A 138661-nucleotide genomic window follows, 5' to 3' on the forward strand; every position below is an offset into this window, starting at 1 on the left:
ACCACAACTCACGGCCCCCTGCTAGCCTAGCCCAGAGCTCCCCACACACTCTGCCCTGCTAACCGCCTTCAGCCCTGACCCACGGCCTCCTTCTAGCCCAGCCCTGAGCTCCCTTCACACCCAGCTCCTCTGACATCCCTCAACCCTAGGGTGACTAGATGTCCTGATTTTATAGGGACAGTCCCAATATTTGGGGCTTTGTCTTAGATAGGCACCTATTACCCCCCACATCCTGTCCTGATTTTTCACACTTGCTATCTGGTCACCCTACTCAGCCCCAACCCATGGCCCCTGCTATCCCAGCCCTGGGGTCACCACACACTCTGCCCTGCCAACTGCCTTCATCCCTGACCTACGGCCCGTGCTAGCTCAGTCCTGAGCTCCCCACGCTCCCAGCCTGCCGACATCCCTCAACCCTGACCCACGGCCTCCTTCTAGCCCAGCTGATGTCAATGGGCCATAGCTGGTGTAAACTGGCCTAAGCTCTGCCATTTTGGTGCATACTCCAAGGACACTGTGCTGAGGAGCTGAGACTGGACATGCTTGATGAATATCACAGGCCCTGCAGCCCTGAGCCAGGGGGATGGGAACAGCTGCTAACATGCAGGGAGCAGCTCCGAGCTATTGTTTTTGGGCTGTTTTCATCTCCACGGGGCGTTCTCCTTCAGCTGTGTGGAGTGTCCCACTCTGATCCCGCAGTACTGCAGAGAGCTGCGTAGAGCCCCTTCAGAGCTCCTGCCAGCCTGGCACTAGCCAGGCTGTAGTTTGTGGCAGGATGCCTTTACCAGTTAAAGGCCGACTCTGTGAGTCTTCTCAGTACTCCAAAATCCGCCCGCGGCCATGGACTGGCTTGAAATGCGCCAGGCCTTATAGGCGCATAGGGCAGGGTGAGCAACCCAAATGTGGGGTCGTTGGCCTGAGGGGTTGCTGAGATACAGCGCCCCCAGCAAAATGCCGGCATTTCATAAAGTTCACAGGTCAGGCAACTTTGAAACCGGCCCTGGGCTGGAATCTGTCAACGAGGTAGAGCCGAGTGGGGAAAAAGCCACCTCCATGGGTGTGGGGTTTGGACTCACATGGGGATCTGAGCAGGGCAGATCAGCCAGAACGGGTGGAAACTATTTCAGAAGAGAAGATAAATGGCACATTGGAATGCTCACGGGGCGGTGGATTTGGGGTGCTAGCAGGGGCAAGAGGGTTGGGACTGTGGCGAGAGGTGGGGTATTATGGGGAGGGGTGAATGAGTGGTAGGGGAGGAAAGGGGTTCAGGTGAGGGGTTAGGATGGGAGGGGTTCTGAGAGGCTCTGTCCCTCTGCAGGTGCCTGAGCCCCTCATCCCTGCCCACCATGTGTGCTGGGATAGGGGACAGAAAGGGGGACTGAGGGGATCAGGAACATCTGAAAAGTAGGAAATGGCCCATTTGGACACACACCACCCCTGTGGGAGGTGGGAGGGGCCAGCTGGAGTGGGGGCGAGGGGCTGGGTTTGGAGGAGGGACCTGGGCTGGGGAAGCGTGGTTGCAGCAGGGGCAGGCGCCCCACCAGGGGTGGAGAGCAAAGTGGGGGGCCCCACACACGGTGAAGCTCGGGCGGCAGCGGGCGGCCCCCCCAATAAGCAGCTGCCTGTGACAGGTGCACACAACAGCCTAGGGCAGGAGACAGCCAGGGCCACCGCTTTCGTTTTCAGGGACTCTGCAGAGCTAGTGAATGGCTTCCTGGACTGGGCAGGGGAGGGGCGTGGGCAAGGTTGGGGGACTTCCTGTGGTGGGGCAGAGGGTGGAGAAGGAGAGAGATCCCCACACACACCTTTGCAGCTACAGTGACAATCGGGTCATCAAACTGCCAAGGTTCGGGACCAGAGAGTCCACGGGAGGGGGTGGGGTGTCTCACAGCGGCCCAGTTCGCAGCTACATGTTGCAAATGCTTCAATTGCACTGCACCAAACTGTACAGAAGGGGGCAGGCGGAATTGGAGAGCAACCTTGTGGTCTAGTGGAAGGACCACTGGCTTGGGAATTTTTGCTACTTATCTCGCCACAGCACGGTGTCAGTTTACCCTCACGCTGTAGCTCCTGGTTGCCAGAGATTTAAGATTGGCTGAACTCACTGTTCTGGGTGGGCCCAAGCTCCCACCAGGCAACTGGCACTCAGCACTGATTGTCAGCAAATCCCCTCAGCCTTTCAGCCTGGCTTTGTCGACCAAGATCAGGGCCCCCTTTGTGCCAGGCACCGGACAGACCCTGATTGAGATCGAGGCCACCATTGTACTAGGTGCTGCACAGACAGCCCCCTACCCAAAAGAGTTCACAGTCTGAATAGAGAAGGGTGGGGAGGGGAAATTGAGGCATGGCGCTGGGATGTGACTGGTCCAGGTCACAACACAGGTGGGTGCAAAGCCAGGCAAAGAACCCAGCTGTCCTGACTCCCACCTTCTGTCCTGCCCACTGAGCCAGCTAAGCCCGTCTTAACTTCCCCACTTAACGATTCTCCCAGGATGCACCAAGCCAAGGCCCAGCCTGACCCAGCTGCTGTCTGGGCAGGTGCCGGGAGGTGCAGGGGTAACCCCGGTGCTCACAGCCCTGGGGACAACTCGCTTGTGGAGGGTGGGGGCGGGGTGGGGGCAGATGCTCCGTCACTCGGAGTCTTTCAGTCCAGCCCTCTCCAGAGGCTCCGCTCTGGCTCCGTTGGGGTGGGAGGCAAGAGCCCCTGGGCAGGGCTAGTGCCTGGTATGATGCAGGAGCACAGACAGACGGCACAATGGGCTGCCTGCTCTTAGAGTCTATGAAACTCTGCTGGGACTAAAGGCAGCTCCATGGCAGAGCCCCCGCTGAGCCCGCACTCGGGGCCCCCAGAGCTTCCACATTCTCCAGGGGGTTGGAAGTGGGGCTCATGGGGCCTGATGAACTCTGCAAGGGGCATCAGTGCCAGCTGTGTGGGGGGGCACTATGGAAAGCTGAGGGGGGTGCATTTGTGCCCCAGGGCTCAGCACTGGCCAGTTCCCCCCAGACTTGGGGGTCCCAGTGCCCCTGCTCACCACAGTCAGGGAAGGGCCACTTGCCAGGCTCTGGGTGATCACCCCACTCCAGTCCCAGGCCCACTGGTCAGGGTCCCATGGCAGTGGAGGGGGTCCATGGCTCTGAGGGGTTCGCCCCCCAGGAAGTGCTGGTGGGGGAGGGGAGGGAACCCTAATGCTGGCACTCACAGGGTAGATGGCACCAGCCCGTTGGCTGCTGTCCCATTCCCTGTGGCCAGGCGCCCAGCACTGCAGCCAGCGGTGAAACGGCCCCGGGGTCCCAGCATGGCCGTTGCTTTGTGAAATCCTCTTGTGAAACCTGCCCAGCACTTGGGGGAGATGCTTATCTGCAGGGACGCCCTGAGCCAGCAGGGCCTGAGAGTGGGCTGGTGACGAGGGGGGGGGGGGGGAAGAGTGACAGCAGCGTTCCTCAATCCTGCCCACAGCACCTGTTTGCGTAGCCTTGGCTCTCCCCCTCCTCAGCTCTGCCAGTGCCCATCTCTCCTGACCCCCAGCCCCTGTTAGCCCAGCCTTACAGTCTGGGTCACTCTAAAGCGGGTCCTCGAGTGGCTGGGAGTCCAGCTCTCTGCTACCATCAGCAGAGGGTGACTCCAGGACCCCCTATGGTCTATGGGAGTTGGGGGCACTTTGTAGACAGCTCGTTTGTAAACTCCTCTGATGGCCCCTGGAGGGTGACATGGGGCAGCTGGTGGGTCAGAGCCAAGCCTGGGTGTGGGGGTGTCGCAAGCCGTGGGGTGAGGGGTGGGGGGAGGAGGAGCACAAGGGGCTGGGAGCTGATAGTGGCTCTTTCCACAACCCCAGCTTCCTGTTCCAGCCCAATATAAGGGACTGGGATGGCTGTAGCCATCGGAGCTTGCCGAGGACCCACAGTCATCACAGAGGTGGATGTGGGAGGGGTCTCTGGGTGACCCCAGGGGCTATGGGGGGTGATGGGGACCCGCTCCAGAGTGGGGTCACTCGGTTGGGGCCTGGCTCTTACAGCAGCCAGTGCTGGTTTCCTTGCAGAAGTGACTGCCATTATTCACCTCTCTGTGGCAGGGAGGAGCAGATCGCTGCCTGACTCCAGGGGCTGCTCAGCTCCTGCCCTGGAGACTGAGATCACAAGGCCTCACTGTTGGCCACTGAGGCTGCTCTGATGCTCAGAAAGGCCTGGCACTGCTCAGTGCTCTTGGCCCCTTATATCCTGTGGCAGGGAGTTCCACAGGCTAACAGCACATGCTGGGTTCTCTCTGCCACTTTCTGTCAATAGTCAATGGATGCCCATAGCCCATTATCCCTGTGTTACAGGGCAGGCGAGTGACAGCCCCCCTGCCTCCCCACCAGCTGAGCCAAGGCCCCAGGCTCTCTTCTTCCCCCTTGCTTGGCCCAGCCCTACCTTAGCTAGAAATGGCTGCCTTGGCTGGAGGGCGGTCATCAGCCCAGAGGAGTTTGGTGGTGTCAAGGTTCCTTCCCCACTCTGAACTCTAGGGTACAGATGTGGGGACCTGCATGAAAACCTCCTAAGCTTACTTTTACCAGCTTAGGTTAAAACTTCCCCAAGGTACAAATTCATTTTACCCTTTGCCTTTGGATTTCCACTACCACCACCAAACTTTATCTGGGTTTACTGGGAAACGTAGTTTGGACACGTCTTTCCCCCCCAAAATCCTCCCAACCCTTGCACCCCACTTCCTGAGGAAGGTTTGGTAAAAATCCTCACCAATTTGCTTAGGTGACCACAGACCCAAACCCTTGGATCTTAGAACAATGAAAAAGCATTCAGTTTCCTTACAAGAAGACTTTTAATAGAAGTAAAGGAATCACCTCTGTAAAATCAGGATGGTAGATACCTTACAGGGTAATTAGATTCAAAACATAGAGAGTCCCTCTAGGCAAAACCTTAACCTACAAAAAAGACACACAGACAGGAATAGTCATTCTATTCAGCACAGCTCTTTTCTCAGCCATTTAAAGAAATCATAATCTAACACATACTTAGCTAGATTACTTACTAAAAGTTCTAAGACTCCATTCCTGTTTTGTCCCCGGCAAAAGCAGCATACAGACAGACCCAGACCCTTTGTTTTTCTCCCTCCTCCCAGCTTTTGAAAGTATCTTGTCTCCTCATTGGTCATTTTGGTCAGGTGCCAGCAAGGTTACCTTTAGCTTCTTAACCCTTTACAGGTGAGAGGATTTTTCCTCTGGCCAGGAGGGATTTTAAAGGGGTTCACCCTTCCCTTTATATTTATGACAGGTGGTAGGTCAGGGTGCAGTGGCAGGAGGTCCCTAGGTGCGGGGGGGTGGGGGTCAATCCGAGCTAAGTGGAGGGAGGGGGATGGGCTCACTAACTGTTGGTGGGGGGGGGCTGGGTAGAAGGGGCTCAATCTGTTTCTGTCTCACAGCAGTTCGCCACCCCAGGTCTGCTCAAGATGAAGCTGTTCCTGGTCGTGGCACTCGTCCTGCTGGGGGCCATCTCTGCTCGCCAGCTCCGTAAGTCCTCGGGCCCAAGTCTCTGTGGCTACAGCCCCTCCCCAACCCTGTGGGGAGCCTGACCCACAGGCCACTGCCCCAGTGGGAACCTCCACACCCCCAGCAGACACTGTATGGGTCCCATGGGCTTGGGTCAGACCCAAGCAAGCACAGTACGGGGCTCAGTAACCCCAGATCTGTGCTCAGCAAGTCTCCAGCCCCATTCTGTTCTGGACACCTGAGCCACCTGTCCTCAATAACCTTCAGCCCCACTGCAGCCTGAAGACCAGGGTCCCCTGGCCCCTCAATAACCCTATGACCCTCTCCATCTGGAACATCAAGGTCCCCTGACCCCCAAATGACACCCTGACCCTCTCTATCCCGGACACCTGTGTCCCCGGCCACTGGATCAGCTCCATCTCCCTGCTCCATGGATTGTTTGAGATCTGGGCTGCATATTGCTGCTGGAAGGGCCAATTGGTGTCTCTCGCACCCACCCTCAGATGAGGGCTCCCTGGAGCAGGAGGTACCAGCCGAGCAAGACGAGGAGGAGCCCGGGGAGCCAGAGCCACCATGCCCCACAGAGAGCTAGAGCTTTAGGATGATAGAATCATAGAATCATAGAATATCAGGGTTGGAAGGGACCTCAAGAGGTCATCTAGTCCAACCCCCTGCTCAAAGCAGGACCAATCCCCAACTAAATCATCCTAGCCAGGGCTTTGTCAAGCCTGACCTTAAAAATATCTAAGGAAGGAGATTCCACCACCTCCCTAGGCAACGCATTCCAGTGTTTTACCACCCTCCTAGTGAAAAAGTTTTTCCTAATATCCAACCTAAACCTCCCCCACTGCAACTTGAGACCATTACTCCTTGTTCTGTCATCAGCTACCACTGAAAACAGTCTAGATCCATCCTCTTTGGAACCCCCTTTCAGGTAGTTGAAAGCAGCTATCAAATCCTCCCTCATTCTTCTCTTCCGCAGACTAAACAATCCCAGTTCCCTCAGCCTCTCCTCATAAGTCATGTGTTCCAGTCCCCTAATCATTTTTGTTGCCCTCCGCTGGTTGCTTTCCAATTTTTCCACATCCTTCTTGTAGTGCGGGGCCCAAAACTGGACGCTGTACTCCAGATGAGGCCTCACCAATGTCGAATAGAGGGGAACGATCACGTCCCTCGATCTGCTGGCAATGCCCCTACTTATACATCCCAAAATGCCATTGGCCTTCTTGGCAACAAGGGCACACTGTTGTCTCATATTCAGCTTCTCGTCCATTGTAACCCCTAGGTCCTTTTCTGCAGAACTGCTGCCGAGCTATTCGGTCCCTAGTCTGTAGCAGTGCATGGGATTCTTCCGTCCTAAGTGCAGGACTCTGCACTTGTCCTTGCTGAACCTCATCAGATTTCTTTTGGCCCAATCCTTTAATTTGTCTAGGGCCCTCTGTATCCTATCCCTACCCTCCAGCGTATCTACCTCTCCTCCCAGTTTAGTGTCATCTGCAGACTTGCTGAGGGTGCAATCCATGCCATCCTCCAGATCATTTATGAAGATATTGAACAAAACCTGCCCCAGGACCGACCCCTGGGGCACTCCACTTGATACCGGCTGCCAACTAGACATGGAGCCATTGATCACTACCCGTTGAGCCCGACAATCTAGCCAACTTTCTATCCACCTTATAGTCCATTCATCCAGCCCATACTTCTTTAACTTGCTGGCAAGAATACTGTGGGAGACTGTGTCAAAACCTTTGCTAAAGTCAAGGAGCAACACATCCACCGCTTTCCCCTCATCCACAGAGCCAGTTATCTCATCATAGAAGGCAACTAGATTAGTCAGGCATGACTTGCCCTTGGTGAATCCATGCTGACTGTTCCTTATCACTTTCCTCTCCTCTAAGTGCTTCAGAATTGATTCCTTGAGGACCTGCTCCATGATTTTTCCAGGGACTGAGGTGAGGCTGACTGGCCTGTAGTTCCCAGGATCCTCCTCCTTCCCTTTTTTTAAAGATGGGCACTACATTAGCCTTTTTCCAGTCGTCTGGGACTTCCCCCGATCGCCATGAGTTTTCAAAGATAATGGCCAATGGCTCTGCAATCACATCTGCCAACTCCTTTAGCACTCTCGGATGCAGTGTAATCTGGCCCCATGGACTTGTGCTCGTCCAGCTTTTCTAAATAGTCCCAAACCACTTCTTTCTCCACAGAGGGCAGGTCACCTCCTCCCCATGCTGTGCTGCCCAGTGCAGTAGTCTGGGAGATGACCTTGTTCGTGAAGACAGAGGCAAAAAAAGCATTGAGTACATTAGCTTTTTCCACATCCTCTCTCACTAGGTTGCCTCCCTCATTCAGTAAGGGGCCCACACTTTCCTTGACTTTCTTCTTGTTGCTAACATACCTGAAGAAACCCTTCTTGTTACTCTTAACATCTCTTGCTAGCTGCAACTCCAGGTGTGATTTGGCCTTCCTGATTTCACTCCTGCATGCACAAGCAATATTTTTATACTCTTCTCTGGTCATTTGTCCAATCTTCCACTTCTTGTAAGCTTCTTTTTTGTGTTTAAGATCAGCAAGGATTTCACTGTTAAGCCAAGCTGGTCGCCTGCCATATTTATTTTAAAAGGTATACTCACCAGAGGTCCCTTCTCCACCTAGCAGGTCCGGGAGGCAGCCTGGGTGGGTTCGGGGGGTACTGCCTCCAGGTCCAGGGTGAGAAACAGTTCTGGCTGTCGGGAAAAATGGTTTCTCCACTTGTTTGCTGTGAGCTATCTACAACCTCATCATCTTCCTCGTCCCCAAAACCTGCTTCCATGTTGCCTCCATCTCCATTGAAGGAGTCAAACAACACGGCTGGGGTAGTGGTGGCTGAACCCCCTAAAATGGCATGCAGCTCATCATAGAAGCGGCATGTTTGGGGCTCTGACCCGGAGCGGCCGTTCGCCTCTCTGGTTTTCTGGTAGGCTTGCCTCAGCTCCTTAAGTTTCACGCGGCACTGCTTCGGGTCCCTGTTATGGCCTCTGTCCTTCATGCCCTGGGAGATTTTGACAAATGTTTTGGCATTTCGAAAACTGGAACGGAATTCTGATAGCACGGATTCCTCTCCCCATACAGCGATCAGATCCCGTATCTCCCGTTCGGTCCATGCTGGAGCTCTTTTGCGATTCTGGGACTCCATCATGGTCACCTCTGCTGATGAGCTCTGCATGGTCACCTCCAGCTTGCCATGCTGGCCAAACAGGAAATTGAAATTCAAAAGTTCGTGGGCCTTTTCCTGTCTACCTGGCCGGTGCATCTGAGTTGAGAGTCCTGTCCAGAGCGGTCACAATGGAGCACTGTGGGATAGCTCCCGGAGGCCAATACCGTCTAATTGCATCCACAGTACCCCAAATTCAACACAGCAAGGCCGATTTCAGCGCTAATCCCCTTGTCGGGGGTGGAGTAAGGAAATCGATTTTAAGAGCCCTTTAAGTCGAAAAAAAGGGGCTTCATTGTGTGGACGGGTGCAGGGTTAAATCAATTTAACGCTGCTAAATTCAACCTCAACCCCTCGTGTAGACCAGGGCTAAGACAAACAAGTTTGTTTTAGTTTACAGGAGACATTCATATGAGCCTTCATGCTTCGGCCACCATTTCAGAGGACATGCTTCCATGCTGATGACACTCATTAAAAAAATAATGCGTTAATTCAATTTGTGACTGAACTCTTTGGGGGAGAATTGTATGTCCCCTGCTCTTTTTTACCCAGAGCAGGGGACATAATATATTTCATGTTATAGCAGTCTCGGATGATGACCCAGCACATGTGGTTCATTTTAAGAACACTGAGCTATAGCTCATGAAAGCTTGTGCTCAAATAAATTTGTTAGTCTCTAAGGTGCCACAAGTCCTCCTTTTCTTTTCACTGCAGATTTCACAAAACACAAAGAAGGTACCAATGTGAGATTTCTTAAGATAGCTACAGCACTTGACCCAAGGTTTAAGAATCTGAACTGCCTTCCAAAATCTGAGAGGGACAAAGTGTGGAGCATGCTTTCAGAAGTCTTAAAAGAACAACACTCCAATGCAGAAACGACAGAACCTGAACCACCTAAATAAATAAATAAATAAAAATCAACCTTCTGCTGGTGGCATATGACTCAGATAATGAAAATGAACATGTATTAGTCTGCACTGCTTTGGATTGTTATTGAGCAGAACCCATCATCACCATGTATGCATGTCCTCTGGAATGGTGGTTGAAGCATGACAGGACATATGAATCTTTAGCGCATCTGGCACATAAATATCTTGCGATGCCGGTTACAACAGTGCCATGCAAATGCCTATTCTCCCTTTCAGGTGACATTGTAAAACAAGAAGCAGGCAGCATTATCTTCTGCAAATATGAACAAACTTGTTTGTCTGAGTGATTGGCTGAACAAGAAGTAGGACTCAGTGGACTTGGAGGCTCAAATTTTAAATTGTTTTATTTTTGAATGCAGGCTTTTTTGTACATAATTCTACATTTGTAAGTTCAACTTTCATGATAAAGAGATTGCACTACAGTACTTGTATTAAGTAAACTGAAAAATACGATTGGTTTTTTTACAGTGCAAATACTTCTAATCAAAAATAAATATAAAGTGAGCACTGTGCACTTTGTATTCTGTGTTGTAATTGAAATCAATATATTTGAAAATGTAGAAAACATCCAAAAGGTATTCAAATATTGTTTAACAGTGTGATTAATTGTACGATTAATCACAATCTTTTTATCGCGCAATTAATCATGATTTTTTTTTAAATGGCTTGACAGCCCTAGTATAAACCCAAAATTGTACTGTCTTGTGCTGCACAGGGATCTGTACAATGTAAGCTCATTAATAAAGTTTGCCTTCCCCTCGATGTGGGAAAGATATGCAACAAGCCTGTGTTAACCAAGCTGAGATTTTTCCTCAGACACTTCACTCAAAGGCACACTGGTCTAGATAAAGCAAAAAGAAGTTTATTAACTACAGAAAGATAGATTTTAAGTGATTGTAAGAAATAGAAAACAGATCAAAGATAACCAAGTAAATAAACAAAAATGCAAACTAAGCATAACATACTAGAAAGATTGAATATGAATTAGCAATTTCTCACCCTGACTCATGATACAAGTAGTCCACCAGGTTTCCATACACATGCTAGAAATCCTTTTAACCTGGGACCAGCACTTCCCCCAGTTCAGTCTTTGTTCCTCTGGTGGTTTCCAGGTGTGTCCGTGTGTGGGGAGTGAGGTCACTAGATGAGGTCACACCCTGCCTTATATAGCTTTACCATACAGCGGGAACCCTTTGTTTGAAACTCAGTTCCCAGACCAGCTTGTGGAAAAATACAGGTATCAAAATGGAATTCAGTGTCCAATGGACTTGTCACATGCCCTTCCATGCCCTGCTGAGTCATAGAAGCCATTACTTACAGGCTGGCTGGAGCTTTCTCAGGAAAGCTAAGCTCTTCCATGGCCCATTGTCTTTGCTGAAGGGTCATCAGTGCTGTTTACCTTCTTCATTGCTGTACCTGAAAGGTTAGCTGTGGGTGTTTCCAGATTAAGCACATTTGAAATACAGATACTTAGTCAATATTCATAACTTCAGATACAAAAATGATACATGTATACAACTAGGATAATCATATTCAGCAAATCATAACTTTTTCAATGACACCTAACAAGAAGGTTTCAGAGTAGCAGCCGTGTTAGTCTGTATCCACAAAAAGAAAAGGAGTACTTGTGGCACCTTAGAGACGAACACATTTATTTGAGCATAAGCTTTCGTGAGCTACAGCTCACTTCATCAGATGCATGCAGTGGAAATTTGTTGGTCTCTAAGGTGCCACAAGTACTCCTTTTCTTTTCACCTAACAAGAAATATCTTGTACAAAATGCATCATAATTATGTCATAATTACATCATAATAATATAACGAGGAAGAATATGGGGTGCAGTGTCACAACTTCATTAACCCCACTGCCCACCCTCAGCTCCTACCTCACTGCTGACAATCCCCACAGCAAGAAGCCCCTGTGCTCTGCTAGTGACACGACGTACACAACTCAGCACTGAAATGAGGCGGATCAGATCTCCCCAGGTATATGTGCACCTCTCCTGTTATCAGAAACATGGGAGGGGGCTCACATACACCCCCAGAGGGGCACAGCCCCCCAGTGCACCTCATCACAGCTGTCACCATCATAGCTCTGCCAAGCAACTGCAGCCAAGCTCTCCTCCATTCAGTACAGTGACACCTAGCCCAGTGACTGCAGCCAGACTGCATGAAGAGACTTGCCAGTGACTCGAGCGATCTCTGGTGGGCAGAGTTAAGGTTACATGGGCATTTATCTTCATGCTGTAGCTCCTGATTTTCTAATATTTAAGTTTGGCTGAACTTGCCATTCTGGAGGGGCCCAAGCTCCCACCAGGCAGCTGCCACTGGGCATTGATTGTCAGCGAATTCCCTCCGCCTTCAGCCTGGCTTTCCCAGCCAACCTACGGCCCCTCAGAGGCCACGGACCAGTGGCTGCGCAATATCAGCTTGTCCTGAGTAGGCTGGCGTGCGTCACTGCAGAGCCGTCCGGCTTGCGCCGCGCCCTGAAGGGGCAGGAGGCTCTAAACAGTGGAAGCATTTTCACTCGCTGTCGAGCCACAGGGCGAATCGGGGAGGTGGGGGTGCTGCAGCCTGAAGGTGCCGTCCCAGAGTCGGAGAGCTGCAGGACTTGCCCTGGGGAAAAGCTAGGCCTGGAGCATAGCAAGGAATAGGGGCACTGCCAGAAGCCTGGACACAGGACCCCATGGGGAGCTGTAACTGCCATGTGCTGGGTACTGCCCAGACTCAGACCAAGATCAGGGCCCCATTGTGCCAGGCACTGCCCAGATACCAACCGAGATCAGGGCCCACATTGTGCTGGGTTCTACATATACAACAAGCAAAAAACAGCCGCTACCCAAAAAAGTTCAGTCTGAAAAGAGAACGGTGGGCAGGGGAAACTGAGACACAGGGCTGGGATGTGACTGACCCATGGTCACATCACAGATAGGTGCAAAGCCAGGCAAAGAACCCAGCTGTCCTGACTCCCACTTGCTGTCCTGCCCACTGAGCCAGCTAAACCCATCTTAATCTCCCCACTTAACGATTCTCCCAGGATGCCCCAGACCAAGTCCTGGCCTGACCAGGCTACTCAGTGGGTAGGTGCAGGGGTAACCCCAGTGCTCACAGCCCTGGGGACAACTCGCCTGGTGGGGGCAGATGCTCTATCATTCAGAGTCTTTCAGTCCAGACTGGGGTCTCTTTCCAGAAGCTGCGCTCTGGCTCAGTTGGGGCGAGAGGCAGGAGCCCTTGGTCAAGGCTGGGACCCATTGTGACACTAGAGCGCAGACAGACGGCACAATTTGCTGCCTGCTCTTGGAGTCTACGAAGCTCTGCTTGTGTAAGGGGACTGTTGCCCCCTTACTAACATTCAGTGGGGGCGTTTTAGGTGCTAGCTCCCAGTACTAAAAGGGGAAGGGTCTAAGGGGAAATCAGGACCCTGAGACTGATAGTCCCCACAAACAATGGGGAGAGGCCAATGCACCCTGAATGACAGGGCGGGCAGGCTAATCAGGGAGTCAGGAGGCCAGGGAGGTCCTGTCCTCCATGTGAGCTGGAATTGCCTGGGTCAGACAGAGTGGGGCCGAGCTAAGGAGACAGCAGGGGCGCAAGCTGAGCTGGGGAGCAGAGCTGTGCCAGATCCAGAGAAAGCAGACCCTGTCCTGGGAGCAGAGCTGCAGCCCCAAAGCCAGAGGCACAGCCCAGAGAGAGCAGACTTGCTCTGGGAGGAGAGCTGCAGCAACCAGAACCGGAGGGGCCAGAAATGCAGCCCACGAAGCAGGTCAGTGCTGGGAGCAGAGGCACAGAAGCAGCCTGCAGAGCAGACCTGTCCTGGGAGCAGAGCTGCAGCAACCAGAGGCAGAGGGGCCAAAGAAGCAGCCCAGGGAGCTGGAAGCAGAGCAGCAGCCGCGCTGAGACAGAGTGGTGCAGCTGGGCCTGGAGCAGTCTGGAGCTGGGTGTGGTGAGCAGCTGGGGAGACTGAGAGCGACCCTGGGCATCAGGCCCAGCACAGGGAGATGCGTCAGCCAAGAGGCTCTGCAGGCCAGGCTTGGATAACCCCGACAGGGCGGGAGCGAGACTGGGAAGAAGGGTCCTACCACTTGGAGCCCGAGAGCATGAGGCCACCACCAGAGCAAGTGTCCAACCCACAGCATCCCCGCAGCCCAGAGAAGGCCTGGGACTTACAAGGAACAGACTGAACTGCCCTGACATTCCCGAGACACTGTTTGTGATGTTCCCTGCCACAGAGCGGGTTGATGTTTCTTTTAACCTTTCCCATTTTTCCTTATTCTTTTTAAGATTAATTGTTGATTAAATAACTTGCATTTGCTTTAAATTGTGTGTAGTGGTCAGTGGGTCAAAGAAGTGCCTAGTGCAGAGAGAGTACCCCAGAGTGGGGACACCCTAGCCCCTGTCCTAGGTGACCACAGCAGGGTTGGGGGTCGAGCCCCACAGGAATCCTGGGCCCAGCCTTGTTGGGGTTACGAGGACTCTGCCAGACAGGAGAGTGGAAGGGGAGTCCTCAAGGGCAGGGAGGCCACTGGGTAAAGGAAGTGGGAGCAAGGACTCAGATCCTTTCGCTAGCCACTTCACCGGGGTGGTGCAGAAGCCAGGAAAGTTCCCCACAATAGCGGGACTATTCCCCAGCTTACACTTGGACTAACAGCAGCTCCATGGCAGAGGCCCCACTCAGCCCCTCCTCGGGGCCCCCAGGCCCACACGTTCTCCAGGGGGTTGAAAGTGGGGCTCAAAGGGCCAGATGAACTCTGCAAGGGGCATCAGTGCCAGCTGTGTGTGTGGGGGGGGTACAATGGGAAGTGAGGGGAGCCCACTGGGCATGGTCCCATGGCAGTGCAGGGGATTCCTGGCCACCCCCAAGGGAGTGCTGGCAGGGGAGGGGAGGGAACCCTTATGCTGGCACTCAGGGAGTAGATGGCACCAGCCCATTGGCTACTGCCCCGTTCCCTGTGGCCTGCGGTGAAACGGCCCTGGGGTTCTCGGGACAGCCCAGACGCAGGGTCCCAGCGTGGCTGTTACGGTGTGAAATGCCCTTGTGAAACCTGCCCAGCGTGGCAGTGAGATACTTATCTGCAGCGAGGCGCTGAGACAGTGAGGCCTGAGAGCAGGGCAGTGATGGGGGTGGGGTGGAGGCCTGGCAGCAGCGCTCCTCAATCCCGACCCACAGCCCCTGCTTGCGCAGCCCTGGCTCCCCTCCTCCTCAGCTCTGCCGGTGCCCCTCTCTCCTGACCCACAGCCCCTGCTAGCCCAGCCTTACAGTCTGGGCCTCTCTAAAGCGGGTCCCCGAGTGGCTGGGAGCCCAGTTCTCTGCTACCATCAGGAGGGGGGTGAACCCAAGACCCCCTGTGGTCTATGGGGAGTTGGGGGCAACTCATTTATAAACTCTGCCAATGACCCCTAGGTGGTGACATGGGGCAGCTTGTAGGTCAGAGCCCAGGCTGGGTGTGGGGGTGTAGCAAGCTGTGGGGTGCAGGGGAGGGAAGTAGAAGGGGCTGGGAGCTGGTGGGGGAGAGGAGGGGACCCCGACCCTGGCACTCAGGGAGTCGTTGGCACCAGCCCATTGGTGGCTGCCCCATTCCCTGTGGCCGGGCGCCCAGCGCTGTGGCCTGCAGTGAAACGTCCCCGGGATTATCAGGACGGCCCAGATGCGGGGTCCCAGCACGGCCGTTACTGTGTGAAATGCCCATATGAAACCTGTCCAGCTTGGCGGAGAGACGCTTATCTGCAGGTACACCCCGAGCCAGTGCGCGGCTGGTCCTGGGAGTAAGGGGGCGGGGGGGGGGGGAATGTGTGTGCGGAGGGGAGAGCAGGGGCATGCGACTGACATCAGCGATTCTCAGTCCTGACCCTCAGCCCCTACTAGCCCAGCCCTGACCTCCCCCACCCCCCAGCCCTGCCAACGTGCCTCTGACACGCAGCACCCTGCGGCATTGGGTGCTGAGGAACTGCCAGAAGTCAATGAGCTGGGTCCTTCCAGCCCACTGCCTGCTGTGCCATGATGCCCAGTACCAGGAAGTGTCCTGCCCCACTGACCAATGTGGCACTCTCCCTGCTGGGGGAGTTTCCCGGGGAAGGTGGGGGAGGAGGAGAGTGTTGAGGCCCCCAGCCACTGCTGCTCCCTGCCCAGAACGCTGGGGACACCAGGTCTGGAGTGAGATCCCAGGGCCAGGGTCCCACATGGCTCTCACAATGCCCCTCAATCCCTTCCCACCCCCACTGCTGTCCCAGCCCCCCAACAGCTCAGCACCATATCTCAGAGCCAGCCCATCCCATCCCTCTTGGATGCACGCTCTACCACCAGCGGTGAACTGCGGACAGCCCAGGTGATTCCCCTACAATCCCAACCTGCAGCCCCCTGCTAGCCCAGCCATGGGCTCCCCCCACCACCAACTCTGCTGGTGCCCCTGTTTCCTGACCCACAGCCCCCTGCTAGCCCAGCCGTACAGCCTAAGCCTCCCTAATTGGGTCCACGAGTGGCTGGGAGCCCAGCTCTCTGCTACCATTAGGAGGGGGGTGTAACGATGCTGTCTTTGGTGGGACACTTCCGAAAGTATCAATACAGGACAAATTGCTTTGAGCAGGGCAGTCCCAGCCAAACAGAGATGACTTTGATTTTACCCCACTGGTTAACCATAAGTCACACAAGCAATTCCCTTAGACACTCCAGTTTCCCAGTACCACAACCAGTGCCACTTGTTATGGGGACAAATTGTTATGAAAACCAATACCCCTGTAAAAGAAAAAATGTTCTCCTGATCCCAAAGGACCAAGCCCCAGACCCAGGTCAATATACAAATCAGATCTTACCCACAAATCACACTGTTGCCAATCCTTTAGAATCTAAAATCTAAAGGTTTATTCATAAAAGCAAAAAGATATAGATGAGAGCTAAAATTGGTTAAACGGAATCAATTACATACAGTAATGGCAAAGTGCTTGATTCAGACTTGTAGCAGTGATAGAATAAGATGCAGGTTCAAATCAAGTCTCTGGAGTACATCTACAGCTGGGATGGGTCACTCAGTCCTTTGTTCAGAGCTTCAGTTTGTAGCAAGGTTCCTCCAGAAGTCAGAAGCAGGATTGAAGACAAAATGGAGGGGTTTTCAGGGCCTTTTATATCCTCTGTCATGTGGAAGGACACCCCTCCATTCTTACTGTGGAATTCACAGCAGCAAGATGGAGTCTGGAGTCACATGGGCAAGTCACATGTCCATGCATGACTCAGTTCTTTACAGGCTGACCCCATTGTTTACATGTGAGTTTGAACGTTCCCAGGAAAGCTCAGATGTGGATTGGCGTCTCCCAAAGTCCATTGTCAGTTAAGTGTTCCTTGACTGGGCACTTACTGAGAACAGCCCCTTCTCAAGAAGCTGACCAAATGCTTCACTCAGGCTACTTAGAATCAAAACACATTGAGATACAAGTACATAGCCAATATTCATAACTTCAACTACAAAAATGATACACCCATACAGATAATGTAATCATAACCAGCAAATCATAACCTTTCCATAGACACCTTACACGATAACCTTTGTACAATATTCGCTGCAAATATATAACAATGGTTGCAACAATGATCTATACGGTCACAGTTTATGTCAGTAATGTCACAGGGGGTGAACCCAGGACCTCATAAGGTCTATGGGGAGTTGGGGGCACTTTATAGACAGCTCGTTTGTAGACCCACCCCCCGATGGCACCTAGGGAGAGACATGGAGCAGCTTGTGGGTCACAGCCGAGGGTGGGTGTGGAGATGTCGCAAGCCGTGGGGTACAGGTGTGGGGGAGCACAAGAGGCCCATCCCCAGCTTCGTCCTCCAGCTCAGTATAAGGGGCTTGGCTGGCTGGAGGAGGAAGTCAGAGATGAGAGGTGAGGGGGGAGCGGCTCTAAGTGCAGGGTGTCAGTCTGGGCTCGGTGAGGATGGCGGAGGGCTCCAGGCTGGGGGCAGTGTGGGCTCCATGGGGGGTGGCTCTAGGCAGTGAGGAGCTGTATGTGGGTGGGGGGAGTCAATCTATCTCTGTCTCATGGTGTCTCCCCCCAGGTCTGCATGAGATGAAGCTGTTCCTGGCGCTCGCCCTGCTGGGAGCCGTCTCTAGTCGCCGTCTCTGTAAGTCCTGGTGCCCCCTGGATGGACCCTCCTCCCTCAGCCCTGGGGGGAGCCTGACCCAAGGCCACTGCCTCCAATGGGGACCCCCTACAGAGGGCTACTGCATGGGCCCCTCGGTTTTGGGTGAGACTCCAGCACGGACAGTACAGGGCTTTGTGATCCCCAGACCTGTGCTCTCACTGACCCCAAGCCCCACTGCATTCTGGACACTGGGGTTCTCCGACCCCCACCCTTGTTCTGTCCTGGCACCTGGGTTCCCCATCCCCCACTGACCCCCAGCCATGATTTGTCTCAGACCCAGACCCCATGTATGTGCCCCCAGCCCCTGCCGTTGTACCCCCTGGTCCATGCAGCCATGCAGACCCTCTCCCCGGTAGTTTGCGGTCTGGGGTGCACAGTGGGGCTGGAAGGACCTATTGGTCTCTCTCACCCGCCAGCCGAGGGCACCCTGGGGCAGGAGGAAGTAGCCGAGCAGGGCAGGTCCGTTTTGGAGGAGGAGCTCGGGGAGCTGGAGCCACCGTGCCCGGGGGAGGGCAAGAGTTTCACGGGGAGAGGTGCAGTGGGCCAGAGGCTTCGTTACGAAGTGGTGAAACAGGACAAGACCTTTCATGGGGCCATGGTGAGTATAGGGGGAAGCGGGAAGGGAAAGGTGGTGCATGGGGGCAGCGGATGATCTATGGGGCTCTCAGATGATGCATGGCAGTGGTGGATAGGATGTGGGGCTGGTGGATGGGATGCACAGGGCAGTGAATGTGCCATGGGGTTGGCTCATAGTGCGAGGGGCTGGTTCATGGTGCGTGGGGGTGGTGAATGGTGCATGGGGCTGGAGGACGGGGTGTGGGGGGCACCAGATGATACATGGATCTGGCTTATGGTGCATGTGGACAATGGAGGGTGTGTGGCATGGCTGACGGGAGCAGTGGATGATGCACGGGAGGATGGGGTGTGTGGGGCATCGGATGATGCGTCGGGCTGAAGGACAGGGCGTGGGGGGTGCTGGATGGTGCATGGGGCTGGAGGATGGGGGGCAGTGGATGATGCATGGGGCTGGAGAACGGGGGTCACTTGATGGTGCATGTGGCAGTGGCCGTGGGCTGGAGGGTCTGGAGAACAGAGCGTGGGGGGTGCTGGATGGTGCGTGGGGCTGGCTCATGGGGTGTTGGGGTGGTGGATGGTGCGTGGGGCTGGAGGATGGTGTGCGGGGGCAGTGGATGATGCGTGGGGATGGAAGATGGTGTGTGGGGGCAGTGGATGATGCGTGGGGCTGGCTCATGGTGCGTGGGAGTAGTGGATGGTGCGTGGGGCTGGAGGATAGGGCATGGGGGGTGCTGGATGGTGCGCGGGGCTGGAGGATGGGGGGCAGTGGATAATGGGTGGGGCTGGAAGACGGGGGGCACTCGATGGAGCATGTGGCAGTGGCTGTCAGCTGGTATCTGTCTACGCCCCACCCTCTCTCTCCACACAGACCGAGTGCACACAGATGTTCCGCGGCCACCTGGCCTCCATCCACAGCAACTCGGCCAACGAGCAACTGCGCAGCGCAGCGAGCATAATCACCCGCTGGAGCCAGGTGTGGGTCGGGGGCATCACCTCCTCCTCGGTAAGGAGATCGTCTGGCCCTGCTGCTCCATCCACCCCTGCCTGGGCCCGGCCCAGGACACCCAAACTCCCTATTATTGGGGGATGACCCATCCCCCACTGCAGCTCTGTGTCTCCATCTGGGACCCCACTCTGGGCAGCCCCAGCCCAAGCCCGACCGCCCCCTGTGAGTCGGCCCTGGGGGACTCTGGCAGTTTGGGGCTTTGTCCCAGCCCCCTCCATGGCCGGGAGTCTCCTTGAGGTCCGTTGACCTTGGCTGCCCATGAGGAGCCTGGGGCCGGTGCCAGGGCACAGACTGGTGCCAGTGTGTGCTGGGTGTGTCCTGCCCCCTACCCAGTGAGCCCGCAGCCCCTGGCTATAGCCCATGGACTCTGCCGGCTCAGAGGTGGCCCCGGCCCCTTGGGGAGGTCCCTGGGGTGCCCGGCGACTGGGGCAACACTGATCCTACCCCAGCTGCTCTCCTTGCAGGGCGGAAGCACATTATCCCGCTGGATAGACTGCACCCCCTGGAACTACTCCAACTGGGCCAGCGGGAGCCCCAGCCGTTCTAGGGACACCTGTGTCGCCCTGTGCACCACAGGTCAGGGACCACTGGGGCTAGGTGGGGCTTGGGGGTTGGGGTTGCAGGGGGAGCCTGGGTTAGGTGTGGCCCTGGATGCTGGGGTGGGGGGTATGTGTGGAGCGGGGGCTAGATTGGGCCCCAGGCTGGGGGAAGCTGGGGGCTAGGCGGAGCACCGGGCCGGGGAGAGCCGGGTCTAGGTGGGGCCCTGGGGGCTGGGGCCAGGGGGAGCCGGGCCTAGGAGAGGCCCCTGGGGCTGGGGCTTTGGGGGGAGCTGGGGTTTGCTTGGTGCCAGCTGCCGGCCAGGAGGGCACTAACACCTCTCTCTCTGCCAAATGGTCGTTGGAGAAGCACCGACTGCCAGACTCTCCTGCCCTTTATCTGTGAGCACTGAGGTGGCTGCTCCCCGCACGGGGTCCCGCTGTCCTCACCGCTCTGCAGGCCTGGGACTATCCGCTCAACCCTGCTGGAGGCGCCCCTCTCCCTGGACTTGGCTCTGCTCTCAGGCTTGCCCCAGCTACCCAGGAGGGGCAGCTTCCGTCCCTGCTCTCGGTCATTTCTGTGACTCCCCGCAATAAAACAGTGCTTCACTCATCTCCCCCGGGTGCCGCTCCTTCCTGCTTTGAGACACTGAGGGCCCTGTATGCTCCATGGGGCTGAACCAGAGGGAAGGGGGGGAAGGAGGTGGCCAGGCTCGGGAGAGAGGGCTGGGTCCTGAAGGGCTGCCTGTCAGCATCTGCCCTGGCTCTAGCAGCTTCACCCCAAGGTGGGAACATCTATCTGAGAGATGAGAGCCAGGGGCAATGCAGGGGTGTGTGTGTGTGTGTTGGGTGGTTGGAGATTGGAAGCTTGAGGTCAGGGGTTCTCAAACTTCATTGCACTGCGACCCCTTTCTGACAACAAAATTACTTCATGACCCCAGGGGGGGACCGAAGCCTGAGCCTGCCTAAGCCGTGTCACCCTAGGCTGGGGGCCAAAGCCAATGCCTGAGCCCCACTGCCCCGGGCGGAAGGGCCAAAACCCAAAGGCTTCAGCCCTAGGTGCGGGGCCTGTAATCTGAACCCTGCCACCCAGGGCTGAAGCCCTCTTGCTTTGGCTTCAGCCCAGCAAATCTAACACCAGCCCTGGCGACCCCCTTAAAACGGGGTCCCGACCCACAGTTTGAGAACCTCTGCTTTAGGGAGTTCAGGGGGCTGTAGATGATGGGGGAGTACATTGGGTGTGGGGGGTGTTGGGTGTTTGGAGGTTAGAGGCTTTAGGGAATGCGGGGGGCTGTAGATGATGGGGGAGTACACTAGGTGGTGGGGTGTTGGATGTGTTGTAAGGTCTGCGGCCTTTTTCTTTAGTAAGCAGCAGCAGCCATGAGCTAAGAAGCAGAAAGTCACATCATCCCATTTCATCTAATTGTGTAATATCAGGCTGTTAAGAAGGCTCCTGTCCTAATAGCACCCACCATCACCAGCTAAAGAAAGAGACCTTCAGATCTTTAAAGAAAACTTTGTTCGACAGCATTCTGTCCAGCAAGAAATCACTTATCAGCAGTTGTGGTTGTGAGATCTATAAGTCTATTGCTTTGCCTTTGTGGTCCCCACTTCTCTCCTGTTTATCTGTAGGGTCTCTGTCTGGTTCTTTGATGGTTTCTGTCTGTTGCATAACTAACTTTGCAAGACCTATATCAACTAAGGTGGTTGGGTCTGATAGGGTAAAGAATTGTTTCGTAATGGGCTAGAATTGGTGAAAAATACCGTTTTGTAGGACTTTCATTTTAATGATTGGGTAAGGTTCAGCTAAGCAGGACTCAAGTTTCACTCACTGTATAAACTGGGGTCCAAAGGGAAGTTCTTTGAAACCTAACTCCAGGTACAACCCAGGATCAGAGCTGCCAGACCCAACACCCTGCCAATCATAATCGTGCAGGAGCTGGAGTCCCCAGACGATCTGTTCTTAACTGACCACCAATGGTGGTGGTGAGCGGTGTGGGGGGACTGTGGGGGGGTGTTTGTGATGTGTTTAGGGAGAATCTCTGGCCACCGGCCACAGGCAGTGAGGCATAGGATGGGGAGACCGAGGGGATCTTTTTCCCTGGAAGATTCCTGCTGACTTCTCACAGAGCTTGAGTGTCCCAGGGAAACAGGGAGACCCAACAGGCAGTGGGAGTGAGGCGCCAATCCACACGCACCTAGTCTCTATAGTTTGTCAGTCACTTAGCTCGGACCATAGAGACTATGTGCGTGTGTGAAGAGAGTGTATCCCCTCCCCAGGTCAGGTCGGGACTGGAGGCCTGAGAGCATAGAGATGATTGGGTGTGTTCGGGCCAGTGTGTCTCGTGGAGTGCAATGCAGCAAGGGCTGGGCTGGGGGGCTCATAAGGGAGGCTGCAGAGATGTCTGTCTCTGACCTACCCTCCCCACTGTGAAAGTAGAATGAATTATATTGAAATTATAATTCATTAAAGAAATGCTACTTGAAGGGTTTGTTGAAATATAGTTGTCAGGAAGAGAAACATTAAGGAGTGTGAGACAATGGGTCCTCAAACTAATTAACTTAGAGCTCCTACTGAGCTAGGAGATTGGTAAACGTTAGTATGCAAATAAGATATGTATGTATATTTGTCAGTTTCTGCTTCCTTTTGTCTCTTATGTTAAATTGGCTTTGGCTTAGCTGTATAAATAAGTTAGCTTGAGCCTCAGAGAGGGGCTCACATATCTGGGTGCAATGGCAAAGTGCTTTGCTAATAAACAGAGTGGTCTGACAAATTATGTGAGTCCTGAATCTGACTTTGACAATTTGGAGGTCCCACTGAGATGGCAACCGTCTTTACTGGGGCCGTGTGACTCCTGACCGTTCACACCTGGAGCTGCAGCTAGCAAGAGATGTTAAGAGTAACAAGAAGGGTTTCTTCAGGTATGTTAACAACAAGAAGAAAGTCAAGGAAAGTGTGGGCCCCTTACTGAATGAGGGAGGCAACCTCATGACAGAGGAGGTGGAAAAAGCTAATGTACTCAATGCTTTTTTTGCCTCCGTCTTTACGAACAAGGTCAGCTCCCAGACTACTGCACTGGGCAGCACAGCATGGGGAGGAGGTGACCTGCCCTCTGTGGAGAAAGAAGTGGTTTGGGACTATTTAGAAAAGCTGGACGAGCACAAGTCCATGGGGCCAGATTACACTGCATCCGAGAGTGCTAAAGGAGTTGGCAGATGTGATTGCAGAGCCATTGGCCATTATCTTTGAAAACTCATGGCGATCGGGGGAAGTCCCAGACGACTGGAAAAAGGCTAATGTAGTGCCCATCTTTAAAAAAAGGGAAGGAGGAGGATCCTGGGAACTACAGGACAGTCAGCCTCACCTCAGTCCCTGGAAAAATCATGGAGCAGGTCCTCAAGGAATCAATTCTGAAGCACTTAGAGGAGAGGAAAGTGATAAGGAACAGTCAGCATGGATTCACCAAGGGCAAGTCATGCCTGACTAATCTAATTGCCTTCTATGACAAGATAACTGGCTCTGTGGATGAAGGGAAAGCAGTGGACGTGTTATTCCTTGACTTTAGCAAAGCTTTTAACACGGTCTCCCACAGTATTCTTGCCAGCAAGTTAAAGAAGTATGGGCTGGATGAATGGACTACAAGGTGGATAGAAAGCTGGCTAGATTGTCGGGCTCAACAGGTAGTGATCAATGGCTCCATGTCTAGTTGGCAGCCGGTATCAAGTGGAGTGCCCCAGGGGTCGGTCCTGGGGCCGGTTTTGTTCAATATCTTCATAAATGGTCTGGAGGATGGTGTGGATTGCACCTTCAGCAAGTTTGCAGATGACACTAAACTGGGAGGATTGGTAGATACGCTGGAGGGTAGGGATAGGATACAGAGGGCCCTAGACAAATTGGAGGATTGGGCCAAAAGAAATCTGATGAGGTTCAACAAGGACAAGTGCAGAGTCCTGCACTTAGGACGGAAGAATCCAATGCACCGCTACAGACTAGGGACCAAATGGCTCGGCAGCAGTTCTGCAGAAAAGGACCTAGGGGTTACAGTGGATGAGAAGTTGGATATGAGTCAACAGTGTGCCCTTGTTGCCAAGAAGGCCAATGGGATTTTGGGATGTATAAGTAGGGGCATTGCCAGCAGATCGAGGGACGTGATCGTTCCCCTCTATTCGACATTGGTGAGGCCTCATCTGGAGTACTGTGTCCAGTTTTGGGCCCCACACTACAAGAAGGATGTGAAAAAATTGGAAAGAGTCCAGTGGAGGGCAACAAAAATGATTAGGGGACTGGAACACATGACTTATGAGGAGAGGCTGAGGGAACTGGGGATGTTTAGTCTTCAGAAGAGAAGAATGAGGGGGGATTTGATAGCTGCTTTCAACTACCTGAAAGGGGGTTCCAAAGAGGATGGTTCTAGACTGTTCTCAGTGGTAGCAGATGACAGAACAAGGAGTAATGGTCTCAAGTTGCAGTGGGGGAGATTTAGGTTGGATATTAGGAAAAACTTTTTCACTAGGAGGGTGGTGAAACACTGGAATGCGTTGCCTAGGGAGGTGGTGGAATCTCCTTCCCTAGAAGTTTTTAAGGTCAGGCTTGACAAAGCCCTGGCTGGGATGATTTAGTTGGGGATTGGTCCTGCTTTGAGCAGGGGGTTGGACTAGATGACCTCCTGAGGTCCTTCCAACCCTGATATTCTATGATTCTATGATTCTTAGGACAGCCGTGGCAAGCCGGCACCCGGGCATTTGGCCCGAGCGGTCCTCCACCAGAACGGAAGCGTGCATGACCACAGTGAAGTCTACGCCATCGAACCTGTTGGTTCCCACTCTGTTCTGGTAGGGATCCTTGGATCTGACATCAGGACTCTGGTCATGTAATTATTTCTGTGTTTTGTCCAGACTGAGGACTGTCTTGTCTCTGTGTCTATCCGTCCTCCTGTGGTGTGTTTGAGTATGGGTGCCGTCTCCGTCTGGGGATCAGCTGACCAAAGGGCGATTGAGGCAGTAGCCTGTGGGCTCCTTTTGTGTGTTGCACCGGGCATCACTCTGACAAACCCGACTTTCCTTCTTGTGTGATTGGTGTGTAAAGTCCTCCTGTATGGGTAACCAGACGTCTAAGTTGGGACAGTTCCCTAAAGGAACGCCTGCTCAATTTATGTATTTTAGTCAGGGTCCGGACTCCTGTAAATTTCTGGGAAAATGGTCTAGGCTAACTCAGGAGAATCCCCAAATTCAGTGGCCACTGTTAGGATCTTGGGACAAAGACCGAGTAGACGTCTTAAAAGACAAACTCGGCCAACCTAAAACTAAATTGGCAAAAGAAGAGGTTGATTGTTTCATGCAGTGGTGGGAAGAGGCAAATCATAGGTGGACAGAATCAAAACTTGCCTCTCTCAAAGATTCTGGCTTCTATCCCACCAGATGCAACTCATTTTACTGTTGTTGATTTGTGCTCTGCTTTCTTTTCTGTCCCGGTTCACCTTGACTCCCAGTTCCTGTTTGCCTTTTCTTACAAGGGGCAACAGTACACATGGACCACACTGCCCCAGGGGTATACTGAAAGCCCGTCATATTTTTCCCAAGCATTAGCCCGAGACCTTGCTGACCTTGTTTTCCCATCCAGGTCCACACTAGTCCAATATGTAGATGATCTACTCCTCTGTTCCCCTTCATTGTCTGCCTTTGAAACTGACTCTTTAGTGCTCCTTACTGCCCTAGCAAATAAGGGTCACAAAGCTTCTCGCTCTAAACTACAACTCTGTCAAGCTTCTGTCACATACCTTGGCTTTCTCCTCTCCCAGGGTTCCCGTGCACTTTCTCCCACCCGCGTCCAAGCTATCCTTAGCTTTCCCCAACCCCGCTCCCCACGCCAGGTCCAGAAGTTTTTAGGCATGGCTGGATTTTGCAGACAATGGATTCCCCAATATGCCTCCCTTGCAAAACCTCTCCAGGAACTCACTCAATTCTCTGTGCCGGACCCCATGCCGTGGCCCCCTGAGGCCAATTCTGCCTTTGTTTCCCTCGAACAGGATTTGGCTTCTGCCCCTGCCTTAGGGCTGTCTGACTATTCTAAGCCTTTTACCCTTTTCTGCCACGAACAATCTGGGTGTGCACTTGGAGTTCTCACTCAGATGCACGGAGAAAAGAACCGCCCAGTGGCTTATTTCTCTGCCACTTTAGACCCTGTTGCCCAAGGCTTACCCCCCTGCCTGCGTGCTGTGGCTGCTGCAGTGTGCCTAGTCGAAATGTCTGATTCCCTTGTTCTCTGCTCTCCTCTTACCCTCCGGGTCCCTCACTGACCTCACCCTGCTCCAAGACTCTGCCCCAGAAACCGAGAGAGAATCCTGGGTTGCCCAAGGTTGTGCTCTACATCCCAATTCTTTTTGGCGATCTCCTACTGGCGCCTTTGTAGCCCCCTTTTCACTCTACCCGTCTCTGGCCGCCCTGCTACATGGTGTTTCACATGTCGGAAAGGAGGGGATGGTCTCTGCTGTAACTAAGACAGGATGGTGGGCCCCCCATTTTAGCTCTTTTACAGCCCGCCACTGTGCAGCCTGTACCATTTGCCAAAGCCATAATATTGGTAAACCTGTAAAAGTGGCCCAGGGGTTCTGGGGTCTGCCTCAAGCACCATTCTTGCATTGGCAACTTGATTTTGTACAAATGCCTAAGTGTCAACAATATGAATTTATATTGTTATGGTATGCTTATTCTCTGGTTGGATTGAAGCCTTTCCTTGTCACAAGGCTGACTCACTGTCTGTTGCCAAATGTTTGTTAAATCATATTATGCCTGCCAAGGGAATTCCTGCTACTCTGTCCAGTGATCAGGGTACACATTTTACTGGACAACTTGTTCAACACCTGGACCGTATAATGCATATCAAACACCTGTTGCACTGTCCCTACCACCCACAGAGTGCAGGTGCAGTTGAAAGACGAAATGGTGTACTTAAGAATAAGCTTGCTAAAATTTGTGACTCTACAGGATTAAGCTGGCCAGTAGCCTTACCATTAGCCCTTATGGACATAAGATCCACTCCATCCCAAAGGCATAAATTAAGTCCCTTTGAAATTGTTATGCGTCGCCCTATGCGAGCTATGACTACCATTACTCCCATTCCAGATTTGAACTTGACTCACAGTGCGCTCCTTCAGTATTGCAAGGGACGAATGCAAGCTGTAAGTCACTTCCATTCACAGGTTTGAGCCGCCTGGCCCACGGAACCCACCTCCGACGCTTGCCACAACCTTGAGCCAGGTGATTGGGTCTACGTACAGCGCCATCATCGAAAGCACGCCTTGGAGCCCCGGTGGAAGGGTCCTCATCAGGTACTGCTTACTGCACAGACGGCTGTTAAACTATCTGGCATCGCAGCGTGGATACATGCTTCACAGTGTAAGAAGGCACCATCCCCAGAGAACCAATCATCACCTCAGGACAACGCAGAGTCAATTTTGACTCCAGAAGAAGACATAGAGGAACAGTCTGCAATACCTTACAATCTACGCTCTCGTAAGGGTTGCCAGAAGCAGACGCTGTTCCTCGGCTGTTGGTATCTTACGGTCTGGGGAGACCACGATGACAATTCTTTTATCCAGCAGCAGGTGTGGATAGCTCAGACCCTTAATATTTCTAATTGCTGGGTCTGCAGCCACATCCCAGCCCACTCTCAAACTGGTGTTCCTGTCCTGGCTATCCCACTCAAGTCCCCAGACCTCACTGGAGGGCCTCGTCCATTTAACAAAATATGGAACAGCAATGACACTTGGGAAGCGGTGGGAATAAATGCATCTAAATGGATAAGTGTGGTGGAGGGGAAAGGTCACTGGTGTTGGGTGTGTAATGGGACAGGGCTGGATCTGGGGAAAAGCCGTTGCCTTCAGCATATTGTGGCCAATGGTGTATGGAATTATGCAAACAAAACTAAAAAGTGGCGGGCCGGGTATGGAGATATGAATTTTTTCTCAACCTGGGATCAAACAGAGAAATCAATCTCATGTTCCCCCTACAGCAACCTTAGTGAAAACAATGCAATCTTTCAATGTCATGGAAATAACACCACTCATCGTAAGGAGAATTACCCTGTACCCTTTGGGGAATACTACTCCTCCTTTGCAAACACCTATATGACAAATGGGTGCAACCGACCCTTCCCTGCCTTAATAGGCCATCACTGGGTGTGTGGGACCAGAGCTTATATCGCACTACCAGCTAATTGGTCAGGAATCTGTTATCCCACCCGATTCTTGCCACAATTCCGAGTGCTAGGAACCTTCCCTCAAGAACGCCACCGCAATTTCAGGCGAAAAAGAAGGGACTTAACAGATGCCCAATGGTATGTAAATAACATAAGCCCCTTAACCTGGGAAGAGGACATTGGCGGTTCCTTAATACCATTAAGGGGAGTAATACACAATGCAAAAAGGCTCCTAAGGTTACAAGCAGTAGTTGAAATAATGGCAAATGAAACCGGAGAAAGTTTAAGAGCCCTGGCCAAAGAAACAGGGGCAATCCGACAGATGGCCCTCCAAAACCGCCAGGCATTGGACATAGTGCTGGTGGCAAAAGGAGGGACTTGTGCTCTCATTGGAAAAGACTGCTGTGTGTATATACCAGACAACACCAATGAGGTAATAGATCGTGCTAGCCACTTAGAACAAATCGCATATCTTCCCCACAAAGAGCCAAGTTCTTTATGGAAGTGGCTAAGTAACCTTTTCAATTTCTCTGGCATAGGAAACTGGTTATTTCAGGGAGCCCTAACTCTCCTGTTTTTAGTCCTAATAGTTTTTGTATGTTTTCAGTTACTTTCCTGTTGTATCCAAAATTGTGTCAGGCATGCTACACAGATAGCTGCCCCAAACCAGAGTGCTAATTTGATGATTTTAAATATCACTGATGAACAAAGAGATGAAGAACGATTGATATGTGGAACCCAGTCATTGTTGGTCATTGCGTAGCTTGACCAAAAGGAGGGATTGTGAAAGTAGAATGAATTATTATATTGAAATTATAATTCATTAAAGAAATGCTACTTGAAGAGTTTGTTGAAATATAGTTGTCAGGAAGAGAAACATTAAGGAGTGTGAGACAATGGGTCCTCAAACTAATTAACTTAGAGCTCCTACTGAGCTAGGAGACTGGTAAACGTTAGTATGCAAATAAGATATGTATGTATATTTGTCAGTTTCTGCTTCCTTTTGTCTCTTATGTTAAATTGGCTTTGGCTTAGCTGTATAAATAAGTTAGCTTGAGCCTCAGAGAGGGGCTCACAGATCTGGGTGCATTGGCAAAGCGCTTTGCTAATAAACAGAGTGGTCTGACAAATTATGTGAGTCCTGAATCTGACTTTGACACCACCCACAGGAACCAGGGCCCTCAAGGCTGCTCCTGCGTGGATGACCATAGGCTTGGTCCTGTGACACTGTTGAGGGTGTTAACATGGGTGTTTCCCCACCACACGCCCCTTCCCGAAGATCTGGGCTCCTTGCTCTTTTTCAGCAGCTGCTGGAGTGACTGATCTGAGACACATTCTTAAATCAGATGCCCTGTGCACTGCAGGGTGTTTCTGGGTCTGTTTCGCTGGGACTTAAAGACCCTTGAGGCAGACCCGGAGAGACAAAGTCAGGGCTCCAGAACATCACGACTGCTGGGGCCTCCCCTCCCATTTCACCCCAATGACAGATGTTTTGGGGTGGCTGCCTGAGCACAGGGCTCTGGTACAATTGTATCCCTTTTCCCTCCTCTTGTCAGACAGCGGGGTGGTGGTGGTGGGGGGCCCTGCCTCTCAGCACTGTTAGCTATTGGTTCAGAAAACTGCTGCTAAAGGTGACTGGGGCAGGGGTGTGGGTATGTCCCTGGGATTGTATAATGCTTCTGAGAAGGGTTTTAGTAACAGGCAATGTAGGAACAACGACCTCTGAGCTTAGCTAATCAAGCCCACGTCCTTCATTACTCCTGACCGCCTTGAACACTGTCACAGTATTGCCCCTACCCAGGTGACAGAGGAGAGTCTGATTGGGCTGGTACAGTCTGAGACTATGTTTACGCTCCAGATGCTGGTCTGCTGTAGCGTTGTAGTGTAGCCACTCGCTACAGTGGTGGAATGGTTTTTCTGTTGCTGTAGTTAATCCACCTCTCTGAGAAGTGGTAGCTAGATCGATGGAAGAATTCTTCCACCAGCCTAGCTGTAATCTACGCCGGGGGTTAGGCTGGCTTAATATGTGTCTCATGCACGTGAATTTTTCACACCTCTGAGTGATGTGATTTCAGTCAACCTAAGTTTAAGGTGTAGAACAGGCCTCATTGGCGAACAAGACAGCCTTCAAACCAAGCTGGGCATGTGGAGCAAAGAGTCCGTGGTTACTAATGGGCATAGAAGACTTTTGGCCTCTCGACTGAAGGTTCAAATCCAGCCAGGCTTGGAACTCCAAGCCCACACCATGTGATGGCTGTTGGTGGATCATGGGGGGGGGCAGAGGCATGGAACAGGGAGAGGGGCTCACATATAACCCTAGAGGGGCATCACCCCTAAGGGCACCTCATGTCACCATCACAGCTCTGCCAAGCAGTTGCAGCCAAACTCTCCTCCATTCAGTACAGTAACACCTAGCCCAGTGACTGCAGCCAGAGTGCGTGCAGAGATTTGCCAGTGACTCGAGCCAGCTCCAGGGGGCAGAGTTAAGGTTACACGGGCATTTATCTTCATGCTGTAGCTCCTGATTTTCTAATATTTAAGTTCCGGACAGGCCCAAGCTCCCACCAGGCAGCTGCCACTGGGCATTGATTGTCAGCGAATTCCCTCCGCCTTCAGCCTGGCTTTCCCAGCCAACCTACCGCCCCTCAGAGGCCACGGACCAGTGGCTGCGCAATGTCAGCTTGTCCTGAGTAGGCTGGCGTGCGTCACTGCAGAGCCGTCCGGCTTGCGCCGCGCCCTGAAGGGGCAGGAGGCTCTAAACAGTGGAAGCATTTTCACTCGCTGTCGAGCCACAGGGCGAATCGGGGAGGTGGGGGTGCTGCAGCCTGAAGGTGCCGTCCCAGAGTCGGAGAGCTGCAGAACTTGCCCTGGGGAAAAGCTAGGCCTGGAGCATGGCAAGGAATAGGGGCACTGCCAGAAGCCTGGACACAGGACCCCATGGAGAGTTGTAACTGCCATGTGCTGGGTACTGCCCAGACCCTGACCGAGATCAGGGCCCCCATTGTGCTGGGTGCTGCATATACAACAAGCAAGAAACAGCCGCTACCTGAAAGAGTTCACAGTCTGAAAGGAGAATGGTGGGCAGGAGAAACTGAGACACAGGGCTGGGATGTGACTGACCCATAGTCACATCACAGGTGGGTGCAAAGCCAGGCGAAGAACCCAGGTGTCCTGACTCCCACTTGCTGTCCTGCCCACTGAGCCAGCTAAACCCATCTTAACCTCCCGACTTGACGATTCTCCCAGGATGTACCAGGCCCAGGCCTGGCCTGACCAGGCTACTCAGTGGGCAGGTGCTGGGAGGTGCAGGGGTAAACTCAGCGCTCACAGCCCTGGGGCCAACACACCTGGGGAAGGGGGTGGGGTGAGGGCTGCAGATGCTCTGTCACTCAGAGTCTTACAGTCCAGACTGGGGTCTCTCTCCAAAGGCTGTGCTCTGGCTGCATTGAGGCGGGAGGCAGGAGCCCCTGGCGTGACGCTGGAGCGCAGACAGATGGCACAATGGGCTGCCTGCTCTTGGAGTCTAGGGCCTGGTCTACACTATGAGTTTATGTCAGATTTAGCAGCATTAAATCCGAATTAACCCTGCACCTGTCCACACAAAAAAGCCATTTTTTTGACATAAAGGGCTCTTAAAACCAATTTCTGTACTCCTTCCCAACAAGGGGATTAGAGCTGAAATCGACATCGCCATTTCGAATTAGGGTTAGTGTGGATGCAATTCGAAGGTATTGGCCTCCGGGAGCTATCCCACAGTGCACCATTGTGACCACTCTGGACAGCACTCTGAACTCGGATGCACTGGCCAGGTGTACAGGAAAAGCCCCGGGAACTTTTGAATCTCATTTCCTGTTTGGCCAGGCGAGCTCATCAGCACAGGTGACCATGCAGTCCCAGAATCGAAAAAGAGCTCCAGCATGAACCGAACGGGAGGTACTGGATCTGATCGCTGTATGGGGAGAGGAATCCGTGCTATCAGAACCACGTTCCAAAAGACGAAATGCCAAAACATTTCAAAAAATCTCAGAGGCCATGAGGGACAGAAGCTACATCAGGGACGCAACACAGTGCCACGTGAAACTTAAGGAGCTCAGACAAGCGTACCAGAAAACCAAAGAATCAAACAGACACTCCGGGACAGAGCCCCAGACATGTTGCTTCTACGCCGAGCTGCATGCTATTCTGGGGGGGGCCACCACCACTACCCCACCCCTGTCCATGGACTCTGATGATGGGGTACTCTCCGCCATGGCTGAGGATTTTGCAGATGTAGAAGATGAGGAGGAGGAGGACGAGCATGGGGAGAGCACACAGCACACCGTTCTCCCCGACAGCCAGGATCTTTTTATCACCCTGACTGAAATTGCAATGGGGGAGGTTTAGATTGGATATTAGGAAAAACTTTTTCACTAAGAGGGTGGTGAAACACTGGAATGCATTACCTAGGGAGGTGGTAGAATCTCCTTCCTTAGAGGTTTTTAAGGTCAGGCTTGACAAAGCCCTGGCTGGGATGATTTAACTGGGAATTGGTCCTGCTTTGAGCAGGGGGTTGGACTAGATGACCTTCTGGGGTCCCTTCCAAACCTGATATTCTATGATTCTATGATTCTATGAAATACCCTCCCAACCCAACCAAGCTGGAGAAGGGACCTCTGGTGAGTGTACCTTTTAAAATATAATACATGTTATAAAAGCAAGCAATTTTTAATGATTAAGTAGCCCTGAGGACTTGGGATGCATTCATGGCCGGTACTGCTACTGGAAAAGTCTATTAACATGTCTGGGGATGGAGCGGAAATCCTCCAAGGACATCTCCCTGAAGCTCTCCTGGAGGTACTCTAAAAGCCTTTGCAGAAGGTTTCTGGGGAGAGCAGCCTTATTCCGTCCTCCATGATAGGACACTTTACCACGCCATGTTAGTAGCAAGTAATCTGGTATCATTGCATGACAAAGCCTGGCAGCGTATGGTCCCGGTGTTTGCTGGCGTTCAAGCAACATCCGTTCTTTATCTCTCTGTGTTATCCTCAGGAGAGTGATATCGTTCATGGTTGAAATAGGGGAATTTCATTAAGGGGACATTCAGAGGTGCCTGTTCCTACTGGGCTGTTTGCCTGTGGCTGAAAAGAAATCCTCCCCGCAGTTAGCCACTCGGTGGGACAGGGAGGCCATTGGCGCTGAGCTGTTCGCGTTTGGCTAGCAGGGATCTTCCCTGATACCAGCCAGGCGGTGGGGGGAGGGGAAAAGCGATCATCCCAGAGAATTGGATGTGGGGAGGGGGTTAGTTTGGTTTCTGCTGCTGCACGTTAACAGGAAAACTGCAGCACTAAATGGCCAACTCAACGGGCTTTTCTTGGTATGGGAAAGGAGGGGGCTGCTGTTATGAAGGTTGCAGAAGCCAAAAGACTATGGCTTACCATGGCCGCCTGCAACCCGAATTCTGTTGCCCGGCGCTGCGTGTGTGATCTCTAACACCAAAGCTGCAGGCACTCAGTATAAGATGCAAAATGTGACCTTGTACCAAAATCACATGAGCTATGTAATGTGAATAGCGTTGTTCACCGTGAAAGAGTATAGCCATTGTTCTGTAAAATGTATCTTTTAAAATACTTCACTCCCTTTTTTTCCTCCAGCAGCTGCAAATGTTTCAAGCCTCCCTCCTCCATCCCAAAGGCTATCTCAGATAAGGTGGCAAAAAAAATGCACGCGCGATGACATGTTCTCTGAGTTCATGCAGTCGTCCTGCTCTAACAGAGCTGTGTGGAGGGACACAATAGCAGAGTACAGGAAAGCGGCCAATGAACGTGAGGAGAGGTGGTGGCAGGAAGATCAGGGGAGGCATGAGGCAATGCTGGGGCTACTGTGGGATCAAATGGACATGCTCCAGCGTCTGGTGGAGGTTCATGAACGGCAGCAGAATCACAGACTGCCGCTGCAGCCCCTGCTTAACCACCCTCCATCCTCCTCAAGTTCCATAACCTCCTCACCCAGATGCCCAAGAACGTGGGGTGGGGGAGGCTCCGGGCACCCAACCACTCCACCCCAGTGGACAGCCCAAGCAACAGAAGGCTGGCATTCAACAAGTTTTAAAGTGGCCTTTTCCTTCCCTCCTACCACACCCCACCTGGGCTACCTTGTGAGTTATCTCCCTATTTTTATAATCAATTAATAAAGAACACATGTTTTTTAAATGATAGTGACTTTATTTCCTTTGCAAGTGTAAGCAGTGTCAGGATGAGCTCCACCCTGACATCTGGTGGTGAGGTGTGGCAAGTTGTGGAAAAAAACTTCAGGGGCTGATCTCAATTTGCATAGGCACACCCACCCCGCCTAGACTGAGGCCATAGCTGCCCAAATGGTCACTTTGGCTGCTGTGGGATCCCCAGTGTCTCTGTTATTGGGGCAGGAAGAATAAATTGTTATTACCCTGATTATGGGAACTGTGCTTGGAACTGTACTTGGCCTTTTGTTATGATGGAGGGACTCACCATCAACTGAGTAGCACTCGCTAGGCAAGGGTCATGGGTTCCAAAACTCTGTGAATAGAGAGAGAGGCTGGGGACAAGTATTAATACTTGGTGGTATGGGCCCCTTGGTGAGGGCCTTACATGCTAATTGTACTTCCTCCTCTCTCCACTGTGGAATATCAGAGCTAATTTTGATTTCATTAGAAGTCTAGTTACAGGCTGCTGAGCTCACTTTGGGCTAATAGTGCACCAGCACTGAGGCTTCCCTACTACAAGCTGAATTCACAAAAGAGCCGAGCTGAAATCACTGTGCATTGTGTTAAGTAGTGGGGGAGCCTGAAGATATATTGTGGAGCAGTTTGTGGGACGGCTGGAGTGCCTTGTGGACAGGCTGGCGGAGCAGTTTGTGGGATGGTGGGAGCTGTTGGTGGGATGTGGAGCAGTTTGTGGACCGGCTGGTGGACGGCGGGAGCTGCTTGTGGGCTGCGGAGCTGAGCGAAGGAGTTCGTTGGGCGGCTGGCGGAGCAGAGCGAAGGAGCTGTGGGGGGGTCAGCTTCAGATCATGTGAGGTGCCTCTTACCCCCGTGCCATCTCCACCCAGGGTGGGAGGTAAAGCTCCGCAGATAAACTTTCGAACTTTGGGGCTGCCCTAACCAGGGACAGAGACTTTTGGGTCACTGGACTTTTGGGACTTTGGGTGATTTGGGGTTGCTGGACTCAAGAACCAAAGGGAAAGGGGCATGCCCCAATTTGCTTGGGGTGGGTTTTTTTTTTTGCTCATGGGTTGTGTTATGAATCCTGTTGGTGGTGTTTCCCCAGCATAATGCCACATTGTTTCTCTCTGTTATTAAAAGGTTTTTTGCTACACTCAGACTATGTGCTTGCGAGAGGGGAAGTATTGCCTCTTGGAGGCGCCCAGCGGGGGTGGTATATATTTGTCCCAGGTCACTGGGTGGGGGCTCGAGCCGGTTTGCATTGTGTTATTGGAATGGATCCCTTAGATATTGAACCCGGCCCTTGTTGCTGCCAACTCTGACGGGCAGAAGGGTTACACAAGCAAGCTGTGATCGAAAGGGGGAGGGCGGGTGGCTTACAGGGAATTTAGAGGCAACCAAGGGGGCGGGTTTTCATCAAGGAGAAACAAACAGAAGTGTCACGCAGTACCCTGGCCAGTCATGAAACTGGTTTTCAAAGCTTCTCTGATGCGCAGTGCTTCCTGCTGTGCTCTTCTAACCGCCCTGGTGTCTGGCTGCTCGTATTCAGCAGCCAGGCGATTTGCATCAACCTCCCACCCCACCATAAACATCCCCCTTACTCTCACAGTGATTGTGGAGCACACAGCAGCAGCAATAACAGTGGGAATATTGGTTTCGCTGAGGTCTGAGTGAGTCAGTAAACTGTGCCAACGACCCTTTAAATGTCCAAATGCACACTCTACCACCATTCTGCACTTGCTCAGCCTATAGTTGAACAGCTCCTGACTACTCTCCAGGGTGCCTGTGTACGGCTTCATGAGCCAGGGCATTAAGGGGTAGGCTGGGTCCCCAAGGATAACTATTGGCATTTCAACATCCCCAACAGTTATTTTCTGGTCTGGGAAGTAAATCCCTTCCTGCAGCCGTTTAAACAGACCAGAGTTCCTGAAGACATGAGCGTCATGAATCTTTCCCGGCCATCCCACGTTGATGCTTGTGAAACGTCCCTTGTGATCTACCAGTGCTTGCAGCACCATTGAAAAGTACCCCTTGCGGTTTATGTACTGGCTGCCCTGGTGCTCCGGTGCCAAGATAGAGATATGTGTTCCGTCTTTAGCCCCACCACAGTTAGGGAATCCCATTGCAGCAAAGCCATCCACTATGACCTGCACATTTCCCAGAGTCACTACCTTTGATAGCAGCAGCTCAATGATTGCGCAGGCTACTTGCATCACAGCAACCCCCACAGTAGATTTGCCCACTCCAAATTGATTACTGACTGACCGGTAGATGTCTGGCATTGCAAACTTCCACAGGGCTATTGCCACTCGCTTGTGAACTGTGAGGGCTGCTCTCATCTTGGTATTCTTGCGCTTCGGGGCAGGGGAAAGCAAGTCACAAAGTTCCATGAAAGTGCCCTTACGCATGCGAAAGTTTTGGAGCCACTGGGACTCATCCCAGACCTGCAACACTATGTGGTCCCACCACTCTGTGCTTGTTTCCCAGGCCCAGAATCGGCGTTCCACGGCATGAGCCTGCCCCATTAACACCATTATCTCCAAATTGGCAGGGAATGCGGTTTTAGAGAAAAGTGTGTTCATGTCCTCATCACCGCGCTGCCATCGCCTCCTCGTCTGGTTTTTCAGGTGCTGGTTCTGCATACACTGCATGATAATGCGCGAGGTGTTTACAATGGTTATAACTGCTGCGGTGAGCTGAACGGGCTCCATGCTTGCTGTGCTATGTTGTCTGCTCCTGCTTGGGCAATCCAGGGAAAAGGGTGCAAAATGATTGTTTGCTGTTGCTCTGATGGAGGGAGGGGTGACTGACAACATGGCTTACAGGGAATTAAAATCAATGAAGGGGGTGGCTTTGTGAGAAATAGAATGGCCCCCCTAAATATAGAACTCAAAACCTCAAGGATAGAACTCAAAACTGGATTTAGCAGGCTGTTGATTTCACGGAAGGAGGGAGGAAAAAATGAATACAAAACAAATCTGGTCTATTTCTTGTTTTGATCCACTTCATCTCTCTTTATACATCTTGCTGGCAGCAGACTGTGCCGTACGACTGCTAGCCATTGTCATCTCCTGGGTGCTCGGCAGAAGACGGTGCAGTATGACTGCTGGCCATCGTCTTCTGCTGGCTGCTGATTAAAAGACAGTGCACTGCCGGTAGGACTCAATCACCATGAGACAAAACTTAAAAAGGAAATGACCTGGCTGAGTCACTCCTATGTCTGTCCAGGCTGGTCGGTTAAAAGAGCACCCAGGACTATGTCGACGATGGCTACCAATCATACTGCACTGTCTGCTGCCAAAGGGCAATAAACTGCTGCTGTGTAGCAATGCAGTACCACGTCTGCCAGCACCCAGGAGACATACGGTGACAGTGAGCTGAGCGGGCTCCATGCTTGCCGTGGTATGGCGTCTGCACAGGTAACTCAAGAAAAAAGGCGTGAAATGATTGTCTGCCCTTGCTTTCACGGAGGGAGGGAGGGAAGGGGGGCCTGACGATATGCACCCAGAACCACCCCCAACAATGTTTTAGCCCCATGAGGCATTGGGATTGCTACCCAGAATTCAAATGGGCGGCGGAGACTGCGGGAACTGTGGGATAGCTACCCACAGTGCAACGCTCTGGAAGTCGACGGTTGCCTCGGTACTGTGGAAGCACTCCGCCGACTACATGCACTTAGAGCATTTGTGTGGGGACACACACAATCAACTGTATAAAAACACTTTCTACAAAACCAACTTCTATAAATTTGACCTAATTTCATAGTGTGGACAAGGCCTAGGAGGCTCTGCTTGGATTAACAGCAGCTCCACAGAAGAGGCCCCACTTAGCCCCCACTCGGGGCCCCGAGACCCCCACATTCTCCAGGGGCATCAGTGCCAACTGTGTGGGGGGGGCACTATGGGAAGTGAGGGAGCCCATTTGTGCCCCAGGGTTCAGCACTGACCAATCCCCCCCAGGCTCAGGGGTCCCCGAGCCTCTGTTCACCGCAGGCAAGGAAGGGCCATGTGCCAGGCTCTGGGTGATCACCTCACTCCAGTCCCAGCCCCAATGGGCACAGTCCCATGGCAGTGTGGGGGACCCCTAGCTCCGAGGGGCCACCCCCCAGAGAGTGCTGGTGGGGGAGAGGAGGGAACCCCTATGCTGGCACTCAGGGAGTAGATGGCACCAATCCGTTGGCTGCTGCCCTGTTCCCGGGCACCCAGCGCTGTGGCCTGCGGTGAAACGGCCCCGGGGTTATCAGGACGGCCCAGACACAGGGTCCCAGCATGGCTGTTACAGTGTGAAATGCCCTTGTGAAACCTGCCCAGCATGGCGGGGAGATGCTTATCTGCAGGGACGCCCCAAGCCAGTGAGGCCTGAGAGCAGGGCAGTGATGGGGGTGGGGTGGAGGCCTGGCAGCAGCGCTCCTCAATCCCGACCCACAGCCCCTGCTTGCGCAGCCCTGGCTCCCCTCCTCCTCAGCTCTGCCGGTGCCTCTCTCTCCTGACCCACAGCCCCTGCTAACCCAGCCTTATATCCTGGGTTTCTCTAAAGTGGGTCTCTGAGTGGCTGGGAGCCCAGTTCTCCACTACCCTCAGGAGGGGGGGTGAACCCAAGATACCCTATGCTCTATGGGGAGTTGGGGGCACTTTGTAGGCAGATCATTTATAAACTCTGCCAATGGCCCCTAGGTGGCGACATGGGGCAGCTCGTAGATCAGAGCCCAGGCTGGGTGTGGGGGTGTCGCAAGCTGTGCAGTGCTGGGGAGGAAGCACAAGGGGCTGGGAGCTGGCGGGGGAGGGGAGGGGACCCCAACCCTGGCACTCAGGGGGTCATTGGCAGCAGCCATTGGTGGCTTCCCCGTTCCCTGTCACCCAGCGCTGCGGCCTGAGGTGAAACGTCCCCGGGGTTATCAGGACGGCCCAGACACAGGGTCCCAGAGTGGCTGTTACAGTGTGAAATGCCCTTGTGAAACCTGCCCAGCATGGCGGGGAGATGCTTATCTGCAGGGACGCCCCAAGCTAGTGCACGGCTGGTCCTGGGGGCAGGGGAGAACAGGGGCATGCGATTGACAGCAGTGCTTCTCAGTCCTGACCCGCAGTCCCTACTGGCCTTCCCCACCCCCAACAGCTCTGCCGACATGCCTCTGACATGCAAGACCCTGCTGCATTGGGCTCTGAGGAACTGCCAGAAGTCAATGAGCTGGGTCCTTCCAGCCCACTGCCTGCTGTGCCATGATGCCCAGTACCAGGCAGAGTCCTGCCCCACTGACCAATATGGCACTGTCCCTGCTGGGGGAGTTTACTGGGGGTGGGGGGAGGTGGGAAAGTGTTGAAGCCCCCAGAGAAGGCAGTCCCCATCCTTCAGGCTGTGGAATTGGCCAAATCACAAACTATGGTAACATCCATTGTTTCATGTTCTCTGTGTATATAAATCTCCCCACTGTATTTTCCACTGAATGCATCCAATGAAGCGAGCTGTAGCTCATGAAAGCTTATGCTCAAATAAATTTGTTGGTCTCTAAGGTGCCACAAGTACTCCTTTTCTTTTTACACTGGCACTGTAAGGGACGTCTCAGCCCCAGAATCCCTCACCTGACAAAATGGGGCATCAGCCCAGCTAGGGTCAATGGGCGGGATTCAAGCTGGTGTCAATCAGCCATAGCTCCACTGGAGTCAATGGGCCAGATCCCAGATGGTGTAAAGCATATTTGGCTCTATTGACCCCAACCTCCCAGTGGGGGCGGGTCCCATTGAGTTGCTGTGTGTGTAACATTCCCCTCCACACCTTGGCACCCAGTGCTGGGGACACCAGGTCTGGAGTGAGATCCCAGGGCCAGGGTCCCACATGGCTCACACAATGCCCCTCAATCCCTTCCCACCCCCACTGCTGTCCCAGCCCCCCCACAGCTCAGAGACACACCTCAGAGCCAGCCTTCTTAACAGCCTGATATTACACAATTTAGATGAAAGGGGATGATGTGACTTTCTGCTTCTTAGCTCATGGCTGCTGCTGCTTACTAAAAAAAAAGGCCACAGACCTTACAACACATCCAACACTCCACCACCCAATGTACTCCCCCATCATCTACAGCCCCCCCCATACTCCCTAAAGCCTCCAAACAACCAACACCCCCCCACACACACACCCCTGCATTGCCCCAGGGTCCCATCTCTCAGACAGATGCTCCCACCTTCGGGTGAAGCTGCTAGAACCAGGGCAGATGCTGACAGGCAGCCCTTAGGGACCCAGCCCTCTCTCCCCAGCCTGGCCACCCCGGCTCCACCCCTCACTTCCCCTGGCCCAGCCCCATGGAGCTGAAGGGCAGTTGGTGTCCTGGTCCTGGGGCAGGAAGGAGCGATACCAGGGGATGATGCAATTTTTTACTGCAGGGAGTCACAGGCACTCACCAAGAGTAGGGGACAGGGGCTTCCCCACCATGTGGGGAGCTGGGGTCAGGCTGGGAGCAGAGCCAAGTCCACGGAGCAGAATGGAAGGGTTTTTTCTGTTGCTGTCAACATGACTCTCTCACTGGCCAACACGACAGTCTTCAAACCAAGCTGGGCATGCGGAGCAAAGAGTCCACGGCTACTAATGGGCATAGAAGACTTTTGGCCTCTAGATTGCTGGGTCAAATACAGCCTGGCTTTGAACTCCAAGCCCATACCATATGACAGCTGTTTGGTGGCTTATGGCATGTGTTATGAGTGTAAGCAGAGTCAGGATGAGCTCCACCTTGACATCTGGTGGTGAGGTGTGGCAAGTTGTGGAAAAGAATTTCAGGGGCTGATCTCATTTGCATAGGCACACCCACCCAGCCTAGAATGAGGCCATAGCTGCCCAAATGGTCACTTTGGCTGCTGTGGGATCCCCAGTGTCTCTGTTATTGGGGCAGGAAGAATAAGTTGTTATTACCCTGATTATGGGAATCAAGGACAGTGGAACTGTACTTGGCCTTTTGTTATGATAGAGGGACTCGCCATCAACTAAGTAGCACTCGCTAGGCAAGGGACATGGGTTCCAAAACTCTGTGAATAGAGAGGCTGGGAACAGGTATTGATACCTGGTGGCATGTGCTGCCCCCCCCCCGGTGAGGGCCTTATATGCTAATTGCACTTCCTCCTCTCTCCACTGTAGAATATCAGAGCTAATTTTGATTCCATTAGGAGTCTAGTTACAGGCTACTGAGCTGAATTCACTTTGGGCTAATGGTGTACTAGCACTAATGGCTCCCCTACTACAAGCTGAAATCACTGAGTGTTGTGTTAAGTAGTAGGGGAGCCTGAAGCTATATGGTAGAGCTGTTTGCAGCATGGTGAGCGGAGTGGCTGGTGGAGCAGTTTGCAGGACACTGAGCAGAGTGGTTGGTGGAGCAGTTCAGTTTGTGGGATGGTGAGTGGAGCAGAACCCCATGGAGAGCTGGGGCCATCAGTGTTGGACCACGTAAGGTGCCCCTTAACACCCCCCCCCCCCACTCCACCAAGGTTGGGAGGTAAAAACTCTGCAGATAAACTTTTGAACTCTGGGGCTGCCCTGACCAAGGACAGAGACTTTTGGGTCATTGGACTCAAGAACCAAAGGGAAAGGACATGCCCCAATTTGCTTGGGGTGGGATTTTTGCTCATGGGTTGTGTTATGAATCCTGTTGGTGGTGTTTCCCCAACATAATGCCACATTGTTTCTCTCTGTTATTAAAAGGCTTTTTGCTACACTCAGACTCTGTGCTTGTGAGAGGGGAAGTATTGTTTCTTGGAGGCGCCCAGCAGGGGTGGTATATATTTGTCGCACTGGATGGGGGCTCAAGCCAGTTTTGGATTGTGTTATTGGAATGGAACCCCTAGATACTGAACCCGGCCCTTGTTGCTGCCAACTCTGACAGTCAGAAGGGTTACATGAGTTTGGTGTCTTGCGTCAGGCCACAGCAGTTGAGTGTCTATAGCACAAAATAGCTCTTGGCAATTAGCGTTAATCCCCTTTCCCGCATACACACACCTTCTCCTTGCTGGTGATCTGCTCTTGCACCTTCCCTTGAAGCATCTGGCACTGGCCAGTGATGGGGTACTGAGAGATAGATCTCGGGTCTGACCCAGCTTGGCCCTAAGAGGGTTGAGCTTGGTCCCTGGGAGCTTTGTCAGTGCTGCCATCTCTCCAGACATGAGGATGCATCTTTTCATATGTGGGGTTTCTGTTACAGCCCCAGTTCCTGGAGTCAGGTGATTCTGTGGGACTCCCGGCATCCATTTAACAGGGAAGAGAAGTCTCACCCTCGTGGCTGCCCAGAAAGGCTTGCAAACGTGACTGCAAAGACTCCAAATGTAGAGGAGAACCGAGACTCCAACCTTAAAAATCTCATGATTGTTAAACCAATCTTAGGAATTTTGGGGGAGCTGAGACCATTTTTGAATGCTTGGGGGTGACACTATTGCATAGATTTGAATGCCAGAAGGGACCACTGTGATCATCTAATCCGACCTCCTTTATAACACAAGCCAGAGACCTGCCCTGAAATCATTCCCAGAGCAGAATTTTAGAAAACTAGCCCATCTTGACTGAAAAATTGCCAATGATAAAGAAGCCACCAGGACGCTCGGTCAATTGTTCCAATTGCTAACTACCCTCACTGTCAAAAATGTACACCTTATTTCCAGTCTGAATTTGTCCAGCGTCTGTTTCCAGCCTTTGAAATAAACTTGGTATTGCTCAGCCCACATATTGTTGTAGAAATACCACTGGTTGACTGACTGTGCCACCAGGAGCATATATTTTTTCCCTTGGGGTGGGTCAGGGCCAAGATATTAAACAAAGAGTGAAATAGCCTCATGGACTGAGGCCTGCTCAATGCGCAGCTTGTACTGAGGTATCTCTGGGATGAACAAGCCAAGCAGGCACCTACGATTCCCATCAACCCCCTCTCCACTGGCCAGGTAGGAGAGCGCAAAAAATCCATGAAAAGATCCTGCCGCAGGAAATGGGCATGTTCTGTTGGGAAGTTGGGTGGCCAGTTTTGGTTGGCCGTATTCCTGGAGGTTTCCTCACACGACATGATCTTTAATTAAAGATTAATCTTTAATTCCTGGAGACTCCAGGACAATCCTGCAGATCACAACCCTGTGAAGCAGTGACTGCCTGGCAGCAGGGAGCTGCAGAGAAGCTGGATGCAGAGAGGCACACCCAGGAACTGTACCCAGGGCCGCGTGTGGAACTGGCTGCGAGTGCCAGACAGCACAGCCAAGTGCAGGTCTGTGCACGGCAGCAGCAGAGGGGCCCCAGTGAGAGATGCCAACTGAGCGTGGCAGGGAAACCTGCAAGCTCGTTTGCTTGACTGGAGACTGGAGACTGGAGACTGGAGTGGTGAGGGCACTGTAGGCACCAGCCCTGTAGGCCTGTCCTGAAACAAGAACCTCTATTGCTCATTGTGGACTGTCACAGCTTATGCCTCTTGGCACCCATGGGGGGCTAGTGCCTACAAACCCTAGCTGCTGATGCATTGACAGTGCTTGCCTCTAAGTCCTGGCATGGTCAAAGCACCTCTAAGGGTTGGGGTCGCCAGTGCTGAGCAGACCCAATAATTACCATGGCTACAACTGTGGGTAATTTACTGGCACACTTATACTGGCACCACCGCTAGGGCAGAAGTTATAAAGGTACTGTGACGGGGTGGCCTGGCTATTTAAGGGCCTGACCCCTGCTATCACATGACCCCAATTAGTCCTGCTCTCATAGGCTGGGAGGCCACTGATTATGGCACAGCCTGGGCTGATTGAACTATGGCTGGCTAGACCAGGCCTCCTGGCCTTAAAGGGGCAGGCACCCTGGCACAGGTGTCTTATACCAGGGGAGCTCACTCCCCTTCCCAAACAGGGGTCACTGTCTCAGTATAAAGCACCATTACGCTGGTCTGACTTTGACAGGTACAACAAGCCTGGACAAACCTTACAGAACAAAGTTGAACCTCATTGAATTAAGTGTCAGTATTTTGGGAGGCCAGTGTATTGAAAATGCAAATGTTTCTGCCCTTATTGGGAGATGGCATAGGGGGAAGGCCACGATTAATGCAATTGTGGGAAGACATTAGGGACGTCAAAGGACTTTTGGGGGCAATACATCTGAAGTGGATTTGCTGGGAAATCCACGGAGGGGTAGAAAAATGCAAACAACCCACCTCAAACCCCTCCTTTTGCAGCAGCATGGTGAGCAGTGACCCAGTGTCTGTCTGATGGCCTGTTCAGGATCTCTTCACAGGCCCAAACGGGAGCAATGATTGAGTCAGAGTCACAGGTTGTTCTCTTTCTGAGCAAAGTATGACAAATGTGTAATGCCGGGGTGGCTCCTGCCAGCCCCATGCTGGAGGGGTTGAGCTCGGATGAGCTGAGTAGCAGGCATGTAGGTTCTTTTACGGTTTGAATGTTTTCTCTGTAGTGCCTTTACCATAAGAATAAAATGTGCTTGCTTAGAAGAGCTGAGTGGTACCTTCTAACTGTGGGCAGTTACGCTGTTGTTAGCCGATGGCGAGAAAGCAAGCAGGCCTACATAGGCAGTCTGATCCTGAAAGGATGGGCCAGGACACATGTGAAGGGGAAAGGTGGGGAAAGCGCTCCCTGCTGGGGGACGACTCCCCTCTCTGTGCACTGTGAGGGAATAACACTGTGCTGCCTGGCAAGAGAAAGACAAACATGGGTCTCTCCCTGTGAAAGGCAGTGGCCGGGGAGCTGGACAGGGTCGTCCCTAGCTATTCTGGGGCCCTATGCAGCCCCCCTGCAAGGGGGGCAGGCCTCCACAGGGTGGGCAGGGCTTGGCTTGCGGGGCAGGGGGGAACCACCCCCCAGCACTCACTGGCAGCACAGCTGGGGCCGGGTTGCTGCACTTCCCGCTGCTGGTGAGTGCAGGCCCGGCCCTGCTTCAGTCCTCAGGGGAGTGGGGGTGGGACTGGGGCAGAGTGGGGGCGGGAAGGGGCGGTGCAGGGGCTTTGGGGAAGGGGTTGAGTGGGGGCAGGGCTGGAGTGGAGCAGGGGTGGGAAGAGGCAGGGCTAGGGCAGAGCAGGGGCGGGGGCCATGGGGAAGGGGCAGGGGCCATGGGGAAGGGGCGGGGCAGGAGCTGGACAGCACACAGCTGCGCAGGGCACCAGGAAATTTGGAGCACCAAATTTCCTGGTGCCCTACGCAGCTGCATACTTTGTGTATGGGTAGGGACCGCCCTGGAGCTAGAAGCCTTCAGGTGGTGGCCTGGCTGGACTAAGGAGGGGAAATACAGGTGCAGTCGCCCCAACTAGTGACACTAACCAGGTCCACACTGGTGGGGGTCGTGCCAGGACTGGTAAAATTTCTGCTGTAGCTGAGGGCTCAGAAGCTGAGGCTATGCCCCAAGGAGAGCCCCAGCCTGAAAAAAGCTAAGATGTTTCTGGTAAGCAGCAGTACGACCGCTTCCCCAAGCAGTGGGGTCATGGTACTGAAATCTCAGCAATCTCCCTAGTTGGGCTTGAACAGACGAGCCCTGGTTCTGGCCAATCCAGCGCTGATCAGTGGTGATGGTAACACCTGCCACACAGAGCAGAAAGGTCCTGTTACATGTGCCTGCCACCTCCATGTCCCCCAGCAAGCCCTGGAGAGAGCCGCAACCTACACGCCTGCCCCAGCACAGCCCAGAGGGACACTGACAAGAAAGTGAGTTTTATTGATTAAAAAGCCCTGGCGTGGGAGAATGGAGTCAGCACTGGAGAGGGGTAATAGCATGTCCCTGGGTCCGGATGCCCTGTCCCGCCAAGGCCTGCTTCCTCCTCCTCCCCCCTCTGGAATCTGGAAATCTGCCAGGATGGAAATAGGGGCGAAGATGGGGAGAGAACCCCCCGCTGGCGAAAGGAGACCCCACACTCCCACCCTTGGGGTGCCCCTCTCAGTGCTGGAGAGAGTGCCTGAGCTGGAAGGACAGCCCCCTGCTGGGACAAGGGAACCAATCCCATCCACCCCTCCGTTGAAAGGGTGCCCTCCTGAGCTCTCAGCACCCAGCCAAACCTGGAGAGAGCGTGCCCTGCTGAGGAGCACGTGCTCCACAGGGTGAGGAGTGCTGCCCATTTCTTGTACAGTGCCAGGCATGTTGGTAACTGAGTGGTGCCAGTACCAGCAGCCACCACATTGGCCTCTGCCTGCCATGCCTGCTCCTTGGCACTGTCCAGGTTCGATGGGGAGGGAATGGTACATGCTTCCTGAGGGAGATGGCAATGCTTTCTTGAGGACATTCCGGAGGAGAGATTTCCACCCCCTTGGCGAAGGAACCTATGAGGAAGACTCTGGCCGGTGATGAGGAAGATGGAAGAAGCAGAGGATCAGAGGAGGGGAGTGTACAAAAGATGCCCTTGCCAATGAGCAGGGGCAAGGTGCCTGCGGCAACAGAGGGCGGGCAGGAAACTGTCTAGTTGCCAGGGGCAGGGGCACTAGAGGCCGATGGAGTAGGCCCCCGAGTCGGTGGATTGCTTCTCATCGTTCCGGCCTCCCAGCATCTCGCTGCTCCTGTACACGGGGCTGTGGCACAGGGTTACATCCGTCACCTGCAGGGGGCACAGAGCCGGGTCAGTGCCCACCACAAGGGCATGGAGTGACCTCCCCTTGCCCGACAGCCAGCGCTCCCAACCCCACTCCCCCCAGTGCCCCCTGCTTGGAGAGGCTAGGACTGGAGCAGCCGGAAGCTCCCCCCACAGCCAAAGCTCCCACCCTGCTCCCTGCAGCACCCCCTGCTGGGGGACACCAGGACTGGAGTAGCCAGGAGCATCCCCAAGAGCCTGCACTCCGCTCTCTGCTGGGTATGCCAGGCTCCGCCTCCCTTGGACTCACCTCTTCGAACTTCTTTGCCTTGTACTGCTCTGCGCCCTTCAGGAAGTTGAGGAGGATGATGTCGCACAGCACAGTGCCCTGCAGGGGAGGGGAGACAAGCTGAAGGGGGGCCCAGCCAGGCTCAGCAGAGGGCGTGTGTGAGTTATTGACATAATCTGGGACCATATAGATCATTGTTGCAACCAAGGTCCTGTAGTGGCACCAAATCTTGTATAAAGAGGGTCAAATGAGGTGTCTAAGACAAGGTTATGGTTTGCTGGTTAGGATTATGCTGTCTATATGTGTGTATCATTTTGTAGTTAAAGTTATGATATTGGCTCTATACTGTCTGTATTTACAAACTTGTGCTATGCTTTTGGGGAACACCCCAGACAAGTTGGTGTCAGCTCTGCCTAGCCTGCTTGATGGCCTGTTAAGGACCATCAACTATACAATTGACCCATTGAGAGAAGGCAGACACGCCTTGCGACTCAGCAAGGTATGCAGGGACCTGCCTATGGACAGAACTCTGAGGTGTTTCCAGGCCATGTGATGGACAGCTTGTCTTTGGAACAAAGAAAGAGAGACCACATGGCAAGAGACTATAGAAAGCTGCTGCAGCTCCTCCATCTGGTCTTCAATCCTGCTTCTTACCTCTGGAGGAACCTTACTATGCTGAAGCTTTGAACGAAAGACTGAATGACCCATCCCAGCTGTGGATGTGCTCCAGAGACTTGATTTGAACCTGCAGTTTATTCTATCACTGCTGCAAGCCTGAACCAAGAACTTTGCCATTACTGTATGTAATTGATTCCATTTCACCACTTCTAGCTCTCATCTATATCTTTTTCCTTTTATGAAGAAACCTTTAGATTTTAAAGGATTGGCAGCAGCGTGATTTGTGGGTAAGATCTGATTTGTATATTGACCTGGGTCTGGGCCTTGGTCCTTTGGGATCGAGAGAACCTTTTTTCTTTTACGGGGGTACTGGTTTTCATAACCATTTGTCCCCATGACGAGTGGCACTGGTGGTGATACTGGGAAAATGGAATGTCTAAGGGAATTGCTTGTGTGACTTGTGGTTAGCCAGTGGGGTAAAACCAAAGTCTTCTCTGTTTGGCTGGTTTGGTTTGCCTTGGTGTGCACAGAAACCCCAGCCTTGGGCTGTAACTGCCCTGCTTTAAGCAATTTGTCCTGAATTGGCACTCTCAGTTGGGTCCCGCCAGAACCAGCCTCGTTACAGCAGGGCCTTCCTTTCTGGGTGTGGGGCCAGGGGATGACAGGGGCCCAAGGCAGCAGGGCAGGACCCACAGGCCGGGGGGACTCTGGGAGCAGGAGGCTGGACATGGATCCTTAGCCAAGAGAGGCTGATGAGCTGGCCTAGCCCTTCCCCTTCAGAGCTGGGCTGAGCGCAGGTGCCCGGACTAGTGTGTTCAGAGCCCACACTGCTGGAGCATCAGTAACCTCTTTCTGGGGTCCGGCCACCATTAGCAGGGACAGAGCCCTACACTGCGTGGGGTGGGTGACAAACTGCTGAGTGGAGGTTAGAGCACCTCCCGTGGCATCGCCATAGTGCCATTTTGGATTCCCCTGGGCCGCCATGGTGCCATCTTCGATTCCCCCTGCACCGTTCCACAGCACTGTCTTGGATTCGTCCCACCCTGTTTCTATGGCACCATCTTGGATGCCCCCGTGCCATCACCACAGCGCCAACTTGGATTCCCCTGTGCCAACACCACAGCGCCAGAGCACCTCCCGTGGCATCACCATGGTCCCATCTTGGATTCTCTCTGTGGTTCTGCTGTCCCTGGCAAGCCTGGATTTGACCTTTGACTCAGGGCTTCACTAAGCAGCGAGGAGGCCTGCCCAGATGGGCAGCTCTTTGCTCGGCCCAGGGCCTCCCTTTTCCCTGCAGCCCGGGGCTTGCTCACCCTGGCTCCTGTGGAGCAGGCGGAGGGGAAGAAGGAGGCAGAGAGACTGTTGCACTCACCACCCCGACAGAGGTGAAGGCTGCCACGGTGTTTATCAGGGTTGGGATGATGTTGAATTTCCCAGCCTGAGAGGACAGAGAGTGGAGTTAGTGGTTAGGGGAGGGAAGGTTTGCCCCTAGGATGCCACATGAAGGGGGGGGCCCGCTCCTTCTCCTGTACAGGGTGGTGTAACCCCTCTCCACAGCCAGCCTCAGGATCTGTGGTCCCCTCCCCTCCTGCCTTGTGGCTTCTGTTGGGCACGTGAGTCTTAGGGCTCTTGTCCTCCTTCATTAAACATGGCCACCAGGTGGCACTGCATCTCCAGATGCACGACCACACCCAGCCAACTCCTCCTACACCCCATGGTGCTTCGGCAGGGGCTTGAGTCCATGCGGGGGAGTCCTCCATTCTCATTGCATGGGGAGGAGGGATAGTGAGGGGCCAAGCTGGAACCCTCCTCACCAACAGGAGGTGGGGTGGCATGGAGAGTCAGGCACATGGGGGCAGTCCCAAGCCTGGACCACATGGAGGGGAGGAGGAGCTCCAATGTTCTGATTGGCCAAGAGCTACACATGCTTACAGGGTGGTCTCTACAAGCCTTGTATAGACCCCTCAGACACATTGGTGATTCCCCATCAGCTCCCTTCCCCTGTCCTAGGGCTTCAGTGCTGGCTCCTCACAGTGACCCTGCTGGCTGCCTGGCCGTACATACGTTCCCGTAGACCAGCACATCGAAACGGATGCCGAAAGCCTTCATCAGGGTCCGGTACTCGGTGCCATTCTCTCGCCTGTAGTACTTGGCATACCTGGGGGACAGGGAGAGGGGCTGTGACTTGCCATCCCCTGGTCCCCGCTGCACCAAGGTGTGCACACCGACGGGCGGCTGTGTATGAGGGGGGTGTAACACACAGTGTGTGGAAGAAAGGGTCTGGTATGAAGGTAGTGGTTGCGTGTGTGTAGCAGGGAGGGTGTATGTAACTGGGTGAGTCACTATGTAGGTGTGGGTGTGTAACTAGGAGAGTGTGTGTAATAGTGAGTCGGGTGTATCTAGTGTGTATGTGGAGGGCAGTGTGCGTTGTGTGTGTAGTTGGGTGTATCTGGTGTGTTAGTGTGTATCTGGAAAGCGGTGTGTGTACTTGGGTGTATCTGGTGTGTCAGAGTGTATGTAGAGGGCAGTGTACATAGTCAGGGGTATATGCTGTGTCTGTGTGTAGCTGGAAGGTACAGTATGCCCGTGTGAGAAGAGGTACATGTGCCCAGAGCGTGTCCAAGCGAGTGAGTTAACCCCAGGGTCTCACACAGCTTTTTCCTTGTGTTTGCATGTGTGCATGTACACCCTCTGTGCTTGCCTGAAGTTGTAGCCGGGAGAGACGTTGTTCTTCTCGGAGACACTATCAAGGCGGGTGAAGGTGTAGCTGGGCACGCAGTGCTCCCACGAGCGATCCAGGTCACACACCCACCCGATCTTGATCCCCAGAATTCCTCCCTGTGCACAGAGAAGGGGTGTTAGGCCAAACTACCCCAGGCAGCATCATAGAGGGGCCACTACGCCGGGTCACTGGACAGACCCCTTCCCCCATGCTAAGGGACTGACCAAGGCCCCAGAGTCCCCTGCAGCTCCCCGCTTCCGCTGCATGTTGAAGGACACTCCCTGGAGATGGTCCTAGCTCACATGCGCCATCACACATGTGCTCTCTCCTGGCATGTGGCTGTCAGGCCACAGCCCATGGGGGGAGCCGCGAATCTCACCGTGGAGGCCAGCTTGGCAAAATCCTGGCCGGCAAAGCGGACGATGTCGCCCAGGCGCAGGATGGGGCAGAAGGGCTGGGTGACGGGATGGAAGCGGCACGTCCGGATGTCCTGGGCCGTGAGGTTGGGCAGCAGGTTACCCCTTGGAGGGAGGGAGACACAGAGAGGGGACTGTGAGAACAGTGTCCCATGGGGAAAGCCCATCTCTAACCCCACCCCATCCATAAACCCAAAGCCTACTCCCAATCCTAACCCCCTTCCATGGTCTCTAACCCTAACCCCAGCCATAACCCCAACCCCAACCCCCGGCTGGCTCGGCCACAGGCTCTCCTGCTGTTATTCCCAGCTGGAGGGAAATCTTGACCATCACCAGGAGGAGGGTGGCTCCAGGAGCTGGGAAGTCCTGTTTATCTGCAATGCAGCCGATCAGACACACACAGCCTGGGGGTATGGCTCTCTGTGATGCAGAAGGTCCGATCCTCAGCTTGCCAGATCCTGTGCTTGGGGCAGGCTCAGATGGGGAGGTAAAGGGGCTTCAGAACTGCTTTGCACTCGCCATACTCTGGGGGCCTGCCTGGTCCTCAGTATCAATTAGAGCAGCCTCAGGGCTGCATGGACTTAGACCTTACTTTCCATGGCCCATGGGGGGCAGATAACAGCCACAGTGCCATCACCCCCAGTCACGACCCTACTCCATCCCCTATGGACTCGGGGGAGATGGGGGGGCAGAGAATAGCCACACCGCAGAGAACCTGGCCATGCCCCCGTTCCACCCACTATGGGCCCTGGGGGGCAGAGAATAGCCACAATGCAGTTCCATCTGGCCAAGCCCCCAATCCACCCCCTATGGGCCCTGGGGAGCACAGAATAACCACAATGCAGTGCCACCTGGGCCATATTTCTGATCTAGTGTCTGGGAGCAGGGTGCATGCAGGGCCCTTGCCCCAGTCCCATGCCAGCTGGGGAGACTCCTCCACCATGGGTCCTCAGGGGTCATTTCCACCCACCTCAAGGCCCCTCTACACTGCCAATGCAGGGCAAAGCAAGTTCCATGTCCCTGAGTGTCAGGCCCTGACCCCAAGGTGAGCTGAGGCGGATGGGTCCTGTACACATCCCATGCAACCGCACCGAGTACTCACTTCTCGAAGTCAAAGAGCGGGAAGCGGATGCTGTTCTTAATGAAGAGGGTGAAATTCTCTGCCTCCAGCATGATGGGCCTGCAGGGAGAGTGCCCCGAGAAATCACCCACATGGGATATAGGCAGGGGGCTGTGGCCTGGGGCTTGCCTGGGTGGCAATGTCCCATTCCCATCTGCCACCCTGCTCCTGCTATTTACCCACCGCAGCTTAGGGCTCTTTGTGTCTGTGGAGTCTGTGCAGCTCCTTGCACAATCAGGGAAAGCTGTACATGGCCTGGGCTGAGGGGCGCTGATGTGATTGAGAATAATCCTGTCGGGCTGGATGGGCTCTGAGGCCAGATATAGTGTGGATGGCAGTAGCTTGAGCTCAAGGTGACTAAACAGTAAAGATCCCTTTGGGCCCTGTGGGGCAGAGCATAGTCACAGCACAGTGCCACCAGGCCATGGCCCCAATCCACCCTCTACGGACGCTGTGGGGCAGAGCATAGACACAGCACAGTGAAACCCGGCCATGGCCCCAATCCACCCCCTATAGGTCCTGTGAGGCAGAGAATAGCCACAGCACAGTGCCACCCGACCACGGCCCCAATCCACCCCCTATGGACCCTGTGGGGTACAGCATAGTCACAGCACAGTGCCACCAGGCCACGGCCCCTATAGGCCCTGGGGGGCAGAGCATAGACACAGCACAGTGCACCCTCGCCATGACCCCGATCTGTCCTCTCTTGGCCCTGGACAGCAGAGAATAACCACAGTGCAGTGCCACCTGATATACCACATCCCTGCTTCACCCCCTATGGGGCAGAGAATAGCCACAGCACAGCGCACAGTGGGGTCCCCCCTTCATGTCGAGAGGTGAGGATGTGGGAGGCTCTCTGCACCAGGCCATGCGGAACAGGTGACACAGCCAAGCACAACTGCCACCAGAAGGTGGCCCTGGTACGGCACCCAGACTCCTCTAGGCGCCGGTGACTTCCAGGAGGGCTCTCAGAATGGGGACCCCTATGCTGACAGAACAGGGTGCTGAAGCGGGGAAAGGGGGACTGCCCCGAAGGGCCCAGCTTACGCCTGGATGGTGTCCACCTCAGCCGGGCACCAGCCCTGGATCTCACAGGTCCACAGGCTCCTGTTGTAGTTCACACACCGGCCAGTCAGGATCCCTGTGGAACCGCCCCCTATTTATTAGCACCACAAACCCCACTCCCAGCCCCTCCACCCTGCCTCCTGTGCCCACATTGGTCCCTGCTGCCACCCCCACAGAGCCCAGATCCTGCAGAGAGGTTTGAATTGGCTACCACCTCCCAGCTGGCCAGCCTGGCCTTTCGATCACGCCATAGCAACTCCTGATTTTACATCCAGATGCAGCAGGTTCAGACACTGTCACACATCAATCCATCCATCCACCCCTTCTTCTTCCACTCATCTATTCTTCACTCTCTCCTCCCTCACCGATCCCTCTCCCTCACCCCACAGGCTGATGCTGCTCCCTCCTGGCCATCGCCCCATACTAGGGCATCCGCCCACCATTCCCACATGCTAGGCCCCAGCCTCCTGTTGGAGCTGCTGTGTGGTTCTGGGTTCTTACCGCCTCCCGTGGTAGGGACAGGCCTCTGGCAGTCGCTGTCAGACACACAGCTGTACTTCACTTCACTCTGGAAAAGGAGAGCAAGCGGGAGGCAGGCAGAGGGAATGAGCACCAGGGACAGACAGGCAGGCATATAGATTGCCCCCCCCTTCCTGCCACTGCTCTGATGGTGGTGGGGACCCTAAATGCCCCAACAGCGGGTACCTCAAGGCAACCTCTCCAGAGAATAGCTTCACTTTCAGCTGGGGAAGATCAACCCTCCTTCCCCTTCCCAAGCCCTCCCACCATTCTCCCTCACTCCTCACCTGCTTACCTCAGGGCAGAAGCCTTGCACCTGGTTCTCCGTGACAATCTGCTTAGTGATGATCACGAAGACGGACGTCCCCTGCAGAGATGGGATGGGGTCAGAGAGACAGGATAGGGAAGGGCGCAGAGAAGAAACAGAGCAAGTGAAACAGCCAGGAGTTAGGGCGTGTTGAAAACTGTGTTAAAATCGTGAGTGATCACTTTAAATTCTCTGGGATTTTTCCAGGCCTGCATGCAATCAGCATCAATCTGCAGAGAGCCAGCCTAGAGTAAGGTGGGGGGGTGAGTTGTGCTAGAGAGCAGCCTGCTTTGTTTCGCTCTGCTTTTGGTTTTAGTATGTTAAGGTTCTGAGTTCTAAGAAATAAAACCCTGTTATGTGGCAGCCTTCCAGCAAGAGCATTTGATAATTTTATTAGGGCTGTCAAGCGATTAAAAAAATTAATCATGATTAATCATACTGTTAAACAATAATAGACTACCATTTAAGTATTTTTGGATGTTTTCTACATTTTCAAATACCTTAATTTCAATTACAACATAGAATACAAAGTGTACAGTGCTCACATTATATTTATTTTTGATTACAAGTATTTACACTGTAAAAAAACAAAAGAAATAGTATTTTTCAATTCACTTAATACAAATACTGTAGTGCAATCTCTTTATCATGAAAGTTGAATTTACAAATGTAGAATTATGTACAAAAAACCGGCATTTAAAAATAAAACAATGTAAAATTTTAGAGCCTGCAAGTCCACTCAGTCCTACTTCTTGTTCTGCCAATCACTCAGCCCCGGTCTATACTATGAGTTTATGTCGAATTTAGCAGCATTAGATCGATTTAACCCTGCACCCGTCCACATGACAAAGCCATTTTTGTCGACTTAAAGGGCTCTTAAAATCAATTTCTGTACTCCTCCCTGACGAGGGCATTAGCGCTGAACTCAACATCGCCGGGTCGAATTTGGGGTAGTGTGGACGCAATTCGATGGTATTGGCCTCCAGGAGCTCCTTTGTGACCACTCTCGACTGCACTTTCAACTCAGATGCACTAGCCAGGTACACAGGAAAAGCCCTGGGAACTTTCGAATTTCATTTCCTGTTTGGCCAGCATGGCAAGCTCATCAGCAGAGGTAACCATGCAGTCCCAAAATTGCAAAAGAGCTCCAGCATGGACCGAATGGGAGGTACTGGATCTGATCGCTGTATGGGGAGACAAATCCATGCTATCAGAACTCTGCTCCAAAAGACGAAATGCCAATATATTTGAAAAAATCTCCAAGGGCATGATGGACAGATGCTATAACTGGGACCTGCAGCAGTGCCGCGTGAAAATTAAGGCGCTCAGGCAAGCCTACCAAAAAACCAAAGAGGCAAACAGCCACTAAGGGTCAGAGCCCCAGACATGCCGCTTCTATGATGAGCTGCATGCAATTTTAAGGGGTGCCCCTACCACTACCCCACCCCTGTCCGTGGACACCTGCAAGGGGGGAGTCTCAAGCAACAGGGATGAGGATTTTGGGGACGAGGAAAATGATGAGGAGGAGGAGGATAGCACCCAACAGGCAAGTGGAGAAACTGTTCTCCCCAACAGCTAGGAACTGTTTATCACCCTGGAGCCAATACCCTCCCAAGGTGGGCTCCCGGACCATGAAGCCGGAGAAGGCACCTCTGGTGAGTGTACCTTTGTAAATATAATACATGGTTTAAAAGCAAGCGTGTTTAATGATTAATTTGCCCTGAAGACTTGGGATGCATTCGCAGCCAGTACAACTACTGCAAAAGTCTGTTAACGTGTCTGGGGATGGAGCGGAAATCCTCCAGGGACATTATTAAGGGGACATTCAGAGGTGGCCATTCCTGCTGGGCTGTTTGCCTGTGCCGAAAAGAAATCATCCCTGCTTTTAGCCATACGGTGGTGGGGGTAGCGGGTGTTAATGCTGAGCTGTCTGTGTTTGGCTGGGAGCGATCTTCCCTGATACTAGTCACTAGTCACAAAGTTCCATGAAAGTGCCCTTACGGACGCAAAAGTTTCGCAGCCACTGGGAATCATCCCAGACCTGCAACGCTATGCAGTCCCACCCAGTCTGTGCTTGTTTCCTGGGTCCAGAATTGGCGTTCCACGGCATAAGCCTGCCCCATTGCCACCAGGATGTCCAAATTGCCGGGGCCCGTACTTTGAGAGAAGTCTGCGTCCATGTCCCCATCACTCTTGTCACTGCACTGCCATCGCCTCCTCGCCTGCTTTTGCAGGTTCTGGTTCTGCACATACTGCAGGATAACGCATGAGGTGTTTACAATGCTCATAACTGCTGCGGTGATCTGAGCGGGCTCCATGCTTGCCATGGTATGGCGTCTCCAGGAGAGCAGAGTTGCAGCGGAAGCGGTGGATTACGACGGTTAGCACCGCGCACATTTCCCGAGGAAGAACACACATACCCAGGAGCCCATGACAGACAACATGGAGAAATTCGCTATTGAGACAATAGCAGCAGAGCAGAGTTGCAGCGGAAGCGGTGGATGACAACGGTTAGCAGTCCTACTGCACCGTCTGCTGAAAGCAGTATGGCGTCCGCATGGAAAAAAGGCGTGAAACGATTGTCTGCCACTGCTTTCACGGACAAGGGGCGACTGACATGTACTCAAAACCACCCTCGACAATGTTTTTGCCCCACCAGGCATTGGGAGCTTAACCCAGAATTCCAATGGGTGGCGAAGACTGCGGGAACTGTGGGATAGCTACCCACAGTGCACCGCTCCGTAAGCCGATGCTAGCCATGGTAGTGAAGACGCACTCCATCAACTTAATGCGTTTAGTGTGGACATACGCAATTGACTGTATAAAATCGATTTCTAAAAATCGACTTCTATAATATTGACCTAATTTCATAGTGTAGACATACCATCAGACAAACATGTTTGTTTACATTTGCAGAAGATAATGCTGCCCGCTTCTTGTTTACAATGTCACCTGAAAGTGAGAACAGGCGTTTGCATGGCACTGTTAGAATCATAGAATCATAGAATATCAGGGTTGGAAGAGACCTCAGGAGGTCATCTAGTCCAACGCCCTGCTCAAAGCAGGACCTAATCCCCAACTAAATCATCCCAGCCAGGACTTTGTCAAACCTGACCTTAAAAGCCTCTAAGGAAGGAGATTCTACCACCTCCCTAGGTAACCCATTCCAGTGCTTCACCACTCTCCTAGTGAAAAAGTTTTTCCTAATATCCAACCTAAATGTCCCTCACTGCAACTTGAGAGCATGGAATCTAGCTGACATCACAAGATATTTATGTGCCAGATGCGCTAAAGATTCATATGTCCCGTCATGCTTCAACCACCATTCCAGAGGACATGCTGATGGGTTCTGTTTGATAACAATCCAAAGCAGTGCAGACTGATGCATGTTCATTTTCATTATCTGAGTCAGATGCCACCAGCAGAAGGTTGATTTTTTTTTTTTTTTTTTTTGGTGGTGGTTCAGGTTCTGTACTTTCTGCACTGGAGTGTTGTTCTTTTAAGGCTTCTGAAAGCATGCTCCACACTTCATCCCTCTCAGATTTTGGAAGGCACGTCAGATTCTTAAACCTTGGGTCGAGTGCTGTAGCTATCTTTAGAAATCTCACATTGGTACTGTGACGTTGCACTCCATATTTTTATAAAAATATGTTTATAAGTGTGGATATGATGTAACTGGAATATGCTTTATGAAAGAGGTATCTTGTACGGTATCATTACAAAGCTTATAATCTACTGACTGTGGTCATCCTTTTTGTATGAATGTATCATTCTTGTATCTGAAACTAGGAATATTAAATATAACTCTGAGGTCCTACTGTAAGTATGCAAAGTGTGGGCCATTAATAGTAGTTTGGAATCTTGATGGCTCCCATCAACCAGGACAATTGGTTGTAAATGGCTCTGTTTACTTGTAAGACTTCCTGTAAACATGTGTGCCAGCACGTGGGTAATGAAGCCTCACAGGACATGTGATCATGTCACCTGAACTGGAATACATCTTTAACCTGGTGCTTTTCCATTTAGAAGGAGAGGTGGGGACCTCTCCTCTCCTCCTCTCTAATCGCCTTTTATGATGAGATTACTGGTTCTGTGGATGAAGGGAAAGCAGTGGATGTATTGTTTCTTGACTTTAGCAAAGCTTTTGACACGGTCTCCCACAGCATTCTTGTCAGCAAGTTAAGGAAGTATGGGCTGGATGAATGCACTATAAGGTGGGTAGAAAGCTGGCTAGATTGTCGGGCTCAACGGGTAGTGATCAATGGCTCCATGTCTAGTTGGCAGCCGGTGTCAAGTGGAGTGCCCCAGGGGTCGGTCCTGGGGCCGGTTTTGTTCAATATCTTCATAAATGATCTGGAGGATGGTGTGGATTGCACTCTCAGCAAATTTGCGGATGATACTAAACTGGGAGGAGTGGTAGATACGCTGGAAGGGAGGGATAGGATACAGAAGGACCTAGACAAATTGGAGGATTGGGCCAAAAGAAATCTGATGAGGTTCAATAAGGATAAGTGCAGGGTCCTGCACTTAGGACGGAAGAACCCAATGCACCGCTACAGACTAGGGACCGAATGGCTAGGCAGCAGTTCTGCGGAAAAGGACCTAGGGGTGACAGTGGACGAGAAGCTGGATATGAGTCAGCAGTGTGCCCTTGTTGCCAAGAAGGCCAATGGCATTTTGGGATGTATAAGTAGGGGCATAGCGAGCAGATCGAGGGACGTGATCGTTCCCCTCTATTCGACACTGGTGAGGCCTCATCTGGAGTACTGTGTCCAGTTTTGGGCCCCACACTACAAGAAGGATGTGGATAAATTGGAAAGAGTCCAGCGAAGGGCAACAAAAATGATTAGGGGTCTAGAGCACATGACTTATGAAGAGAGGCTGAGGGAGCTGGGATTGTTTAGTCTGCAGAAGAGAAGAATGAGGGGGGATTTGATAGCTGCTTTCAACTACCTGAAAGGGGGTTCCAAAGAGGATGGCTCTAGACTGTTCTCAATGGTAGCAGATGACAGAACGAGGAGTAATGGTCTCAAGTTGCAATGGGGGAGGTTTAGATTGGATATTAGGAAAAACTTTTTCACTAAGAGGGTGGTGAAACACTGGAATGCGTTACCTAGGGAGGTGGTAGAATCTCCTTCCTTACAGGTTTTTAAGGTCAGGCTTGACAAAGCCCTGGCTGGGATGATTTAACTGGGACTTGGTCCTGCTTTGAGCAGGGGGTTGGACTAGATGACCTTCTGGGGTCCCTTCCAACCCTGATATTCTATGATTCTATGATTCTATGATTCTATGACCCAGAGAGAGACAAAGATTCCCGCCTTGTGCTAAAGCTATTAAAGGGGGTGGAACAGAATAAAGTGGGCTGCAGTCATGAGAAATCTCCTAGTTACCACCTGAGCTGGAACTAACAAGAACTGTACCATGGGAAAGGATTGGGCCCAGACTAAGAAGGAGTCTAGTCTGTGAAAGAAGCTTATTGGAACATCTCTGAGGGTGAGATTTACCTGTATGCAGATTCTCAATGTATTAGGCTTAGACTTGCATGTTTTTGCTTTATTTTACTTGGTGACTTACTTTCTTCTGTCTGTTATTACTTGGAACCACTTAAATCCTACTTTTTATACTTAATAAAATCACTTTTGTTTATTATTAAACCCAGAGTAAGTGATACCTGGGGGAGCACACAGCTGTGCATATCTCTCTATCAGTGTTATAGAGGCCGGACAATTTATGAATTTACCCTGTATAAGCTTTATACAGAGTAAAACGGATTTATTTGGGGTTTGGAACCCATTGGGAGCTGGGTGTCTGGGTGCTGAAGACAGGAACACTTTCTGAGCTGTTTTCTGTTAAGTCTGCAGCTTTGGGGGCATGGTTCAGATGTGGGCGTGGGTCTGTGTTGCACCAGGCTTGCGTGTCTGGCTCAACAAGACAGAGTTCTGGAGTCCCAAGCTGTCAAAGTTCCTTCCCCACTCTGAACTCTAGGGTACAGATGTGGGGACCTGCATGAAAACCTCCTAAGCTTACTTTTACCAGCTTAGGTTAAAACTTCCCCAAGGTACAAAATTTTTTTACCCTTGGATTTCCACTGCCACCACCAAACTTTATCTGGGTTTACTGGGAAACGTGGTTTGGACACGTCTTTCCCCCCAAAATCCTCCCAACCCTTGCACCCCGCTTCCTGAGGAAGGTTTGGTAAAAATCCTCACCAATTTGCATAGGTGACCACAGACCCAAACCCTTGGATCTTAGAACAATGAAAAAGCATTCAGTTTTCTTATAAGAAGACTTTTAATAGAAGTAAAGGAATCACCTCTGTAAAATCAGGATGGTAGATACCTTACAGGGTAATTAGATTCAAAACATAGAGAATCCCTCTAGGCAAAACCTTAAGTTACAAAAAAGACACACAGACAGGAATAGTCATTCTATTCAGAACAGCTCTTTTCTCAGCCATTTAAAGAAATCATAATCTAACACATATCTAGCTAGATTACTTACTAAGTTCTAAGACTCCATTCCTGTTCTGACCCCGGCCAAAGCATCACACAGACAGACACAGACCCTTTGTTTTTCTCCCTCCTCCCAGCTTTTGAAAGTATCTTGTCTCCTCATTGGTCATTTTGGTCAGGTGCCAGCGAGGTTACCTTTAGCTTCTTAACCCTTTACAGGTGAGAGGATTTTTCCTCTGGCAAGGAGGGATTTTAAAGGGGTTTACCCTTCCCTTTATATTTATGACACAAGCCATCAAAGAAAGTGGGCTCAGAGGTAGTTTCAGCACATCAGGTGACAGTCCCAAGGGGGTTTCTGTGACCGAACCCATCACAGGTACGTTCTTTGCGCTTTGTGAAATCTGCAGTGAAAGTGTTCTTAAAATGAACCACATCTGCTGGTCATCATCCGAGACTGCTATAACATCAAATATATGGCAGAATGTGGGTAAAACAGAGCAGGGGACATACAATTCTCCCCCAAAGAGTTCATTCACAAATTGAATTATTTTTTTAACACGCGTTATCAGCATGGAAACATGTCCTCTGGAATGGTGGCTGAAGTATGAAGGGGCATACGAATGTTTGGCATATCTGGCACGTAAATACCTTGCAATGCCAGCTACAAAAGTGCCATGCAAATGCCTGTTCTCACTTTCTGGTGACATTGTAAATAAGAAGAGGGCAGCATTATCTCCTGTAAATGTAAACAAACTTGTTTGTCTTAGCAATTGGCTGAACAAGAAGTAGGACTGAGCGGACTTACATGGTTTTGTTTTTGAGTGCAGTTATGTAACAAAAAAATCTACATTTGTAAATTGCACTTTTACGACAAAGAGACTGCACTACAGTACTTGCATGAGGTGAACTGAAAAATACTATTTCTTTATTATTTTTACAATGCAAATATTTGTAATAAAAATAATACACACTTCGATTTCAATTACAACACAGAATACAATATTTGTGAAAGTGTAGAAAAACATCCAAAATATTTAATAAATTTCAATTGGTATTCTATTGTATTACAGTGCGATTAAAACTGCGATTAATTGTGATTAATTTTTTAATCACGATTAATTTTTTTGAGTTAATCGCGTGAGATAACTGTGATTAATTGACAGCCCTAATTTTTATCTAACTGCTCAGCCTGTATGCCATGAACACAACAGGATCGATGTAATTAATGGCATGTTAGACATGAGTGGGGATTGAATGAGGGATCTCAAGAGTGCATTCTCTTTCATTCTGACTCCTGTGTCCCCCCTCTGCTGAGCAGTGGCAGACATCCAGGGTCTTGCAGATCAGTTTCCCAGATGAGGGTAAATCAGCAATACAGCGTCTGGTTCTTTCCTAAAGGTCTGCTCTCACTGCAGAGATAACTTGAGTGATGCTGGTGTTAGCTCCTCTTGAGTCAGCTCAGCTTCAGTGAGAGCTCCACACTGCAAAATGACACTGGCCTGCAAACATGAGCTCACTTGAGCTGTCGCCTCTCCCACCAGCACTGGAACCGGGGTGAAGGTATAGGGGGCCATTCCCCTCCCCACTTTTTAACAAAAGAAACATATGCGTTATGGAAAAAACAATTGTACTGCTAAAGGCCAAGACACACTGTGTACTCCTGGGGGAATTCTGCGCCACTGCAGAAGTGTAGAATTCATGTCCCCTGCAAATTTCTTTTTTCCACGTAGAATAATAGATTCTGCCAGGGAGGCACTGCAATTACACCTTTCGCCCACCAGGGGCTGCTGTGGCGCCAGAAGAGAAGGCAGCTGGCTCACCACCGGAGCAGATAGCTGCAGAGGGGGAAGTGGCACTTTGGCCTTGGCCCCCCACTTCTACAAAGATTCCGGTGTCCTTGGGCCTCTCCCCTTCTTGGGCTGGCTAGCTCAGCTTAGAAGGACCACCACGACCGAGGAAAGGATCTGTGAGGATGGTGTGGATTGCACCCTCAGCAAGTTTGCAGATGACACTAAACTGGGAGGAGAGGTAGATACGCTGGAGGGTAGGGATAGGATACAGAGGGACCTAGACACATTAGAGGATTGGGCCAAAAGAAATCTGATGAGGTTCAACAAGGACAAGTGCAGAGTTCTGCACTTAGGACGGAAGAATCCCATGCACCGCTACAGACTAGGGACTGAATGGCTCGGCAGCAGTTCTGCAGAAAAGGACCTAGGGGTTACAGTGGACGAGAAGCTGGATATGAGTCAACAGTGTGCCCTTGTTGCCAAGAAGGCCAATGGCATTTTGGGATGTATATGTAGGGGCATTGCCATGCATCCCCTGGTTCTCCTCTCTAGGCCAGGTTTCTTGGCCAGACTACACCTCCCGTGATGCACTGCAGTCTCCCCTCATGGTGAAGGGAAGTGGGTGTGTCATGAAAGCCCCTGACCATTCATGGGAAATGTAGTCTGGCCCAGGAGCCCAACCTACACAGAAGAACAGGAACAAGGGGCAAATGAACTACAACTCCCATGAGGAATGAACGCAGTAATTCCTGATTGAAATTTTTTTTGAGTTTGGGGTGTTTGGTCTTTTTAATGAAAAAAGTCCAAATTTTCTGAGGAAAGCGGGCACCTCTCTCAAAAAATGTGTTTAGCTGAAAACCCCATTTCCACTAAAAAACAGTTTTAATGGAAATTTTTCAACCAGCAAGTCTCTTAGATCAAAGCACCTTGATTTGATCCCTGTGCACAGAGCTGGGAGAATTATTTATTTGTATTGACAAACAGATCCCTCATCGAAAAATGCATTTTTCAGCATTCCCCTCCGAAAAGTCAAAACATTTCTTTTCAAGATGTTTGTGTCATTTTTCACTTTGCTTTTTTGAATTCAAATTTGCCCCATTTTTTTCAAAACATGCAAAAAAGGAGAAATCCACCCAAAAAACAGGTGATTAGACATGAACAATGTACACAGAATTTCATTTGACTCACCCAGGATCTGTAGACTAAAAAACATGAGCCCCTCCTATCTCAGCTAACGACCTGAATAGAAGCTCTGTGCGGCTTGAAAGCTTGGCTCTTCCACCAGCAGAAGCTGGTCCATTAAAAGATATTATCTCATTCAGCTGTCAGCTCACAGCCAGCAGCAGGCTTTACATGATGCAGCCACTAGAGGGAGAAAGCGCCCCATACTGAGTTCTTGCGGTTTCTCCAGGAAGAGCATGACCTAGGGGTTAGAGCAATTTTTGCTCCCCTCTCCCTCCCAGTTCAACTACAATTTTTGCTCAGTTCTAGTTCAGTATCCTCCATCTTCCTAATTTACTCTGCACCTGCTCTGGGAATTTCCAAGCAGGAGAGCACTGTGTTTGTACGTCCCTGTTTGAGCTAGGGGAAGGAGCAGTAGCTACAATTCAATGTCAAGGCCCGTCTGTTTATCCTGAACACTGTCTGCTTGTGCACACAGCTTGTAAAGGGGACACAGGAAAGCTGCTGATGGCTCAGGAAAATGCTATATTTAACCTCCTATGTCCTACGCTGTTCTTAGGAGGGATCAGATATTTTGCTTTATGATTCTGATGAGGCCAAAGTAAAGGAACAAAATTCCCCTAGCTCATGGGTCCCTTCACAGATCCCCCACAGGTGTGTGTATGGGTGTCTCCCCCTCCATCTTCATAAAGCTGCTGCCTTCTCCTCTTTCAACCCCCTCCTCTGCCATGATGCCCACAGATCTCTCCCTGTTCTGATCTAGGGTCCTCATCCTCTCAGACAAGGGATTGCCGGGGTGCCACGGTTCTGTGAGGGGGCACGCAGGGGGCATTTCCTGAACTCAGGAGTACACAGGCCGACAGCTGGTTGTTTAATTGAATAAGGCACGTATCAGGGATATAGTTCTTTGAATTCAAGCTTAGAGGCTGAAGCAGTAGACAGTAGGGACCAGTATTCATTGTATCAATGTAGTATCAGCCAAGATCGGGGTCCCCACTGTGCCAGGTGCTGCACACATTAGTAAGAGAGAGTCCCTGCCCCAAAGAGCTAGCTAGATAAGATTAGACAAAGTATTATTAACCTCCTCATTTTCTTAGTCAGGGCATGGCCTGTCTCTCGCCGTGTGTCTGTGTAGCGCCCGGCCCCACAGGGCCTGGATCTCAGCTTGGGCAGGGCCTGTTTCTGTGTGTATGTCCGGGCTGAGCAGAGCCCAGCATGACCAGACCCTGATCTCAGCTGGAGCCTCTAGACACTACCATAACATGAATAATAGCAGTAATAATCAAGTCCCTCCAGACCTTTTGGGCATCCTTAGCTCCCATCGCACAATACCCCAGTCCTGACTATTTTTAACCACTCCTCTGATACTGGCCCTCCAGCATGAGGATTACCTGTGGGGGTGTAACGTAGTCTGCCGTGTCCATGACCCTGTTGGTGTATTTGCCGAAGCCTTTGACCTTAGTCACCACAGAGGACTCAATGGAGGTGTCCCGCACCTGGTACGCCTTCTCATGGAGAAACACCCAGCTGGGGGGGGGAGAGGGACAGAGACCCACATTAGCCTCTCACTGGAGGGGCAGGCTGGGGAAACTCCCCCACAATTTGCCAACCTGCGACAGGCTCGGTAGAGAGCTGTGAAGATCCCTTTGCATTGTCCCCAACTCTTGGGATTTTATTGGGAGTCTTTGCTGGCCATGCTAAAGCCCCACCTCCTGGAGTCATGGGATTTAGTGACAACCTTAGGTCTTGTCTAAATGCAAATGGTTTTGTTTTCGGGTTAATTTTAGTTTTCTTCAGCCTAAACTGCATTGGGTCCACACATGTGTCCTGTTTTCAACCGATCCAGCGTCTTGTGCTGCATTCATCAATCCATTTTGGAAGCGGGTGAGCTCTTTCAGACTGAGTTCCTGGAATTCCCCTTTCAAAACGATCATTTTGCTCCTGACCTCCCTCCTGCTGCCATCGCACACTACACTGCTGCCCACGTGGAGCAGCTTGTCCGTTTACCTGCATTCCTTGCTGTGGGATCACCTCCCTGTTTAAACACTGTCACACAGCCAGCAGTGCCCCTTGGTGAGCTGAGGTCACACACTTTGCTTTCATCAACAGAAACCAAATGCAAGTGTCTAGCCCTGCTGATTACCAAGAAGAACATGATAACAGGACCCCCATGTCGCCTACCAGCTCAGGAACCAGAAGGCAAAGGAATTTTATAAGATTGTTGCCTGATTTTGGGGGCGGGTTGATTCAGTAACCCCAGTTACTGAAATGACACTTCCTTCTAAAAAGCGGCAGCAAATGTTAAAATGTCCCTTTAAAATAACAAGTGAGCGGAGTGGACTCAGAGCCAGCCTGGCTGTAAAAGACACACAGAGCTCTTCTTCCTACACATCTCGTGCCACCTAGTGGCCCCCTGCAGATTCTTCTCTGCAGTTGTATCCCCACCACCTTCACTGCTTTTTCTTGTTGCTCCGTGGTAGATTTTCCAAAAGTGCCCAGGTAATGGAGGATCTAACGTCCCAGGACTTAGGAGCCCGAAAAAGAGATTTTCAAAAGAGCACAAAGTCAGATTTTTTTTTTGCAGTCACCTGGCACACGATGGGGGCCAAATTCACCAAGCACGTGATGGCTCCTGGTGCAGCCTAATTGTTTACAAGAACTCAGGGCCAATCGCTAAGATATTTTGGAAATCTGGGCTTTTGTTTTGGGGCATGAAAGGGAGTGAAAGGTTTTTGAAAATCTGGCCCTGAACCTCATTGGAAATCACAGGGATTTAGGATGAAATAATCCAAAGCATCTAAGTGATTTAGGAGCACAAGTCCCATTTTCAAAAGTGCCAAGGGGGTCACTGGGGCAGGGGGTGAAGGAGAGGGGGCTGTGTGAATGTCACTGGGTTGGGGGACCATGCAAGGGTCACTGGGCTGCGGGGGAAGGGGTGCATGAGAGCCAAGAGGGTTGTGGTGGGGGCTAGAGGGGGCTCAGCAGCCCCACGCTGTCTGTGGTACAGCATCCCTTTTGGGGAAGGGCTGGAGGTTAATTCCCTTGGTCTTCACTGATGGTGAAGAAAGTGCCCCACCCTCCCAGCCCCCGATGCATCCCGCCCATCAACCCTCTGCTCTCTCCTCCCAGCCCCTCCTCTCCGCTCACACAACCTCTGCTGCACCCCTTCTTCCCAGCCCCACCCCCAGCTCACACAGCCCCCCCAGCTCACCCTCAGCTCGCACAACCTTCCCCACCCACACTTCTCAGATCCATACAGAGCCCTACCTCTCCTGTTCACACAGAGTCACACATACACACCAGCCCTGCTCGGACACCCAACCCAAAGACTGTCTTTACACTCTCCTGCGGGGAAGCTGATGGGCGGGGATGGGCACTGTCAGGCAGGACGTGTGTACAACCATGCACCAAGGGCTTCTCCAAAACCAGCCTCCCACCCTTCGATTCAGCACATTGGTGGCAAAAGGGGATAGCTGCCTCTCTAGGTGATGCTGTCTGGCCCCAGTGGTTAGGGCCAGCAGGGCTCAGACCTCTTGTGTCCCCCAGCACAGCCCCACCTGGCAACGCCCATCAGCAGCAAGGAGCGGGGAGGAGAGAGACCCTTGCTGTTGGACGAGTTGATTACATTCCTCCCAGAGAGCATCTCCTCCCCACCCTGACCCCTGTGCAACCCACATGCAGGGCCGGGTCGGTGGGCAAGCGGGACTCTTTAGCCTGGGGAGTGATTCTGTGCCAAGGTGAGGTTGACTCATCCCCCAGCCTCCTTCCTCCGGGAGCGAGGCTCTTTGGAGATCAGTGTATGATGGTACCCACCCTGGAGAATAATTCTCCTGGTCCTCTGGGACGAGGCCCAAGGGGAAAGGGGTTTGGCCATGAAGCCCGAGTGCCAGGGAGACTCCCCTGGCCTGGGGGGCACTCACCCGATGAAGTATGAGATGACGAGCAGCTGCACAACCCGGTTGATCACGCCAACGGTCCAGCTCTTCACCACCACCGACTTGGTGGTCTCATAGGTGAAGAACTCAGCTACGCAGTTCATGCTGGAGGAGAGCATGGGCATCAGGAGCAGGGCGTGGCAGCCCAGGGCATATGGGATGCCTGGACCAGAGACTAGGAGGCAAGGGGTACCCCAGGGGGGTGATGGATGCCCAGGGCTAATTGGGAGGGCTGTCCCTTTAAGATAGGGAACAGAAGTGGAGTCTTCCTGTGCCCTGCGGCTACTCTGGGCTGCCTGGAGCCAAGGGACCCCTTTAATATACTCCCCCCGCCCCCCGTGGTGATGCCATCAGGGAAAGGTGGGGCTTCCTAGCCCATCCATTACCAGTTGGAGTCTCTGGGGTGTGTGTGGGGGGGTGGGGGTGGGAAGGTCTTTAATGCATTCCATGAGTCCAGAAAGGAATCTGCTCTCTGCACATTTCATCTCAGCTCTCATCCTTCCTGCAACAGCTCTGCTGGTGCCCCTCACTTCCAACCCAAACCCCTGTCCCAGCCATGGGCTCCCCCCACCCCACCGCATCCCAGCTCTGCTGGTGTCCCTCAATCTCAACCTGCAGCCCCTGGCTATCCCATCCCTGGCCCAACACACAGGCAGCTGTGGAAGAATAGCCAGAAAGGAGAGCCAGCTAAACAAACACCACACTGATTTTTCTCTGGAGACAAATTAGCAGCTGGTGGAATATGCTGGGCAGTGGCAGTCCCTGAGCCTGAGGTTCTGTAATTATCCTCAGAGCATGCACAGTATGAGCTGATGCACGGCTCTTGCTTGGCTTCCCCTGGGGGTCCATCCCCAGGGGTGAGACAGATCCCCATCCCCCAGGCTATCTGTGGCCCTGACCCCTCTGCTTAGGCTGCCAAGAGGGAGTCACCTGAGTAACTCGCGCCAGTGGGACTGGTGGCTTCTGCAGTGTTTGACACCCCCATTCTGCTAGAGAAAAGAAATGACCCCCAGTCGTTTCCCACAGCCCTAGGGGTGGATTTTCCAGGTCAGTTGGGGAAGGGTGTTGCGGAGACATGCAAATCCCACCAGGCCCCCTCCGAGCAGCAGCTCGCCCAGGCTGCAAGCCTCCCATGGACTATCCAGTAAGGTTTGCTCCTCCAAGGCACAGGGTGCTGCGTGAGCAGGAGCTGCAATGTAAGCGATGGCTAGGCTGCACAAGTATACTGCAATGGGGGCAGGTGTCTGGTGTAATCTCCCCTTGCCAGGCAGTTTCCCTTGGAAAGAGCACGGCAGCAGAGCGAGCCAGGCCTGTGCAGAGGGGGAGCAGCCCCGTGGTTCTTTCAGTCAAGCTGTAGCAGCTTGCCAGGCCCCCAGTTTGTTAGTCACGGCGGCCTCCTCGGTCACACTACACAGGGATCGCAGCCCTGTCCCAGTGGGGCGGTTCGCAGCTGACGGGGGCTACGAGCTGGGGGTCACCCCGGCTGTGCGGGACCATCCAGCGAGGTCAAAGCCGGGCGAAGGGGCGGCTGAGAGTCCGGAGGGTCAAGGTGCAGATGGGAGAGGGGCCTAGGGGTGTGGTCTGGCGATACAGGCCGGGGAGGGGGGGTTGCGGGCGGTGTCTAGGAGGGTGGCGGAGGGAGGGGGCTGGGGGGAGGCTCCGTGTGCGCGCGGCCCCAGCTCCGCCTCCCATCCCGGCGCTGCCAGACAAGCGAGCGGGGGACAGCTCGAGGGCGGAGCTGGAACCACCCCAGAGGGCCCCATCGAACCGAAGCCGCACTCGGACTCTATGGTAGGAGCAGTGCGCACGCGCGGGGCGCCCTTCATGGCCGGCGTCTCTATGGTAGCGCGGGCCGGAAGGTGGATGGAGGGAGGTTTCCGGTGGGGAGGGAGGCTCCGCATGAGGTTCGTGCTGCGCAGGCGGGAAATCGCCCCGGGGGGTGGGGGTGTGGGTACCTGGGGGCAGAGGTGGGTCAGTGCCCGGGGCAGGGGGTTCCGGGGCAGGGAGGGGAAGTGAGGAGGGTCGGTGTCTGGGGATGGGGTTGGCGCAGGGTGGGGTGTGTGTTGGGGTTCTGGGGCAGGGAGGGGAAGGGTGGGGCAGGGGGTTCCGGGGCAGGGAGGGGAAGTGGGGGGGGTCGGTGTCTGGGGGTGGGGTTGGCGCGGGGTGGGGTGTGTGTTGGTGCCGGGGTCGGGGGGAGGGGGTCAGGGGGTTCTGGGGCAAGGAGGGGATGTGGGGAGGGTCGGTGTCTGGGGGTGGGTTTGGCGCAGGGTGGGGTGTATGTTGGGGTCGGGGGGGGCAGGGGGTTCTGGGGCAAGGAGGGGATGTGGGGAGGGTCGGTGTCTGGGGATGGGTTTGGCGCAGGGTAGGGTGTGTGTTGGTGCCAGGGTTGGGGCAGGCAGGGGGTACTGGGGCAAGGAGGGGATGTGGGGAAGGTTGGTGTCTGGGGATGGGGTTGGCGCAGGGTGGGGTGTGTGTTGGGGTTGGGGGGGGACAGGGAGGGGATTGGTCTCTAGGAGGGTCTGGTGGCGGGGTGAAGCCAGGGATGGATAGGGTTCTGTGTGATCCTTCTGCTGGGGCTCAGCCTCCAGCCCCTGGAGACCTCTGTAATGGTCTCCAACTGCCCAGGCCCGGCTGGGTGAGGCTCGCTGGTTGGATGGGAGCCAGCCCCTGTATCTACTCTGTGGCTACCCCATGGGTTCAGTCTCTGGGGGTTCCTGAGCTGGGTCCCTGCTGGGCCTCATCTGCTGGTGGAGTCATCTCTCTCCTTTCTCCCCAGGTGCTTCGCGGCTTCCTCCCCCCTGTGCTACTCTGGGCATGTGGGACTTGGGAGGGGACTGAAGAACTTCATCATCTCTGGAGAGCTCCCTGACTGAACCTAGTCTCCAAAGCTCTCCCAAACCGGTTGCTGGGAGACGGACCCCACCAGAGTGGGCGAGGTGGGGAGGGGCCATCATGGCGGACACGCTGGAGTTCAACGAAATATACCAGGAGGTGAAGGGGTCCATGGTGAGAGACGCAAGAAGCCTGGAAAGCCATGCCTTCCAGGGGGTGGGAAGCACAGAGTCTGGGAAGGTGTCGTTATTGTGGCTGGTTGAGTGGTGTGTCTAGGGCTGAGAGAAGGTGCTGAACCATGGTTCCGATTTCATTACAGCTCTCAAGCTAAGTGGTGTCACGGCTGGAGTGCCACCCCAAAGTAAAACCTAGAAGCTGTAAGTGACTTGGGGGAGGGGTGTGTGCTTTTCCCCTGAGTCATTACTGAGCCCACAGATCAAGCAGCATGCTAGGGGAGCTGGGATGAGACAAAACATGGCCAGACCCCTGTAGGTATTAAAGATCCAGTGACACTTTCCTGGGTGTTGGGGAGTTAGCGCCAGTGTCCTGGCTGCATTCCTGCTCTGGTAGGTAACACTCAGCTGACTGAAGTTCACAACCCGTTGGACTTCAGGGAGCAGACTCCTTGCATTTCGTTCTAAACTCTTGCACGATGTCACCAAGTGCTGTGGGAACTGATGTGTGGCCTAGCCTGAATGGCTGAAACTTGGGAGCCTTTCAGAAAATGCAGTGCAAGATCCTGTTTATTCCCAGACATGAGTGTTTAAGTGATCTCTCTCCTGCCATCCATCTCCACCCTCTGACAAACAGAGGCTAGGGACACCATTCCTTACCCATCCTGGCTAATAGCCATTAATGGACCTAACCTCCATGAATTTATCCAGTTCTCTTTTAAACCCTGTTATATTCCTAGCCTTCACAACCTCCTCAGGCAAGGAGTTCCACAGGTTGGCTGTGCACTGTGTGAAGAACTTCCTTTTATTTGTTTTAAACCTGCTACCCATTAATTTCATTTGGTGGCCCCTAGTTCTTATATTATGGGAACAAGTAAATAATTTTTCCTTATTCACTTTCTCCACACCACTCATGATTTTATATAGCTCTATCATATCCCCCTTTAGTCTTCTCTTTTTCAAGCTGAAAAGTCCTAGCCTCTTTAATCTCTCCTCATATGGGACCCGTTCCAAACCCCTAATCGTTGCCAATTTACAGCGAAGGTGCATGGTGCCCTGAGCTTCATAAATGAGTCGGTTTCCATGCCAAGAAATCCAAATCTTTGGCTGTTGGTAGTGATGGTTACACTGGGGATTGTTGTCCCTACATCTGAGAAATGCCCTTGAGTGGGCTATTGTTCCTAAGTGGCCAGTCAGTCCTCAAGCTAAAGCGAATACAGGCTTTATGGTGCCACTCTGGCTGACTTAAACTGCAGAGCTGGTGCTATGGCCCTGTGATGCATATGGGGGTAGTTGGAGGGGGAGGAGGGGGGAATCTTGGAGTGAAGCTTGCATGCGGGTGAGGGAGTGTGTTTGGGGTGGTGTTAGTTGGATATGGGGTGAGTGCACCCCGCGTGGGAGAGGAGAGATGGTGGGGTTTCTGTTTTAAGTGCATGGGGATGGGTGTTAAGTAGCCTTTTCCCTGGAAGAGGAAGGGTGTGACTGGCTGATGTGGGGTTCCGGGTGTATTCTTTGACACCATTCCAGAGTGTCACCACTGTTGTTCTCGCCAGCATGTTGTCCCTGTGCCCCCTACCAACCCATCTCTCTCTGTCAGAATGATGGGCGGCTGCGGCTGAGCCGCCAGGGTGTCATCTTCAAGAACAGCAAGACAGGCAAGGTGGACAACATCCAGGCCTCAGAGCTAGCAGAGGGCATCTGGCGCCGTGTGGCACTAGGCCACGGCCTCAAGCTGCTCACCAAGAATGGACACGTCTACAAGTATGATGGCTTCAGGGAATCGGTGAGACCTTTGGCCTGGCCGGCTCCCCCTCCTAGAAGCTCCCACCCCACCGCGTGTCAGGACTCCCAGGGGGAATTTATGTGGGTGGGCATCCCCAACCAGCTACAAGGTGACAATTGCTTGGCAACCTCCCGGATTTGCCTGTGGCATTAGTGCCTCAGTGCAGCCCACATGCTCACGAGCCCTGGATCCCATGTGGCTCTGTGTAAACACCTCTCTCGTCCTGCCGTAAGGATCCGGTTCTTGGCCCAAACCGTTTGCCATGAGTTTTAGCTTCCAGGCTCTCTCCTAGGAGTCTTTTTCAAGTATTGTGTTTATTATGGTAGTGCCTAAGGGTCAGCTGAGAATGGGCCCCATTGCCCTAGGCTCTGTACAGAGTAGTAGATAGTCTCTGCCCTGAAGAATTTAGTCTAAATAGACCAGACAGACACTGGGTCAGGAGTGGGAGTGGAACGCACAAGCCCAGTGAACTGTGTGATGGCAGCAAGTGTCTTGTTAGTGCCCTGGTGTTCTTTCCTGGTGGGTGTAGTTAGGAGGGGATCAGCCGAAGGGAATGGGGGGAGAGAATGGAACAGGTATTGAGGGAAATTTAGGTGAAGAGACTGTGAGCGAGGGGCAGTGTTCCCTCTAATTTTTCCCACTTATGTGTGGAATGAATTTTGTTATGTGAACCAATATGGAGGTGATGTGTGACACAAACAAAATTCATGTGGTGGGGGTGGGGCCAAGGAGTTTGGAGTATGGGAGGGGGCTCAGGGCTGGGGCAAAGGGTTAGGGTGCGGGCTCTGGGGTGGGGCTCAGGGCTGGGGCAGAGGGTTGTGGGGGGAGGTGAGGGTTCCAGCTGTGGGTGTGGTCTCTGGCAGGGCCATCCCTAGTGGGGTGTGGGGCTGGGGACAAATCAGCCTGTATGGCCCCCCCCTTAACATTTTTTATAAGGTGAAATCTGGTGTGGGGAGGGGACACCAGTGCTGCGGGGCGAGGGATGATGCAGAGTCACAGGGTGGCACCTGTGCTAGGGGATCCTGCAAAAGGGAGGGGTCCGGGGTGGAAGGGCAATGGATGGGGTCAGCCTGGCCCTGGCTTGTTCCGGCAGCACTAGGATGGTGGCAGCAGGCGAGCAAGAACAAGAAATACAACGCGCGCTTCCTGCCAGCGAGTGCAGGCCCGACCCCGGCTGCCGGCGCCAGGCCCCCCTGCTAACCTCCTGGGCTGGCCTGGGCCCCCTAACCCCACCCCTCCTGGGGCAGCCTATCGCCCCCCGCACGACCCACACACACTGAAGTGTGGGGCCTGGAGCAGTTGTCCCGGTTCACCATACTAAAGGGACGGCTCTGGGGTGGGGCTGGGGATGAGGGGCTTGGGGTGCAGGCTGCCCTGAGTTTATGGCGGGGAGAAAGGACTCCCCCCAGCTCTCTCTCCCCTCAGCAGCACCTGGGCTGGGGGGGAGGGGTGCCTCTCATGGCTGTGGCGGGTCCAGGCTGGGGCTGGATTTGGGCCGGGGGAGGGGCACTTCTTCCCTGACCGTGGCAGGTTTGTAGCCGGGCTGGGTTGCGTCCGGGGCTGTGGGAGAGGAATCTCTCCCCACCACAGCCCTGAGTGTCTGCGCAGCGCTTAATAGGCTGCTGCATGGCCACACAGCTTAAAGGGAACTTAGGCGAGTGGGAGGGCTGGAACAAACAGCCCATCAGCACCAGGTAGAAAAAGTCCAGTCAAACTGCAGGGAGTTCTTTGAACATGTAAGTGTCCCTGCTTTGGCTGCAGCTGCTCCGATCAGCTGGAGACTCTGGCTGACTCCTCTGCAGGTGCCAGTCAGGTAGTGGGTGTATCCCTCCGAGAGGTTTCAGCTCCACGTGAGCATCCAGCAAAGATGCAGGGCTGGTAACTCCTGTTTGCTCTCCCTTAGCTCTGTGGTCGTAGTTCTCCTAGTGACTGATTCTTTCCCCAGCTCACTTGCTTCCTGGCACATGCTATGTGTTGCAGCGAGCCATCCTAGATGGGAGAGCGCTGGAGCTCCCCGCTGCTGCTGTTTGTTACCAAGGGGGAGCTGTGGGGTAGTAGCAGTGGCCGGGCCTCTCTGGGAGGGAAGGAGCCCAGGAATCACGTCTCAGGCTGCTAGGTTATGGTGGCTTCTGATGGCTGTTCTCTACTTCCCACTCAGGAGTTTGACAAGCTGTCAGAATTCTTCAAGTCCCATTATCATCTGGAGCTGGTGGAGAAGGATCTGTGTGTGAAGGGCTGGAACTGGGGGACTGTGAAGTTTGGAGGTGACTCTGGGGCTATGTCTTCGCTGCTTGTGAAGCTTGGGATATGTTTACCTATGGTAGCCTAACCCATGATAGTGCATTTACCCTGCTTTCACACCCCACACCTGTGCTGGCACTGTATCTGGTCCTGGCAAGCAATAGAGCTAGCTCCAGGTTCATAGCACCACAACTCCTTGTGTCACTCTGCTCGTATTCATGGGGCATTGGGGACGACTTGTCTGCCTGCCCTGGATGCTCATCCCTGGGCAGGTTAGCTGGCCTCCTCCTCTACCAGATGGAGGCTAGTGGAGAGGCTGCAAACGGAGAGCTGAGCAGAAGCAGACAGACAGTCCATTTCCGGTCAGGGGGCTGATGGGAAGGAATTGGAGGATCTCATGTCTCAGTGGGTGTGAGCGCCTGTGGCTTTGTTTCTTGACTGCATCTACCTCGGGGCAGCAGTACATGTTGACAGCCGCCTGCGGCATGTGGCTGCGTGAACACAGAGCACTTTGGGGAAGAACCTGTGACTGAGCTGGAGTTAAGCCTCCGGTGAAGACCAGCTCTGGGAGAAGAGGGGTGTATAGCAGGGAGAGGAGCACAGCTCCTGCAGTGACTCGGATTTGGGGGCTAGCATTGGGAGTGGATGGCTCGGTAGAGGGAGTAGTTTGTAGCTCCACCTTCTCCTGCAGGGGGCGCTGTGTTGTGGGGAGCTCTGAGTTGCTCCTGTCTGCCCAGTACCAGCTATGAGCAGCTATAAGATGCTCCGCCCTGTCCTTGCCATCTGGGCTGCTGACTGCAGAGGTTGTCTGACGGGAGGAGCAGCTGGCTGTGGGAGGTTCTCCATTGCCTCCTGCTGACTCACTGGGTTCCCCCTCCCCGCAGGCCAGCTCCTGTCATTTGACATCGGGGAGCAGCCCGTGTTCGAGATCCCGCTCAGCAATGTGTCCCAGTGCACCACGGGCAAGAATGAGGTGACGCTGGAGTTCCACCAGAATGACGACGCCGAGGTGTCGCTCATGGAGGTCCGCTTCTACGTGCCGCCCACTCAGGAGGATGGCTTGGATCCTGTGGAGGTGCGTGTGGGCCAGGGTAGGGGTGGCGTGGCCGACGTGGAGGTGGGAGTTCATGGGGGATAGGGTTGTGGCCTGCGTGAAGGTGCTTGGGGGGGTTATGGGGGGCTGCATACAGCTGTCCAGAATAAAGCCCCCCATCCTACCCCACCCTTAGGCCTTTGCCCAGAATGTGCTGTCCAAGGCGGACGTAATCCAGGCAACTGGGGATGCCATCTGCATCTTCCGGGAGCTGCAGTGCCTGACGCCACGCGGCCGCTATGATATCCGCATCTACCCCACCTTCCTGCACCTGCACGGCAAGACTTTTGACTACAAGATCCCCTACACCACCGTGCTGCGTCTCTTCTTGCTGCCCCATAAGGACCAGCGCCAGATGTTCTTTGTGGTGAGGAGGGGGGCAGGGAGCTGGCAGATCCCCCACTGCATTTGAGGGGAATGGGGGGGCTGGTAGATCCCACTCCAGTGTGCCTGGGGGGTGGGGTAGCCAGCGGATCAGAAGGCCCAGACCAGCTACTTGTGTTGGGGGCTGAGAACTCGGGGGGGGGGGGAGACAGACAGGGACTGCCCTGCAGTACTTGGGAGGGATGTTGCATGAAGGTGGGAGCGGGCTGGAATGGAGGAGAGCCCTTGGGGGTTCTGGGATTCCTCACCTGTCCATATCCTTGGCTTCCTTTCCAGATCAGCCTAGACCCTCCGATCAAGCAGGGCCAGACACGCTACCACTTCCTGATCCTGCTCTTCTCCAAAGACGAGGACATCTCCCTGACCCTTAACATGAATGAGTGAGTGGCCTTTCTTTCCTCCTCCGCCAGTCTGGCCCTGCCCCCAGCCCCGTACGCTCACAGGATTCCTCCGCTCCTGCCAGCCTGGCCCTGCCCTGTGCCCTGGCCTGACCCCCTCTCTTCTGCCCACTCCTGCCATCCTGGCTCTGCCCCCTGGCAAGACCCCCCATCTTCTACTATCCTTGCCATGCTCCTGGCAGGATCCCTCCAATCTCATGTGGACTCCCAGCCATTGCCTGGCATGAGTGTCTGGCCATCCCCATCCGGACTGACTCACTTCCAAGCCTTGGGCGGGGGTTAGCATCTACTCCTAGGAGAAGAGGTTGCCTGAGGACTATGCATTGTCCTCCATGGTGGCCCTCTCATTTCTGGGTGCTGAGGGCATGCTGTCTCTCAGTTGGCGTGGGAGCTCCTGCGTGTTGTTCCTGCTGATGTTGGGCTCTCTCCTGCCTTCTGTCCTCATGCTGCCATTCTCCCCATGCTGTAGGGATGAGGTGGAGAAGCGCTTTGAGGGCCGACTCACCAAGAACATGTCCGGCTCACTCTATGAGATGGTCAGTCGGGTCATGAAAGCGCTGGTGAACCGCAAAATCACTGTGCCCGGCAACTTCCAGGGGTGAGCACACAGCGCGCAGGGGAGTGGGACATGGGGCCTTCCCCTCTAGGGGGCTCCTGTCCCAGGGCATGGGTAATGTCTAACTCAGGGGGTGGTGAATGGGACACGGGGCCTTTTCCTTCTAACAGGCTCTGGCTCCAATCTGGTCCCAGGTGGGAGATTGTCTTGGGTGGGGAATCGAATATGGGCCCTTTCATCTCTAGGGGGCACCAGCTGCGATTCTGGTCTGGCTAGCTCGGATGGTAGGGAATGGGATACAGAGTCTGTTGCTAATTAAATGTTTAGAAATGACTTTGATCTGAGGTCCCGTCCCTACACACCTGGCTCTGGTGGACTTTTTCCCCATCCTGTGGCTGGGAGTTCCCAGTGGTGGGTGGGAGAAGAGTTGTGCCTCAGAGTGTGACAGATTCTCATCCCTTTATTCCGCCCCCCATTGGCTGCTGTCCCCTGGGGGAGCGTCTGTGCAAGGAAGCCTTGCTGGTGTAACCCCCACTTTGTCTCCCCCGCCCCCCAAGGCACTCGGGAGCCCAATGCATCACCTGCTCCTACAAGGCCAGCTCGGGGCTGCTCTACCCACTGGAGCGTGGCTTCATCTATGTGCACAAGCCCCCGGTGCACATTCGCTTTGATGAGATCTCCTTCGTCAATTTTGCCCGCGGCACCACCACCACCCGCTCCTTCGACTTCGAGATCGAGACCAAGCAGGGCACGCAGTACACCTTCAGCAGCATAGAGAGGTGAGGGTGAACCCCCGCCCAAGCAGCTGCTGTCTGCTCTCTGCACCCATGGCTGTACTGCCTATTGCCCCGTCTGTTCTCCTGGGCCGCCGCCACCCTCTCACGGCCTGCACTGGTATCCTGCTCCTCACTCAGGCCGGGGAAGCCTTTGGCACCACAGTCTGGCGGTGCAGGGGGCTGCCATTCTCCACGCCATCACCGTGCACTGCCCTCTCGCTCGCTCATGGTTAGGGGAGCGTTAGACTTCGCCTCTCCATGACCCCGTCTCCCTTCTGTTACCCACCTGCAGGGAGGAGTACGGGAAGCTGTTTGACTTTGTCAACGCCAAGAAGCTGAACATCAAGAACCGAGGCCACAAGGAGGTACCTGCAGTGGGGGGGAGAGCGGGCGGGGCACTTGCTGGGTCCCCTGTCCCATCCCAACCAGGAGCCCCATAGCCTCCCCGGGGGGGGGCTGGGTGAAGGCAGGGGTTCTCTCTCTCTTTCCCTGCAGATTCTGCCTCCTCACTTTCTCTTCTCTCCTTGCCCTTGTAGAAGAAAAAGGTCCGTGCGATTTCCCCTCCTCCTGGTGCAGGTCTCCTCTGCATGGCTGTGGTGCTCTCTACTAATCCCAGTAACCCCGCATGAGCCATGGGAGGGAAGGGGGGGCCATGCCTTCCCCCCCGCCCCCGATCTCCTTGCCAAATGGGCCCCACCTAACCCGGTTAACACCACTCCTCTGGTCCCTGCATGCAGCCTGTGCTGGAAGTGCTGGGGATCCTTTCCTGGAGTGGGGGGTGCACCCAGGAGCATGTTGGGAGTTGTAGTTCTCAGTTTTCTGCACACTTGGGGTGGGGGGTGGTGTCTGCCCTTCCCCTCTGCTGAGGTGGGAGGGGTGGAGAGTGCCACTCACATGACCTCCCCCTGCAGTCAATGCCACAGAGCTATGATGAATACGCTGACTCTGATGAGGACCAGCATGATGCCTACCTGGAGAGGATGAAGGAGGAGGGAAAGATCCGGGAGGAGAATGCTGATGACAGCAGTGATGAGTCTGGGGAGGAGACTGGTGAGACGTGCCCCTGTGCCTGGGGCTCCTCCCCCTGGCTGTGAGATTTGCCCTGTCTGTCCAGTGTTTGGGGCTCCTCCCCAGGCTGTGAGATCTGCCCAAGGCTTTCCAGCGACTGGGGCTCCTCCCCATGGCTGAGAGATCTGCCCCCAGCTGGGGTCAGAGAAACATTCCCATGCTCTTTACTCAGCCCTTTCCCCATGGCTGTTGCCATCCCCATCCCCCTCTCCTGCCCCGCCCCCCACCCAGAGGGGGAGAATGACCAGTGCATTCCTTTTCCTTCCAGATGAGTCATTTAACCCGGGGGAGGAGGACGAGGATGTAGCAGAAGAGTGAGTAGGGGACAGGGGCTGCCTGGCATGGGGCTTTCGGGCTGTGACCTCGCCCTTTGATTGGCCCATTCTCAGATGGGAACTCTCCGCACGGGGGCCACAGGGGCAGGACATTGTACATGTAGTGCCATCAGTGCTGGACTCCCTCTGGTGCTATGGGTGCCATGCGCAGCGAGTGGCTCAGTACGGGGTGCTTTCCCTTCGTGGGGTCTCCAGAGCAGATGGCTCAGCAGGAGGCACTGTCACCTCTGCCAGTGCTCCAGTGTGCTAGGTGGCCTGGTGGTGCTGTCTGAGGTTTTTGTCTCCCTGGCCCTTTTCACAGGGTTAAGGCCATTAGGCTCAGTGGCCAGCCATCAACCCTTCTGTTGGCCTAAATTGCCCTGTAGCCCCAGTTGAACGTGGGGTTCTTCTCTTCCCGTCCTGAGCTGTTAAACAGTTTCTGCCTTTCTCCTCTGAGGTGGCTGCATCTCAGTGTTGGGTTGTACAACTGTCTGAAATCAATGGGCTGCTTAGATTGTCTGGGGTAGGGACTGTCTTTCTTGCTATGTGCCTGTACAGCGTCTTGCACAGTGGGGCCCTGATCTCTGACTGGTGCAACCACAATACAAATAATAGGCTCCCTGAATGAGGCAGGGTGGTTTCAGAGCAGAGGATATGCACTAGGTTTTGGCCTCTGCTGCTTGCAGAGATCTGTGCTCTGGAATGAGCTGGAGCAGTGCAGTTGGCACGCCTGCCAGGGGGAACACTGCTGGCAGTCACAGAAACAATCGGGGCTGAGGGGACTGCCTAATGGGGAAGATGCCTCTATAGCATGGAACAGCAATAACTGTGGGTAGACGTTGTATAGCTCTGTGAATCCTCGACCTTGGAGGACCAGGAATCTGTGGGTGCTACTCAGGGCATGATGGGAGCAAATGGCAACAGGGAGAACTCTGGCGAAGATTTCCCACCACTGAGATCCACTGGGCTGTGGGATGGTGTCACAGATACAGTGTCCAGTCCATGCCCAGCCTATAAACCAGTTCCTTAGGAGTGACCCCTTCAGTGTGCTAGGCCCCAAGGACCCACACAGGGGCAGGCCCATGGCCTCCAGGACTCCCAAACTGGGCCTTGGGGCCCCAGTGATCCCTGTCTCTCTCTGTGGCTCCCTGCAGCAAATCCAGCCAAGCCAGACCCCTGCGGGAGGTTTGTACCGTCTCCCTTCGGGGCGCCGTGCTGTCAGTGATATCTGCAGCGACATCAGCAGTCTTCCCAGGCACGGGGGAACAGCGTATTAGCCGCCTGGTCCATGGGATCAGAAAGGCCTTGGGTTAGCACAGAGAGTCAAAGGTTTAGCCATAGTCCAGCCTGGCCAGCGCTGGTGCAATTAGCCAGCCAAGCTGTTATGGCCTCTGTCTCCTTGTCAGCCCCGAGGCCTGGCCACCAGCCTCCTTTCCCCTTTGTTCTCCCGCTGGGGCCTTTGCGCTGCTTCCCAGCTGAGGGCCAGGGGAATATCTCCCTCCTCCTGGCTGGTGGCTGTTAGGGGTGAACAGCCCGGTCATTGGGGTTCCCGCTCTCTTGCTAGATTCTCCATTGATGTGGATTGGTTTTCACCAACCCTTTTCACCACCCCAGCCAGCCACGGGACACACACACTTTGTGGCTCTTGCTCTTAGAGCAGATTCAACCTTTTTGCACCCCTGCATAGCAGTGCAAAGTATAGAGGGAAACTGAGGCATGAAATGAGGTTCATAACAATGTTACAGAACATTCCCTCTCGGTCCCAGGTCGGGTCCCATGTCAGGAACAGGGAACCCGTCACCTGGGAAGTGGCCTGGAGGGAGCAGGCCTGTGCTGTGCCCCGTGCTCTGCTCAAAGGGGCCCACGTCTCTCCAGCGGGGATGTATGTTCTTGGCATTGCCACTCGGGTTCTGCTGCCAGCAGGTCTGGGGTGACACCCAGGGATGGGAACAGTTGGTGTGGGGAAGAGCTGGTTGTGCCCCTTGTACCCTGTCCAGAGTGCTTGGCAGAGCCCCTTGCCACCCTGTTTCCAGGGACAGGTGAAGTAGCTGTTGCCATGCCCAAGCCATACTGGGGATGCCCTATCTCCTCCAGTCGGCACCCCTGGAGCAGTCTGCCCATGCTAGGCCTGATCTCTGCTGACCTCGCTGAGCTGTGGGCTGCCGGCCCTGGGACCAGGGGCGTTTGGGGGTGGGGCTGACGCCAGGCTACCATTCCCTCCTGCAGGTTCGACAGCGAAGTCTCTGCCAGTAGTGACGGTGGCAGCGACCGTGAGGAAAAGAGGAAGCCAGCCAAGAAAGCCAAGATTGTGAAGGAGCGCAAGCCCCGCAAGAAGCCATCAGAGGTGAGAGCTCCGCCCTGGCGGAGGTGGCTGCGTGGGTCCCGACCGCTGGCTCTGAGGGGTGGGATCCTCTACCTCCAGCACACAGGCCAACCCTGTGGGGAGATGGAGCCTTTGGGCGCACTGCTTAGAGGCTGATGAGGCCACAAGTGAGTGTCCTCTGTGATGGGGAGCTGTCCTGAAGGTCCCGCTACTCCCCAGCTTAGGACACTGAACAGCCTCCAGCTGCGGGTGAGTGACTCCGTCCCCGCCATGCCACGGAGCTCTTCAGCCCTGTGCCGCTCCCCCAGCCTCACCTGACAGCCTCCCCCAGCTGGGCCCGCTGTCTCCGTCAGGCTCCTTGGCCTTTGCTGCCTTGTCTTAGTCTTGTGCTGCCTGGGCCCCATGAGTGTGTCTGGCTGCTGGGGGGAAGGGCTGGGATGTCGAATGCCCTGCCCCAGTGTTAATGGGGGGCACAAGGGGCCCTTGCCATGGGGGCCAGAGCTTCTGGTCCAAGGAACTCTAGAGCCACTTCTTGATGGATCCCTTTCTTGTTCTATCTCTGTACCTCCACCTCTTCTTGCCAGAGTAAGAAAGGGAAAGACCCCAACGCCCCAAAGAGGCCCATGTCTGCCTACATGCTATGGCTGAATGCCAGCCGTGAGAAGATCAAATCAGACCACCCTGGCATCAGCATCACTGACCTGTCCAAGAAGGCTGGGGAGCTCTGGAAGGGCATGTCCAAGGAGAAGAAAGAGGTGGCCTTGGTTGGGGGTCGGGGGCATGTTCTAACTCTCTTTTGGTGGTGTGGTTGTTTGGGGGAGGAGGAAGGGGGCTGTGTGGGGGTGGGCTGGCAGGGCTGTGTCTGGGGATGGTAGGGGTAGTATTGGGTGTAGGCCTGGCTTGGGAATTCTTGGGGAACCAAATGGAAGAGGTCTTGGAGGCCACCCCAACATGGGGCAGAGGCTGTGTCTTGTTTAGGGAGCGGATGGGGATGGGCTTCTGGTTTTGGGGGGCTGGCAAAGCAGGCTTGGGGTAGCTTTGTATCTGATGGGGATCAGAAGTTAAACTGTGGGCAGGTGAGCAAGGAGGGTCATTACCAACTCTGTGCTCTGGTAGCAGGAGTGGGATCGCAAGGCGGAAGATGCCAAGAGGGACTATGAGAAGGCCATGAAGGAGTACAGCGAGGGGGGCAAATCTGAGAACTCCAAGAAGTGAGTTGGCTGAGCTGTTGGAAACACTGGGGTGGGTGACGAAGGGCCTTGGCCCCATCTCACTGGAGGGTAGGCGCGAGATGACGGGGAAAGGTGTGGCCCATGTGGAGCGCAAGGAGTGGAGGACTGTCTATTTCCTCCCAGCCCCGTGGCACCTCCACCAGTGCAGTAGGGGCTCGGGGTGACTGCTGATTGCTCGCTGTCTCCCACCCTGCACAGAGAGAAATCCAAGAAGAAGAAGCAGCAGGGGAAGGGGAAAGCAGAGAGGAAGGCAGCACCATCCAAGGCCCCAGCCAAGTCCCCCGCCAAGCAGCTGGGTGAGAGCTTCAAGAGCAAGGAGTTCGTCTCCAGTGAGGAGAGCTCTGGTGACAACAAGAAGGAGGTAGGTGCAGGTGGGGCAGGAGGGGCTTCCGCCCCAATTGGCAGCTGTGGCTGTATGTGGTCTCCTGTTAACACACTTCTCCTCCCCCCCCCAGGACTCAGAGGAGGAGGAAATCGCTAGCACGCCCCCCAGCATGGAGGACTCAGCATCTGGCTCGGATTAGAGCAACCCCTCCCTTTAGCCCTGCCCCTTTCCTGACTGCACAGGTCACTGAGTTGAGGCCTAGACATACCCTCTCTTCCCAGTGCTCCCTCATCCCTTCTGCCAGGGGCATGGGCTGGAGGGGTGATGTGGCTCCTCCATTGGCTTGAACCAGCCCTACTTCCGGACCTTCCCTGACCCTCCTCCCCCATGGAACTGCAGGACCTTTGCTAAACTCTGGATAAAAGCAGAGGGTGCTAGAGAGCAGGGGAGAGGGCTCATCCCTCCTTTCTCTCCATGCTGTGGGAGCCCCCTCTGTCCTATCAGGAGGCCCTCCCAGCAAACGGTGGGGGGCATGGCCCACAGGCCCTGCAGGGGGGAGCTGGCTGGCTGGGAGGGGTCCATCCCCTGGCCTGTAGTCAGGCTCCATCTGTGTTTTTTATGTTCTGTTTATTTTTGTATTTCTGGTCTGTTCACATGGCAATTGGACGGAATAAAAACCAAGCGACTTTGGACGGCGCTCCTGTCTGTTGGAGCGTGGCCAGGGGACAGATGGACGGATCTCCCAGTGCCGACAGAGCTTCCCCTCTAGAGCAGGCAAAGCCCCCTCTTGCCAGAGGGGGAAAGAGGCCACTCTGCAGCTGTGGTCTCCCCTCCCGACGGCCGCATTTCCCGTGCATCGCAGCAGGAGCGGCTCTGCCTGCAGCATGGGGCTGAATATGGGCCAGAGCCTTATCTCACTGCGTTCCAGTAGGCTGTGGCCCTGATTGTATTAAAGGCCATGAGGCGCCTTTGGGAGCCACCTAATGAAGGAGGCAGTCGATAGCAATGAGGTTTAGCCAAGTGTTAGGGGCTCCCTTCCCTCCCCTCTCTGGCTGCTGGGGCCATCACCAGCCTCAGCAAAGCTGGGAGGGTTCCCAAGATGGCTTAATGTAGGGAACTCTAGGCCAGCAGGGGCTGCTGTGACCCAGGCTGGGGGAGCCCTTCCCTCCTTGACATACCCAGTACCTCCCAGCTGCATGTTGCTGAGGGATGCAGTGTCCTGGAGCTGTGGGCACTTGGTTGGCATCCAAAACTTCCCCTCCACCTGGTTCTGCTAGCGGCCGCCCTTAGGGCTGCATGGAGGGCTGAGAGCCTCATTGCTATCCCTTCTGGGCCTGGAGCTCTGACCAGCTCCGAGAGTGGGTGAAGAGGAGTGTGAGGCGCTGACCAGCGGGTGGATGCAGCATCCATCTCCATTACAGCCATCACAAGCCTTTCTTCAGTGTGCCTTGCTGCCAGGACAACTAATCTGAGCTGGAGGAAGGATGCCTGATCTGATTAGAGCCTATTATCGGACCTCAGTGCCCCATTAAAGTGTCTTTGGCTCCGCTTCCAGTCACCTGTGTGTCAGAGGGCACACTCTGCCTCACTCTAATTGAATCAGCACTTCTGCCAGGCTGCAGCTCTCAGAGAGGGAAAAGAGCTGTGTGTGCTGTGGGAGGGAGAGGAATGTGCCCCAGAGGCAGTGGCTTTTATAACCAAGGCTGCAGCAGGTTAATTGTGCAGATGGAAGCTGGTTCCCATGGGAAATTCTCCAGGGTCCCATTTCCTTTGGCCTAATTTCTGTGGGTTATTTACCAGAACTCCGCAGCTGCCAGGAGTAAATGGGAAGGAAGGGCTGCAAGCAGCCATGGCAACTCCTCTCTTCAAGCACCATGTACTATGCTAGAACACGGGTCCAGCAATGGTGTGGAGTTTAAAACGAGCAGGGACGTCTGCCCACCTGGATGTTACAACCACCCAACACTTGCACCCTAAACCCAACAACCAAAATCAGACCAAAGCCTTACAGCCCACAGGACTGTGGAGCCTCTCTCTGTTCCCCAGGGGCTTCCCCTTTTCACCTCTCCCATCACACAAAGCTATAGCATTGAGTGGGTACAACAGCCTCTGCCCTTCCTGTGTTCATCCTGCAATCCTACCACAGCTGTAATTAGGGGGCTGTTTTTCCCTGGGTGCTGGGCAATGTAAGCAGCTGCCATGATGAGACTGGTTGGTCTTATGAAGGGTGGCTGCCTGGCAGGGGCAGTGTGGTGCAGAGATTCCAAGGGTTGGCTGTTCTTAAGAGTGAGATTTATAGGCCCAAAGAGATTTTCCAGGTGATGTGTTAGGTCATTGCTTAAGACAGGGGCTCTCATCTTTGGTCCTTGGTGCCACCCAACAGTCCAGGATTTTAATGTAACCAGCACTTAATAGTTTGTTTTAAAGTGTACCCTGATTAATGTTGCATATGAAACACTTAAATGTCCTAATTCATACTAAAGTCTAGGGCACTTCAGAAGTCTCTATGCAATGTAAAGCAGTGGATTTTAATAATTATTAGCTGTTTGAAATAAAACCCTAGATGGTTGGAGAGCCTGGAGGACATGAATTTGGCCAGTGTGGTTTAAATTTTGAACTGTTATTTTGCGGAACCTGCGAACTTTCAATCAAGTCCTGCTTGTTTTTTGGCAAACCCATAATTTCTTGACCATCAGGTATCTCCTCTCCCCCCTCCCCCCCCAGCCTCTCCTACAGATCGAGCCTGTAGTCTCCATGGTCACCACAGTACCCAAGCTTAGAAAGCGGCTTTCCAAAGCCCTAAGCCCTGGATGTATTGTCTCTTGCTGGGCCCAAGTAAAAATATTTTAAATCTTTGTGTATTTACTCAAAATGAGAGAAGCTTAGGAATGTGAGAGTGAGACAGCATGCTAAAGAGTGAGTCTCACACCCAGTGAGCGACACTTGACGTGTCTGAATGGGGGTGAAACAAATGGAGGGTTTTAAGACTAGCACAATGCGGACAAATGTCCTCTCCCTGAGCTATCGCCCCGACCTGTCCTCCTTGCTGGTGGTTTCCCAAGAGATGCTAATTAACGAACAGGCTTTCACAAACTGAGCAAGGTGGGCATGAGTGTATCCAGAGAGGGGACTCCAGCCTCTGGCCTTGCCCCTCCAGCATTAAAGTTCATGTCACTCTTACACCAAGGAGCCTTTATTAGGGGGGAGGACAGAGGAGCAGGCTTTAGGGGAGCTAGGGGACAAGCATGGGTGAATAGTTAAGATGTCTCTGCAGCTGGGCATCAAGGACTGCAGTGATTCTGTTTATTAGGGGGCACTGGCTCTCTGGGTGCAGGACATCTGGTACCAACCTATGGGGGCTCAGGCTGAGAATGGTGGGGGCTAGTAGGCAGCCCTCTGCAGCTGGCAGGCATGGAGTTGCCTGTTGTGATCACCCTAGATACCAGCTAGGGTGAATACACACAAACTCCACACACATGAGCTGGGGAAGAGATCCCTCCCCCACCTAGGGATTGGTGCCAGTGGGGTCCTGGCTCTCCAGCTGGCAGAGGCCCCAGGGACATTCCAGGCTGTGGTGGTAGGGATGAAGGGGTCATGCCCTAATGATAGCTAGGAGTGGAGAGACAGGTACTCCAGTAACAGCTGGGGAGGACGCAGCCCACCTGTGGGGCAGGAGAGGGGCCCCTCTAGCTCCGCCCTCTATGGCTCACCCTGCCTGTTGGATGATGGCTTCAGCAAGATCACACGTGAGAGTGGCGTACCCAGGGTGGAGTTATTTGCATAGCTCATGAATATGCAACAGAGGGCGGAGCCGCCCTGCCCTTGTTTTGCTTCTCATGAATATGCCGCAGAGGGGTCGGGGCGGTGCTGACTCCGAGCGCGGCGCGGAGGCCGGTGAGGAGCTGCCGGGATCCGGGTAGGTAGGGGACGCCGGTGTCTGTGTTGAGAGTATCCGGAAGGAGGAGTGTGTGGTGTGACTGGGGGTCCCCAGGATGGGGTGTGCGTGGGGTTGAGGGTGAGAACAGGAGTGGGGTGTGTATGGGTGATTGGGGTCCCAGGTTGAGGGGTGGGTGTTTGTTGGCTGCAGGTGGTGGGAAAGGGGGTATGGGGTTTTGAGGCTTTGGAAGGGACAAGGCATGGGTAGGAGCAGGAAAGTCACAAACTTTCCCAAGTATAACAACTTGGGTGGTGGGGGGCATGGCAGCAGGGGCGGGGTGATGGAGGGGAAGGGCAGACTATGGATGCCAGGGTGGCCAGACACAGTGTGTCACTCAGCCCCATGTGTCACTGGGGGTCTCAGTACAGTGTCCCAGGGTGCCTCTCGCTAGCATCACTGGTCCTCAGCCAGGGCCGGCTCTAGGATTTTTGCTGCCCCAAGCAAAAAATTTTTTGGCCCCCCCTGCTTTTTTTTATGCCCCCCTCCCTGTCCCAGGCTCTGCCCCAACTCTGCCCCTTCCCAATCCTTTTCCCAAATCCCCGGCCCCGCCTCCTCCCCTGAGCGTGCCGCATTTCCCCCCCCACCACCATTGCCTCCTGCAGCTCCCCTCCTCCCCCCAGCTCACCTCCGCTCCGCCCACCTCCTCCCCTGAACACCCCGCTGCTTCGCTTCTCCCCCCTCCCTCTCAGGCGAGGGAGAGGCAGCGCATTCAGGGGAGCAGGCGGAGCGGAAGTGAGCGAGGGTGGGGGGGAAATGCGGAAGTGCAGGAAGTAACGGGGGGGGTAGAGGACCCTCTCCCTGCCCCAGCTCACCTCCGCTCCACCACCACCGCCTCCCCCGAGCACGCCGCCACTCGGCTTCTCCACCCTCTCGCCCAGGCTTGCTGCGCCAAACAGCTGTTTCGCGTGCGGCAAGCCTGGGAGGGACGGGGACAAGCGGAGCGGCGGCAGCGCGCTCAGGGGAGCAGGCGGAGGTGGAGCGGAGGCGAGCTGGGGTGGCGGGGGCACATTCCTGGGGCGGCATGGCCGGCGCCAGAATGCCACCCCTAGAAATGTGCCACCCCAAGCACCTGCTTGTTTTGCTGGTGCCTAGAGCTGGCCCTGGCCTCAGCCACACCCTGGGGCTGTTCCCAGCTCCCACTCTCTGACCTCTGGCCTCGGCCTGCCCTGGAGGATTCAACCTGTATCTCCTCCACAGCTCCTCCCATCGGTTGGCCATGCCCTCTGGGCCCTTGCCAGAGCCAGGCCCTGGACCAGCTCATAGAGTTGCCTGCAAAGGGTTGTGTGTCTGTGTCTCTGGGAGGACCCAGTCTAGTCAGACAGGGCTCACAGTGCCACCCTCAGCCACTTGGCCCCAGGTTTCTGTCAGGAGTGCACCCCCACCAACCCTCCCATTTGAAGTCCAACCTGTGCTCTCATCAGCAACGCACTCTTTCCTGACCACCCCTCCCTGCATCCACCTCCTGCCTGCCTACAGCTGGACACGCCCTGCTGCCTCCACCCCTGCCTGGCCGTGTTTGTCCAACATCTTGATCCCAGCCTCCCCACCCCAGCTGCTGAACACCTTCTCCTCACCAGCTCTCTCCATCTGCATGCTCCCTGCCACCCTTCCTCTCCCTCCCGCAGCAGCCTGGGCTGGTTTCCCTCTGGCTACAACAGCTCACAGCCACTCTCCGCAAAGTAGCTAATAGGCTTCTCCTTCCTGCTGGAGGGGGAAGGTGAAGGCTCAGTTTTGCCTTTCACCCTCCTGGATCCGAGTGCCTGGTCAGCTGGGCTGGCCCCTAGCTCTGCAGGTGCCAGAGTCCCTGCGAATAAGGGCTTGGTCCTGTCCATTGCACTGTGCTGATCCCTGGAGCCACACAGGGCTTGGCCCTCTTGTTCTTTTCACTTTGCCTCCCCAGGCGTGGGCCTGGTCTGTACCACAGTTAGGTCAACCTAACTCTGTCAGTGTCTATACTACAGTGGGGCTCCTGCCGTAAGTTCCCCACTACACTGACTTAATAACTCCACCTGTGGTGGAGGAGGAGTGCTTAGGGTGATTCAGTGCCTGTATAGATGCTGCGTTACTTAGGTTGCCTGTTGGCTATCAGCCCCAGATGTCAGCTGACAGCTGGAGTCTCCCTCCCCCCTCTTTCCAGTGCTGACAGCCTGAGCTGTCAGTCAGGCATAGGGCACACAGCTGGAACTGCCCCCTGACCTGGGGCCCAGGTCTGAGCCAGGGGGCTCAATTTCACAGCAGGGAGCCAACCAGCAGTGAAACTGACATTTTTGTCAGTTTCACAGCTGCTATTATTTCACATTTTGTGAGCCCTGTGTCACTGTCATTGCCCCACAATGAACCACTTCAGTTGGTGCAAGCGCTCCTGGTGAGAATGTGCAGCACTGGCAGAAGGAGAGCAGTGTGGACACCAACAGCTGATTTAATTGCTGTGTTGGCTGTAGGTCAACCTAACTGAAGTTGACCTAATTTTGTAGTGCAGACAAACCCTTGGTCTCCTGTGCACCACTGTTAGCTGTGACCATGACTAGCTGCATGTAGCTTTGGACTCCTTCCTGCTCACTCCCTCTGCCTGTCCTAAAATAGTTCCTGGCCTGGTTTGAACGTTTCCAATATGAACATGGAGGTGTCCCATGGGAAGACCCACGTCAGAGGCCTGGCACCCTTGGGTATTCCCTCCCCTGCTTCAGCTTACCCTCTGCCAGTAACCTTGGCCTCCTTCTGTCTGAACTGTCCTCTGTCCCCAGGCCTGGTCTCCACTTAAAATCTACACTAGAAACTTGCATCAGCACCGCTGTAGTGCTTGCAGTGAAGATGCTCTAAGCTGACGGGAGAGAGGTCAGTAGCTACGTTGGCAAGAGAAGATTTCCCGCCAACACAGCGCTCCCTAAACTGAGGGTTAGATTTTCCACACCCCTGAGTGACATAGTTATACCGAAGTAAGTGTGTAGTGTATGTAGATCTAGCTTTAGGCTGACACATTTTCTGCACTCCAAGGTGTGAATAATCCATGTGTAGTTGCGGCTAGGTGGATAGATGAATGCTTCTATCAGCCTAGCTACTGCCACTCAGGGAGGTGGTGTTGATACATGGATGGAAAACCTCCGTCCGCCGCTGTAGCGTGTGTCTACACTACAGCATTACAGCAGCTTAGCTACAGCACCTTAGCTGGGCTGCTGTAATGCCCATAGTGTAGACATGGCCGAAGTCTCCTTTGCTTGCTACTCTGCCCGTGGACTCTATCTTTATTGAGGCTCGTCCCACAGGGATCTCCTCTCACCTTGATGATTTGTTTCCCTTCTCCATGTCCCAGTGTGGCCAGAAGCTGCCATCCACCTTCTTGCACCTATGCAGAACCCAAACCACGACTCCCATGTCCTTGGACATCTTCTTTGGGTCCATGATTGGCTGTAGACACGGTCTACGTGGTTGGTCCTGTTCTCAACCCCCTCTGTGGAGCAACCTGGTCTTTTAGTAAGTATTTGATGACTTTTCTTCAGTCTAGCAAACAAAGGTCTAATGAGCCAAGGCTGAAGTTAGACAAATTCAGACTGGAAATAAGGTGGACATTTTTAATAGTAAGGGGAATTAACCATTGGACAAACTTACCAAGCCTTGTGATGGATTCTCTAGTACTGGCAAGATTTCAAACAAGAGGGGATGTTTTCCTAAAAGTTCTGCTCTAGTTGGTCAGGGAAGTCCTATGGCACGTGTTACATACAGATGATCACTGTAGACCCTTCTAAGTTCTATGACTCTATCCCATGAACCCTATAGCCGGCTCTTGTACCCCTACTTGACCTCCTCCATGAGCCTTCTCCTGTGGTGGCCCCTGAGACTTGCCTTCCTCCCAGGACTCATCTGTAAGCAGCTTAATTCTCCCTGGGGCCTGAACCACTTTTAAATCCTCTTCCACTTGATTCCTCGCCTGTGGACCACCCATGCTGTAATTGAATCACTGTGTAAATGGTTCAGTTATCTGCAGAGCCCACGGGGGCCTGGCCTGAGCTGTGTGGTTGTCTGCAATGGTGTTGGGGGTATGTCACTTTTGGGGTGCAAGAGGATTCCCCAGGAGTGGGGGAGGCAGGTTGGGGGCACAGATCACCAGAGGAGTGTCCCTCCATGACCATCCTTGCCTCCCCCAGCACCTGCCCACTGAACCACTCGCCCCGCAGCAGGCAGGAGAACCAGAGATATTCAGATCCTGCCTCTGTGCAGTCTGGCTTGCCTAGGGATTGGCACAAGCTGGGATCTGTTATCCACTGAAGGGAGAGCGCTGTGCAGGGTCTCAGAGCAGAGCTCAGGAGGTAAGGGAGGGGCGCTGACTGCTGGCAAATGGTGATAGCGCTAGGAATCCTCACTCAGCTGGAAGGTCTGCTGATGCCAGGGCCTGGTGCGGGAGGAAGGCAAGGGGCATGGGCAGGAGGCTGCAGCAGTGTTGGGAAGAAGCAGGCGAGGGTCAGGGGGCACAAGAGGAGTGGGCATGAGGAAGAGGGAGTGGGAAGGGGGTATTGATATGGGGGGAGGCAGGGTGTGGAGAAGGGGGCTATGTGTGGATGGGACATGGGGGGGGTATTAGCATGGGGAGGCAGAGTGTGGGGGAGGCAGTGGGGAAATGTGTGTTGGGGGGTACTGGCACAGTGGAGGGAAGGCAGGGTGTGGGGAGGGGGTGTGGTGTGGATGGGATATAAGGGGTATTGGCCCAGGGGGAGGTAGGATGTGGGGAGTATTGGCATAGGGAGGAGGCAGAGGGTTGGTGCTATGTGGAGTGGGTTGGCACAGTAGGAGAAGGCAGGGTTTCGGGAGGCGGCATGGTGTGATGGGGGGTATTGCCAGGAGGGAAAGCAACTTCCGCATGCCTAGTCTTCCCTGATGCTTGTTCTGCCCCGCGGCCCCCGCCAATTCCCTCCTGCCCCGCCCTCCCAGCACCCCGCGATTCGTGCGCCGCCCTGTCTCTTAGAAGCCCGTCTGGGGTTGGCACGGGACCGCCACCCCTTCCTCTCGCTGCGCAGATTCAGACAGGAGCCGGCCGCCGCGGCGCAGCTGGGCCGCCTCGGATCCCAGCGCCGAGCCAGGAGGCTGGGAAATTGGGTGGGGGGGGAAGTGGGGAGAGAAACCCGATGGCTTCCAGATGTGCCCGCCCCGCCCGGCTTGGCTGAGGCAGCTGTGACGCCAGCTCCCTGGGGAGGGGCGGAGATCGATTCCCACTGCGCCGGGATGGGGAGACTGTGACTGGAGGTGGGGGGCGGGTTAGGAGACGGAATGGGGGAAGCGGGTGGTGCTGGAGAAGAGGGGGGATAGGGCAGCAGGAGTGGTGGAGGGGAGGGGGAAGGGAGGCAGAAGAGAAGGGGAGTGGAGCGGAGCAGGAGTGGGCGGGCTAAGAGAGGCGGGGCTGGGGGGAGTGGGACGGGTTGGGGGTGGGGCTGGGGGAGAGAAGAGGGGGAGTGAGGCAAGAGGAGTGGTGAAAGGCTGGGGGAAGTGGGGCAGGGCTGGGGGGAGAGGAGATGCGGAATGAGTCAGGAGGAGGGGTGAAGGGGAGGGGCTGGGGGAAGGGAGGCGGGGCTGGGGAGGGTGAGGAGAGGGGGAGTGGGGCAGGAGGAGGGGTGAAGGGGAGGGAGGCGGGGCTGGGGCTGGGGCTGGGGCTGGAAGGGGCGGGCTCGGAGTCAGGCCCTCGGAGCGAGCTGGTTTTTCTCGTCCCTGCAGCCTGAGTCACGGGAGCTTGTGCACCCTAGCCCTGCCTACGATGAGGCAGCTGCCGGGAAGGTGAGCCAGGCTCCCGGCGGCCGGCCCAGGAGAGTCCAGCTGGTGCTGAACCACGCTAGACCCAGAGGGGTGTGGGCACCGTGCGTGCGGGGGCGGGCAGAGAGTTGGGGGCCAGGTTGGCACCCGGAGTTGGCACTGTGTGGGTGGGGAGTCAGCGCTGTGAATGGGACAGGGCTTGGGGCGTTTGTGGGGGAGTGAGGGGTTGGAACTGTGTGCAGAGGGCTGGGTGGGGCAGGGGGACTGGCACTATGTACAGGGGCTTGGCATGTGTGGGGAGGGCTGGGGGTGTGGGCCGGGGGACTGGCACTGTGGAGGGTGTTGGCTCCATAAGTGGTGGTAGGGGTGGGGAGTTGGTGCTGTGTATGGGGGTGCTGAGGGGAGGCAGGGATCTGGCACTGTAGGGACATGGGAGGTTGGAACTGCGTAGGGAGGAGCAGGGGGTTGGCACTGTGTGGGGGTAGGAGTGGGAAGTTGGTGATGTGCATAGGGGGCTGAGGGGAGGCAGGGGTCTGTCACTGTGTGTGGGGGTGGGGGTTGGCACTGAATAAGGCGGGGTGGGTATTTGGCACCATGTGTGGGGGTGGGGTGGGGAGTTGATACTGTGCATGGGGGCACTGAGGGGAGGCAAGGGTCTGGCACTGTGGGAGGAGTGCAGGGGTCGGCACTGTGTGGGGGGAGCAGGGTGGAAGTTGGGGTAGGGGACTTTGTTTGCCAGCTGTATATGGGATGCAGAGCAGTGGAGGTTGAGGTGCGGCTGGGGCTGTGCAGTGAGATGTGGGACCTGTGGTGGAGGGGTGGTACAATGCCCTGCGTGGCTAGGGGGCATCCTCGGGAGGTGACAGCATGATGTGACCAGAGGGAGGCGGGGGCTGATGGGGGCCATGTGGGGCTTTCACAGGAGCAGCGAGGAGGCGGCTGCAGCTGGAGCTGAGGGGCATGCTGGAAAATCAGGCCATGGCTGGGAGCTGGGGTGGGGGTGCGGAGGACCGAATCTGACTGCTCCTTTCCCAGACAGCCCTGATCTACCATCTCTCGCCTAGGGGCTGACGCGTGTACCGAGTTCATCGAGCCTCAGCCCAGGTGCCACCATGGCCTCCGAGACACACCCCCTGCGTCCCCCACCTCCCTGCCCTACCTCCAATGGCAGCATGGGGGCCAGAGGTGGGCAGCCGGCAGGCAGCCCCGAGACAGGTACGTGCTGGTGGGTAAGGGAAGAGTAGAGGGGGGCTGGGATGGAGAATAACAGAGCTGGGGAGCAGCTCATTTGAGTGATGGGCACAGGGGAAAGAGGAGCATCATGGAGTTCAGAAAATGCCTGGGGGTGTGGAGTGGGACACGGAACCTTTCCCCTCTGGGGACATCCGCTCTGATCCTGCCCCAGGCTGACTCTGGGGGTGTGGAGTGGGACACGGAACCTTTCCCCTCTGGGGACATCTGCTCTGATCCTGCCCCAGGCTGACTCTGAGGGTGGGAGGTGGGACACAGGGCCATGCTTTTCAGGGGTCCATCTGTGAGACAAATTTGAGTTCTCAGACTGGTGCAACCACCACAACCCCCCAGCACCGAGCATCTGTCAGCGCAGACCCTGGAGAGCCATGTCCACCCCGGAATGGCTAGTCTGCGGGGGTGGGGTTGCTTGGGCTGTCTGGGTTGCCCCTGCTGGGGGGCTGGCCAGGGCAGTGACTGCTCTGTGGCTGGGCTCTGAGAGAAGCTCTTTCTCTCCCCCTGCCCCAGGTGACACTCGCCTGAAGCCGCCAGTTGGTCCCAAACCCCGCATGCTGCCCAAACCGGCTGTACCTGCCAAGCCCTGCACCCCCCCACCGTCCCCTGGGTCGCGGCCTACCCGCCTCGAGTTCCCCTCTGCCGAGAAGATCAACCTGCTGGCGGGTCCCAAGCCATACAGTGGCAGCAGCACCGCCCTTAAACGCCTGTCTTTCGGCCTCAAGAGCCCCCCGGGGGAGACCTCCAATGGGAAGGGGGCACCGCCACCTGCAGCGAGAGCCCCACTCTGTCCCACGGAAGAGAGATCGCTTGCTCCTGTGACACTCCCTGATGGGGGGCCCCTAGGAGTCCTCAAGGGCACTGCCCCGTTCAAAGTGAAACCGGTGCCAGTGGCGGCCAAGCGGGAGCGCTTCCCCGGCACCACAGTGGAAGAGATCTTGGCCAAGATGGAGCGCCCCTGCAAAGAGGGGTCGGGCAGTCCTGACCCGGCCTGGGGCCCGCGCTCAATCTTCAACCCTGATGGCAGCTCCCGCTTCGGGCCCAAAGGCTATGCCGCCTTTCGGAGACAGCCTAGTGCTGAGGGAGGGGAAGGTGATGCCATCGCCCCCCGCTTTGAGGCCTCCTGGGTATCTGGGCCCCCTGAAGCACAGGAGAGCAGAGCGTCCTGTGGGGACAAGCCGGTCGCTGGCAGGATGAAGAGGGAAGGAAGCCCGAGTCCCATTGGAGAACGCCCGCCAGAGCCCTCAGATGGAGAAGCAGAGAGACACCCTGGCTCAGCCTCCAGGGAAAGGTGAGGGGCTGATGTGCAGAGGTGGGGCATGCAGGACATTGTGGGTAAAGGCCTTGTCTGTTCTGTGCTGGGAGGGGTGTGTGTGGAGGAGGAGTGGGCAAGGTGTGCTGCACTACATTATGGGTAAGAATCTGGCAAAGGCGCTAGGATCTGGTGCCAGATCTTCCCCCCAGGGAAGCGGAGAGGAAGCCAGAAAGGGGATTGTTACATGGTGCTTCCTGGATGTAGAGGAGAATCCTAGAGGCATCCAAACAGCTCTTTGACACCTGTATAAAATCAACCCTGTAGTTAGATGAGTGCAGCTCTGCATATGGACAAGAACTTAACACTTAATACAGAGTTAGCCTGTGGAACTCCTTGCCACAGGATGTGGCTGAGGTCACAAACTTGGCACGATTCCCAGAGGGAGTGGATATTAGATAATTGTAACATGTCCACAAGGCCTTGGTTTATTTTGAGTTGGTTAGGAATGCGGTTAAGCTAAACCGAAATAAGCTGCTCAGTAAGGGTCCACATGTCAGGACTGTGCGCTTGGTTTAATTAAACCAAGGTGAGTTGACAGTAGATGAGGCCTGGGAGATGTTCCCATTCCCTGAAAGCTGGCGGTCTGAGACACACAACATGGAGGTACGTGGCGAGAGTGCCGGGTAGGAAGGAACCCTGGAGAAATGTTTGGAAGAGGAGAGTGGACCTGGAGCATGATCATGGTGCAGGGGACACTGGGTGGCTGGTGTGGGAGAGGATGGGAGAAGATCAGCTGTGGGCAGGTGGTGAGGTTCTGACTGGCCTTGGATGTGAGGGTGAGGGGCTCTTAGTAGAGAGGAGAAGGGGCCATCAATGGAGGTGGGAGTTGAATGGGATGCAACTGTGGAGTTAGAGAAGACAGGGTGGATCCTGGTGAAGATAATAGTATCGAGCTCTTCTGGAGAGCTTTAAATCCATAGATCTCAAAGCACTTTCCCAAGGAGGTCAGTATCATTATCCCCATTTTACACATGGGAAAACTGAGGCACAGGGAAGGGATATCCAAGGCACTCAGCAGCAGAGCTGCAAATAGACCTCCAGAGTCCAGTGCCCTACCTGCTAAGCCATGCTGCCTCCATCCTGCTGACTAAAATATTCCTTGTTCTGGAGACTAACCCCCCGTTTCTCCATGTTTTCTCTCTCTCAGTGGCTTCTCCCCGGCCAGCGCCAGCTGCAACGGGGACCAGTCCGGACGCAGAAAGTCGCCGTTCCCCCCTGGTGTGAGTTCTCGGCTCGCCCCCTCCAGCGTGGCGGCTGCTCTGCTCAGTGCTCTCCTTCCGGGCTCTCCTGTCTCCTCCTGGGCTCCCTCTCTCTGGGGTGCGTGTCTCCTCTCCCTCCTCTGCCAGCCCTAGGGCACCAGCTCCTGCAGCTCTCCCGGGAGGTGAGCCATAGGAACTCAAGTGTCCTGCATGGCACCATGGGTCCCCCACTTGTTGAGTCCTTGGCACATTGAACCTCCCCCATGCATGGGAAGGGAGTGATCAAGAACCCAGGTGTCCTGCATGGCACCATGGGTCCCTGGGCCTATTGAACCTCACCCAGGCATGGAAAGGGAGTAATCAAGCACCCAGGTGTACTGCATGGCACCATGGGTCCTCCACCCATAGGCTCCTAGGCCAATGCTGTTTTATCTCGCCCAGCCCTGGGGAGCGGGGTGGACACACAAGACCAGGCCAGCCAATATAATCAGGATCTCCTGAGGGGGGTGCTTCCCCCCGTGGCAGCAGCCCTGGGTGGTTGGCCCAGGGGACTGGGAACCCGGCGCTCACTCTCAGCCTGGATGCCTGCGCCCAGGAGGGAGCAGCCCTGACTCACCGTGTTGGGCTCGCTGACCTGGCAGGTATGTGGCAGGCGGGCGGTTCCCAGCCCCACTGGGCCCTTGGCCAAACTCCTAGGCAGGGAGGGTGGAGAGGGCCCCCCCCCCCCCCCCCAGCCACTCCTCTCAGGATTCCTGGGAGATAGCCAGGAAGAGGTTAACCATTAACTCCCTTTTCCTGGTGGGGGCGGAGTGGGGAACTGACACTGGGGCCCCCTTCCATTCTCCCTGGTGGGGGAGGGGGCATCTGACCCTCCTGCCCTGGGGCTGGGGGTCTCCAAAGCCCTGAATGCCACTCTGCAGCCATATGGCTTGATTCCTCCTGCTTCCTTCTTCCTCCTCCTCCTCCTCTCTGCCTTCATCTCCCTGCCATGGGGCTCCTCGCAGTGGGGAAGGGGCGGGCACCCTAGATCATGGGAAACTGCAGCTGAGGCTAAGCTAGGGAGCTGGGCATGGGACAGGAGCCAGGCTGGAGGGGTCGCCTGAGCCCGAAGGGTGGGACAGGGCTAGGCAGCAGCACCCCCAAAGGAGATTGGGATCCAGCTGGGCTGAGTCACATGGGAAACATCCTCAATACCTCCAGTGAGACACTCCCCATGGGGAAGGGACACTCTGGTGGGGACCCGGGCAGCAGAAGTCAGGGGGCATCCAAGGGTGATTCCTGGCTGGTGGAGGTCAGGGGCTGTCTGAGGGATAGGGGGAAGCCTCAGGCGGTGTGGGTTGGGGGGAAAGCAATGTGTGTGTGTGTGTGTGTGGGGGGGGGATAGTCCTGGGGTTGGGGGGCCATCCGGCAGGGGGAGCCCCAGATGCTGGGGGCCGGGGGGGAGGAAGCCCTGGGAGCTGGAGGTTGGGAGCTGTCTAGGGGATGGGGCACAGCCCTGGGCACTGGTGGGGGGAAGCTCTTGGTGATGGGAGTCATGGACCATCCACGGGATGTGGGGGAGCCCCGGGCACTGGGGTGGGGGGAAGTACTGGGGGTCAGGGGCCATCTGGCAGATGAGGGGGGAAGCTCCAGGCGCTGGGGATCGGGATGCACCGGGGGATGGTGATGGAAGCTCTGGGCAGTGGTAGTTGGGAGCCATCTTGGGGGGAGCCCCATCGATCTGGGGGTGTGCATAGATAATGATCTCCCATTCTTCTCACAGTTCTCCTCGGCCCGGACCTGTCCCATCCCCGTGGCTCCTGCTGAGCTCCCGCTCAGGGTGGCCCCTGGCAACTCTGCTGGCCTTGCCCTGGCCCCAGGGGCCCCCTACCTCCCTGCCGAGCATCCTGCCTCAGCCCTGGGGTCCCCTGCTGTGCCCGCCGAGCTCCCCGCCCTGGGCTCGCCCCCTGCCCACACTGAACTCCCAACCAGTGTTGGGCCCGGCTTCCCAGGCACCCCTGAGTCTCTGGCTAAGTTCCCCATAGGCCTAGTCCCGGCCCCTGATGCTCCAGCTGAGCCCTGCCACAGAATCTCCTGCTCCCTGGCGTCTCTGGAGGCTCCTGGTGAGGGGTCCCAACCCCCCTCCGGCCTCCCTGCAGGCATGGCACCAGGCACTCCGGATGCCCCCGCAGAGCTCCCCCATAGCCCCCCTGCAGGGCGGGCCCTGGCCCCAGGCGTCCCTGCTGAGCTGCCCCGCAGAATCACTCACTCCCCAGGGGCCCCCAAAGCTCCTGTTCCATCCCCAGACACCCCCAATCTGTGTCCTAAGCTCCCCACCAGAGTCTTTTGGTCTCCGGTGTCCCCCGATGGACCCACTGAGTCCCCAGTGTCCCCATACAGCCCCCCATCTCCTGAGCGGGGCTCCCCTTCACTCTCCAATGATGCGGAGCCATTCACAGGGCCTGCGCCAGCAGACAAGGACTTCCAGTGCCCACAGCTGGGGCTACAGCACTCCTCAGATGGGGTGGTGCAGCTGCCAGACAAGGGGCTAGGAATGGGAGTGCTGGGGGGCTCCCTGGCTGCCCTGCCCAGGGGAGGGCCCCCCCACCCTGGGCCACCCCTGGAGGGTAAGTCCAACTGGACCCTGTCACAGTCATTTGAGTGGGCGTTCCCATCCCGGGCCGTGGAGTGGGAGCCCCCCAGGTCCCCCATTAGAGAGGCAGATGACTCCGGCCTCTCTGAGCAGGGGGACTCGGATGGGGAGGGCCTGGCCCCCAGCCCCAAAGGGTCTGAGGAAAGCAGCAGCTCTGAGGGGCAGAGGGCAAGGCAGCTCAGCGCTGCCCTGGATTGGCAGGACGCCGAGGCTGCAGGGAGTTCTGCCCGCCTGGATGGTGCCATGGGGGCCCCATGTGACCAGGGAGCGACTGAGGTGGGGGGCCTGGAGGCCACATGTCCTGGGGGCCCCGTCGCACAAACGGAGGCAGCCGTGGCCGAGCTGAAGGGCCCTGCAGCGGTGGATGAGTTGGGCACTATCTGGGAGGAGCAAGGCAGGCCACTGCTAGGCGCCCCCCTGCGGCTGACCGAGCCGGAGCCAGACCAGGAGCAAGCCGCTCCAGTCCTGTTGTCTGACGCTCCCCGGCCAGTTGGTGCTGACCGATGCCAGGAGGACGACTTGGCATCAGTGGGGAGCTGCCAGGAGGGCCTGAGGCCAGGCAAGGCGGGTTCTGAGCCACATCCCAATGCACGCTGGCTGGATGAGCTGCTGGCATCGCCCCCGCCCAGCGCAGATGAGACCAAGAGAAAGGGCATGCCTGAGCCCAGGGACCCTGCAGGGCCAGAGGTAAAGGAGGGGTGACCATCTGCGGGAGGGAAGGGGGGATCTCTTGGCACCAGTGGGGGTGGGATGGGGGGTGGGAGGAGGACTTCGTCTCCTCAGTGTGTGTCTCTCTCTCCCCAGGCCCAGCTGGAGGTGCTCTCCCCAGGGTGAGTGTGGGGGAGGGGTATCTCCCCAGGGTGAGTGTGGGGGGGTGTCTCACTGTGGGTAGAGCACCTCCTGCTGGATCTGGGGAATGTGGGGGGGCATCTCCCGAGGGTATGTGGGTGGGGGGGCCATCTCCCAAGGCCCAGCAGGGGGCGCTCTCCCCAGGTAAATGTGGGGGAGGCGAAAGCCCCCTTCTCAGCCCATCCCTGCTGGGGCGAGGGGTGGGTGTTCTACGCTGAGCAAACTGGGCTCAGTTCTGCAGGGCTGGGCATTGGCCGCTGGCGGAGTGTGCAGAGCAGTCGGACAGGTTGGGCAGAGGCAGAGCGAAGCATGCTGGGGCGAGCTGGGACAGGGAGAGCCGTTGAAGGCAGCCATAGAGCTGGCCTCTCCTGGGCTATCCCTCTTGGGGTGCATGGGGTGGCCTGCCACAGCCATGGCCAGGGAGGCTGGTGGGATGTCTGTCCTGGAGCGACTCTTGGCTAACTTGGAGCTGCGGGATGAGGCTGGGCGTGCTCGGCACGTGAGTGAATGGAGCACCCCCTGTCCGGCTGTGAGTACAGATGGTGCTTCTGGCAGCATCTGGGTGGGGGGACCCAGGAGACCTTGTTCCTGTGGCCGCTCCACTGGGCTGGGTTGGGTGGGGAGTTCAGATTGGCTGGGGCTGCCCGTTGAGATCTCGCTCCTCCCAAGTGCTGTGGCAGAAGGGCGGTCCCTGAGAGCAAAGGGCATTGGGGCAGGATCAGAGGGGCTAGTGAACCGGAGACCTCAGGAAGGGTGAATGAATCTCCTGCCTGTCTTGCTGGGCGGAGGGGTGATGCTCAGGAGTGGAGGGTAACCCAGGACCCCAATGCTGCAGCTGTGGGGGATGTGCCCCCAAGAGACAGATCCCCTGGAATCCTGCCTGCCTCGCATACAGCCTGGCCAGTTTGGGAGGGAGAGGCTGATCCTCTCATATCCCCCTCCCCCCAAACTCTTTCCTCTTTTAACCCTATTCTCCTCCCCCCCCCTCACCCCCCCCCAGGATCTCCTTGGTTGGTCACGGAAGGATCTGTGCAGCGAGTTTGGCATCAGAGGGGCCCACCGGGCTGGTGAGTTTGGCTGGGCTAGCGAGACTGGCACGGGGAAGACAGAATGGCCCGGCAGTTACAGAGCTGGTGAGACAGAGCAGGATCGGGAGTTTGGCACCGGCACACGGGACTGGAGTGGCGTGTACAAAGAGACAGAGCTGCTGGGTGATTCCAACATGGGACACGGAAACTGGCCTGACGCCTACGGCATCGGGGACAGCTGCCGGCAGGAAGGGGAGTTCAGCCCCGGCAAGCCAGACTGGAGCAGTCAATACAACACTGGTGGTGCTGTCAGCTCGGATGGGGAGTTCAGTACCAGGAAACTGGACTGGACCAGCACCTATGGCATTGGGGACAACACCCAGCAGGACGAGAGGTTCAGTACCAGCAAACCAGACTGGACTCCTGAGTACAGTGTGGGTGATACAGCCCGGCAGGATAGAGAGTTTGGTAACAGCAGGCCAGACTCTACCCATGAGCCTGGTGTCGGTGATATTGACCAACAGGATAGAGAGTTTGGTATTCTCAAGCCAGATTGGACCCGTGAGCACGGTGTCGGTGATACAGCCCAGCAAGCTAGAGAGTACGGTACCAGCAAGCCAGACTGGACCCATGAGCACGGTGTCGGTGATACAGACCAGCAGGCTAGAGAGTACGGTACCAGCAAGCCAGACTGGACCCATGAGCACGGTGTCGGTGATACAGCCCAGCAAGCTAGAGAGTACGGTACCAGCAAGCCAGACTGGACCCGTGAGCACGGTGTCGGTGATACAGACCAGCAGGCTAGAGGGTTTGGCACCAGCAAGCCAGACTGGACCTACAATCGTGGTGGTGATACAAACCAGCCGGACAGAGAGTTTGGTACCAGCAAGCCAGACTGGATCAACATATACGGCCCGGATACTGACCAGCCGGATAGAGAGTTGGGTACCAGCAAGCCAGACTGGACCCACGAGCACGATGTCGGAGATACAGACCAACAGGATAGAGAGTTTGGTACCAGCAAGCTAGACTGGACCCATGAGTGCAGTGTCAAGACCAGTGGGCAGGGTAGAGAGTGGACCCGTGAATACGATGTTGGCAATACTGCCCCGGAGGACAAGTCAGATTGGACCCGCAAGTTCGGTGATGATGCCCAGCAGGACAGAGTGTTCAGCCCTGACAAGCCAGCTTGGCTTGGTGAATATGGCATTCACCATACAGATCAGGAGAGTGCCTTTGGTTCTGGTGTTGGAGACCCCGACAGCTCAGCCCAAGAGCCTGGTGCCAGGAAGCCAGGGTGGAGCGGCACCGACTGGCAGGAGAGCAAGTTTCTCTTTGCTAGGAGGGATTGTGTCAGTGATTTCAGGATCAGAGGAGCTGAGCACGAAAGCCAGTACGGTGTCATTGGGACTGAGCGGGCAGGTGGCTTTGGCTTGAGTGCTTTGGATCCATCTGGCGCCTTCGGGACCCTGGGCCCAGCAGAGCTTGGAGAGAGCCGGACTGACTGGGCTGGCCATACCAGGACTGTGGACCTGGATGAGCCCAGAGAGACTGGTGTGGGACACTCTGACTGGGCCCAAGATCTAGGACTCCATGGCACAGGTCCCTCTGTTGGCCTGGGGGCAATCAGTCCTGAGGAGCCCAGCAGGGGATGGATGGACTGGACAAATGAACTGAGTGTGAGCAGCATGGATCCGTCCAGCAGTCTGGGGGTGGAGGGCTTCGATACACCCAGAGAGCCTGGCGTGGGGCAGCCAGACGGGGCCAGCGACCTCGGCACGGGAGGCCCAGCCACAGCCCGTGGCTTCAAGAGCGTGGGCCCAGCAGAGGCCAGTGCGAGACAGACTGACTGGAGCCATGAGTTCGGCTCTGGGGACAAGGGGTCCGCTGAGACCGGGGAGGCTGGAGCAGGGCAGATGGACTGGGCCAGCGAGGACAGGACTGGACGTGGGAAACAAACCAATGCCACAGCCATGACTGGCTTGGAGCTGCATGGAGACAGGTGAGGGCTGCACTGAGTGCATGAAGGTTGGGCTGAAGTGTAGGGTGATCCATCCCGTCCTTCACTGCTCATCAGAGCAGGTGGTGCCCCACTTAGGCTGGGTTCCGGTCTCAAAAAGCAACTGTGTTCAGTGGGGCAGAGGGGAAGGGGGGAGATCTCGTCCCAATCCCAGTGTGGGGCTGTTTAGACAGAGTACTCCCATTGTGGAGATCAGCACTGCTGCGCTTGCCTAAATGGCAAATGCCTGCTGCTGAGCTCATTGCTCTCAAACATTCTGCAGCAGTGAGTTCCACTGCTTAACACCTCCTCTCCTTGGGGACGCCTCCCGTGGACTGCCACCCAGCATGGTCATGCGCCTCCTCGTGCTGGCTTGATCAGGGCAGCTGGGTTGCTTTCCGCCCACCACCTGTGGACCTCCTCCTTCCTCTCCTGTAACCCTCCTTTCTTCGGCGCCTTGGCTTTGAGTCAAAGAGCTGCCGTGACCACTTGAACATTCCCGTTTGCATCTTCGTCCCCTTTCCCGCTGGCTCAGCTGGCCTTGGCTTTGAGCTGCCCGTGGCCCTGCCAGGAGCTCTGTTCACCCACAGCCTGTTTAATTCAGGCCTGGAGGCAGCTGCCCAGGCAGGAGGCGCTAGCCCATCCTTATGTCTCAGGGAAGTTTTATGCTTCAGCATAGGCAGGATGTCTGCCCAGAGAACCACTCCTCTGCCTGCCCTGGGCTCCAGCGCCCAGACATTTCCCTCCCATCTGTGTGTGCTGAAAGGAGGATGCCCACCTCTGTTCAGCCCCCTAAATCAAAGCCCAGCTCCCTTCCCGCTGAGCTCCCCCAGCCCGGTCTAGAAAACCCCTTTCCAGCTCGCCCTGAGAGTCGACCAGGGGTGGCCAGACGCAGGCCCCCTGGCCCAGGTGGGCAGGCTGTTCCTTACAACACACCTTAGATTGTGTCTGTTGAATTCCATCTGTCGCTGGGTTTCCTGGCCTCGGTGGGTGGCCTTGGCCGTCCAGTAGCTTCGTCTCATTGGTGAATGTTGCTACCCATCTATTTTCTCCTCCCTTGTCCAGCGTGTAGTCTATGGTGCATCAGGCCCACGGGCCTTTCTGCCACTAGCTTCGTTGTGCTAGGAGAACAGACCGTCCATTCTTACAGCGCTTCCTGGTTTCGAATCCGAGATAGCGCTTCCCCTCCTGCCTCTGCTCCCGTACTCTTAGTAGCCTCCAGTGCAGGGTCTTTTGTCTAAGCCATTAGAGCCACTGAGCAAACTCATTAGCCCAACTGGAAGTGCCTTCAAGGGACCTTCTTCCCAGGTGCTCAGTGCTTTCTGAGAACTTGAGCCTCTTTCAGCTGTCTCAGATTGCTCCCCCCCCCCCAAATCATTAACCACTGTGGAAATTGGAAGCCACTGTGGTTGGGGCAGTTCTCTGGCCTGTGTCATCTCCCGGATCCTAGTCACCTGAGCCTCATCAAATGACACATTCGGATTAGGAGGGAGGGCCACACTTTGAACAGATGGCCAAGGGAGGTAGTGGATTTTTCCATCCCTTGGTGTCTTCAGATGAAGCCTGGCTGCCCTCCTAGAAGACACATTGAGCCAAACACAAATTACTGAGCTCAGGATGGGGGTAACTGGCTGTGTTATGCAGAAGGTCGGGCTAGATGATTGATTGGTCTCTTCTGGCCTTAACGCCTATGGAAGGGGAAAGTTCCAGAATTGTGGGGGAGGGTCCCTTGCCAAGAACCCTTCCCCCGACAGCTGTTGTGTGTACTTTGTGCTTTTCCCCACTGGGTGCTGTCTGAGGGCTGATCGCCAGCAGCCTCTAGTCCCAGAGGAGAGCACCATCAGGTAGAGGGAGGAGAGCTTAGCCAAGGCGTTGGAGCAGAGTGGGGAGCTCTTGCTGTATGGGAGCTGTGCTGCTTTGGAGACATCTCGTGTGCCGTGGCGCTCCCCTTAAAGCCTCATCAGCACCCCCTCCCCTCCCGTGTAGTAGCTGTTCCCAACCGGCCTCCTTTAGTTCACTGGCTTAGTTCTTCAGATTCCTTCCCAGCTCTCAGGCAATGTGTCCCTATCATGTTCCTCCACGGGGTCCGACAGCTTCACTTGACCCATATGGAGTATCCCGGGGTTGGGATCCACATTCCCTGTATGCTGCACAGCTGCACAACAGCCAATTTAGCACCACGCAGGCGCTCAAGGGACCTGCCCAGGGACCTTCTGCAGTCTGGGGGAGAGGCAGCCCTCCCCTGGCCCCAACCTAGTCCAGCCCCCAACCCGACCTGGACCTGTCATAGCCAAAGTGCCCCTCCCTGAACCCAACCCCGGCCCGGACCTGTGGAGGGGTGCCTATCCTGTGTCCCAGCCCAGGTGCTGCTGCAAGGAGAGAGAGAGAGAGCTGGGGCAAGTCCTGTCTCCCCGCCATAGCCCTGGAGCACCCTCCTGCACCCCAAATCCCTCATCCCCACCCGGAGCCTCCTTCCCCCCCCCCCCCCCCCCCAGCCCCAAGCCGTTCATTCCCGGTCCCACCCCAGAGCCCGCATCCCCAGCCGGAGTCCTCACACCCCTGTACCCCAACCCTCTGCCCCAGCCCTGAGCCTCCTCCCAAACTCTGAACCCCTCAGCCCCACCCCCACCACATGAATTTTGTTATGTGCACCAATATGAAGGTGATGTGTCACACATCACCTCCATTGCAGTGCAGATAACAAAATACAGTCTGCACACGGATGGGAAAAATTAGAGGGAACACTGGTTGGGGTTTCCAGGTGGCTGTCCATGCTGGATGGAAATGTGCTGGCGTCCCACAACAGCTAAGTACCCCCTTCACGGCCTGGGAGCCTATGAGCTTCTGGCACATGGCTTCCCCCTCCGGAGTCCGTGGAGCAGTCCTGGTTCCCCATTAGCTTCTGATACAGGGGATGCATCCACAGAAGGGGACCCTCCCCCCCGAACTCACAGCAGCGCTCTGGTCTGCATGCTCTGCAGGAAGGCTCTGGCACGTAAGAACTCAGGCTGCAGTTGGTGGTGGATGATGTAATTGGTTCTGGAGTAGCTGTCCAGTTGTCGGAGATCATGGGAACCAGCCAGCAGTCAGTTGTTGCATGGGGCTTGAAACTCAATGTCCTGGCTGCTGGCTAAGCTGGCTTTGCACTGCTTCCAGGGTTGTAGCGGGGGGCTGCCCAGGATCGGGGCGCTGCCCAGGATCGGGGCCCTGCAGAACTAACAGCCGAGCCATGGCATCTAGGCACCGCCAAGAGCAGTGTGTTTCTCCCCCCACCTTTGGGGTAGCTGAGGCTGGAGATGCACCACGTGTGTCCTTTATCCTGTGTCTGTGCATCCGTCAGGCTGCCCATCAGTGTGCTGTCCAAGCGCCCTACTAACATGCTCCATTTGTCCTCCTTGGAACAGGGAGAGGACCTGGAGGAAGATCTTCCAAAACACAAAGAGAGCCACTGCCCTCAAAGCCCCAGTTGAGCTCCCCAGCATTCGGGGCCAGATGCTGGGAGTATCCAGTGTTTAAAAACTGCCTCTGCCCAACCTCTGGAGTGGGCTGATCAGCCCCAGACTCTGCATCCGCTAACCGGCCTCTGATAGCCTGTCAGGTTCCCATTCTCTTCTTCCCAAGCCCCAGACCCTGCTGAGTGAGAGTGGCAGCACTGGCTCCTCCTCTCTGGCTGGCATGTTCCTTCCCTGACGCCAGGGATCTGCTGTGTGCTGGGGCCTGGCTCTGTTGTCCCACCTGTTGCTCTAGGCTGTGCACCCCTCCTGTGGCTCTCTGAAGGCCTCCGCCAGCTGCTCCCAGGCAGGACACCTTCCCGCCCTACCCTACCTAGGTTAAAGAAATCAGAATGTGTCTGGGTTCTATCCCCAGCTCTGCCATTGAACCCCCGGGCAAGTTGCCTCCCTGTCCCTTGCCTCAGTTTCCTCATGGGGATAATGATTTTGATCTTCTTGGAGGGAGTGTTTGGGCCCTAGAGTTAGTGCTACATTGGGGTGAGCTGCGCTCATTTCCTGGGCTAGCTCCTGGGCAGGTGCCCAGGCCAAGCTGCGAGGAGCCCCATCTGTTGTATGCCCCATAAGGCCAGGTGAGGGGACTGTAGATGTGGGCTTCGCACGCAGCGAGGGGGGAGCAGAGGAAGCTGGAAGGGGAGTAAGGGGGTATGGGGGAGGGGAAGCAGAGGAGGCTGGGAGGGGTGTGGGGGAGGGGTCTGGAGCAGAGGACTCGGGCGTGGGGGGCTCCATGGACCAGGGAGAGCAGGGTCTCACTGTTCTCTCCCCCAGCAGTGGCCCCGGCAGCCCCCAGCTCTCCAGCCCGAGCCCCCTTCTGGAAGAGATGTTGGCCAAGGCAGTCACCCAGCGCAAGAGCCCCAGAGAGGAGAGGGGGCTGCCTCCTGGTCCTGATGCCCACCCCCCTCCCTTGCCACAAGAGGAGGATGGCGGGCCCTGGCCCGAAGGGGATGGTGCACCCAGCCCATCGGACGCCACGGACAGGGGCTGGCTGCCGATAGAAGCGAGGAGGCTGAGCCAGCCAGGGCACTGTGGGAGCCAGCCCTCCCCGCCACGCGAGGACTTCGCCTTCCTGGAGGTGACCCTGGGGGATTTCCCAGCAGCCTCTGCTCCCTCCTGGGCCTGGTGCTGGTTGTGGTTGGGTACATGGGCCTCCCTCCCCCACCACTCATGTCCACATTGGGAGCCGGGGCTGTAGGGGCAGGTGACCTCAAGCCCCCACTTTTCCCTGCCGATGGGGACACCAGGTGGTGACTGGCATGGGGGCAGGGTGGGCTGCCTTCAGAAGGGAACTCTCCCCATGCCCTCCCTGGTGACCCTCCAGCTGGGGGACCCCATGTCTGGGTTGAGAATCCCCCACCGCCATGCTGCGGGGGATCCTGACTGGAAATGTCCAGGGCTGGATGACTAACCCTTCATTGGCTTTAGTGAGTCACATAGGCTCTTGATCATGTACCAGGGCCCCCGAGGGAGCACATCCATCCATACCCACTTCCCTGTGGGTTGCCTCTGGGATTGGGTCCCTCTGAGGGGTTGACTGGGATTGCCCCTGCTGGAGTCCCAAGGCAGATGGGGCAGCCTGGCACCCCCGTGGGCTTTCCCCTTATGGCTCAGCATGGGTCCACAGCTCTCCTGGATCGGTAGCCGTAGCAGCTGCGGGGTTGGTGGGCAGCGTGGTGCTCCTGTGGGCTCTCCCCTCGCATCTGGGCACTGATCAGTATCTCCCCCCCGGGGCATGTATGGGACATGTACAGGACATGGAAGTTCTCGACAGCACCATCTACCGGAGCAGAGCCAACCTGGGCCGTAAGCGAGGTCACCGGGCACCGGCCATGCGCACTGCAGGCACCCTGGCACTGTCTGAGGTGGAGGTGGCCGACTGGATGTTCCGGGACTCTACAGGTGGGACCTGGGGTGGGGCATGCTGTGGCTCGCTGGCCAGCCTGGCGTTGATCTGGCTTTCTGTTCAGTGGTGTGCCGTGATGTTGGCGTGGTGTTTGTCTTGCATGCTCTTGGCGTGCTGTTAGCGTGTGTTCCTGTGTCGGAGGGGTGTTGGCGTGGCCGTGGTGGATGTTGCCATGTGGCATGATGGTTATGTGTGTTTCTGGGTGGCACATCATTGTGGGTGAGGGGTGTATTATGGGGCATGGTGTTGGTGCCCCACTCCCGGGTGGAGCATGTGTGTTGGCGTGTGAGCCCACATGGCACCGGCACCAATGCACATGTGCTGCTGTGGCAGTGGCATTGGTGTGTGTCCCCATGCAGTGGCGGTGCTGACGTGTGGCCCCGAGTGGCCTGACACTGACCCTGTGTCTCCCCTCAGAGCCCAGAGCGACGCGCTGGGTGTCCTCAGATGAGGAGGCGGCAGAGGAGCCCCAGAGCCGGCGGACACGGCCCTCGCTGGCGGCCAAGGGGTTGAAGGTGCCACTCTTCCCGGGCCTGAACCCCTCAGCTCTCAAGGTAGTGCCTGCCAGGGCTCCCGGGCCGGAGGAGGGGTGGGAATGACCCGGGGTGCCCACCAGGGATGCAGCCAGTGCCCATGGGATGTTGGCTGAGTAGGAGAGGGAGTGGGAAGGGGGTGTTGGAAATGGTCATGGGGGAGGAGGAGGGGTCTTGAGAGGAGAAGTGGGGCTGGAGGGTGAGGTGGGTGCTGGAGGAGGTCTTGGGTGGTGAGGTGCAGGATGGGAAGTGTGGGGGGAATAGGTTGGGCCAGCATGTCCCCTCGGCTCCTGGGGAGGAGGCAGGGGACTCTGCGCACTGCCCCTGCCCCAAGCGCCTACTCCACAGGTCCAATTAGCCAGAAACTGCGGCCAATGGGAGCTGCGCAGGCAGCACCGGCAGGCAGGGGCAGTGCACGGAGACCCCTGGTCCCCCTCCCAGGGGCTGCAGGGACGTACTGGCCACTTCTGGAAGTGGCGCAGGGGCAGGGCAGGCAGGGAGCCAGCCTTAGCCCTGCTGCTCTGCTTACCAGGAGCCGCCCGAGGTAAGTACAATCTGGCCGGAGCCCGTACCTCTCCCCGCCTCCTGCACCCCAACTCCCTGCCCCAGCCCTGAGCCCCCTCCAGCACCCAAACTCCCTCCCAGAGCTTGCAGCCCATCCCCCCTCTTGCACCCTAACCCCCTGCCCCAGGCTCAGACCGGAGCCCCCTCCCATACTCTGAACCCCTCCGCCTCAGCCCAGTGAAAGTGAGTGAGTGTGGGGGAGAGCGAGCGACGGAGGGAAGGGGGATGGTGTGAGCAGGGCTGGGTCTCGGAGAAGGGGTGGGGGCAGGGTTTGTGTAATTAGACAGTTGGCAACCCTATTGGGGACAGTCAGGGGAACGTGCTGTTTGTGGGGTGGGGGTGGAGGAGTGATGTACAGACAGAGACAGGGCATCTGTGTGTCTGTCTGAGACACCTTCCCCGCCTCCTCCCCCCACAGGCCAAGCTGCGGGGCCGGAACCGCTCTGCAGAAGAGGGGGCCCAGCTGGGGGAGGCCAAGCCAACCCCTCCCAAGGAGCCCCACGTCCAGCGCTCCAAGTCCTGCAAGATTCCCGGCTTGGGGGGGAAACCCCTGGTGCTGCCCCCCAAGCCAGAGAAATCCTCAGGGTGAGTGTGTGGGGGGGTGTCTCTGGTGGGAGGTTGGGTTTGTGGGTTTCAGCAAGTATCTGTGCACCTGGGGGTGTTAATGGGAGTCTGCAGGTATTGGGGGGGTGCATAGACACTGGGGGGTTGGGGCTGTGTAGATGTGATGCTGTCGGGGGGCGTAGACCCTGGTGGGTGAGGAAGTTCTATCCTTTTCCTGTCAGCTCTGCCATGGCCGCTGCCTCCTCGCCCCCCAGGTCAGATGCCACCTCGCCCCACTGGCTGCAAGCGCTGAAGCTGAAAAAGAAGAAATCCTGATGGCCCCATTGAGGTGAGGGCCCCGTGTGCCTGCACCGAAAGCTGCGTCGCACTTCCACTGTGGCAGTTTGCACACGACATGCTGCACACCCAGCAGAGCTCTGTTCAAAGTCACGTCCGGCTGGTGCGATGCACGATCCCTCTTGCAAATGGGTGTGACGCCGCCAAGGGACATTTGGTCCAAACCCAGGGGTGTAACGCGTGTACAAGTGGGCTGTCAGCCAGTGGAAATCGGGCAGCCGGAGCCCAGACTGGGCTCTGGTACCTCAGATCTCAGACACATGGGTGCAGGGCGTGGTTTTTGGGGAAGGTCTTGGCCCCTGGCCCCCTGGGTGCTCCTATGGGAGATTTCCCATTCCCGTCCCTGGGCAGAGCAGGTGGGGGCTGTGCTGACTCCAGGGAGGTCAGGCTGGTGGTATCCTTCACCCCTTGCTTCCTGAATTCTAGCCATGAGCCATGTGTGACTCAGGCCGGAGTGCAGCAAAATGGTGTGGCCAGCGGCTCTTAGGGTTCCTTGCACCACCTGGTGGACAGTGTGGTGCTTGGCACCTAGTCCTTCCTCTGGGGCATGGCTCTGAGCCTGTCTGGGGAAGGCAGGAACCAAGCCGGTTGAAAGGAGAAATTCACACTGAACAGCAGGGGAACACTTCCTGACGGGGCAGATCCAGCTGGGAATTGTCCCCCCTGCCAGAAGGGCCGGGAGCCCTATCGTTTCTCGACAGGGGGATGGATCTGGCCAGGGAATTCCTCCCCCTCCCCAAATATCCACGAATGGGTCTACCCAGGAAAACATCCTCCTGGTGATGAAGGGCTGGGAGCCCTGTTTGGCACTATACAGTTGCCTTTATGCCACTCAAGCTTAGATCCTGCTGCAGAAACAGGCGTGGACTGCTTGGGCTAGGGAGAATCTCCCTTGACAGTGTGGAGCACATGACACAAGCTGCGGCTGTCCAGACTCCCTCCAGAGGGGCAGTGACACTGCAGGGAGCCAGTCTCTCCTCTCTCTTCCAGGTCTTTCTCTCCTGCTGCTGGGGCTGGGACAGCTGACTCTCCAAAGAGGCTCGTCAGGGTGGAAGAGGGGACGGCGCAGTGATGGGAGACTCCCCCCGGCCGGCCCGCCCGCCCACTGTGCACAGCTGGCCCCCTGGGAGCGCAGTTTGGGGGTGGAAGTGGGGGCAGAGGAGGCACATCTATGCACTTTGTATCACACTCGCTCTCTCCCCGAGCTGCTGGGTCCCTCTGTCCCCGTCCCTGCAAGCTGGCTGCTTCCTCCGCTCTGCCCTTTATACCATGTACCTGGTCTAAAGCCTCTATTATTTTGTAATTGGTGACAGGGCCTAGCCCTGACCCTTCCCCACTATGTCGGGGGCAGCGGGAGTCCTGGGGCTAAGGAGTTGGCTCACTCTCTGCTGCTATCCTACACTTTCCCAGCCAAGAGCAACAGATTACTTTTTCTATGCCACTTGACGAAACAATAAATGATTTTGGGTAACGGTGGGGGCAGCTGCGGTCTTGGGCGTGTCCCTGTTACGTCATGTCCCTTTGACCTCCTGGACCTTGCTCACTAGGCCATGCTCGGCCAGCGGGGGGCAGAGGATAGCACCCTGCAGAGTGCCTTCTGGAGGACAGGCACAAGGGGAACCCAGCCCTGACACCCTGAGCTCCTTGGATTGCTTGTTCTCCCAAGCCTCACGGAATTCATCTCCGCTGGGCTGCTGGGGGCTGTTGGGTTGGGGGGTGCAGGCCATTCTTGTGGGCTCTGGCTCTGGGCCAAGCTGCTAGTGGAGTCCAGCCCTGGCGGGGGAGCTGGGCTGCAGAATCTGAGCCCTGTCAGGTGGCTGCTTAGCTCGGGAGCTCTGGCTCTGTAATGCTGAGTGGCTGAGGCAATCTGGCAGTGACCCCTTGCCTGCCCCAGATCCTGTCCCCTGCATCAGGGCCCAGAACTTTTCCTTTCCTCTTCTGCCTTCTCCCCCGGTCCCCACTCCCCTTCTTCCTGGGGAAAGGGTCTGAATCCATCACAGGCTAGAGACTCAGCTGCAGTAAATCAGCTTCATTGACCCCGGTGGAGCCATGGCCCATTGACCCCAGCTGGGACCTGGCCCTGAAAATACACTTTCTCTCTAAGGCTAGGTGAGCTGACTGTGGTCAGGAATATCCACCCTGTTGTTGCTCTGCACTCAGGGACAGGTGTGGCCTATGCTAAGGAAAACTCGGCCATGTAATTCACCCCCAGAGCAGCTTTTGGATAGGTTGTGAGTTGAAGCCTTAGTGCAGGTGTGGCTCAGGTGCTCTTACTGGCATGTCTGTAACACCTCTCCATTGAGCATTGCCCCAGGCATGACAACTACCATGGGTTCACAGCCCACACCCATGGACCTCCCCTGGTACGTGTTGTGTGATGTGGGCCAGTTCACAGAGCCAGATGGAACGTCTAACAACTTCTTAAACGTAGTTGTCTCACCTGGAACTGGCACCGGGTGCTAGCACAAGTCAAGTCCCAGTGGGTGCACTCAGTTTGGTGCAGATCAGTGCTGTCATTTGAGGGACGGGTGCTTTCCTACTCTGGTTTTTACGGGCATAGCCTATTGATAGGCCCTTATCTCCAGAAGCCCTGGCCCAAATGATGAGTGGGATGGTCTGTCCTCTCATTAACTGATCTCACCATCTGTGGAGAATGATGGTCCTGCATTTTGCCCATGGAGATAAAGCCATGCATGGAACAAGGGGAGGCCTCATGGCAAAGACATTGGACTGAGATTCAGCAGCTCTGGCTTCAATTGTGCCGCACACTTTCTCTCCCCAAATTATTTAGGCCCAGATCCCTAAAGGTACTTAGGTGCCTAAATTCCATTGATTTCAGGAATCCTTTGGGGGGCTGGGTTGCTGTTCCCCATCAATGACACTGAGGTGACTCAGATTCCAAGGCCAGTAGGGAACACTGTGACCATCTTTTCTGATCTGTGTAACACAGGGCAGAGACCTGTCCTCAAACCATTCCTTCACTAGAGTTAGAACTGGAGCGTAACCATGTGTTCTGCCCGTCCCTGCCTTTGTCTTGGTTTTGTAGGCTGTAGGGCCAGCCAGGAAATGGTCTTCCCAGCCTGGGAGAATTTCCAATATTTCAATTTGGTTTTTCATCCCAAATGGAGCCAAAATGTCTGTCAACTTTTTGCAAAGGAAAATGGGGGGTGGCGGGGGAGGGGAGAGAATCTGTTTGGGTCAATTGAAATATTTTTTTCTCCATTTTGAAATGTTTTGTTCAATTTTGATTCTTTTTCTTTAAGCTTTTTTTTCTTTTTTAGCACAAATTACATTAAATTTTAAAACATAAAGGATGTTTCCAAAGGTGAACCTGAAACTTTTAATTTTGAAAATGACCGGGGGATGTTTAGACAACTTCAAAACTTTTTTCTCGACGGTTTTTTGAGTTGGGAAACGAGTCAGTACTGACACTGTTTTGCAAACAGTTTTGGTGTCAATGAACTGACAGTTTTTGGCCAAAAATAATTTGTAAAAAATCCTTGAAAAATTTCCCACTATCTCTACTTGACTCTAAACTCCTGGGGGCAGGGAGTGGCTAGACAGTAGGGCCCTGATTTCAGTCTCTGCAATCCCTGCTTTACTGGAATTTAATAATCATCACAGAATCATAGAAATGTACAGTGAAAGGGACTTGGAGAGATCAACTAGTGCAGGAGCCATGGCTGTTGTGGGTGTTAAGGAAGTTGCAATCTACAGCAGAAAGGAAATCTGTGCTATATCTTTGACTAGCAGAAACAGGCACCATAATTACTTCTCTGGAGATGCCCTGTTGGCTTTGCTGCTTCCATCAGGATGCAAGGGGCTCAGAATGTTTAGCTTAACAGAGAAGGTTAAGGGGTGTCTTGATCACAGCGTGTAAGTACCTTTACAACATCTGTGTGGCATGCTTTGCATCAACTGGAAGGATAAAGTTCTCGATAACGAGGTTCTTGAATGCAGCCCCCTGCAGGGACAGAAGCCACGTGCGTCATGTCAGTTGCTCTGGCCTGGTCATGCATTGAGGATGGATGACACTGGAATGCCAAAGCAGTTGCTGTATGATGAACTGAGGAGATAACCACACAGGAAGCATAACTTTTTAACCTTGAGGGCAATTAACTACTGGAACAACTTAACAAGGGGCATGGTGGATTCTTCATCACTGGCCATTTTTAAATCAAAATTGGATGTTTTCCTACAAGCTTTGCTCTAGGAATGATTTGGGGGCAGTTCTCTGACCTGTGTTACACAGGAGGTCAGCGTAGCTGATCACAGCTTGGAATCTAGGATCCGCACATGTGCATTAAGCAGGAGGAGCGGCTTTGAAGGGCGTCTCTCAGAGAGGTGTCTGAATATGGGAGATTCCAGCCATGTTGAGTATTTGATTTTCACTGTTTTGTGTGTCGAATCCAGTGCCATTCAGGTCTCTTCAGCCTGTTTACCTACTTATATTACTGGGAGAGCGGCTCAGAATTTTTATTTTTTCTGTTTGATGGGCAGGGGGATTTGAAATTTTCCACTAAAATGTTGAGTTTACAGCAAAAACCATCAAATGCTGAAATGTTTTGATTCTGAAATGCTGCCACGCCTCCTTATCGGAGTTGCAGTTCAAATGGCTCATTCTGCCATTCTCTCAGGGTGGAGTGCTGTCAGGGGACTATATCTCCTATGATGGACCATGGTGTCCCTTCATGGTGAAGGAGGCGGTACATCGAGGGATTTGGGCTTGAGGCTTCATGGGAAATATAGTTCAGCTAGGGAGCCCAGCCCAAAGAGGAGAAGGAGAGAAAAAGGCACTGCTTTGGAATCAAAATGTTTCCGTTTTGGGGTGTTGTTTTTCTTTTTTCTTTTTTTTTAAACAAAAACTCAATTTTTTCCATGGGAAATGGGCACTATTTGTGGAAAATTTTTGGTTAGTCAACAGCTTAATTTTCTGTCAAAAAACAGAAGAGTTGGTGGAAAAGTTTCAACCATCCCCAGTTACTTCTCCTTTCACTAGCTCTGAATATTTATTGAGCTTGGACTCCTGCGAGAAGGGTAGGTAACCCCATTTTACAAATGGGGAAGTGGGGATGTGTTGGCTGTGCGCAAGGTCACACAAGTGACTCAGGGGCAGGACTGGGATTGGAGCACGGCAACCCATAGCTTCCAGCCCTGAGGTCAAGTTCTTAGACCTGTGTCTTCTGAAGTCTGAAAAATGCCCCCGGGGCGAAGTCAGGAAAGAGTTGGTGGGGCCACCAGGAGCCTCTCAATTGTTCTCTGGAACCTCCACTTCCTATAGAACAAAAACTCCTTCTTACTGTTCTGATGATCTGAGTGTGACTGCTGCAGCAACCTCTGCCAGAGTTTGCAGATAGCCTGAGCCAATGGCTCAGAGAAGGTGAGATGGCTGAAGTGTGACTGCAGCGACAATGCCGCTGGAGTCTGCAGAGAGCCGGAGCAGATTGCTCTGAGGATGCCACTAGCTAGATTTTCTAAAGTGTGGTTAACTTTGCTAATGCTCCTCATTATGTGTAAGGTAGGAGGGGGAAGGATCCGATTACAATGAGTTAACAGCGTTGAATAAATTGTGCAGGAGGGAGCAGATGCCTAGAGGACTGCAGGAGATGTATAAATGAAGATGTGTAGGTCTTTAACAACATGGGCTGGGGAGGTGGGTGCAATGGCCTTCACTTCCATTTTCTTTCTGTCCAGTCACACCGTTCCTGCTCAGCTCAGACTTCTGGGCTGGAGCCAGGAATCCCTGGGCGAGATCTTATGGCTTGTGTGTGACAGGTCAGATGGGCATGCTGGTCCTCTCTGGCCTTAACCTTTGCAAATCTGCTTTCATATAGGCCACAAGTCCTGAGGTAATGGCACCTCTGATCCCTTCCCTGCCTCTTTGAGGGGCCCCCTGCTCAGGTCTCAGTCCTCCAGCACTCACCTTTCTCAGGGCAGAGTCCTGTGATCCACTTCCTCCATCTGGGGGGCTCAAACTGCAATTCCTCTGCCATTCATTGTGATCACCATCTTAGGCCTGCTGAGCATTAGTCCAGCACCCACAGTCCTGCTCTCAGGTGTCAAAGACAGGGTTAATCTGTGACCATCCAACCTTCCCCCAGCAAAGTACTATTTACTCAGAACAAAAGCATTATGAAGAAGCATGTCCTCAAAACAATCAACTGTGCATGTGTCAGTCTGAACTTAGAAAGTGGTCACTTGCCTTCCCTAGGGAGAGTCAGGCAGGTTCCAAAGCCCTTCAGATCAGAAAGTGCCAGAAACCCTCTGAGGCCTCGCTTCTTAAAGCCTGAGTCCTGGGATCGGGCCATTTGGAGAAAATCTCAACTTCCTTTTTTTTTTTTTTCTTTTTTTTCTTTAAACTAGAAGTTTCTAGCCCTAGTGGCTGCAGAGAGAAGTTGGAGCAGGTGACCCCAGCAAGGGAACAAAGCAAATGACAAGGGCTCAAAGAAGAACCCAGGGTTTTCTGTGGAGGCTGGATGGGAATGGCAGAGGCTGATGGGACTGAATGCTGCCCGAGACCATGACACCTCTGTGGGGAAGTTAGAACTCTGCCCCTGCAGAGAAGCTAGAGTGCGGGGCTTAAGTTCTGCTTGTGGAAGGATCCAGGGAGACTCCAGCCTCCTGCAGTGTGAGGGCCTCTCTGCTCCTGTGCTACCATTCCAGATCTGTTGAGCCAGGACAGAACCACAGGGAAGTTCTCCTGCCCCGGAGTTTCCGGCTCTGGGTCAGGGTGTCACAGAGGCACTAGGGTGATGCTCTGGAACTATTCTGTATGAAGCCAGCCAGGACTCTGGGAGAGCATGCCTCCTCTCCCTGAGCGTACTGTTCCCAGGGCAAGAAGCTTACACAGCTTCAACCTTCCTGGGTCTGACCTCAGAGCATTCAGCATCCCCTTCCCCACCATGCACTTCCCGCAGCGAGTCTGCCCATGACTCTTTGCCAGCGTATAGAACAGAAGGGTTTATTAGTTGACGGGAAGCAGCCAGGGGGGTGGGGAGGGAGCGATAGCTCAGTGGTTTGAGCATTGGCCTGCTAAACCCAGGGTTGTGAGTTCAATCCTTGAGGGGGCCATTTAGGGATCTGGGGCAAAAATAAGGGATGGTCCTGTTGTGAAGGAAGGGGACTGGGCTCGATGACCTTTCAAGGTCCCTTCCAGCTCTATGAGATAGTTATATCTCCATATTAAAAGGAACACAGTGAGCTTGTTAGCACAGAAATCAGTGTCTTCCAGCCAAATCCATCTTGGGGAGTCCCGGGCCGGACACCCTGGACTCCCCCTCTTCCAGTTCCCCATGCAGACTGCTATCAGCGATCTCACCTCCCACACCAGTGCTGTTGCTCCTCCTTGTCTTTGTCTTACTTCCCTGGCAGAGTCACCTGGTTGTCACCTGGTTGCATCCTCCTCCTGGGTCTCCGGTTACAAAGGGCACCAGTCATAGCATACGTGCAGCAGCCTCACCTGCCCCAGAGGGTCTCAGCCAAAGTCACGCACCACCGAGATATTGGTGCAGCACACAGGGAAACTGAGGCACACACAGTATTCATGCAAAATAGTAAGACTCACATAGGCTCATGTACAGCATAACAAAGGAACATCCCCACTTCATCACACAGCGTCATACGTTTAAGGCCAGAAGGGGCCTCTGGCTCATCTAACCTGACCACCTGTATATCACAGGCCCCCAACGCCACCCAGCACCCCCGACTAAACCCAACAGCTGGGCCTCCTGCAGCTGCCACCTCAGCAGTAGACTGTTAAAGAAGGCTCAGCTCCAGGCTCCTGCTCTGTATGGCGCCATACCTCAATGGTAGGGGCCAGAATGGAGGCCAAGCAATGCACCCAGCCTCTGGGCTGGGCCTCTAAACTGGCCTTCCCTCTGCTATCAATGCCAGCTCCAGCCAGCCCTCCTGAACCCATTTGAGCCTGAGCCCTCTGGCCCTTTTGAAATCCCCAGCACAGGGGATGCGGGGAGATGGCTCCCCAAGAGGCAGGTGTGTGCTCTGACATCTGGACAGGGTGAGCTAGACCCCTTCGCAAACACAAGAACCAGGATCACTCAATGAAATTAATAGGCAGCAGGTTTAAAACAAACAAAAAGGAAGCACTTCTTCACTCATTGGACAATCAACCTGGGGAACTCCTTGCCAGGGGATGGTGTAAAGGCCAGAAGTGTGACTGGGTTAAAAAAAGAACTAGTTAAGGTTATAGAGCATTGGTCCATCAATGGCTATTAGCCAAGATGGGCAGAGATACAACCCCATGTGCTGGGTGTCCCTAAACCTCTGGCTGCTAGAAGCTGGGACCAGTGAGTGATCCACCTTGTCATCTAATTGCCCTGTTCTGTTCATTCCCTCTGAAGCAGCTGACACTGTCAAACAACAGGACATGGGACTAGTAACTCAGAGCCCTCTCCACCCAGTGTCCCATCATTGGCCATTGGGGATATTTGCTGCTAGGAGTTGCAGATTAGCTATATGCCATTGTAGGCAGTCTCATCCTACCACCCCCTCCATAGACATATCAAGCTCAGTCATGAAGCCAGTTAGGTTTTTTTGCCCCCACTGCTCCCCTTGGAAGGCTGTTCCAGAACTTCACTCTTCTGATGGCTAAAAAAACCTTCCTCTAATTTCGAGCTTAAACTAGCTGATGGCCAGTTTATAGCCATCTGTTATTGTGTCAACATTGGCACTTAACTTAAATAAATCCTCTCCCTCCCTGTATCCCTCTGATGTATTTAGAGAGAGCAATCACATCTCCCCTCAGCCTTTGTTTAGTTAGGCAGATCAAGCCAAGCTCCTTGTGTTTCCTCTCCTAAGGCAGGGTGTCTTCCTCTGATGTCCTTCCAAGTTGCCCTTCTTTGCACCTGTTCCAGTTTGAATTCAGCTTTCCTAAACGAGCAGCTCAGAGTGATGGAAACAGGCCCCCTAGATTGAGCAAAGCGTTACGGGCTGCAAAGGACAATTCTCCAAGCCACCTAGTGTCACTAAATCACAGCCCTTGTGCCTGGTCCCATCTCTCGGCTTTTGGCGTCATCCTGTGGCGGTTTGCTGTACTGCATGAGACACTGGCTCCCATCTCGCCCTGCGCCCCTGGCAGTGCTCCAGCAGCAGGAGCCAGACACCCAGCAGAAGGCAGCGACATGAGAAGCCACCCCCAGGGAACCGGTCTTCCTACTGCTCATGAAATGCAGGCTGGGTTCGCAAGCCCAGCGCTTGGTTCTCCCCTCCCTGCAGCTCTGCGCGAAGGTAGTGGCTATGCTTAAGCTCTCCCAAGGCTGGGGTTGACAAAATCAAGGTGTAACCCCACACTCCCTGAGTGAGGAAGCTCAGTGGGGGATTCAGCAGGCCAACCCTCCGGGCCAGGCAAACACTCGGCAATGTCTTGGTACCCTCCAGGCAGCGTTACGGACGCTGAAGTCAAAGCCGCTGCTGGGCCTGCGGTCTGTGAGTGGAGATAGACGCTCTGCCACGAGTGCTGAGTGCCTGATCAGCAATTTCAGAGATGGCTGTGGCATGGGCCTACCAGATATTAAAAGGCCCAGTGTTAATTTAATCATTGGAATTGAGATGCAGGAGAGGGCAGCGGGCTGTTGAAGGCGGACGAAGGCGGACGTCCCAGATGTTAAATGAGGCAGAGAGGCAGATTGTATTTAGTGCTCGGGTGGGGTGGGGGGAAGGGGAGTGACAGCAACCTCGGTTAGGCTCTGAGTCACTGCAACATTTTACCAAATATGGACAGGATACTTTCCCCTTTCCAGCCCTTCTGTGGAAAATGGTGCACTCTCTTTCACAAGCACTTGCCAGGCTTGGAAAGGGAGGCCTTTTCCGCTTCCTTGAAAGATAGATGAAAAAGAGACAAGGTTAGCTCCCCACGGCACCACTGGGAGTCAAATGCAGGATCTCCTGTTTACAAGGCAGCTTAGCTGCGGTGCCAAATTCTGGGGGCTTGTTCCTGACAATGCTTGTTGCTCACCAAAGACAATACAAACAAGAGCCCAATTTTTCCATTTCCTGCAAGGACCTACACTCAGGAGCTCTGTGCATGGCAAGACATGGGCCTGTGGAAAGGGCTGCTGGTGAAGGTTCTGATGATTGTGTAGCGTTTCATACTCTGCCACACAAACTGCAGCCATCTCAGTTTGAATCCGTGTCATGGCAACTTTTCTCTGTGTCCAGACTTTGGCAAAATGCCTTAAATAAGCAGTTAACAGAAGCTAATAAAAGGAAATGCTTTTCTGGGGAAAATGCCAGATTGTAAGGACACAGAGATTATTTAGAGCAAATGGCTAAAACAGCTGTAACCCTTCTGCCAGTTGGAGTTGGCAGCAACAAGGGCTGGGTTCAATATCTAGGAGTTCCTTGTCAACAATGCAACAAATAACCAGCTCGAGCTCCCACCCAGTGACCTGGGACAATTACTCACCACACCCTGGGCACCTCTAGTGGGCAATACTTCCCCTATCGCAAGCACAGAGTCTGAGTGTAGAAAATAAACTTTTAATAAAAGGAGGGAAGTAACCCAGCATCAATTTGGGAAAATGCCAGAAGCAGGATTCATAAACATAAACCATGAGCAAAAGCCCCACCCCAGAGTATGTTAGGCAGTGTCCTTTCCCCTCAGGTTCTTAAGTCCAGGAACCAAAAGTTCCTTTAATGTGTCCCTTCCTTTTCCACACCCCAATCACAGCTGCTGTCCTTGGTCAGTGCAGACCCAGAGTTCAGAGGTGCATCTACAGAGTTCACCTCTTACTGTGCTGGTAAGGGGGACAAGGAGGCTCCTCTCCACCAGCCACCCGCTGCTCCACTGTACCTCTGGTCAGCTACTTCTCTTTGCTGGTATGTTTTCAGGTCCCACCACTTAACACAGCTTTCAGTGATTTGAGCTGTTAGTGGGGCAGCCTCAATCAGGGTATGCCAAGCACAGTTCTGCTGCCCTTGATTCACACAAGGATAACAACCCTTGGTGCCCCTGCCCCAATAACTGAGACTTGTGATCCATGACCAGCCAATAGTGATCATTTGGGCAAAGCAGCCCCATTATGCTTTGCACCTAGGCAGGGTGGGTGTGCCAATGTAAACAAGGTCAGCTCCTGAAGTTATGTTCCCCAGCTCATCACTAGATGTCAGGGGAGAGCTCATTCAGACTCTGCTTTCATAGCAAAATGCCCAAGCACAAGATTTAACAGTAACAACGGGCCAACAATAGTAAGGGAGCTTGTGAATCTTTTGTAAGACACTAACTAAATGGGGGCTTGTTCACTCAGGAGGCCCACACGACACAAAAGTGGCCCCCGGGACACATTCTATGAAGTACAAGCTTCACAAATAAGGAAAGAAATTAAGGAACTCAAAGTAGGGTCAAAAGGAGAACAAGATCCAAAGGAGGAATTAAAACAGCAAGGGGAAGGCGTAAGTAACTTGAATACCCCTCTCGCTTACAGTCTGCTTGAAATGAAGGGAAGGCTGGGAGATTATCAGACAAGGTTCAGCCAGTACGAGGAACTGAGGTTAGGCAGGTGGGGACAGGCTGTGAATCTTAAAATAATTTATTGGGTAGCCCAGGAACAGGGAATTGCAGCAAAAAGGGGCATTTGGCAGATCACTCAGAATGCAGAAAGGAGGATGAGGAATTAAAAGAACAGGCTCAGGTTTTACAGGGACAGGTAGCAGCTGCCACTCTCCTCCCAGAGCTGGGCTAAAATTGAGACACCCTGGTGCCCAGCTCCAGCCCCACTAAATCAGCAGGTCCCAAACTGTGGCTCACACCATCAGCAGGTGGATTGCGGCAATCCCTAGTGTGCGGAGGATGCCTTTGCTCCTCATATTGTGACCTCTCATGTATGTGACGTGCGAGGTCACGATGCATGAAGGATGCCATATTGCTCTTCAAAATGGCATCCTCTGCGTAGCGTGACCATGAGTGCACCATATGTACCGAGGTCACACTGTGTGGAGGACACCATATTGCTCTGCAAAATGGTGCCCTCCATGCTGTCTGGGATACTGGGAGGAATTCTTTAAAATAATTTTTTAAAATGTTTTGGAACTGCTGCACTAAATCCCACTCCCCTCCCAGAGCTGATAATACACAGGAAGACAAATATTTTTATGTATAATTCCAGTTTTTCCTTCATGTCCTTTCTCCATCCAATCTTCCCCTCTCCTTCCCCCGCCCCCACTTCTCTCTCTTGCACTCCTCCATTGCTCAATGCCTGTATTGTGGAGTAATGCCCTCTTCAACCTTAGCGCAGGTTTCCCCCATGAAGGAGAACGCTGTGGAGGGAAAGCTTCAAAGAAGAGGAGCTCAGACTCTCACCATTAGGAATAAGGCCCAGGTGCCCCATGAAATCCACAGTGTCAGAGGCCTCGACTTCTTGACTTGGTATTGTACAGGCAAAGGCTCCCCTGGCACCGGCGGTGCTGGAAAGTCCTGGAGCTCTAAAGAAAAAAGTGGCTCTGACAGACCCCCAGTACTGTTTATGAAGGACAAGGAGGGTAAGGATAAGCACTACTCCAGACTGGTCTTATCTGGCACAGCTCTGTCATCGATACCTCCCCAGTTGGCACCCCTGGTACCGAGCAAACCAAGAGGCCAAACATTATCGGCCCCTGCATTGGTACGCTCCCAATCAACAGTACTTTGATGACCACATAGGTACCGGGTATCTCCTACTCAGTACCACAGGAATTCAGGTATTCTAAGGACTTGTCAGTGATGGAGGAATCGGAGTCTCCACTGCCTATGAGTACTGACAGGTTTAAGAGTAGCAGTCGTGTTAGTCTGTATCCTCAAAAAGAAAAGGAGGACTTGTGGCACCTTAGAGACTAACAAATTTATTTGAGCATAAGTTTTCATGAGCTACAGCCCACTTCTCTAAGGTGCCACAAGTCCTCCTTTTCTTTTTATGAGTACTGAGTGTCTCTCAGTACTGAGACTCCTATCTCTGGATTACCATCACTCTCTGATGCTGCAGAACTCTCCACCCTTTTCTTCTGGTGCCCTCCGGTGGAGGATATCGAGGAGAATGAAGGAGACCTCTAGTCAGTCTTCTATCCAGCTGTATAGGAACCTGTTCTTTGACACTTGCAGGAAAGAGTCTCATGCATGACAATAAGGGTGGTGGAACCAGTGGATAACATAGGGCTACAACAGCCACTTTAAGTCTCTCCCTTCCTTCCACTTCCTATCCTGTCCCTTTTCAGGGACTCCTCTCATGAGCTTTTATTAGAAAAGTGAACCCTCTCCTTTGGTTAGGAGCCATAGAGCCGGTCCGACCTCCTCACAAGGGAAAAGGATTATATTCAAAGTTTTTCCTTGTGCCAAAGATGGATGAAAGGTGGAGACCACTCTTGGATTTAAGACTACTAAATAAATTTGTAAAATCTCAAAAGTTCAAGGTGGTGACTCTGGCAGCTATAATCCCTTCACTAGAGGGAAGAGATTGGTTTTTGGCTCTCGACGTACAAGACACCTAATTTCATGTAGCGATACACCCATCACACAGGAAATACCTATGGTTTATTATAAACCAGAATAATTTTCAATACTGAATATTTCCCTTAGGTCTCTCTACAGCTTCAAGGGTGTTCTCAGAGGTCCTGGTGATAGTGGCTGCTAACAGGGGAGGCCAGAACAGGGGGGACCAGGGAGCTATGGCCCCATCACTTTTTAGTTGCTGTAAGAGTGAGCAAGGGGTGGGGGGGAGAAGGGAGATGAGTGAGAGGGGGACAGGGTCTTGGGGAAAAGAAGTGGCACTGAGGTGGGGCCTTGGGGGGAAGAGGTGGCGTGAGGGCCGGGCCGCAGGGGGAAGGGGCATTGCAGGGGTTGGAGCCATGGTTTGGGTACCAGTGGTCCCCTCACTTTTAAGGAAATTCCGCTGCTACTGACTGCTTACCTCCACACACCCAGCTCAGTAGTTATCAGACCAATTCTAGTACTGAATCCTTAACTGGTATCCAAAATACTGAAGCTGCCTAATTTCATTGTGAGCTCCCCTGAAGGAACACCACCCATAGCCAGGAATGATTAGTTCCTATTGTCTAGCCTAAAGAAAACCCCCGAATCATCAGTTTACCCATAAACAAATCTAGTGTTCTCCCTTGAAGCATTGTTGTTTCCCTACAAAGACCCCTACCCATGCTCAAGTAAGTGTTCTGATGCCTGGATTCAAACTCTGCATCAGTTCCACTGGAACTTCATCTTCTCCTGACTGATCGTGCTGGGGGCTCTGCCTGTCTCCAGCACTTAGAACCCTGAGCTACCACCATCACCTGGGAACCCCGACCAGTTCAAGCTTCATGGATTGGTGAGACCCCAGCTCTCTCTTGCTCTGTTTTCTTTTCTACCTCAGGTATAACTTTTTAACCCTGATTTGTTTGATCAGTTTTTGAAATCTTTAATAATGTAACTGTTATGTCTGTTTAGGCTCTGCTTGAGTGGTTATCACTATTATTCAATAAATAACTTTTATGGTTAAGCTGGTTCTCTCTCTCTCTTTTCTCTCCCCCTCCCCCCTTACTCTTTTTTGTTGTTGGCTTCCCCATTTACTCTGCAGCAATGCTCTTCTCACCTAAGCTAAAGATCCCTGTAGCTCTCAAAAATCCTGTGGGGTTTGCTCATCAAGTGGGTTCCTACCAGAACAATTGTAACGTGAAAGTGGGGATAGGGACATGCTGAACCTGGGACATACGAGGGTGGCAGCTTGGAAGTGCTGCTCGACCCAGCCCGCTGAGTCCAGGGGCATACCAGGGTAGCAGCCTGGAAGTGCTGCTTGGCCCAGCCTGCTCACGTGCACTCTATTCCGGTGCGGTACCTGGGGCATACCAGGGTGGCAGCCTGGAAGTGCTGCTTGACCCAGCCTATTGAGTCCAGGGGCCTATAAGGGTGGCAGCTTGCAAATACTGCTTGACCCAGCCCACGGAATCCAGGGACATATAAGGGGTCAGCCTGAGAGTGCTGATTGACCCGGTCCACTCAGACTTGCTCTGTTAGTGTGTGTGTGTGTGTGTGAGTGCGTGTGTGTGTGTTTATCTGCTTCTGGGGCTGAAGGAACTCAGTCCTGGGGAACATAGGTCCTGCAGGTTAGCGCCGTTGGGAGGGGACTTGCAGAAGGGAGAAGTAGAACTCCATATGAACACACAAGTGACAAAAGCAGTACACTGACAGAATTACAGAACCCCTCCCCCCAGAAGAGTAACCCTAATAAATAAGTGTACCCAAAGTAACGGGCACATCTGGTAACAAGACTGTTCCCTGCTGTGCCCCACCCAGAAGATCCGAGCCCCAGACTGTTCAGGTCATCAGCCCAGCCAGAAGGCCTGAGCTAAAGACTACTTATTACTTGGCCCTACCCTGAGGGGCAGAACCCCAGACTGTGGTGACTGTCTGCCCTAGCCAGGAAACTAGACTGAAGACTGTTTCTGACTCTGCCCCACCCAAAGGGCCTGAGCTATAGACAGTTAATTGTTGTCTGCCTAGCCGGGAGTCTAGGCCAAAGACTCACAAGTCCCTACGTTTTGGCTGTTTGATATAGTGATGCAGAGTGGCCTCCCTCCGAGCCTGACGGGGAAGGACAGCCATGGACCACTACATTGCCCAATAGAAATTCTACTTGTCCAATGTAAATTCCTCCTTTCTCCATGCATCTGGTACAACAATATGATACCTGTACACATCACCTGCTGCTTTCTCCCATCTATACAATATTCCATCTGTCAACTCCAAATCAGAAAGCTTTTACGATGGTATAGTGAGGGTCCACTACATTCCAGGGTGGCTCTATTTGCAAATTGATTTTTCAGTCACACATTATTCTGACATCAGGGTCCTTTCTTTGGGAAGTTTCTATTTGTTTTGGAGTCCATTTCTGCAACCCCATTTCCATTATTCCAGTGGATGAACAAGGAACTTGTGCAATTCTGAAAATTATGGGATGAGAGGAGGCAACCTTCTATGTAGATAATCTCTGTATTAAGTATCTTCACATAACTCTCATATGACTTTGTATTATGTGTCTCCATATAACCTTGTATTAAGCTATTTTAATACAACTTTGTATCAAGTCCTTTGATATAGGAGCTTTGTATCAGATCCCTATATAGAAAACTTTGTATTAAGCCTTGGTATAACATTATAGCCCCTAAGGATAGTTAAAGTAGAAGAAAAATGTCTTTTTGCTAGGAGTAGAATAAGATCTCCCCCGCACTCTTTTAAGCAATTGTCCTGTTGAATGAACAAGGTGTGAATGAGTAAGGCATACCCCTCCAGACAGCTGCAACAGTTGGAGAGGGGATGGAAGCCAGACCCAAGAACAATAAAACTTGCCAAGTGGGCTCACTAAAGAAGAGCAGACATATTGATGGCCTTGGGGATTAGAAGCAAGCACGTTCTTTTAGGAACACCCTCTTTGCAGCACTGGGACAACACCCAGAGGGAAGCAGCAGGACTAATGGACACAGACCAACAGACACGGACACAGATTTTGTATCTGGGATAGATTTTCATGAGAGGAAAGCTGCTGTAAATGTGAGGTGTCTTGCAGAGGACCCAGGGTCTCATCTTGTCAACATCGGAGCATCAATGTAGATCAGCAGAAGCCAGGCTCCACCCCTCCCCCATCTAATTCACCTGGCCAGTGAAATTAAGGGGAGCAAATAGTTGGTAAAAACAAGAAGATGGTGTGTGCTTGTGTCAGGGTTCCTTCCCCACTCTGAACTCTAGGGTACAGATGTGGGGACCCGCATGAAAGACCCCCTAAGCTTATCCTAAGCTTAGGTTAAAAAACTTCCCCAAGGTACAAACTTTGCCTTGGCCTTGAACAGTATGCTGCCACCACCAAGCGTTTTAAACAAAGAACAGGGGAAGAGACCACTTGGAGACGTCTTCCCCCAAAACATCCCCCCAGGCCCTACACCCCCTTTACTGGGGAAGGCTTGATAATAATCCTCACCAATTTGTACAGGTGAGCACAGCTCTAAACCCTTGGATCTTAAGAACAATGAAAACATCAATCAGGTTCTTAAAAGAAGATTTTTAATTAAAGAAAAGGTAAAAGAATCATCTCTGTAAAATCAGGATGGAAAATACTTTACAGGGTATTCAGATTCAAAACACAGAGGATCCTCCTCTGGGCAGAACCTTAAAGTTACAGAAAACAGGAATAAACCTCCCTCTTAACACAGGGAAAATTCACATAAAACAAAAGATAAACTAATCCGCCTTGCCTGGCTTACCTCTGCCGGTTGCAATATTGGAGACTTCGATTAGAATGGGTTGGAGAAGATGGATTTCTGTCTGGCCTTTCTCAATCCCAAGAGAGAACAAACACGTAAAAAAAGAGCACAAACAAAAGCCTTTCCCCCCAAGATTTGAAAGTATCTTGTTCCCTTATTGGTCCTTTGGGTCAGGTGCCAGCCAGGTTAGCTGAGCTTCTTAACCCTTTACAGGTAACAGGATGTTGCCTCTGGCCAGGAGGGATTTTACAGCACTGTATACAGAAAGGTGGTTACCCTTCCCTTTATATTTATGGCAGCTTGTGTGTGTGTGTGTATGTGAGTGCATGAGTGTAATATATATCATATGCATATGATACAGTGTTGATTGATACATGTATTACCAATAAATGTGGTGCTTTGCCTTATTCCCACTGAAAAGATCCTGTACAGTACTTTAAGTACAACATCTACTCCCTAGTACACACATCCCTGTGAGCTACTGTGGCAGAGCTCCGACCTTGTCCCCATGGGTCCCGCTCTTCCAGGGGGTTTATGCTAGCTTCAGAGGCTCACTGTGACCCTCACGTAGCCCTTCTCTCTCTAGGGCCAGGGATACAGTCTCCTGAGCCCTTTTCATCATAAGCCAGCAAGGAGGTTGGTGAGAGAATTCCCACAGTCTCTTGCTCCTACAACCTCATACTAAAACATTTTAGCCTCCTGTCCTGACAAGGGCCTGTTTTCCCCTACCAGGAGGTGTTTCTGTAGTGGCAGGTTGGGGGGAACCCGGGCCCGCCTTCTACTCTGGGTTCCGGCCCAGGAACCCTTGTGGTAGCAGCTGTTGGTAGCCAACCTTTCACTGTCAGAGTTGCTACACCATACGCTGCGAGAGGAGCTGCGGTGATCTCTGGGGTGGTGGAAGGATAGCTCCCCTCCATCTACGAGGAGATCGAGGCCCTGGGTCTGACCCCGGTCACCCTGGGGGAGGACGACCCTCTGCCAGCGGGCCTCGATCTGAGCGACCTCACCCGGCCCCGCCTTCTCCATGCTCCCTCCCCCTAACCGCTGCTTCTGCTCCCGCCTCCGAGGGTTCCCTGGGCTCCTCCGTCTGCCCAGCCGCGGGTGGCACCCTGCTGTTGGCTGCCGAGCCCACCGAGGCTGGGACCCAAGCCCCACGGGCTGTCCCTCATGGGCGTGGGGGGACCGATCTCCTTCCCAGGCGGGGACCCCACTGAAGATGCCGTGGCTACTACGCTGGCTGTGGTGCCGGAGCCCAGCGTCACGGAGGGTCCCCTGCCCTGCCCCTAGCTCCCTGTGCCCGATCAAGAGGGGCCTTTTCCCAACGGCCTGACTACTGGGGCCCAGGATCCTGCTTTGCCCCCTCCCTGACTCTGCACCCAACCCCTGCCTTGTCCCTACTCTGGATCCCTGCCCTGCCCCTGATGTCAACCTCATCCCTGCCCCCTCCATCTCCCGTGATATCATTGCTGTCCCTGTCATCTCCTCACTCCTTGAAGATAGCTCCCAGGGAGCGGCCTCTGTATTTCCCAGTCCCGACTCACCAGGGGCTGCTATCTTCCCTCCAGCGCCCCGAATCGAGCCGGGGTTTGAAGGGGGTTGCGTGGTGCCAGCCAATCGGGCACCAAGTCGGGGGTCCGCGCCTTGCCTGCCCTTTTCGGTGGGCCACGGGGCTGTGTCAGTGGTCCCTCTGGAGGAAAGACAGGGGCTAGTGACCCCAGCCCCCCATACGCTGTGAGAGGAGCTGCGGGAGTTCCTTGAGGACGTCCAGGGCTCCCGTAACAGGGTGCAGCTCGCTCTCCAGCGATGGGGGGACTTCCATCAAATCCTCTGGGCCGCGAGGGCCCTCATGGGGGAGGGTAAAATGACCGGGAAGCAGGCCGCCATGGCTTACCAGCGGGTCCGCCTCTTCCGTGACTCCCTACTCAACTACGGGGTAGGTCATGGATTGTTGCGCAGCCCGTTGGGAACCACGAGCGTCCCTGCCGGTGAGGATCCCCCCCAGCCCTCCTCATGGCACCTCTTACCATCACAACGTTGAACACCCAGGGCTGTAGGATGGGTCTCCGCAGGTGCCAGGTGCTCTCCTTCCTTTGGGAGGGCGGATACTCTGTGATTTTCCTGCAGGACACCCATACGGATCCAGCCGCCGAAGATAGCTGGTGGCTGGAATGGGGGGACAGGGTCTACTTTAGCCATCTCACAGTTCGTACGGCTGGAGTGGCAACCCTGTTCTCCCCCGACCTACGGCCCGAGGTGCCGGGGGTCGCCGAGGCTGTGCCGGGCCGCCTGCTGCACCTCTGGGTCCGTATGGAGGGGCTTGTGGTCAATCTTGTTAACGTCTATACCCTGACATCGGGCCCGGAGCGGCTGCGTTTCTTTCAGCAGGCGTCCGCCTTCCTTGACACCTTGGATCCTCACGAGTGCCTGGTCCTGGGCGGGGACTTAAATATGACCCTCGAGGAGCGGGACCGCTCGGGGACTGAGCAGTGCATGGCCACCGCAGACGTCCTCCAGGAGATAGTTGACCATCACTCCCTGGTGGACGTCTGGTGCGACCACCACCCGGACGACGTCTCGACGTTCATCTTTGTCCGGGTGGAGGCCCATCGGTCGCGCCACTCCCGGTTGGACCGCATCTATTTATCACGTTTCCACCTTTCACAGGCCCACTCCTCCAGCATCCGGCCGGCCCCGTTCTCTGATCATCATTTAGCCACTGTGATGGTCTCTCTCTGCGCAGAGAGGCTGGGGCCGGCCTATTGGCATTTTAACAACAGCTTGTTGGAGGATGTGGGCTTCATGGCGTCCTTCCGGGAGTTCTGGCTGGCCTGGCGTGGGCAGCGGTGTGCCTTTCCCTCGGCGCAGCAGTGGTGGGACCTGGGGAAGGTGCACGCCCGGCTCTTCTGCCGTGACCACACCCGGGGCGCCAGCCGACGGAGGGATGTGGCGATAGGGCAGTTGGAACGGGAGGTCTTAGAGCTGGAGAGGCGTCTGGCCGCCAGCCCTGAGGATCCATCCCTCTGCAGGGCGTGCCAGGAGAAGTGGGAGGAGCCCCGGGCCCTCGAGGGCCATCGGGCTCGGGGTGCCTTTGTTTGATCCCGCATCCGCCTCCTTCAGGAGATGGATCGTGGCTCCTGCTTCTTCTATGCCCTGGAGAAAAAGAGAGGGACCAAGAAGTACGTCACCTGCCTCCTCGCAGAGGACGGCACCCCCGTCATGGATCCGATCCTAGCGCTTGCAGAGTGCTCTGGGACGAACTCCCGACGGTCAGTGCGGGCGACCGATACCGGCTAGAGCTGCCTCTCTCTCTGGCCGAGTTCTCGGAAGCCCTCTGCCGCATGCCCACCAATAAATCTCCAGACATGGACGGGCTGACCGTGGAGTTCTACCGCGTGTTCTGGGACACCCTTGGCCCAGACCTAGTCACCATCTGGGCCGAGTCTTTGCAGAGCGGGGTCCTCCCTCTTTCGTGCAGGTGAGCCGTGCTCGCCTTATTGCCAAAGAAGGGGAACCTCTGCGATTTACGAAATTGGCGTCCCGTTTTGTTCCTCAGCACGGACTATAAGGTCGTAGTGAAAGCCATCTCGCTGCGGCTTGGGTCCGTGCTGGCGGACGTGATCCACCCAGACCAGACCTACACCGTCCCGGACCGCAGTATTTTTGATAATCGATATCTGGTCCGGGACCTCTTGGAACTCGGGTGTAGAGACGGTCTGTCATTCGCCCTCCTGTCCCTGGATCAGGAGAAGGCCTTTGACAGGATGGACTATGGGTATCTCCTGAGCACTCTGCGAGCATTTGGCTTCGGACCCCAGTTTGTGGGTTTTCTCCAGGTGCCTCCGCAGAGTGTCTGGTAGGCTCAACTGGACCCTGACCAAACCGGTCAGCTTCGGGCGAGGAGTACGGCAGGGGTGCCCCCTCTCGGGCCAGCTGTATGCTCTTGCGATCGAGCCCTTCCTCTGTCTCCTCCGCAGGAGGTTGACAGGGTTGGCGCTGCGGGAGCTGGAGCTGCAGCTGGTCCTGTTGGCGTATGCCGACGATGTGCTCCTTGTGGTCCAGGACCCGGGCGACTTGGCGTGGGTGGAGGCTTGCCAGGCCGTTTAGTCGGCAGCCTGCTCCGCCTGGGTCAACTGGGTCAAGAGCTCTGGCTTGGTGGTAGGGGACTGGCGGCAGGTGAGCTCCCTCCCACCCGCGCTTCAGGCCATCCGGTGGAGCGCAGGTCCGCTGCTCTATCTCGATATTTACCTTTCTGCCACGCATCCGTCTCTGCCAGAGAACTGGCACAATTCAGAGGGCCAAAAGAAAGGTAAGGGCCCCACTAAAAAGACCAAGCCCTCCAGGGCAGGGGCTGCCCCCACTGCTGCGGCCCCGCCACCGGCCACGGCATCCCTCCCCGCTGTTCCCTCCACCAGCTCTGCGGGTGCCCCTCCCCCAGCCCCCAGGGCATACACCCAGGTGGCGGCAGCCCCCGCCACCTGCCGCTACGTTGTCTCTCCCGCCCACCACCTCCGATACCAGCTATAGCCGCCGGGGCCCCTTCCCCACCTTGACCAGGAAGCACGGCGTTCTTTGCCTCCTGGTGCCCGACTCGCCCCATGTAGAGACCTATGTGTGGGTGTTGGCAAGGGTGGTGGGGCCCACAGCCATTGTGGCGGCCTCCGAAATGTCGTCTTCTTAGCATCGGAGGCTGTCGCCCAAGAGGCGGTGGAGAAGGGCCTGGCAGTGGGGGGGGGTGTTTGTCCCCCTAGAGCCGCTAGAGGACCTGGGCGTCCGCCTGGTCCTGACCTCCGTCCCTCCCTTCCTTCCCAATGCCGCCCTATTACCCGCCCTTTCGACCCTGGGGAAACCCATTTCCGTTGTCAGCCCTCCCCCACTGGGCTGCAAAGACCCCGCCCTCCGTTACGTCCTCTCATTCCGCTGGCAGGTGCAGCTTCAACTGCCGTCAGCAGCGCGTTATGGAGAGGCGCTCCAGGGGTCATTCCTGGTCCCGTACCAGGGGGCCCGTTACTGGGTGCATTATTCTACAGCGGAGGCCTGGTGCTACCTCTGTTGGGCGATGGGGCATATCCAGAGGGACTTCCCCCTGGCCCAGCAAGGACGGACATCCGGGACCCCCGAGCCCCAGCAGGGCGCTGGCCCCATCACCACCAGCACCACTGGCTGCCCGGCGACCGGAGCCACCCCTCCTCCTTCCCACCCCACAACTGCTCCCGCTCAGGCCCAAGGGGCACCTCCCCCAATATGCCCAGACAAGGGGGAGAGCCCCACCTCCGCTGCGTGAAGTCTGGTGGGGCCCGTGGAGGAGGGTGTGGCAGGGATACTGCCGGGCATGGGAGAGGGCCCACCCCAGGGAGAATCTTCCCTCCCTCGTGCTGCCCCACCGCCACCCCCCCGAGTCCCTGAGCCATCGCCCCTGACCTGACCCCTGCTAGCCAGCCCCCCGATGATGCCATGGAGGGCTGGGCCCTAGTACAGGGGAAGTGGGGCAAGCGGAAGGCTCGAGCTCCGCTCCTTCCCACCAATGTGGAAGCCCCCCAGAAGACCAGGAAGGGGGGCACTGATGCCGAGCCTTCTGCCTTGCCCATGGGTGTGTTCCATCCACCGGTGCCGGCTGGGGAAGACGTGGCAGCACTGGAGGGCAGTATCGTCCCTCCTCAGGAGACCCTTCCCTCCGAGGCCCCCGATGGAGCCTCTCCTGCCCCATTACCTACCGTCGCTTCGGTTGCCAGGGGGAGAACCCTGGGGTGGTGGAAGGTGATCTCCCCTCCATTTATGAGGCGATCGAGGCCCTGGGTCTGACCCCAGTCACCCAGGGGGAGGACGACCCTCTGCCAGTGGGTCTTGATCTGGGCGACCTCAATCCAGCCCCCCTTTCCCCAAGCTCCCTCCCCCAACCGTTGCTTCTGCTCCTGCCTCCAAGGAGCCCCTGGACTCCTCCACCAACCCAGCCACAGATGGCACCCCCTGACGGCCGCCGAGCCTGTTGAGGCGACAGCCAGTGCCACGCGGCCGGGACTTAAGCCACCAGTGGAACCCCTCATTGGTGTGGAGCAATCGACCTCCTTCCCGGGTGGGGGCCCTACAGAAGATAGCCAACCTCCTCATGCCGTGGCTGCCAAACCCACCATGGAACTGGTGCCCAGCATTGCTGAGAGCCCCCTTCCCACCCCCTGAACCTCTGAGCCTGACCGGGAGGTGCCACCGCCCAGTTGCTCAGCTTCTGGAGCCCAGAATGTCGCCTCTGCCCCTGTCCCCGGCCCTGTCCCTGCCCCTGGTGCCGACCCTGTCCCTATCCCTTCCACCTCCCGTGATGTTATTGCCGCCCTTGGGGCTGTCTCCTTCTCTTTTCCAGCAGATGACTCCCAGGGAGCGGCCTTTGTGTTTCCCTGTCCTGACCCACTACGGGCTGCTATCTTCCCTCCACCACCCCCTACTGAGCTAGGTTTGAGGTGGTCCACGTGGCGCGGGCCCATCGGGTGCCACGTCGGGCGTCCGCCCCTTGCCTGCCTGTCTCGGTGGGCCATGGGGCTGTACCAAGGGCCCCGTCAGGGGATGACCAGGAGCCAGTAACCCCACCCCACCATGCACTGCGAGAGGAGTTGCGGCAGTTTTTAGAAGACGTCCGTGGCTCCCGCAACAAGGTACAGCTTGCTCTCCAAAGATGGGGGGACTTTCACCAAATCCTCTGGGCCGCAAGGGCCCTTATGCAGGAGGGTAAAAGGACCGGGAAGCAGGCCGCCACAGCCAACCAGAAGATCTGCGGCTTCTGTGACTCCTTGCTCACTTACGGGGTAGGTCACGGTTTGCTGCATGGCCCGATGGGGGGCATTGAGCGTCCCTGCCGGCGAGGATCCCCCCCAGCCCTCCTCATGGCACCCATCACTGTCACAACATTGAACACCCAGGACTGTAGGATGGGTCTCCACAGGTGCCAGGTGCTCTCCTTCCTTCAGGAGGGAGGTACTCTGTGGTTTTCCTGCAGGAGACCCATACGGATCTGGCCGCCGAAGACAGCTGGCTGCTGGAATGTGGGGACAGGGTCTACTTTAGCCATCTCACAGTTCGTACGGCTGGAATGGTGACTCTGTTCTCCCCCGACCTTTGGCCCGAGGTGCTGGGGTCGCTGAACCTGTGCTGGACCGCCTGCTGCACCTCCAGGTCTGTATGGAGGGGCTCATGGTCAACCTCGTTAACGTTTGTGCCCCGACATTGGGCCCTGAGCGGTTGCATTTTTATCAGCAGGCGTCCACCTTCCTCGGCACCTTGGATCTTCACGAGTGCCTAGTCCTGGGCGGAGACTTTAACACCACCCTTGAGGAGCGGGACCACTCGGGGACGGAGCAGTGCCTGCCTGCCGCAGATGTCCTCCAGGAGATAGTAGGACATCACTCCCTGGTGGACGTCTGCGCGACCAGCATCCGGACGACATCGCGACGTTCACCTTTGTCCGGGTGGAGGCCCATCGGTCGCGCCACTCCCGGTTGGACCACATCTATTTATCACATTTCCACCTTTCATGGGCCCACTCCTCCAGCATCCGGCCGGCCCCGTTCTCCGATCATCATTTAGCCACTGTGACGGCCTCTCTCTCTGCATGGAGAGGCCGGGGCCAGCCTATTGGAATTTCACCAACAGCTTGTTGGAGGATGTGGGCTTCATGGCATCCTTCCGGGAGTTCTGGCTAGCCTGGCGAGGGCAGCGGCGTGCCTTTCCCTCGGCGCAGCGGTGGTGGGACCTGGGGAAGGTGCGTGCTCAGCTCTTCTGCCGTGACTACACCTGGGGTGCCAGCCAACGGAGGGATGTGGTGATAGGGCAGTTGGAACGGGAGGTCTTAGAGCTGGAGAGACATCTGGCCGCCAGCCCCGAGGATCCACCCCTCTGCGGAGAGTGCCAGGGGAAGTGGGAGGAGCTCTGGGCCCTTGAAGACCATCAGGCCTGGGGTGCTTTTGTTCAATCCCACATCCGCTTCCTTCGGGAGATGGATCGCGGCTCCCGCTTCTTCTACACCCTGGAGAACAGGAGGGGGCCCAAGAAGCACGTCACCTGCCTTCTGGATCCGGTGGAGATGTGTGGGAGGGCCAGGGCCTTCTATGCAAGCCTTTTCTCCCCGGATCCGACCGATTCTAACGCTTGCAGAGTGCTCTGGGAGGAGCTCCCTACAGTCAGCATGGGCGACCGAGACCGGCTAGAGCCGCCTCTCACTCTGGGCGAGTTCTCGGAAGCCCTCCGCCACATGCCCACCAATAAATTTCCGGGCATGGACAGGCTGACCATGGAGTTCTACAGCATGTTCTGGGACGTCCTCGGCCCAGACCTCGTCACCGTCTGGGCTGAGTCTTTGCAGAGCGGGGTGCTCCCTCTTTCGTGCAGGCAAGCCGTGCTCGCCTTATTGCTGAAGAAGGGGGACCTCAGCGATTTATGAAATTGGCATCCCGTCTCACTCCTCAGCACGGATTACAAAGTCATAGCAAAAGCCATCTCGCTGCGGCTAGTGTCCGTGCTGGCAGACGTGGTCCACCCAGACCAGACCTACACCGTCCTGGGCTGCACCACCTTTGACAACCTGTATCTGGTCTGGGACCTCTTGGAACTCGGGTGTAGGGATGGTCTGTCATTCGCCCTCCTGTCCTTGGATCAGGAGAAGGCCTTTGACAGGATGGACTATAGGTATCTCCTGAGCACTCTGCAAGCGTTTGGCTTCAGACCCCAGTTTGTGTGTTTTCTCCAGGTGCTGTACGCCTCCACAGAGTGTCTGGTCAGGCTCAACTGGACCCTGACTGAACCGGTCAGATTCGGGTGAGGAATACGGCAGGGATGCCCCCTCTCGGGCCAGCTGTATGCTCTGGCAATCGAGCCCTTCCTCTGTAGGAGGTTGATGGGGTTGGAGCTGCGGGAGCCAGAGCTGCGGCTGGTCCTGTTGGTGTACGCTGACGATGTGCTCCTCGTGGTCCAGGACCTGGGCGACTTGGCGCGGGTGGAGGCTTGCCAGGCCATCTATTCGGCAGCCTCCTCCGCCCGGGTCAACTAGGTCAAGAGCTCTGGCCTGGTGGTCTGGGATGGCTGGCAGGGGAGCTCCCTCCCACCCGTGCTTCAGGCCATCTGGTGGAGCGCAGATCCGCTGCTCTATCTCAGCTTTTACCTTTCTGCCATGCATCCATCTCTGCCAGAGAACTGGCACAATTCAGAGGGCAGGGTGACAGAGCAGCTCTGGAAATGGATCGGACTACTCTGGTGCATCTCCCTTCAAGGGAGAGTGCTGGTGCTTAATCAACTAGTCCTGTCCATGCTCTGGTACTGGCTCAACACCCTGGTCCCGGCCCTGGGTTTTCTGGCCAACCTCTGGATGTTGATTCTGGAGTTCTTTTGGTCAGGACTGCACTGGGTCTCTGCGGGGGTTCTCCGTCTACCCCTGGAGGAGGGAGGGCAGGGCCTGAAGTATCTCTGCACTCAGGTCCATGTCTTCCGCCTCCAGGCCCTGCAGAGGCTCCTTTATGGTGCAGGTAGTCTGGTGTGGAGCACACTGGCGCACGCCTTCCTGCGCCGCTTCCGAGGGCTCCGATATGACCGGCAGCTCCTTTATCTCCATCCGAGAGGTTTTCCGCGAGACGTTTCCAGGCTGCCGGTCTTCTACCAGGACCTCCTCCGGACCTGGAAACTGTTCACAGCAACCAGGTCCGTGGCGGCCTCCGTGGGGAAGATCTCCTGGCAGAGCCCCTGCTACACAACCCCCAGCTCCGTGTGCAGGTGGCGGAGTCCCCCTCGGTGCACCAGAGGTTGGTCCTGGCAGAAGTCACAAGAGTCGGAGACCTCCTGGACTACGACCGGGGAAACTGGCTGGATCTCCTGACGCTCGTCTCAGCACATGGGGCTCTCCAGGCCTCGTACTCCCCGGCACGTACTTCAGGAGGTGAGAGCCGCTTTGCCGCCCGCTGCTTGGGTTTACCTCAACCGGGTCCTGCACGAGGGGGCGCCCCGCCCACCCTCATCCCAGGCCCTCTGGATCTTTTCATCGGGCCCCTGCCCCGTGGACCCAACCAACCCCTCCACCCCTTCACCGTGAGCCGGCTGCACGATCTGCAGCTAATCCACTTCCAGACCATGCCAAGGAAACATCTATACATGCTCATGCTCCACACCCTTCACGTCCTCACCCTCGCGTCCCACCCCGATACAAAATGGCAGGACCTCCTGCCACCTCTGGAGGGTGACGAGCCCCAGTGGGCCAGCCTATACTCCACACTGGTCCCGAGGCCTGCCGGGGATATCAGTTGGTGGCTCCTTCATGGGGCCGTAAGCACGGGCGTATACTTAGCGCAGTTCACCCCTATCCTAGACACTTGCCCCTTTTGTGGCGTGAGGGAGACCCTGGCACACATATACTTGGAGTGTGCCAGGCTGCAGCCCCTATTCCAGCTCCTCATGAATATTTTGTTATGCTTTTGATTACACTTTTCCCCTCACCTTCTTATTTATGAACTCCCTATCCGTGGCCCCACAAAGCCACGGGACCTCCTGGTCAACCTCCTCCTAGCCCTGGCTAAAATGACCATCTATAAAATCAGGGTGAGGAGGTTGGCCAATGGAGTCTCCTGTGACTGTGGGGCCTATTTCTGATCCTCGGTCCGTTCACGTATCCGGGCAGAGTTCCTCTGGGCGGCGTCCATTGACTCCCTTGATGCCTTTGAAGAGCAGTGCGAGCTATCCAGGGTTCTTTGCTCTGTGTCCTCGTCTGGTTCCCTTCGTTTGACCCTTTGACCACACTCCTGCCCCTGTTATTTCACTAATTGTCCCCCGTACTCATTTGGTTTCCAGGTCCTGTGGATCCCCCTCTTAGGCTGGGGGGGATCCTTTCGCAGTGGGTGGGCTTTGCCCGCCCACTTCCCGGATCCCAATAGGATCACTCTCCTGTAGCCCTCTGGCCTGACCCTGTCATACTCGTAAACACACCAAAATGTGGCATACTGAAAACAGCTATATAAATAAAAACAAAGTCACGGCCATTAAGTGAAAGCATAAAAAATATGTAACGAAGGCCAAATTTAATAACCTACTCCTACCATATGCCACTAAATCTTCAGGGAAAGCTGCTCTCGAAAAATGAAGCATCTGCCAAAACACTAGCATGCTACAGGCTTTTGCAGTTCACAAAACTATCCCTCTTGCATGCATATCTGCACACAGAGCTAAGCTTTAAGATGCTAAACAAATGTATGAGTCAACTAGAAACAGTCATGCTCTCATCGCAAATATAATATTTTCTGATACTGGAAAGGAGAGTAAAAGGCATTCACTCAGACTTATACAATTTCAATGTCAACTCTTAATTTGATTAATACTTCACACACATAGAATAGTAAAAATAAATAATAAAGCAACACAGCAAACAAAACCACAAACAAGTGATAACACTGAAAATACAAAGGGAAGTAAAACATCAAGTGGGTATTATTAT

At 54.8% G+C, this 138661-nt stretch overlaps 4 protein-coding genes and 1 long non-coding RNA gene across 25 annotated transcripts; 4 read left to right on the forward strand and 1 right to left on the reverse strand.

Moving 5' to 3' along the window:
* The first annotated feature begins 3860 nt into the window (after nucleotides 1–3860).
* On the forward strand, nucleotides 3861–6092 carry LOC122466216. Its single transcript, XR_006291570.1, has 3 exons — nucleotides 3861–3913; nucleotides 5414–5501; nucleotides 5984–6092. It is a non-coding gene; the product is annotated as an uncharacterized LOC122466216 (long non-coding RNA).
* An 11389-nt stretch (nucleotides 6093–17481) lies between these two features.
* Nucleotides 17482–20454, forward strand: LOC122466404 (bone marrow proteoglycan-like). Its single transcript, XM_043549830.1, has 6 exons — nucleotides 17482–17515; nucleotides 17643–17708; nucleotides 18146–18327; nucleotides 19174–19308; nucleotides 19776–19887; nucleotides 20202–20454. Exons 2-6 carry the CDS (start codon nucleotides 17654–17656, stop codon nucleotides 20258–20260), a joined length of 543 nt encoding a protein of 180 aa, XP_043405765.1. The 5' UTR covers nucleotides 17482–17515; nucleotides 17643–17653; the 3' UTR covers nucleotides 20261–20454.
* A 25244-nt stretch (nucleotides 20455–45698) lies between these two features.
* P2RX3 (purinergic receptor P2X 3) lies at nucleotides 45699–68423 on the reverse strand. 3 transcript variants are annotated; one of them, XM_027830371.3, is made up of 13 exons: nucleotides 68064–68423; nucleotides 67119–67238; nucleotides 64590–64725; nucleotides 53763–53834; nucleotides 53450–53516; nucleotides 52931–53024; nucleotides 51866–51943; nucleotides 50727–50868; nucleotides 50327–50463; nucleotides 49690–49783; nucleotides 48998–49063; nucleotides 47029–47106; nucleotides 45759–46745 (listed from the first exon to the last, which is right to left on the reverse strand). In XM_027830371.3, the coding sequence occupies exons 2-13, from the start codon at nucleotides 67235–67237 to the stop codon at nucleotides 46632–46634; spliced, it is 1197 nt and encodes a 398-aa protein (XP_027686172.1). In that variant the 5' UTR covers nucleotide 67238; nucleotides 68064–68423; the 3' UTR covers nucleotides 45759–46631. The 3 variants fall into 3 exon arrangements, with proteins under 3 accessions (XP_043404127.1, XP_027686172.1, XP_007068255.1); XM_043548192.1 differs by having other exon boundaries at nucleotides 45699–46745; nucleotides 48939–49063; nucleotides 67119–68423; XM_007068193.4 differs by having other exon boundaries at nucleotides 67119–68423.
* Nucleotides 68424–68568: 145 nt separating this feature from the next.
* Nucleotides 68569–83321, forward strand: SSRP1 (structure specific recognition protein 1). 9 transcript variants are annotated; one of them, XM_037899348.2, is made up of 18 exons: nucleotides 68948–69037; nucleotides 69910–70139; nucleotides 71736–71921; nucleotides 74080–74185; nucleotides 75047–75237; nucleotides 75392–75622; nucleotides 75916–76019; nucleotides 76507–76635; nucleotides 77151–77372; nucleotides 77662–77734; nucleotides 77906–77914; nucleotides 78281–78419; nucleotides 78706–78751; nucleotides 80978–81095; nucleotides 81659–81829; nucleotides 82194–82285; nucleotides 82505–82667; nucleotides 82762–83321. In XM_037899348.2, exons 2-18 carry the CDS (start codon nucleotides 70086–70088, stop codon nucleotides 82828–82830), a joined length of 2103 nt encoding a protein of 700 aa, XP_037755276.1. In that variant the 5' UTR covers nucleotides 68948–69037; nucleotides 69910–70085; the 3' UTR covers nucleotides 82831–83321. The 9 variants fall into 9 exon arrangements, with proteins under 9 accessions (XP_043404123.1, XP_043404122.1, XP_037755276.1 ...); XM_043548186.1 differs by lacking the exon at nucleotides 68948–69037 and adding an exon at nucleotides 69069–69100; XM_043548188.1 differs by lacking the exons at nucleotides 68948–69037; nucleotides 77906–77914 and adding an exon at nucleotides 68569–68682.
* A 3071-nt stretch (nucleotides 83322–86392) lies between these two features.
* Nucleotides 86393–111448, forward strand: TNKS1BP1 (tankyrase 1 binding protein 1). 11 transcript variants are annotated; one of them, XM_043548183.1, is made up of 14 exons: nucleotides 86393–86547; nucleotides 89879–90039; nucleotides 93369–93519; nucleotides 94063–94840; nucleotides 96012–96084; nucleotides 97826–99382; nucleotides 100545–101303; nucleotides 101373–102574; nucleotides 106849–107152; nucleotides 107829–107976; nucleotides 108398–108534; nucleotides 109496–109662; nucleotides 109863–109969; nucleotides 110968–111448. In XM_043548183.1, the coding sequence occupies exons 3-13, from the start codon at nucleotides 93417–93419 to the stop codon at nucleotides 109954–109956; spliced, it is 5322 nt and encodes a 1773-aa protein (XP_043404118.1). In that variant the 5' UTR covers nucleotides 86393–86547; nucleotides 89879–90039; nucleotides 93369–93416; the 3' UTR covers nucleotides 109957–109969; nucleotides 110968–111448. The 11 variants fall into 11 exon arrangements, with proteins under 11 accessions (XP_043404118.1, XP_043404120.1, XP_043404112.1 ...); XM_043548185.1 differs by having other exon boundaries at nucleotides 100545–101233; nucleotides 101504–102574; XM_043548177.1 differs by having other exon boundaries at nucleotides 93340–93519; nucleotides 100545–102574.
* Nucleotides 111449–138661: the final 27213 nt, after the last annotated feature.

Source organism: Chelonia mydas, chromosome 6 (assembly GCF_015237465.2).
Source record: "Chelonia mydas isolate rCheMyd1 chromosome 6, rCheMyd1.pri.v2, whole genome shotgun sequence".
NCBI classification, from domain to species: Eukaryota; Metazoa; Chordata; order Testudines; family Cheloniidae; genus Chelonia; species Chelonia mydas.

Excerpts from the sequence above, each read along its gene's own strand:
- LOC122466404 (XM_043549830.1), top strand. The coding sequence starts at position 17,654 with ATGAAGCTGTTCCTGGCGCTCGCCCTGCTGGGAGCCGTCTCTAGTCGC. Across the intron at positions 18,328-19,173 it reads AGACCTTTCATGGGGCCATG|ACCGAGTGCACACAGATGTT; the intron begins GTGAGTATAGGG and ends CTCTCCACACAG. Across the intron at positions 19,888-20,201 it reads TGTCGCCCTGTGCACCACAG|ATGGTCGTTGGAGAAGCACC; the intron begins GTCAGGGACCAC and ends TCTCTCTGCCAA.
- P2RX3 (XM_007068193.4), bottom strand. The coding sequence starts at position 67,258 with ATGCCCATGCTCTCCTCCAGCATGAACTGCGTAGCTGAGTTCTTCACC. Across the intron at positions 51,944-52,930 it reads GAGGTGGACACCATCCAGGC|GCCCATCATGCTGGAGGCAG; the intron begins GTAAGCTGGGCC and ends CTCTCCCTGCAG. Across the intron at positions 49,064-49,689 it reads ATGTGCTGGTCTACGGGAAC|GCTGGGAAATTCAACATCAT; the intron begins GTATGTACGGCC and ends CTGTCCTCTCAG.
- SSRP1 (XM_037899348.2), top strand. The coding sequence starts at position 70,086 with ATGGCGGACACGCTGGAGTTCAACGAAATATACCAGGAGGTGAAGGGG. Across the intron at positions 70,140-71,735 it reads AGGAGGTGAAGGGGTCCATG|AATGATGGGCGGCTGCGGCT; the intron begins GTGAGAGACGCA and ends TCTCTCTGTCAG. Across the intron at positions 81,096-81,658 it reads CCCGCAAGAAGCCATCAGAG|AGTAAGAAAGGGAAAGACCC; the intron begins GTGAGAGCTCCG and ends TCTTCTTGCCAG.
- TNKS1BP1 (XM_043548177.1), top strand. The coding sequence starts at position 93,417 with ATGGCCTCCGAGACACACCCCCTGCGTCCCCCACCTCCCTGCCCTACC. Across the intron at positions 107,153-107,828 it reads AGGACTTCGCCTTCCTGGAG|GACATGGAAGTTCTCGACAG; the intron begins GTGACCCTGGGG and ends GGACATGTACAG. Across the intron at positions 108,535-109,495 it reads TGAACCCCTCAGCTCTCAAG|GCCAAGCTGCGGGGCCGGAA; the intron begins GTAGTGCCTGCC and ends CTCCCCCCACAG.